At 34.8% G+C, this 128,127-nt stretch overlaps 1 long non-coding RNA gene across 1 annotated transcript; it reads left to right on the top strand.

Annotated features, from left to right (window-relative positions):
• Window positions 1-20,873: 20,873 nt before the first annotated feature.
• LOC140709909 (uncharacterized) lies at window positions 20,874-117,513 on the top strand. The gene is made up of 3 exons (XR_012090690.1): window positions 20,874-20,950; window positions 103,821-104,068; window positions 117,141-117,513. It is a non-coding gene; the product is annotated as an uncharacterized lncRNA (long non-coding RNA).
• The last annotated feature ends 10,614 nt before the right edge of the window (window positions 117,514-128,127 follow it).

The following is a 128,127-nucleotide window of genomic DNA, read 5'->3' on the forward strand; positions in this document are numbered from 1 at the left end:
TCCTGAGAACCCACGAAAACAAGGGATCAGCAAACTACATTCCCTACTATAATATTTGCTAATCCCTGCTCTAAAATGTGGTGTAGGGAAATAGGTTGTTAAGCAGAGAATGGTGGTCTCTGAAGGCAGGGAACATAGATTTAGTATTAATAATTGGCCAGACTGTTGGGATTTGGGAAACCTGGTCCTAGAGAGAAGGAAGCAAGGAAGAGGCTTCAAAAATCTTTGTAAACAAACCTTGTTATTGTCTTTACCAACTCCTACACATCCACAGGGGAAAACTCCAGGAGGTCTGGAAGGCAGAACCACTGGGAAGCTGGAGATCTGGGCAAACATTTCAGAGCTTATACAGTAGTGGGGAGATAGAGCTTAAGTTGTTGTTTTTTCTATTTATATGCCTCCATCTTGCATGAGAGAGCTTAAGTTGTTTGCCCAGCTAAAGAGACATTGATAGACAGTCTGGGTTTCAGTTGAAACTCCAATGAAGGCACAATGTAGGATTAGGATCATGCCATATTTTTAAGAAAGCAAAAATACTCGCTCAACAAAGCCTAAAACCAAAGTTTGATACAAAGTAATTTTCTTATCATTGTGTTGCCTGACAGATCACTGTCTGACAGATCTCTTTTGGAGCCATGTGAGCTGTGCAGCCTGGGTTTAGGGCGGGGTGAGGCCAGCACTTCCTTGGCTGCCCCAGCTGGTGCCTCAGTATGTCGCACGTCCCCGAGGTTCACTGTCTCTGGGTCTACCTCAGAATGCTCCTTAAATAAAAGTTATATAGTATATATCCACCACATATCTTCCATGATGTCCAATGCGATGAAAAAAAAATAGGAAAGAAAGAAAAAGCAGCAGGTAATAAAGAGGAAAAAAAGACAGTAAAATTATAACCAAAGATGTTCAAAACACTGGATATTGTAGACAAAGGCACCAGCATAACAATAATCCTATGTTAAAGGCTGGGAATCCATTTAAACAGTCATATGGACATTTTTGGGATGGCAAAATACAATATTTGAACTTAAGAACCCGGGTGGTTTTAAGAGGAGAGTGGAGATAGAAGAAAAATGGATTTGAAAAGTAAAAGACAAATTAATGGATGAGATCCAGAGCAGAAAGAAAATAACAAAAAAATAGTGTCTAAGAAATGTGGGATACAGTCAAATATATTATATGCATTTATTTTTGAGTTCCTAAAAAAGAGAACGGTTAACATTGAGCGTAACATTTGAAAAAATATTGCTCAATAATTTTCCTAATATGATGAAAACATCAACCCACAGAGTCAAAAAATGTAGCAAGCCCTATACAGAATAAATAAATACAAAGAAACCATACCTAAGCATATGATAGTCAAAAAGCTGACATCTTAAATGTAGCCAGATTTTAAAAAGTAAAAAAAATTAAAAAGGAAGTAATAATAGACTGATGACAAACTTTTTAAAAAATCTAAGAAAATTCAAAGACAATCTTTAATGAGATAAAAAAAATACTCAGAATTATATGCAGATAAAATATTCTTCAGTAATTAAAGTTTTTTGAAAGGAATTGTGTTTTTCATTAAAAAGCCCGTATTTTTCAATAGTTTCTTGCAAGCAGGATGAAACTATTTAAATTAGTTAAAGGGAAAATTATCACAAATGAAAGCACAAAACTCGAAGAAAAAAAAAACAAAAAACGACTAGAAAGTTAAACACAGCAATAAATGTAACCTAATATTAGCTATTTATTAAAAGGAAAATAAAAGTGTCCTATGAAATTTATAATATATTAAAATTATATTCAGCACAAAGATGAGGAGTTGGTAAATGAAGTTAAAATGTTGTAAGTTTCTTACATTCTCTCGGAAGCAGCAAATAAACAAATTTAATCAAGTGTGAATAAACCTAGGATATGTAATTTAATCTATAGAGTAACCATTAAATGAATAAAATGAGTAACAAAATAAAATGTGATTAAAGAGCTAATAAAGAAATAAAATGAAACAATTAAAATACTTAATCTCGAAGAATGTGACAAAAACGAAAGAAATGAAAACATATATGGAAAAAATAAAAAAAGGAAAATAGTAGACTTGATTGCGACTCAAACAGTTGTCATATTAAATGTATCTGGCAGAGAATTTCCAGTTTCAGCTCCAATATACAGAGTTGAAAGTTGTCACTGCTATCCTGAGAACAAGAAAAATCAAGAGAAACATTTAAAAATAATTTTCTTATGGCCATCACAGAACTAAGTTCATAGAGCAGACTACCACCTAAAATCAGAGAAGAAGAGTTGAGATATAGAGTCACAAATTTGTAATCACCTAAGTAGCAATTTTGATAAACGGCTGAAAGTTGAGTGTGAACAAGCTATACAGTATGAAACTCCCACTGCAGTCTTAAGAGACGTCCCACATTATGGTGAGTTTTATCATCAGGATTCTCACCAAGTTCTCACAGTGAAAAGTCACAGAGATCCCCTCATGTCACTAGCAGGGAAGGTGACAAGTAACTACAGTAAAATATATCTAAGTAGCCTAACTCATTACTCACATTCAACATTGTGCTGGAAGTACTAACTAAAGCGAGTTTAAAGAAGAACCAAGTTGGAAAAGTCACACCACTAGATTTCTGGACTTTACATAAACCTACAGTAATTAAGGGATATGATTAGACCAATGGAATTAAGTAGAAATTCCAGAAATGTACCTACATATAGGCATACTTGATTTTTCATAAATAAGACATTATTATTTAATGGGAAAATAACTGGATATTCAATAAATGGTGCTGGGGTAAACGAAAAAAGTGGGAAAAATTAACTGATGCCTATCTTATACCATATACAAAAATAATCCAATATGAATTGAAAATGTATATGGGAAAGCTAAAATCATAAAGCTTCTAGACAAAAATGTTAGAGAATATCTTCACTACTTTGCAAATATAAAGATTTTTATTACACATAACATTAAACAATAATAACTGTACTAAAGAGTAAAATGTCAAGGCACTTGTGCCAAAGAGATAAAAACATTAAAAAATTCAAAACCCACTACTTAAAAACAAACAACTCATTTTTAAAAATTTGCCAAAACCACAAATAGTTATCCAATCAAGTTCATCAGCTGAACAACAAATAGGAAATGAACAACATTAATCACCAGAGATACAAATCATTAACACAATGTCATACAACTATACATCAACAGAATAACTAATATTAAAAAGTCTGACAATATCAAGTGTTACCAATGTGGTGTCAACTGCATTACTAGTAAATTTGTACCGTCACTTTGGAAAACAATTGGAAAATTTCTAAGAAAGCTAAAATATGTATACTGTATACTGTATGATTTCATTAACATGGATTTTATGGAGGGAAAACTAAGCTGTTGTATTAGTGGCCAGAATACAGATTACATTTAAAAAGGGGATAATGTTTCGAAGCAGAATAATAGATCGTTTTTAGGTCTTGAAAGATGTTCGAATTCTAAATCAAAATAGTAGTTACAGGTACTTTTCATATGTAAAAGTTTATAAATTATTTCTTAATTTAAAAACAATAAGGAAAACAGATAATAACAATTGCAATATAGGTAAGCTGTGTACGTGATAATGATAAAAATTGAAATGTGAATTAATATATGTAAATATCAATGTATATAAGTCAGATGAGAATGATTCTCTCTGTTCCTAGGTCTTTGCTTTTATCTCTCATAATTAGCTCTTCAGTACAGATACACAGAAGAAAAATTAGATGAAATGATAAGCATATAGTCACATAAGTAAATTTCTAATTTTGTTCCTTTTTTTTTAGGTGACATAATAATTTTACATATTTGTGGGATACAGTGATATTTTGATAGATGCATCCAGTGTATAATGATGAAATCAGGGTAAGTAGCATATTCATCACCTCAAATATTTATCAATTCTTTGTGTTGTGAATATTCAATATCCTCTCTTCTAGCTTTTGAACATATACATTATTGCTCGCTATATTCACCATGCAGTGCTGTAGAGCGCTAGAAATTATTCCTTCCATCTAGCTATAATTTTGTTCCTATTAACTAACCTCTCTCTCTACTCCTCATTTTTATGCTTCCCAGCCTACAGTAACCATAATTCTGATCTCCACTTCTATAAGCTGAACTTTTATTTAGTTCTCATATATGAATTAGAACATGCAGTATTTTTCTTTTTATGCCTGACTTCTTTCACTTAACATAATGTCCTTCAGTGTTATCCATGTTGCCATGAATGACAATATTTTATTTTTATTATGACTCAGTAGTATTCAGTTGTATATGTATACCACATTTTTATCTATTCATCTGTTGATGAACTTTTAGGTTGATTTCATATATTAACTATTGTGAATAGTGTTGCAATAAACATGGGGTTGCAGATATTGCATCAATATATTGATTTTCTTTCTTTTGAATAAATACCCAGCAGTGGGATTGCTGCATTGTTTGGTAGTTCTGAGTTTTTCAAGAAATCTCCATACTGTTTTCCATACTGGTTGTACTAATTTACTTTCCCCCCAACAGTATGTAAGAGTTCCCTTTTCTCTACATTCTTGCCAGCATTTGTTATTTTTGTCTTTTTGATAATTGTCAGTCTAACTGGGGTGAGATAAGATCTCCTGGTTTTGATTTACATTTACCCGATGATTATTGATGATGAAGAATATTTCATAAACTTGTTTGCCATTTGCATATCTTTTCTTTAAGAAATTCCTTTTTTTTGGATATTTATTTCTTTTTTTTATAATTATACTTTAAGTTCTAGGGTAAATGTGCACAACATGCAGATTTGTTACATATGTATACATGTGCCATGTTGGTGTGCTGCACCCATTAACTCGTCATTTACATTAGGTATATCTCCTAATGCTAAGCCTTTCCCCTCCCTACTCCCCACAATAGGCCCCGGTGTGTGATGTTCCCCTTCCTGTGTCCAAGTGATCTCATTGTTCAATTCCGACCTATGAGTGAGAACATGCGGTGTTTGGTTTTCTGTTCTTGTGATAGTTTGCTGAGAACGATGGTTTCCACACGTATGTTTATTGCAGCACTATTCACAATAGCAAAGACTTGGAATCAACCCAAATGTCCATCAGTGACAGACTGGATTAAGAAAATGTGGCACATATACACCATGGAATACTATGCAGCCATAAAAAAGGATGAGTTCATGTCCTTTGTAGGGACATGGATGCAGCTGGAAACCATCATTCTTTGAGAAATTCTATGCAAATTCTTTTCCCACTTTTAAATCAGATCATTCATTTTTTGCTGTTAAGTTGTTGGAATTTCCTGCACACTTTGGATATTAGTCTCTTGTTGAATGTGTAGCCTGCAAACATTTTATCTTATTCTGTGGGTTGTCTCTTTACTCTGTTGATTGCTTCCTTTGCTACACAGAAGTCTCCTTGCTTAATATAATCCCATCTGTTTGTTTTTGCTTTTGTTGCCTGTACTTCTGAAATCTTAGGCATATAATCTTTGCCTAGACCTATGTGTTGAAGAGGTTTTTTGGTTACCTGCTTGTAGTTTTATAGTTTTAAGTTTGACATTTGAGTCTTTAATTCATGTTGAATAGACTTTTGTATATGGTGAGAGATAGATTCCGTTTTATTCTTCAACATATGGTCATTCAGTTTTCTCAGCACCATTTATGAAAGAAGCTGCTCTTAGTGTAGATTCTGGCAGCTCTATCAAAAATAATAGGATGTAAATATATGGATTTATTTCTGGGCTTTTTATTCTGTTCCACTTGTCTATGTGTCTACTTTTATAGTAATACCTCTCTGTTCCGGTTACTATTGCCTTGTAATAAATTTTGTTGTCAGGAGTGTGATGCCTCCAGCTTTGTTCTTTTTGTTCAGTATTGCTTTGATTCTTTGGGGTCTTATGTGGTTCCATACAAATTTTAGGATTATTTTTTCTAATTCTAGGAATAACATCATTGATACTTTAATAAGTATTTCAATGAATTTGTAGCTTACTTTGGATAGAATAGTCATTTTCATGACATTAATTCTTCCAATCCATGAACATGGGATGTTGTTTCATTAACTTTGTGTGTCTTCAATTTCCTTCATCAGTATTTGATACTTTTCCTTTTAAAGATCGTTCACCTCCTAGGTTGAATATTTTATTCTATTTTTCCGTAGCTACTGTAAAAGGCATTGCTTTATTGATTTATTTTTCCTTTGAATCTTTTGAATAAAGAGTTCCTTGAATAAAGATGGATGTCAGGGTAGGAAAGATTGTCCCTTTTCTGCATATGTGATAAGCCAAATCAGATGGAAAATTACTTCAGACATCGAGTTTTCTACTCAATTTGTACAATTCCTTGCATCCCTGTAGTTAATCCCACTTGATCATAGTGTATTATCTTGGTTTTCTCTCTGCACATTGAAATGCTACTAATTTTTTTAATGTTGAATTAGCATCATGCAAATGTACTGTATTTGTCCATTCTCAAGCTGCTAATAAAGACATACCCAAGACTGAGTAATTTATAAAGGAAAGATGTTTAATTGACTCACTATTCAGCATGACTGGGGAAGCCTCAAGAAACTTACAGTCATGGCAGAAGGGGAAGCAAACACATCCTTCTTAACATGGTGACAGCAAGGAGAAATGTTGATCAAAAGGGAGAAAGCCTGTTATAAAACCATCAGCTCTTTTGAGAATTCACTCACTATCATTAGAACAGCATGAGGGTAACTGCCCCATAATTAAATTACCTTCCACTGGGTCAGTCCCACAACATGTGGGGATTGTGAGAACTACAATTCAAGATGAGATTTAAGTGGGGACACAGCCAAACCATGTCATTTACTGAAACAGTTTTATCAGTTCTGAGAGTTTGTTGATGGAGTCTTTAGGTTTCTCTATGTATGAGATCATGTCCCTGTGAAGAGAAAAGTTACTATCGCTTTTCCAATTTGGATGCCCTTTTTTTTCTTTCTCTTGCCTTATTGCTCTGGGCAGAACTTTCAGTACTGTGTTGAATAAGAGTGCAGAAAGTGAGCATGCTTGTGTTGTTCCAATTTAGTATGATGTTAGCCATACATTTGTCTCATATGGCTTTTATTATAATGAAGTATGTTCTTTTATTTCCTAATTGGCTGAAACTTTTCATCATGAAGGGATGTTGAATAATAATTTTCTCCATTTACTGAGATGATCACGTGGGTTTTGTTCTCCTTCTTTTTTTTTTTTTTTTTTTTTGATGTTATGTATCAAATTTATTGATTTGCTTATGTTGAACCATCCTTACATACCTGTGGTTAATCCCACTTTATCATGGTATATTATCTTTTTGATGTGTTTTTGAATTTGGTAAACTTCTTTTTGGGGTCTAGTATCAGAATGTCAGAATTCAAATAAAAGTTCTGCTTGATTTTGGATGAGTGCTTTTCTAAGCTGCAGGTTATCTTATATCTGTTAAATAGTAACAACAGAGGATCACCTTCCTAAAAATTACTGAAAATTTTATTTAGCTTAGACCTGTAACACGTTTGACAAATGAAAAAGTTCCATGCAGATTAACTACAATTATAATTTGCTAAAAAGAGAACACAATTATCAAACTTTTGATTTGGATAGTAATTTGTTAAATGAATCATTGCTTTTATTTTTTTTTCTCTCTGAACAAAGAAACAAATTGAGTAGAAAACTTGATGTCTGAGGCAATTTTCCGTTTGATTTGGCTTATCACACATGCAGAAAAGGGATAATTTTTCCTGCCCTGACATCCGTCTTTATTCAAAGGATTTTTATATTTCTATTTTATGAATGTTGGTATATTCGTGGTTTTTTTTTTTTTTTTGAGATGAAGTCTCACTCTGTGTCCCAAGCTGTAGTACAGTGGTGCAATCTCAGCTTATTGCAACCTCTATCTCCCCAACTGAGTAATTCTCCTGTCTCGGTTCCCCCGGTAGCTGGGATTGCAGACATGTGCCACACCTGGCTAATTTTTTATTTGTATTAGACACAGGGTTTCACCATGTTGGCCAGGCCAGTCTTGAACTCCTGACCTCAGGTGATCTACCAGCCTTAGCCCCCAAAATGCTAGGATTATAGGCATAAGACACTGTTCCTGGCCAATGTATTCATTATTAATGTATGTTTTGTTAAGTTATACTTTGTTTTATTCCCGTACTTTTGTAAAAATAAGTGGTATGAAGATTTGATCACAATATCAATATAACATGTCTGTTTCATAGCAATTTTACTTTTAGCTATTATGTGCAAATTAATAAACAGAGATGTAATCTAATATTTATATATATGATAATCACTGCAGAAAATTTTATAATAACATATAACTTAACTATGTAAAAGTATGAGATTGTTTAAGTAATTTCCCTGTAACTAAAAATTATGCAGCTGTTAAAAATCAAAATGTATGAGAATATTTACCACTCGATAAATGATTTACCATGTTTAATTAAGAGATATAAAAAACAGACTGCAAAACAGAATTCACAATATGAATAGGATAGATAGATGATAGATAGATAGATAGATAAGATAGATAGATAGATAGATAGATAGATAGATAGATAGATAGATAGATAACTTGTATATACACACATACATCTGAAAGTGAAAACATCAAAATGTGAATGGTGGCTTATGAATGATTTATGAAAATTAAATTTCTGTGTTTTTCCTGTGTTTCTTAAGCTTTCTGCAAAGGGCAAGTATTACTCTTTAAGATTTGAAATACACATACAATCCAAAAGATGCAGTTAAAAACAAACAAAAACAATGAAGTGATGTTTTCCTTAGCAAACACTTGATCAGTTTTCAGAAAGAAACAAGAAAGGACAGCTTTAGGAAACAAGAAAGGACAGCAAAAAATTCAGACTTACACTTACTATTAAGACGTACAACTGCTGTTTAGCTTTGGACAAAATAAAAGACCTAAAAAATTTTTAATACATATCCTTTCTTTCCTGAAGATAGAAATCCTCAAACCCATTGAATTTTGAGGTATGGATGTCAAGGTATAGTCACCTTGTTAGTTTAGACCCATATTAATCGATAACTTCCAAAATTAGACTCTTTCCTTTGGAGATGACACAGTGATAGCCTGATACGGTTTGGCTGTGTTCCCACCAAATCTTATCTTGAACTGTAGCTCCCATAATTCCCACGTGTCATGAGAGGCACCCTGTAGGAGGTAACTGAATCATGGGGCAGGTCTTTCTGTGTTGTTCTCATGATAGTGAATAAGTCTCATGATATCTGGTGGTTTTTTAAAGGGGAGTTCCCCCGCACACATTCTCTCTTGCCTTCTGCCATGTAAGACATGCCTTTGCTTCTCCTCTGCCTTCCACTAAGATTATGAGGCCTCCTCAGCTACCTGGAACTGCGAGTCCATTAAACCTCTTTTCATTATAAATTACCCAATTTTGGGGTATGTCTGTATTAGTAGTGTCAGAACAGACTAATACACAGCTTGAGTAAATTTTCCTCCTTCTTGAGAATATTCTGAGCACAAGGAGACATCTGGTAAGCATGTATACACATGTCAATGTAGAAGATTTCATCATGTCTTTTTGAGAACAATTAAGTGGCTACAAAATCAAAAGTTCAAGTGTTAAGCAATTTCTTTCACATGTCTATTGACTTTACATCAAATGCTCTAATGCTTTCTGGAACTATCATTAGTCCAACAGGAATATATTACAATCCTAAATTTCTATGCACCTAACGCTGGAGCTCCCAAACTTATAAAACATATACAAATAATTATAAACATATAAAAATTATTATAAAAAGTACTACTAGAGCTAAGTAATGATGTAGACAGTTACATTCTAATAGTCAGAAACTTTAATACCCCACTGACAGCACTAAACAGATCATCAAGACAGAAAGTCAACAAAGAAACGATGGACTTAAACTATACCCTAGAACAAATGAACTTAACAGATATTTACAGAACATTCTTTCCAACAACTGCAGTATGTACATTCTTCTCATGAGCACATAGAACATTCTCCAAGGTATACTACATTATAGGCCACAAAACAAGTCTCAATAAATTAAAGAAAATTGAAATAAGATCAAGTATCTTCTCAGACCACAGTGGAATAAAACTGGAAATCAACACCAGAAGAAACCCTCAAAACTACGCAAATACATGAAAATTAAATAATCTGCTCTTGAATGATTTTGGGGTTAACCATGAAATCAAGATGGGAATTTTTCACTAGCCATCAGAGAAATGCAAATCAAAACCACAATGAGATACCATCTCACACCAGTTAGAATGGAGATCATTAAAAAGTCAGGAAACGACAGGTGCTGGAGAGGATGTGGAGAAATAGGAACACTTTTACACTGTTGGTGGGACTGTAAACTAGTTCAACCATTGTGGAAGACAGTGTGGTGATTCCTGAGGATCTAGAACTAGAAATACCATTTGATCCAGCCATCCCATTACTGGGTATATACCCAAAGGATTATAAATCATGCTGCTATAAGACACAGGCACACATATGTTTATTGCAGCACTATTCACAATAGCAAAGACTTGGAAAAAACCCAAATGTCCATCAGTTATAGACTGAATTAAGAAAATGTGGCACATATACGCCATGGAATACTATGCAGCCATAAAATGGCAGGGACATAGATGCAGCTGGAAACCATCATTCTCAGCAAACTATCGCAAGAACAGAAAACCAAACACTGCATGTTCTCACTCATAGGTGGGAATTGAACAATGAGAACACTTGGACACAGGAAGGGGAACATCACACAGTGGGGCCTGTTGTAGGGTGGGGGGGGGAGGGATAGCATTAGGAGATATACCTAATGTAAATGACGAGTTAATGGGTGCAGCACACCAACATGGCACATGTATACATGTGTAACAAACCTGCACATTGTGCACATGTACCCTAGAACATAAAGTATAATAAAAAAATAAATAAAAATAAAAGGATTTTTTTGAAATGAATGATAACAGTGATACAACTTATTAAAATCTCTGGGATACAGGAAAAGTGGTGCTAAGAGGAAAGTTCATAGCATTAAATATCTACATCAAGAAGTCTGAAAGAACACAAATAGATACATAAACAGAATTAAAAACAGAAATCATATGATCATCTCAATAGATGCAGAAAAAGTATTTGATAAAATCCAGCATCCTTTTATGATGAAAACTCTCAACTAAACAGGGACAGAAGGGACATACCTCAATGTAATAAAAGTCATGGTCAGGCACGGTGGCTCACATTTGTAATCCCACCACTTTGGTAGGCCAAGGTGGCTGGCTCACGAGGTCAGGAGTTCAAGACCAGCCTGGCCAAGATGGTGAAACATCACCTCTACTAAAAATACAAAAATTAGCCAGTCATGGTAGAGGGTTCTTGTAATCCCAGCTACTCAGGAAGTTGAGGCAAAGAATTGCTTGATCCCGGGAGGTGGAGGTTGCAGTGAGCCAAGATCGCACCACGGTATTCCAGTCTGGGTGACAGAATGAGAATTCATCTTAAAATAAAAATAGTAATGAAATAAAAAAATAAAAATCATATATGACAAACATACAGCCAACATCCTACTGAATGGAGAAAAGTTGAAAGCATTCCCCCTGAGAGCTGGTATGAGACAAGAAATGATCACTTTTACCACTTTGATTCAACATAGTACTGGAAGTCCTGGCCAGAGTAATCAGACAAGATAAAGAAATAAAGTGCATCCAAATTGGAAAAGAGGAAGTCAAATTGTCACTGTTCACAGATCACGTGATCATATAACTAGAAAAACCTAAAGACTCATCCAATTCTGATAAACGAATTCAGAAAACTCCCAGGATACAAAATCAGTGTGTACAAATCAGTAACAGTGCTATACACCAACAACGACCAAGCTGATAATCAGATCAAGAACTCAATCCCTTTTACAACAGCTATGAAAACAAAAAAGTACTTAGGAATATAATTTACCAAGGAGGTAAAAAAATCTCTACAAGGAAAATGACAAAACACTACTGTAAGATATTACAGACAACGCAGACAAATGGAAACACATCCTATGCTCATGGATGGGTAGAATCAATATCGTGAGAATGACTGTACTGCCCAGAGCAATCCTCAGATTCAATGAAATTCCCATCACAATACCATCAATATTCTTCACAAAACTATTTTTAAAAATCCTAAAATTCATACGGAAGCAAAAAGGAACTTGTATAGCCAAAGCAATACTAAGCAAAAAGAACAAATCTGGAGGCATCAAATTACCCAACTTCAAATTACGCTACAAGACTGTAAGTTACCCAAACAGCATAGTGCTAGAATAAAAATAGGCATGTAGACAATTGGAGTAGAATAGAGAATCCAGAAATAAAGCCAAATACTTATAGCCAACTGATCTTTGACAAAGCATACAAAAAGATAAAACGGGGAAAGGATATACTATTCAATAAATGGTGCTGGGATCCTTGGGAAGCCCCGTGTAGAAAAATGAAACTGGATCCTCATTTCTCACCTTATGCAAAAATCAACTCAAGATGGATCAAAGACTTAAATCTAAGACTTGAAATCATAAAAATTCTAGAAGATAACTTTGGAAAAACTCTTCTAGACGTTGGCTTAGGGAAATAATTCATGACTAAGACCTCAAAAGCAAATGCAAGAGAAACAAAAGTTAATATATGGGACCAAATTAAACTAAAGAGCTTCTGCACAGCAAAATAAATCATCAGAAGAGTAAACAGACAACCCACAGAGTGGGAGAAAATCTTTGCAAACTATGCATCCAGCAAAGGAATAATATCCAGAATCTACAAGGAACTCAAACAATTCAGCAAGACAAAACAAAAATCCCATCAGAAAGTGGGCTAAAGACATGAATAAACATTTCTCAAAATAAGATACAGAAACAGCCAACAAACATATGAAAAATGCTCAGCATCACTAATTATCAGGGAAATGCAAATCAAAACCATAGTGAGATACCACCTTACTCCTGCAAGAATGGTCATGATTAAAAAGCAATGATAGATGTTGGTACAGATGTGGTGAAAGGGGAACAGTTTTATACTGCTGTTGGGAATGTAAACTAGTACTGTCACTATGGAAAACAGTATGGAGATTCATAGAACTGCCATTCAATCTGGCAATCTCACTACTGGGTATCTACCCAAAGAAAAATAAATCATTTATGAAAAAGACACATACACTTGCACTCCTATAGCAACACAATGTGCAATTGCAAAAATATGGAACTAACCTAAATGCCCTTCAACCAACAAGTAGATAAAGAAAATGTGGTATATATACACCATGGAATACTACTCAGTCATGAAAAGGAATAAAAGAGTGTCTTTTGTAGCAACTTGGATGGAGCTGGAGGCCATTATTCTAAGTGAAGTAACTCAGAAATGGAAAATGCAGATACTTTATGTTCTCACTCATAAGTGGGAGCCTTGCTATGAGGATACAAAGGCGTAAGAATGATGTAATGGAGGCCAAGGAGGGTAGACCAGTTGAGCCCAGGATTTCGAGACCAGCCTGGCCAAAATAGTGAAATCCTGTCTCTACTAAAAATACAAAATATTAGCGGCACACGCCTGTAATCTCAGCTACTCAGGAGGTTGAGGCATGGGAATCACTTCAACCTGGGAGGTGGAGGTTGCAGTGGGCCAAGATCACGCCACTGCACTCCAGCCTGAGTGACACAGCAAGACTCTGTCTCATAATAATAATAACAATAAACTTTGCCAACTCAGAAGGTAAGGGTGGCTGAGTGAGGGATAAAAGACTACATATTAGGTACAGTGTATACTGCTCAAGTGACCGATGCTCCAAAATCTCAGAAATCACCACTAAAAAACATCTGTACCCCCAAAACTATTGAAATTAAAATAACATTTTAAAAAGACAATAGGCTACAGAATATATTTTACAACTTTCTGATTAACTATAATGGTAAATTTGAGTGAAAGTTATCCACATCTTAGTTAAATACTAAATGGACTTTCTTTATATGGGTGGCAGCATGAACTTCCCAAAAATGTTTAATTGACACTTTAGAAAGGTGATAAAGAGTGATATATGAGTTTTAAGATGATTTATGTTCCATAGAAAAGTAATAAAAATGCTTATTTTTATACAGAGATAATTTAGAGAGTATTTGGCCACATCTATTTTTTCAACTTGGTTTCCAAGCTACTCATAAAAATAACTTGCTGTTATACTTTTGCCTTTTAAAGCAGGACGGCTTGGACTGCTGTTCAGGATGTCCTTATTAGTATACAGAGGAGAAAAGATAAATAAAGAGATTTACAGCCTGCTTGATACCTGTCTTTCGAATATCTTTAGAGTTACGTCACCTGGAATATCTTGCAAATTTTCATAGAGAACTCTCTAGATAGAGTATGAAATACTGGCCTGAGCTGAAATGAGCCCATTTATTTTAAGACAAGATATATAAACTACAAGGAATTTAAAAGAATATTATCTCATGCCAAATCAAATTTTAGTTTTCTTTCTTCCTATTAATACTATATTTTTATTATTATTGTTAGTTTTATGTAAATATCTGTGTTTGCCTGGAAAATGTATAGTGGTATCAGAAAAGAAACAAGTAAAACATTACATAACATGTTTTTTTTGTTGTTTTTTTGTTTTTTTGTTTTTTTGAGACGGAGTCTCGCTCTGTCGCCCAGGCTGGAGTGCAGTGGCCGGATCTCAGCTCACTGCAAGCTCCGCCTCCCGGGTTCCCACCATTCTCCTGCCTCAGCCTCCCGAGTACCTGGGACTATAGGCGCCACCACCTCGCCCGGCTAGTTTTTTGTAATTTTTAGTAGAGACGGGGTTTCACCGTGTTAGCCAGGATGGTCTCGATCTCTTGACCTCGTGATCTGCCCGTCTCGGCCTCCCAAAGTGCTGGGATTACAGGCTTGAGCCACCGCGCCCGGCCTCATAACATGTTTTTTAAATTTTAAAGTTATGAAAATATACAAAAGGTTTATAATTCCTGATAGTTTGATGACATTTGCTTATCATGAGATATGAGATTGTTTGGTTTTTTTGTCAATGCACTTTTGAAAAGAAAAACAATTGGTAAGAAACCCCTAAGGTGGCCTCAGTGTTTGCTGCCTCTTGTTACACAATCTCCTTTTTCTCAGGATGGGCTGGATTTAGGAATGCTCTTATGCAATAGCATATGATAAAAGTAATGGATTTGTACATCCAAGATTGGGCTACCAAGTACACTTGCAGCTTACACAAGTTTCGTATTTGCTGGCTTACCTCCTTGGCATGGGCTACAATCAGCCTGCAGCTGCCTCTTCTGTTCATTCCCCCTTCACCATTTTCCTTCGGCTATTCCAACTACTGTGAAAAATGCATGTTTAACTCCATGATGCAGGGTCTTGGTTTATCTTGCAGGATATCCACATCTGTTAAAGTTAAAGGAGGTGAAAGGCAGAAAGATTGAAACATCTTAGTGCATCCTCACTGGGTCCACCTTCTACTTACGGGTTTCAGCTTATCCTCATTGCTCCTGGTCATACATCAATCTTTCCTTCCTGATTTCCTACTCTGCAATTTAAAGCTCTAGTGCAAGACACAAAGACAGCATCCTTACAGAAACTGTTTAATCAACTCACACAATTGCGTAACATCAAATCCAATAATCTCACACACACACATACACACACAAAGTCAACAACTTAAAATAATAGATAATAAGCAAATTATAGAAATCCTGGGAAGGCCAGGGAGGTGGACTAACATTAAACAAACACATATGCCTAATATGTCTAATGTTTATGCTTTTATGAGTGGACTCTGGCTAATAGAAATGAAAAATAAATAAATAAATGAAAAATAATCAAAAATAAATTTCATATAGTGAAAAAGAGAAAAATGCTTGAGAAAAATAGAAGCTCAAATAGTTAATGACAAGAATTAAAACAAGACACACTACAGAAATTGCAGGTTTTAAAAATATAAAATAACGGGACATAATTTATGCACATAAATTTGGAATTTAAAGAATATAGACAAATATTTTAGAGTATATGTTAGCAAACCTTATTCAGAAGAAATATAGTAGAAAAAATGAATGGGATCTACTATTTGATAGCACAGCGGGGTGAATATAGTCAATAATAATTTAATTGTACATTTTTAAATACTAGAAGAGCATAATTAGATTGTTTTAACACAAAGAATTTTGCTCACTGGGATGGATGCTCCATTTTCCATGATGTAGTTATTACACATTGCATGCCTGAATAAAACATCTCATGCACCTTATAAACATAAGTACCTACAAAAATAAAACAAAAAAGTAAAAAAAGAAGAAAGAGGTAAACCTAAATTATCACATAACCATTAATAAAATTGAGTAAGTACTGAAATATCTTCCCACAAAGAAAACTTCTGGCTCAAGTGGCTTTACTGGTAGCTTCTATCAAATGTTTAAAAAAAATTTTTAAAATTTCCAGTTAAACAAAAACGCTTCTAGATAATACAAAAAGAAGAAGAAACCTTAGCTTATTTTATAAAGCTAGCATATTTGTGATTCAAACCTCAAAATTGAACAGCATGAAAAAGAAAAATATATATACACACACATATATACGTATGCGTAAGACTACAGATAGATAACTATATATATATACACTATGTATGTATATATATTTCTTTCTTTTTTATGCTGCCCTATTTTGAATTTTTGTATCAAGCATATTCTAGCTTCATACATATATTCATTCCAAGTTCCTTTATGAATGTAGCTGTATCCTAACAAAATAGTAGCAAACTAAAACTACTTTAAAATGGGTAACAAGGAAGTTACAGGCATCACAGAAGGCAAGGGCTGTTGTTTAACACTACAAAAATGAATTCATGTAATCCACCAAATTAAGGGATTAAAATAGAAAAATTCCCTGCTGTAACAGATTCAGAACAACAATTTGACAAAATTCAGCATATTTTGTGATTATTTTTTAATAAAGTTGTAAATTAGGAAAGTCCCAATACAATCTACTTACAAAATTTTCATCAAATTGTTGCTTCCAGGGAGAATGTAATTGCTATAGGCCAGAGCTCTTGCTGTATCAGGAAGGTATAGCCAAATATTATACAATGTTTTTAAAGGCACTAGAGGGCAGATGCAATGAACTAAAGATGAGGATGTAATGAGAACAAGTAAAACAAATAAATACTAATTTTTAAAAAAGTAAAAATAAAACAAATAATGTAGGTTATAATAAAAATTAGAAATATAATCAATCTTAAGTCACATAACAATTTCAGATAACTTATAGCTAACAGGAAATTATGTTAGGATTTATGTGAATTTTTAGAATTTTACAGATAAAAACTCAAATTTGTGGTTTTTCAATACTCTGACTTACATTTTCTCTTCCAAAATTACTTTCAAAGAATAACACAAACTGAGAACCATACTGTAATATCACTTAATTATATACTAGAAAAAAATAAAGATAAAATTAACATTCAGAAGAGGTAGTTTCTAATTGTTATCAGCCTAACTGTGCCTTTTCTAATTAGCCTAAGGTTACTTGGTATTAGCAAGTGTATTAGTCTGTTCAGGCTGCCATAACCAAATACCACAGGCTGGGTGGCTTAGGCAACAGAATTTTCTTTTCAGAGTTATGGAAGCTGGAAGTCCTAGATCAAGATCTGGACACTGATTTTTGTTGAGAGCTCTCTTCCTGGCTGACAGATGGCCAATCTCACCTCATGTGGTAAGAGAGGTAAGAGAGCTCTTTGGTGTCTTTTTCTTTTTTTTTTTTAATGAAGTCTTGCTCTGTCACCCAGGCTGGAGTGCAGTGGTGTGATTTCAGCTCACTGCAACCTCCACCTCTCAGGTTCAAGAGATTCTTCTGCCTCAGCCTCCTGAGCAGCTGGGATTACGGGTGCATGCCACCAAGCCCAGCTAATTTTTTTCTATTTTTAATAGAGATAGAGTTTCACCATATTGGTCAGGCTGGTCTCGAACTCCTGACCTCGTGATCCACCGGCCTCAACCTTCCAAAGTGCTGGCATTACAGGCGTGAGCCACTATGCCTGACCTGGTGTCTCTTTTTGCCAGGACCCTAATTCTATCAGATCGAGGTCCCACCTTTATTACCTTATTTAACCTAAGTTAATTCTTAGAGGCCCCATCTACAAATATTGCCACACTGGGGGTTAAGTCTTCAACCTGTGATTTCTATAAGAGACACAACATTCAGTGCATAACGGCAAGATATATATTTTTTCTTTGAGAAAATTAGTACACAAATAAAAGATGGAAACAGTCCTTAAACCAAAGTATTGGTTTGTAGTTTATGAATAACTAGATGCATGTCTGTCTTGAGGAAAGATGAGTGATATTCTTTCTTTGGTTAGAAGTATGCCTGTCTTGTGCTTTTAATACATATATCTTCATAATTATATTAGGGAGAACGTCCATGGGGATTTAACATACTGTAAAAAAGAAATTGTAATTGGATTTCATTACGGAGTCATAGTTCAAACAATGGGATTGCAGTGCAGTAGAGCCTGCCAGAGTCTCAGATAAGAGGCTTTGGCAATCTATTCTTCCCATGCACAAATGTAGTGCACCTGTGAGGGTCTTAATCTTCCAGAAAATTGAAGCTGTCCACCTTCAAGTAGAGATTTAAAACCTACAACAGTAATCAGTGGAAATAAAGTGGGCGTTGCTATTGATAAGGCATAGGAGTCACGTAAAGCTTTTGTTCACTCTGTCATATGGTGTCCTAAAATTTCTGTATCTCTGTGATTAAAATGAATGATCAATGTATAATCTAATTTAGAGCAAGGAGGCTTCCTCATTGTTAAATGATTTCAATAGTAACAGTGAATTCTGAATGTTTTCCTGGGATTTAGTGTTAATCTTTTATTTTATAAATTTCCAAGCTTCTTTTTACTGTTCAAGATGAATGAAGAGGAAGATTATAAATTTCGGATAATACTAAAATGGTTTTATTTCATATCTTGTGCGTTTTTTTCTTTTCCTGTAGGAGAAAGAGGGGTAGTAGATTGTGACTTTATGATGAAACAAACAGTCGACTCCCTTAGAAAAATCATTTTTTTCCCTCCAAATTTTCAACTACTTTTGAATTTCCAATTCAATTTTTAAAATGTGAAATATGCTTTCAGTAATTTCATTTGAGTCAACAAAACACTGGCTTGCCCTTCCTTCCTTCCTTCCTTCCTTCCTTCCTTCCTTCCTTCCTTCCTTCCTTCCTTCCTTCCTTCCTTCCTTCCCTCCCTCCCTCCCTCCCTTCTCTCTCTCTCTCTTTCTTTCTTTCTTTCTTTCTTTCTTTCTTTCTTTCTTTCTTTCTTTCTTTCTTTCTTTCTTTCTTTCTTTCTTTCTCTCTCTCTCTTTCTTTCTTTCTTTGTCTCTTTCTTTCCTTCTTTCTCTCTTTCTTTCCTTCTTTCTCTCTTTCTTTCCTTCTTTCCTTTTCTTTTCTTTTCTTTCCTTTTTCTTTTCTGTTTTTTTGAGACGGAGTTTCACTCTCGTGGCCCAGGAGGGAGTGCAGTGGTATCATCTCGGCTCACTGCAGCCCCCACCTCCCAGGTTCAAGAGATTCTCCTGCCTCAACCTCCCAAGTAGCTGGGATTACAGGCACCCACCACCATGCCCAGCTAATTTTTGTATTTTTAGTAGAGACAAGGTTTCACCATGTTTACCAGGCTGGTCTCAAACTCCTGGCCTCAAGAGATCCACCCACCTTGGCCTCCCAAAGTGCTGGGATTACAGGTGTGAGCCACTGCACTGGGCCAACACTGGCATTTTCAAATGATGTTCAGAAGCCTCGATACCTTGTTACTTTAAAAATGAGCCATCAGTTTTAGTCTTGTTTTTTTCAGAGCTGCAGTTAAACATGCCATATGTTGACTAATCTGCAAATAATACATCTGTGATCTTTTGTGGAATTTCCCTCCTCCAGACTTCTATTCCAAGCTCCACATGAGTTCAGAAGTGTCTTGTGAGTTATAGTTACTGTGCTTTCCTTCTATGGGCTGAAGATTTTGAAGGCCTCTGTGTAGCCACATGTGATTCACATTTTGCATAAAGGAATTAAGTTCAGCAACAGGCAAATATAGCCTTTGTCAAGTATCTACGATCTACTAAATTGCTCTCTTAGGAATAATAAGTAAATATAATACATAATTTTACCCTCAAGAAATGTGTAATATAAGGGAAGAGACCATGTACACTCAGATACCACACGCAAACACAAGTTGTAATAAATAATAGTTGCATGGGAGATAAGTAAGGGTTAGAAGAGTGAAGAGAAGCAAAAACTCGAGTGTAGTGGCTCATACCTATAGTCTGTACTTTGGGAGGCCAAGGCAGCAGGATCGCTTGAGGCCAAGAGTTAGAGTCCAGCTAGGGTAACATATTGAGACTCCATCTCTACAGGAAAAATATAAATAAATATTACCCCGCTGTGCTAGTGTGGAGCTGTAGTCCCAGCTACTCAGAAGGGAGAGGTAGGAGGATCACTTGAGCCCAGAAGTTCAAGGCTGCGGTGAACTATGATCATGCCACTGCACTCCAGCCTGGGTGACAGAGTAAGATCCTCTCTCAGAGAGAGAGAGAGAGAGAGAGGAAGAGAGAGAGAGACTGAGAAGAGAGAAGTGCGAGATCACACTTTTGCAGCTCCTTTTTTCTCCTTCTGGCACATTTTTCATTTTCAAGACCCCACGTCCTCCATATATGCTTTCCTGGCCCACCCATTTCCCTCCTCCCCTTACACAGATGGAGAACTTCCTTTCTAGTGTTCTCTCAGCACTCAGCACAGATTGCTAGTGCTTTTATGTGCTGAGCCTTTCCCTTCAACCTGGACTGAAAGAGGATGGCAATCTCACTGAAGCTGTTTCTTTTTCTTCACAACATATAGGAAAATGTTGCCCCTTTTTGGAGGTAAGCCCTTTTGTTCTTAAAAATTCTATAAGAAAGAATGAGGGGAAAAGGACAAGAAGTTATTAAACTAAATTGAGGACAGGATATGTATCTCTCTCCATGCTTGAAAATTAAAAGGATATATTAGAAAATTTGGTAGGCAGTTAATGATTTGGACCATCTGTAGTGGCCTCCGTAACATATAAAAGAATACAATCTCCTTTTCATTAATTTCCCATTGTAAATCATGCTGCAAAATAGCAACCATCCTTAGAGACTAAATCTTATGAGTCACGGCTTCATAATAATGTGACCCAGGTTTCACAGACATGTAACACTGAAATATATATTTTTCCAATACTTTTGAACTAATCTATTTAAATTTGCAGTGAGGGAATATTTTGATATACTAACTACGGAGCATTTATTTCCCTATCAACTGCTACCACTTATTTTACATTGTTATTCACATTAAAATAGATCAGAGTGATCAATTATATGCACAGAACAGAAGTAGAAATAAAAACAAACTTTTTAAAACTTTTTGGAGAGAATTTAAGCATGAAAGCATAAGGTTTTGGCTTTTACAAGCTTGTTAACTCAGAATTCAAATGGCTAAGCCCCAAAAGGAAAAGTTTATATTAGAAAGAATACATGTGAAAGAAAATAAAAACGGATAAATCTGACTCTGCTACTATAACCTAGAAACAGGTCCCAAACGATTAGAAAGTTTTATGAGACCCTGGGAAAACACACACACACACACACAGACTGTCTAGGACCATGATCAGCAATGATTGATTGCCTCAAAGAGTGAGTGGGAGCTATGGCACAATCACAGACGTATCAGTGAGTGCTAACTATATGGAGGTTATAGTCCATCTCTGGCTGACATTAACAGGTTCAGCAGAAAGGATGTGCCATGTGCCAAGAATATCACTCAACCCTGTTCAAATTTTTGCTTCCAAATAAAATCCCTCTTTTTGCCCATAGTCCAGAACATTAAAACATTAAACAGGTACAATTTTGTCTGCTCCTCTTGGAAACATTTGACAACTTCTGGAGACAATTTTGATTGTCAGACCTTGGAGGGGGGGAAGATGTTGATATCTAGTGTGTAGATGCCAGCATTGCTGCTAAATATCCTACAATGCACCATGCAACTCTCCTACAACAAAATAATCAGCAAATTTTCTGGCCTAAAATGTCAGTAGTGCTGAGGTTAAAAACTCTGACCTAAAGCATGGCCCATAGTGAAGCAACTTTTGTTATGCCTACTCTATATTAAGACCACGATACACTAACATAAGGCTTATAAAAAAGATAAATAAGACATTTTCTTCAAATTTATCTAGAAATTAAAGTGGAAAGAGGAGTATGCTCTGCAAATAGGAGATAAAATTCCCAGAAATAATTTTCTGTACATTATTTTTAATAAAAACATTTTTGTTTCTTTTCTTTTTATATATGTATTTTTAAGAGGGAGGATCTCACTCTGTCATCCAGCCTGGAGTGCAATGATACAATCTTGGCTCACTGCAGCTTTGAATACCTGGGTTCAAGCTGTTTTATTAAAATAAATACCTATGAGGAGATACACCTCTATGTAATACAATTTTTGCTGAATAACAAATTACTCCAAAGCTTAATGGCTGAAAATAACCAAGATTTATTTTCTCACGCTTTCTGTGGTCAGAAATTTGGAAGTGGTTTACCTGGATTTCTGTGACTCAGAATCTCTAATGAGGTTTCACATAAGCTGTGAGTGAGAGCTGCAGACATATCAAGACTTAGTGCGTCCAAAGGATCCACTAAGGTCACACACGTGATTATTAGGCTTCAGTTTTTTTACTGGCTGCTGAACTGACAGCTTCAGATCTCAGTCATGAAGTGTGGGCTTCTCCACAGGGCTGCTCAGGATATAGCAGTTAGCTTCTTCATGGCAACGGAGCGAAGGAGAATGAGGGAGGGAGGGAAAGAGAGAAAGAGTGAGAGACAAAATGTAAGCAAGTGCAAGATGGAAACGATGGTCTTTTGTAACCCAGTATCAGAAGTTGAGCTTGTTTAGGTGATTGTTGCTGTAGTTGTTGCTTGTTGTATATTCCTAAACCAAGCTAAAGCTCATTTCTTAGGTTTTGGCGTCTCTGCATATACAAATGTAGATATAAATTAGAACAGAATAGAAACAATAATTTCAATCTATTCTCAAGGGGAGGAATACACAAGAGAATGAAGACCAGGAGATAGAGATCAATGTGGGAACTGCACACCCTATTATATTAAATAAGATACTGAGATTCAATAGATGCAGTAAATTCATACAGATGTGAAAGAAGGATTGCTATTGGAACCTAGGAATCCCAGGACTGAATAATTAGCTCTTTATTCTTACAAATAACTTATGTAAATCATTTGTGTGCTGATTTATGTGTTCATAAATTGTATTACTTTAAATTATTAACAACATTATGATTATTTATTTTTCACCTCCCTGCATTAGTTAGGTTTAGGTTTCTCTGTGTATACAAGTAATAACTACAGCAATGATCACCTAAACAAAGTCAACTTTTTTTTTCCATCTCTGGAAAAAGAGAAGAGAAATCTGGAGGTAGATAAGCCAAAGCAGGTAAGAAGGCTCCATGCTGTGATTCAGGGCCCCAGGCTCCTATCGTTCTGCTCCATCACTCTCTTTAGTGCTTCTATTTTCAAGTTCACTTCATGATCCAAGATGGTTGTGGGAATTCTAAAATATCATTACATGACAAGGAAAGATGGAAGATAGAAGAAAAAGGTCCCCTTTTTTTCCAGTCAGTTTTAGCTCCAAATGATCCAACTTTCTCAAAATTGTATATAATGTTTCCCTTTACATCTCATTGGCCAAAACTAAGTCACATGGCTATATCTAACTGTAAAGCAGATGGGGAAACATGGTTATTTATTCTGTGCAGCAACATGTTCAAGTATTTTTAAAAATTCTAACACTATGATGGAAGAGAGTAGATAGCAAAGTAAGAAAATGGCTGTCTTTGCTTTTCTGTGTTATAAAAGAAATGCTTTCCCACTAAAAACTATAAACAGTAAAGTAGAAAAATGAGATAAAATGATACCTATACTCCCATTTTCCCCAAGATAAGCATTTTTTTCTTTCTTTTTGTAAAACTTTCTATTTTCAGTTTTTATGGGTTCATAGGAGTTGCATGTATTTATGGAGTAAATGAGATACTTTGATACAGTTATGTAATGTATAACAATCATATTAGGGTAAATGTGGCATTCATCACCTCAAGCATTTATATTTTGTGTTACAAACCATCCAATTATGCTCTTTTCATTATTTTGAAATTCACAATTAAATTATTATTATTGACTGTTGTGCTTGCAAATACTAGATCGTATTAATTCTATATAACTACTTTTTGTACCCATCAACCATCCCCACTTTCCCTCCAAACCTCCAACTACCTTTTGCAGCCTCTGGTAACCATCGGCTTCTCTCTCTCTCCATAAGTTCAATTGTTTTAATTTTTAGTTTTCACAAATCAGTAAGAACACGTGAAGTTTGTCTTTTTGTGCCTGGCTTAAGCTAACATAATTGTCAGAAGTTCCATCCATGTTTTTGTAAATAACAGTATCTCATATATTTTATGAATTAGTAGTGCACCATTGTGTATATGTGTCACATTTTCTTTATCCATTCATTTGTTGATGGACACTTAGGTTGCTTCCAAATCTTGGCTATTGTGAACAGAGCTGCAATGAATATGGGAGTGCAGATATCTCTTCAATAAACTGATTTCCTTTCTTTTGGGTATATACCCAGCAGTGGGATTGCTGGATCGTATGGTAGCTCTTTTAAGTTTTGTGAGGAACCTCAAAACTGTTCTACATAGTAGTTTTACTAATTTACATCTTCATCAACAGTGTACAAGGGTTACCTTTTCTCCATATCCTCACTAGAATGTATTATTGTCAGTCTTTTGGATAAAAACCGTTTTAACTGTAGTGAGATGATATCACACTGTAATTCTGATTTGCATTTCTCAGATTGTTATATCAATGAAGTTAAACACTTTCTCATATACATCTTTGCCATTTATATGTCTTATTTTGAGAAATGTCTATTCAGATATTGGGGAAAGGACAGTCTCTTCAATAAATGGTGCTGGGAAAATGATATCCACATGCAGAAGAATGAAACTAGAGGCCTATGTCTTGCCATATACAAAATAAACTTGAAATGAGTTAAAGACTTAAATCTAAGACCTCAGGCTGAAACTACAGAAAGGAAACATTTGGAAAATTTCCCAGGACATTGCTCTGTGAAAAGATTTCTTGAGTAATACCCCACAAGTACAGGCAACCAAAGCAAAAATGGACAGATAGAATCACATCAAATTTAAAAGCTCTGCTCAACAAAATAAACAATTAACAAAGTGAAGAGACAACCCAGAGAATGGGAGAAAATATCTGCAAACTATCCGTCTGACAAGGGATTGATAGCCAGAATATATAAAGAGCTCAAACAACTCTAGATCAAAAAATTTAACTTATGAGTTAAAGACAGGTAAAATACCTGAATAGACATTTCTTAAAAGAAAACATACAAATGGCAAACAGGTATAGGAAAAGGTGCTCAACATCATTGATCATCAAATAAATGAAAATCAAAACTACAATAAGGTATCATCTCACTCCAGGTAAAACAACTTTTGTCCAAAACATGAGCAATAGCAAATGTTGGCAAGGATGTTTAGAAAAGGGAATCCGCATTCACTGTTAGTGGGAATGTAAATTAGTACAACCACTACGGAAAACAGTTTAGAAGCTCCTCAATAAACGATAAATAGAGCTACCATATGAGTCTGCAATCCCACTGCTAGGTATACACCCAAAAGAAAGGAAATCAGTATATTGAAGAGGTAACTGCACTCCCATGTTTATTGCAGCACTTCCCTATGTATTTTCTTCCCGCACTCTCCTCAATACAAAGCTTAAGGGTTATTTCTTTTTATATTTTATGTAAGGGGATCTCTGGACTTACAAAAAGTCTTTTTTACAAAATAAAAAAGAATGTGGAGCAAAGACAGGAAAGCTACACTCATTTTGAGGATTTATATGAGAACAAAGATGGCCAATTATGTCCTAAAATAAAGGAACTTGAAAGTAAATAAGATTGTTTATTGCAGTCAGCAGGGTGTTTTAGGATCTTTGTAACAATATATACATTACGATATATCCCGGGAATTTCATTTGGATGATTAGAATATTCTACAAAAAGAGAAGACTAAAATAAAGTTTGATGACACACTAATGTTGACTACCTAGAGAATGGTGGGTAAAGTGAAATGGGAGGAAAGGATGAAACAAAGTAACTTTGCAAAAGTTGGAAATGATGGGATGTGTGTAAGCTGAATAAATAATTGACTATAAGATTTGTTTTCCTCATTTGAGGGTATGAATAAAATCAAATGATAAATAGTAAAGTAGGGAGGAGAGAGATAAGCTATACATAATATTTAAGGAGATTTGAGGTTCATATAGATGAGAGTCAGGATCTCCACTAGAGATGGGTATGCACTGGAGACATGTTTGTTTGCTTGGGTGGTTTTGTTTTCGTTTTTGTTTTTGCTCTCAGCTTCAACTTTATTCTTGCTTCAGTACTTATCTGTGAAAGGACTAGTTCCATGATGAAGATCACTTGAAAATCACTGCAGCAATTTTGGGAGTAAGACAACTGGTGTCAGTTGCTGGTAGGATCCAGGGTGAGAAACTGAGTTAGCAGGTGTATTATTTCATCTGTGCAGAATACTGGCTTCATTGTTTGTAATGTTCTTCAGATTCCTAACATTTCCCAAGAGTTGTGTGAATAAATTTTTCTTCTCTTGCCAAATGCCAAATGGTCAGTGTCTTATGTGGAATTAAAAATAATTGAGTAAATTACACTCAAATTGTTTTACCCATCTCTTAACTCAGAAGTCATTCTGGGTGTTGTGGTTTCTTTTTCCCCCCTCCGACAATGGATAAGCAAATGCTAAAATTTTGTTTTTGTTTCTTGAAACAGAATCTCATCATGTTGCCCAGGCTGGAGTGCAGGGGCCCAATCTCGGCTCACTTCGACCTGCACTTCTGGGGTTCAAGCCATTCTCGTGCCTCAACCCCACGAGCTGGGATTACAGGCATGTACAACCACCCCCAGCTGATATTTGTATTTTTAGTAGAAACTGGGTTTCGCCATGTTGCCCATGTTAATCTTGAACTCCTGACCTCAGGTGACCTGCCTGCCTCAGTCTCCCAAAATGTTGGGATTACAGGCATGAGCCATCATGCTCAACCACAAATGCTGGTGTTTTGCCTGTTCTTGTTAAAACTCCAGAACTCAAATTCATCCTGCAATCAGAATTTGCAAGTTTTCCAAAAGGTCACCAAACAGCTGCCATAGATCTGGTCTTCTTCAATGCTACAGGGGGCAATGGATCAAGTATGATTATTTCACTATTAGAGATGTAACTCTTTTAAAGTTGTATATTCTAGAAGTCTGAAAAAACTGAATTTGAGTCCCAATTCTCAAATAGAAAATTATATTGCTGTCTAATACATGGAGCTTTGGGAAGAATTAAAGAAAAACATGTATAAAACTTCTAGCTTGGATCACCAAACTAAGACAGTGTATAGGGTCAACCAGTAATTCCTAGTAACTATTAAGGGCCAAGTTAGGTATCTTATGCTCACAATATGTGAATCATGGAACATCCTGAAAAACAGGCTGTGCAACCTTCACTCTACAAATCAGAAACTAATGCCTAGTGTGGCAAAGTAAAATTCCATTAGTAACATAGTCAATGGTGGCAGGGAGGGGAAAACTGAGATGCAAATTCAGATTTGTAGAAATTCAAAGTCAGTACTCATTGCAATGTGAAACTTATAGTCAACCTGGAATCTAAACTTTCCTATTATTATCATTAACCTCTAATTTAGCTAAAACAATAAATGTGATTATATAATACTTTATTATTATCATGTCTATTTTTTGGCAAACTAACATATATGGCAGAGTTAATAAGTATTTATTAAGCACCTAGTAGATATATTAGGTTCTGCACTAGTTTAGAAACATAGTAATATGACAAAATTTCCACATTTCTAAGGTTTCCCAAATTTAAAAGTATGCTGAATTCAAATATTGGCAGCATTGTAGCAAAAAATGGATGTTCTAATTTAAGATTTCTGGGATTATAAATTGGCAAATTAACTTTGGACAGTAATTAGGTGTTACCTACTATAGTGAAAAACATTGAATATCTGATTCCTCTTTAGCTTCATAACCCAGATATCTTTTACATCTGGAAGAAGATATACATATAGATATTCATTGCAAGATTATTTACAATAGAAAAAATATGGTAAAATTCTAAAGTTCAATGGAAAGGCAAAGGTTAATTATGTTTTATTAATGCTCTGGAATAGTTTGGAGCAGTTACAAAGATGAGGAAGATTTATACAGAAAAAAATGCTAAGATATTGTTGAGATAAGAAAGTCTTAGAACAAGTTTTGTGTCAACATTTGTTTGAAAAACAGAGTATTATATTTTTAACTTCCCCCTGTTTGCAAAAGAGGAAACATCTGGATAGAGAGGTTAAATAAATTTCCAAGGGTCACACAGATACTTGAATTCAAACTTAGATCTATTTGATGGCTATAGACCATGCTTCACTGAAAACAATCAGAGTTACTAGAAATGCAAAGAATATCAGAGATTGTTTAGTTCAGTGGCTTGTTCCCTGTACATCTAAGGGCCTGAGAAGGAGTTCCTTTGGTGTTTGCCCTTTCCCCCACCACATCTTTCTACTTTAACCAGAGAAGTTGCAAATGTTTATTGCTTTTTATTTCAGAGTTTGATGAAATAAAAAGTTTCAAGTGTTCTATTGCTATATGAAATCCAGTACTTCAGATGAAAAATAAGGGCATTGAAGCCCAGAGAGTGAAAAAGGTTTTCCCAGTTACAAAAAGAAGAGCTAGAAATCAGAACTTTGTCCTCCAAAGCCAGGGTGACTTCTAGTGTACCCTTCTGACGTTATTCATTCTTAGATCTTAGCCTACGTGCCTCTGTGAACAGTAAGAAGAACGTTACTACTAGAAAAACAGTGATATACAGGGAATTATCTTAGGGAGGCATCGAGGACCAAACAAGGGAAAGTTGGGCCTAAAAAGGGAAAACTGAAATGCCAGATGGATAAGAAAGGGTGAGGAGACTTTCTTCAAAACATTTTTGCTTTCAACATCCATTTTCAGTGGTTCTGCTATTCTCCTGGAGCAGGAATAAATTTTCAAAGGGGACTAATTGCACTCTCTTGGGGGGAAAAAGTAAGTGCTTCATAGTTTAATTGAATGTGGATAGATTAGTTTCCGCCGATGGTTTGTCTGTCTTCTTTTAGTAATAGAGACTCACTGAAAATGAGCAGCCAATGAGCAGAGGAAACCGACTCTTAGATCCTAAGCTGATGGGTGCTTGGAATGTAAACACTGGTCTCACGTCCTTTGTTGCAATTTCAGGACATATCTTTTTTCTTTCATTCATGCCTCATTATTAGTTCCTGTGGCCTTTGCTGACCACCCATATATTTCAAATTCAGAAATACTTTATTGCAGTGTTGTATGAAAATACTGGACTAGAAAACAGGACACCTGCTTTAAATATGGGGGAAAATCGCTATTAAAGCCACGGCATCTCCACTTTGTCATTTATAATGAGTTCACGAAAAAGTTATTTAAATAATATTTATTTATTAATGTTTAGGAGCTATCACTGCTTTCTCTCTTGAGACACTTCTTTCCAGGTGAAAGGAGGTCAGGCAATGTACCTATTGGCTTCTCTCTGCCTCTTGACATACTGACCTTCCAGGACAGCAGAGTGATCTTATCTGATACCAGAAGAATACACTGGTCAGTCTCAGTGTAGCTCCTTCTTTTTTCATTGTAAGTCACGAATTCTCATTTTATCCTCTGGCAGCATATTTTTCTGCATCAAGCCTGACCCAGCTGGTATTGATTAACACAGGGAGAGAGAGTCAGTCTAATTCTCGTGTTAGTTACTTGACCTATTTGTTTCTCATGCTATCCTACAGCCAGTAATGCAGATAATAATTTGACCTTCATCTGCCACTCCTTTTTTTCTCTTTTATTTCCCTCTCTTTGTTTCTCAAACACTTATGGGGAAGATGTAACGATGTGGCTCCTCCAAGACCTTTGCATCCCCAATGTGTCAGTCATTCTTCTAGATTTGGGGATGCTATGGTGCCATTGACAGATAAGAGCTTTTCAAATAGAGCTTTCCATCTGTGGAGGAGACAAACAACAAAAGCAATAAACAAATCTATAGGATGATTATTTTAAGATAATGTTAAGGACAGAATCTTTGACTGGACTTACTTCAGGTTGAATAGTAATAGGCATTTGAGCTAGTGTCTGAAAAGGTAGAAATAGTCAGACCTGTGAAAATTTGGGGAAAGAACATTTCAGGCAGTGAAAAGAGCAAGTGAAAAATAATTTGACATGTTCAAGGACCAAAATGAGCAAGGCTAATATGACTGTGACAAAAGTGATGTGTGGGAGAAAATGTAGGGAAATTGAAACCAAGTGGTAGGCAAAACCTTCCTACTCAAATGAAAGAAATGAAAGATAAATTATTTGAGAAAATATTATAGGCATGTTCCTGTCTTTTAGATGATCAAAGAAAGGGAGGGATGTAGAGAGATAGAAAGATAGACTGATAGACAGGCATTCAGATCTTTCCTTAAAGTACTTTGGGAATATTTAGAAGAACAATGAGTTTTATTACTGAAAGAGTGATATCTATTCTTTTTACTTTTGTTTTACTTATGTTTTATGCTCAACATCAATTTTCCTTTCCACATTTTAATATTTTCATATGATCGAGCTCAAATATAAGCAGCATGTCTCTATTAGTTTGTCACCTCCCTGTGTAATACACACACACATATTCAAAGAGAGAGAGAAAGAGTGAGAGAGAGAGAGAGACTAAAAGAGAGAGAACCTGAGGATCTCTGGGGATTTGAAAGAGATAGACAACTGATAGCTGGAAATCACAACAATGTCTGGGTTGTTTTAGGTACATCTCTATCATCAATCAGGGATTTGAACAAGCCTTCCTGACCTTAATATTTGTATGAAGTAAAAATCAGGGAAATCCCTGTGATATGGTTTGGCTCTGTCCCTACCCAAATCTCATCTTGAATTCCCTGTGTTGTGACAGGGACCCAGTAAGAGATAATTGAATCATTAGGGCAGATCTTTCCCATGCACTCCTCATGACAGTGGGTAAATCTCACAAATCTGATGGTTATTATAAGGGGGAGTTTCCCTGCACAAGCTCTCTTTGCCTGCCACCATCCACGTAAGCTGTGACTTGCTCCTTCTTGCCTTCCACCATGATTGTGAGGCTTCCCCAGCTATGTGGGACCATAAGACCAATTAAATCTCTTTGTTTTGTAAATTGCCCAGTCTTGGGTATGTCTTTATCAGTAGCATGAAAATGGACTGATACAGTAAATTGGTACCAGTAGAGTGGGGTGCTGCTGAAAAGCTACCCCAAAATGTGGAAGCGACTTTGGAACTGGGTAACAGGCAGGGGTTGGAACAGTTTGGAGGACTCAGAAAGACAGGATGATATGGAATAGTTTGGAACCTCCTAGAGACTTATTGAATGGCTTTGCCCAAAATGCTGATTGTGATATGGAAAATAAAGTCCAGGCTGAGGTGGTCACAGATGGAAATGAGGAAGTTGTCGGGAACTGGAGCAAAGGTGACTCTTGTAATATTTTAGCAGAGACTGGTGACATGTTCCCCCTGCCCTAGAGATTTCTGGAACTTTGAACTTGAGTGAGATGATTTAGGATATCTAGTGGAAGAACTTTCTAAGCAGCAAAGCATTCAAGAGGTGACTTAGGTGCTGTTAAATGCATTCAGTTTTGTAAGGGAATCAGAACATAAACGTTCAGAAAATTTGCAGCCTGACAATGTGATAGAAAAGAAAATTCCATTTTCTGAGGAGAAAGTCAAGCTGGCTGCAGAAATTTGCATAATTAATGAGGAGCAGAATGTTAATCTCCAAAACAATGGGGAAAATGTCCCCAGGGCATGTCAGAGGTCTTCACAGCAGGCCTCCCATCACAAGCCTGGAGGCCTAGGAGAAAATGGTTTCCCGACCCAGCCCAGGGTCCCCATGCTGTGTGCATTCTAGGACTTGGTGTCCTGCATCCCAGTCATTCCGGCCATGACTAAAAGGGGCCAAGGTACAGCTTGGGCTGTTGCTTCAGAGGGTGGAAGCTCTAAACTTTGGCAGCTTCCATGTGTTTGTTGAGCCTGTGAGTGCACAGAAGTCAAGAAATGGGGTTTGGTAACCTACATCTAGATTTTAGCTGATAAAGACATACCCAAGACTGGGCAATATGGAAATGCATGAATGCCCAGGTAGAAGTTTGCTGCAGGAGCAGGGCCCTGTGGAGAACCTCTGTAAGGGCAGTGTGGGAGGGAAATGTGGGGTGGGAGCCCCAACACAGAGTTCCTACTGGGGCACTGCCTAGTGCAGCTGTGAGAAGAGGGCCACAATCCTCCAGACACCAGAATGGTAGATCCAATGACAGCTTACACTCTGCTCCTGGAAAAGCCACAGACCTCAATGCCAGCCATGAAAGCAGCCAGGAGGGGGGCCATACCCTACAAAGCCACAGGGAGCTGCCCATGGCCATGGGAACCCACCTCTTGCATCACTGTGATGTGGATATGAGACATGGAGTCAGAGGAGATCATTTTGGATCTTTAAGATTTGACTGTCACACTGGATTTCAGACTTGCACAGGGCCTGTAGCCCCTTTGTTTTCACCAATGTCTCCAGTTTGGAATGGCTGCATTTATCCAATGTCTATACCTCCGTTGTACCTAGGAAGTAACTAACTTGCTTTTGATTTTACAGGCTCATAGGCAGAAGGGACTTGCCTTGTTTCAGATGAAACTTTGGACTTGCGGACTTTAGAGTTAATGCTGAAATGAGTTAAGACTTTGGGGGACTGTTGGGAAGGCATGACTGATTTTTAAATGTGAGGACATGAGATTTCAGAGGGGCTGGAGCAGAATGATATGGTTTGGCTGTGTCCCTACTCTAATCTCATCTTGAATTCCCACATTTTGTGGCAGAGACCTGGTGGGAGGTAATTGAATCATATGGGCAAGTCTTTCTCATGTTGTTCTCATAATAGTGAGTAAGTCTCATGACATCTGATGGTTATTACAAGGGAGGATTTTCCTGCACAAGCTCTTTTTTCCTGCTGCCATCCACATAAGATGGAACTTGCTCCTCCTTGCCTTTCACCATGATTGTGAGGCCTCCTCAGCCATGTGGAACCATAAGTCCAATTAAACCTCTTTATTTTTTATTTATTTTTTTTTTGTAAATCACCCAGTCTCAGCTATGTCTTTATCAGCAGCATGAAAATAGACAAATACACCCTACTATTCCTTTATCTTAACTCTCCAAAGAACTTAAGTACTTTTGATTCTATCTCTGAAACTTTTTTTTTCAAATTATTGCCCTCTTTTATCTCCATATTAACTAGATAGAATCTTTCTGATCATCTTCCTATTTTTTTCTATATTATCTGCCTTTTCATCCACTTTATTCCACAATTTTTAGAGATGTAATAACAATGCAGCATAGAAAGTGGAGGACAAAGAAAAATGATCAAGAACAATATTAATGTATGCAGCTCATTTAGCCAACAAACAGCACAATGCTCCTGTGAATTTATTCATTCTCAGAACAGTAGGTTGAGAAAGGTGGAGTAAACATACTTAATTCTGCAGTGTTGACATTGAGTGGGAGCCAAAGTCTTGAGCTATTTGAAATAGCAGGCCATATATGGATGGTATGAGAAATAGTTTTTTTGTGGCTCACAGAGTTGCATTTTGTCTTTTAATAAATTAGATTTTGAGTTTTAAATTTGAGGAAATTTCACACAACCATCAGACAGTCAGCCTCTTTTTTTAAAAATGAGAAGATCAGGCATATACAGCCTGAATTTTTGCATGATAACAACTATTTGGCACTGAGTAGAAGTTGTCTCCTTTGGAGAAGATATGCAGACTCATGACTTTGTTCATCACTACCCTGCTCACTCCATGAATTTATATTATCTTTCTTGCTCTTATAGGACATGGACTTTATGACTTATGACTTAAGAGAATGCTGAATGAGTTCAATAAATTGGTAAGGTAATTACTTTAGGTAGACGTGGCTTTGTATACTTTCCTCTCATTCTATTTGCCCTACAGCCATTCACAAACCCCAGATATGCTCCAGTTTCCTCATCTGCAATATGAAGATTATAATATTGACCTAAGTAGTTTAAAGTATTGAAAGCTCACTGGAAAGCAATTTAGAGTTTAATTACTAAGTAGCTATTGCTGAAGAAGATTTGACTGAAATTATTGGAATAGTGCTAGGATTTCTACAAGAAGAACTGGTAATCTGGAGTTAAAGCTGCCTTCGTCAGTATAATGGGCCTCTGTTTTGGAAGATTCCAGGCATCTATATGACCTTCTTTTGATACAATAGTGATTTTTTCATTGGAGAAGAAACCTTTCCTTCATAAGAATTCACTTGGTTTAATTTGTGGTGGTGTTGAATTCACCTCTAGCATTAGGAGTATCAGACTTGAACAATTTAAGGCATTGTAACCCTCTCTCATTTCCGTCCCTCATACACACAGTGTGCTTACTTCAGACATGGTCATGTGGGTATACAAACCGGAACTAATGATGCAGATAGCATACTCATGGGATTTTTGTTGAGATGGTTAAAAAATCATTTGACTCTGATTCCTGTTTATACTTGAGGTAGTGAGGATGGAACTTTGGACTGCCAGGGGCCACCTCATAGAGGAAGCCTGAAAGAAAGTGCATCTAACACAAGTCAGGGAAAGCCAGCTGAATGATGGATGGGTATAAAGAAAAGAGGGATAAACCCCACAATATTGTTTGAACATGGATTAAACTGTTTCTGAATTTAGTGCTTACCCTGCACATTCCAGTATCAATCCTTCTCTCCCACTCCCCACTTTGCTTGATGAATACGTTTAAATGTTTCTGTGAATTGTAAAGTATAGATTGCAGATTAATCCTTATCTATGCTGATATCTATCTATCTATCTATCCATCTATCTATCTATCTATCTATCTATCTATCTATCTATCTATGCATTTATCTATCCATCTATCTGCAGCATCCAAATTTAGTCATTTCAACATTATCGTTTATTAAACTGGGTCACTTGAATAACCCACATTTTATCTATTTCTGAATATGTTTTGTTTCCCCAAAATAAGATGTAGGAATTTTCATGTAATTTTAGTATTCATCTGAACTATTGGAGGAAGGTCATTCTAGGAACTTTCAATGCCTTTGATTCAGAGAATACACAAATGGCACAAATCTTTGAAGACATCTCAGTCTTCGCCACCTCAAGCTCAGTAAACTTCAACACAAATCAGCCCATTTTCTGAATACTTGAGAAAATTTCAGTATGAGTTCTGTATTAGATAATATGGAATTATTATTAATATGTTAGACTTGGTAACAGAATGTTGAGTAGAAAATGATTTTGATTCTTAGGCAAGGCACACTGAAGCATTTAGAGAAGTATCATGATGTCTGCAAATTATTTTCAAGTTTGTTTGTTTTAAAATACATATATATGTATTGATATCAGTACAAAAATTTTGTTTTCGAAAATGACTCCTCCACCATGAAAAATGCTTATGTTCAGTTCTTCAGTTCTAGAAGGGTGTAGAAGAAACCTGATGATGTACCATTATCTCCTTGTCCATAGTGATTGTTTCAGGATTGGAATGAGACTTGAGATCAATGAGTTACATTTCGACTTTTACTTGCTATACTTTGAGCTTGTGAGTCAAGACAGGGCAACAATTTTGCCAGTTTACAATGAGGACCTCCATGAAAATGAAGTTAGCAAAGAAGAAAATGGAATGGAGAAATAGAAAGAAACTGATAACTGATGAAATTGTTTGATTGCCAGGAACTAGCCGAGTCTACAATTTCTCTGGAATCTTTAATTTATACAAGCTAATACTTTCATGTTTCTGTTTCATCTAGTTTGAGTTGATGTCCTTTGCAGTTGGAGAACTTCTTGCCAATACACTACAACATCAACACTTTTGCTATGGTATTTAGCCTTTGAGTTGACAGTCCATTATGTTGTGTATGAATGACCTGTAGGAATTAGTCTTCTTTCATTCAGTCAAAATACAAATTATTTAAGAACATAGACCATCCATGCCTTATAGTCCTGAAATGTTACCCACTGGCTCTTTATATATTATACAGTAGATATTATATAGATGACATTTGCTAATAAATATTTGTATATTAACAGGGAATAATTGTGGATGGTTGCACTTTGTTGAATTGTACTTGATGAATGAACTAGTGACACAAGAGGAGGAAACTGTCTTCCACCCCCGACACACACAAATACCTGCTATCTGTACCAGTAGTATTCAGAAGTCCAATTTGTTTATCTTTGTGGTAATCACTAATATTCATAATATTCAATAATAGCTAACAAAAGTTAATGAACACTTTCTATACACCAGGTACAGTACTGGGTACTTTATGTGTATCATCTCATAACTACCTATGAGATAGTCAAATAACTACCCTTTAATGAAATAACTACCCTAACTAATGTATTATTTTCCTCATTTTGCAGATAAGAAAATGTGAGGCTGATTGTAATTAAAGGATTTTCTCAGTATTTTGAGTGGTGATGTTGGGACTCAAACCCAGGCAAACCCTATATTCCAAAGACTGTGTTTTGAAACAAATCCATGAATAAGTTTACAAGAAACATAATTTCAACAACCAAAGATTTCATACTTTATCAAATAAGATATACATTTAAGTCAGCCCATTCCAATTGTTCTTCCAAGTTTGGCAAAAATATATCTAATATTTTATGCCTAATCTGGTAACAGAGAAATACTAAATTTTAGCTTTTATTTATGTAGATTTGGTTCTTTAAAAGTCTGAAAATTAAATCTCTCTGGTTTTGGATTCTATTTTTGTAAGAATTAGAAAGACCGTTTTATAAAACAGTGTCTTGGTTAAATTATTCAGAGTAACTGATCTTAATTTCTTCAGAGGTCCTCATTAGCTCTAAGTCTCTTATAGTTTATGAAATTATCTAACATGAGAGTTCTTTATTTTGTAAATAAATTAGAAATATCCATGAGGGTGATAGAATGCTCATCTAGAAAGGACAAAATAAAACTGCATTGATTTTTTTATAAAGGAAAAAGAAGTATCAACAGTCCCAGAAAAACCGATGTATTTATTGATCTAAGAGATGACGTATGTTCACCAAATGCATTAAATGTTATTTCTTATGTGATATTTAAATTATGGCTCTATGATTGACTTTTTAAACATGAAACAAATATTTTGTTTCATTTATTAACCACTAAGTATACATTCTTTTTATGGGAATTCTAGTTCATTTTCAACTATTAGGCAGTGTGTATCAGCTTTTTGACCTTAAGGAATGAATATATATAATGATGATTACACCGAAATTAAAAATATTTTGAAATATCTAGAAGGAAAAAAAATTAAAAGTAAAAATAAATAAAATTTTAAATCCAGGGAAGTTTATTCTGAAATATTTTAAGAGTTAAATCTTATTTTCCATTTTTTAAAGAACAGCTGGTTCCTGAAACAGAGAAATAAAAAGATGCCATAAAACCCCTATGAATATTAAAAGGTCAAAATTGATTGTATGAAGTTATTTTTAACCATGGTGTGAAATATCTTTAGCAATCAAGAAGACAGGAGATTCATGCTTCTACTTTTATCTCAGATGATACAAAACCAAAAACTGGCATTAAGTTTTTGTTATTAATTACAGTGTAATGTGTATTTATAAAGTTCTTCTCTAAGAATTATCCATAATGAAAAGAATTTCCAGAGCCCCCCAAAAGGAGAAAGTCAAAATTACAGAAGAAATGGTTCTGTAATCTGTTTAGCTTGTTACCATAAATTGACTTTCCCGTTTTAATACCAAAGCAGAGAATTTCTTAACAAAGTTTAGGCAGATTACGGATTCTTTATCTATGTAATTAAACCAATTTCATAGTCTAAAGCTTGAATGACAAAGCTAGACTCTAGTACAATGCAAAGCGGCCAACATTTATGTAAAGATAACGGCCATAGAAAAATCTGATTAAAGGAGATTTTTAAACGTTGATTTTAAAACTTTATGGGGTATGAAGCAAATGCCAAAAGAAAATGAGTCCTGTGAGTGTAAGCCTTGGATGAAAGGATTATGACTTACAGGTCATCTGTATTTCTAATTGAGTAGGTGTTTACGAACATGATAGAACAATATTATTTCTCTATAGGAATACAGATTACAAAGAGAGCCATGCTCTTTCAAAAGGCCTTGTGAATATCTTCACAAGATTACTAGACCCCAGATTCATTATCTCTGTTGTAAATATAAGAAAACCTAATTCAAAGCAGGACCAAAAAAGAGAAGGAGGCTGTCAGAGATCCATGCTGAGAATATGTATTAGTGCAGGTGTAGAAATTGTCCAGAGACAAACAAGAAAAATCAGTGATTCCGACCAGTGGATCATATGAATCCTGCAGGATTTAAATTATGAAATTTTTAGGTGTACATTTCTTTTATTTAAGATCGATATTTGAAACCTAATATATTTGAAACAAAGAGAGATAAAGTAATAGCTGTAAAGCACTTGCTTTATAGAATTATTTAATAGTTAATTTTCCTAATATCACAACATAGACTGCAATTAACACATAAACATGTATACAAATTTCAAAACCAAGTCTACTTTACTGGCTAATCAAAACTGCTAGTATGGAGCAATTCGTGTGCAAAATGCACTGTTTTAAGCATGCAACATACGTTAAGTAATACAATCATTATCCAGCCTGTGTTCTTAACCACGATACTGCACTGCTTTGCTCATAAATGGGAAACACTGTTTTAAAAATAGTATCTCGGCCGGGCGCGGTGGCTCACGCCTGTAATCCCAGCACTTTGGGAGGCCGAGGCAGACGGATCACAAGGTCAGAAGATCGAGACCACGGTGAAACCCCGTCTCTACTAAAAATACAAAAAATTAGCTGGGCGCGATGGCGGGCGCCTGTAGTCCCAGCTGCTCAGGAGGCTGAGGCAGGAGAATGGCGTGAACCCGGGAGGCGGAGCTTGCAGTGAGCCAAGATCGCGCCACTGCAAAACAAACAAACAAACAAACAAACAAACAAACTCACAGGGCTGATTCTGCCTATCTGGGGTTTGCCAGGAACAAAAATGTCATAGTGACACTTGTAGAATTTGTATACATTTAGCATCTTTTTAAGATGACTATGAAAGGATTGGCCATTAGAATATTCACTCTAAAACCAAAACTGAGGTAAGGAATTACAGAAAGAGTGTAGGCATATAATAAAAATTTTCTGAATATATATATATACACACACACATATATATTCTATACATATATATGTTTTTAGGTGCACATTTCCTCTATTTAAAATGGATATCTGAAATCCTCACTTATTTGAAACAAAGATAAAGAAATAGATGAAAAGCACTTGTTTTACAGAATTATTTAATAGTTAAATACCATATTTATATGGAATATATATAGATGAATTTCAAAAGCATCCTATTAAGTGAAAGAAGCCAGAGGCAAATGACTACATACTATACGACCCCGTTTATTTGAAAGAATAGAGGAGTCAAGGCTATAGTAACAAATGCAGATCAATGACTGCCAGGAGACTGACATATGGAAGAAGACTGAGAATGAGCAGGAGGAAAACTTTGGGGGTGATGGTAGTGCTCTCTATGTTGAGTGTCATTCTCTCTCCTTCTGTATGTAATATATATACACACACACACATACATGCACATATACACTCATTGAAATATTTATGGGCCAGGCACAGTGTTTCATGCCTGCAATCTCAGCACTCTGGGAGGCTGAGGTGTGCAGATCCATTGAACCCAGGAATTCATTTTCTGCCATTTGTATATTCTGCTTCCTTCTGATCCCTTATTATATTCTGTTCCTTTATTTTCTGAAATGTAGAAAATAAAAGGATATTTTGGATGAAAATCACCTTTTATATGATGAAGTAGCTTATCGAATCTTCATAAACTAAGAAATAACAGTGTGTGACTTGTCTCAAAAGAAGACATTTATGCAGCCAACAAACATATGAAAAAAAAGTTCATCATCACTGGTCATTAGAGAAATGCACATCAAAACCACAATGAGATACCATCTCATGCCAGTTAGAATAGCGATCAATAAAAAATCAGGAAACAACAGATGCTGGGAGGGATGTGGAGAAATGGGAATGCTTTTACACTGTTGGTGGGAGTGTAAATTAGTTCAACCGTTGTGGAAGACAGTGTGGTGATTTCTCAAGGATCTAGAACCAGAAATACCATTAGACCCAGCAATCCTATTGCTAGGTATATACCCAAAGGATTATAAATCATTCTACTATAAAGACACATGCACATATATGCTTATTGCAGCACTATTCACAATAACAAAGGCTTGGAACCAACCCAAATGCCCATCAATGATAGACTGGATAAAGAAAATGTGGCACATATACACTATGGAATACTATGCAGTCATATGAAAGAATGAGTTAATGTCCTTTGCAGGGACATGGATAAAGCTGGAAACCATCATTCTCAGCAAACTAACACAAGAATAGAAAACCAAACACTGTATGTTCTCACTCATAAGTGGGAGTTGAACAATGATAACACATGGCCACAGGAAGGGAACATCACACACCGAGGCCTGGCAGGGGGTAGGGGGTAGGGTAGGGATAGCATTAGGAAAAATATCTAATGTAGATGATGGGTTGAAGGGTGCAGCAAACCGCCATGGCACATATATACCTATGTAACAAATCTGCATGTTCTGCACATGTATTCTAGAACTTAAAGTATAATTTTTTTTTTTAAAAAAAAAAGTAAATTATAATGCTTTCCTAGAGCTTCTGGGTACTACTTCAAGTTTGGAGCAATTTTGCAACCCTAATCTGACACTACACTTGTCTTGCCTATTCCATCACTTCACATCAGTTGACCTTAAGGTCAGTGTGGCATAATTAAGGCTTACAAAATCTTTTTCAAAAGAAGGATTGAAAACAGCAAATTTAAGATAACTTGGAGCCAGGTTTGAATGTTAGTTAATAGTATTGCATACTGAGGATACAGATGTCCTCATTCTTAGTCCAGGGACGCTTTTATTATCTCCTATGTACTTTTAAATTTACTGAAACAAAAGTAAAGAAATATTATTAAAACTTTGTCAAGAAGACAGAAAAACCAATGTCTTCAGTAAAAATTATATATTTAGCTAACTAAAAGCTTATACTCACCATGCTTTGAATGCTTACTCTGACATTAATTTAATTTCTTCTGTCAATGGCTTTTTGTTTGTTAATGCAATGGGCATTTCATTTATCAATAGCTAACAATTCATATATTTACAGGGGTTTAGTTCATTTCTATTCTAATATGTAACAGTTGGGTGGCCTGGAAAAGTAAAGGGTGCCCTAAACCTTAAAAGGTCAAACTTGATGGTAAGAAGTAATTTTTTATCAATGGAAACAAAACAAAACAAAATTAGAGAAAAATTATGTATCTTAAAATGAGATAAATTAATACTTAAAATTAAAAAGTAACATATAATGAACTTAATGGAAAAAAAGTATTGTGAGTAGTTTCAACAAGTGAAACCATGATTCCATTGACTATCAAATATTCAAGTAGTTTCATTAAAATGACCGATTAGAGCAGAATTAAAAGACTTAAATTGGTATCGTTATACATTATAGATAGGTGTTATATGTATACATATCTTATTATACACATAATAAATGATATTGTAAATAATATTTAGGATTTTGAGCCATTCAAATTAGAGGCTTTTAAATATCTACATCAATAAAATTGGATATTTTACTGATATTTTAAAGTTTTTAAAGAGATACATTCATTCATCATAAAGTGTTAAAATGACACATGGAAGTCACTGAAATAGTTAAGTGTATCTGTCATTTTCATCACCACTGAAATAATATGTTGCTCATTTATTATTGAAGAAACTTTAAAAGATGTAAATATCATGGATTTTTCCAGTCATTTTCTCAGATTTTGTTCCTCCATTTTAAGGTTATATCAATTTTATTTAAGTTAGATAGATATATTTTCTTTTTTAAGGAATTGATATTTGATATAATTGAGTAAAAATAATTTGCCTTAATTGTAAAAGGTTAGCAGATTTTTATGAACAAGTACATCTAGAAAATTCCATCCACATGAAGACAAAGATTATTTCTAGCATGATGAAAGCCTTCCTTATCCCCTGTCAAAATCAATACACCTCATCCACTGCCCCTAAAAGGCAGCACAATTCTGAATTTTTAAATAAAATGTTAGTATCACTGGATTAAAAATTGCATTAATGATATCATATAAATCTTTTATATCTGCCTATTAATAGTCAATTTTTATCAATTTCCAAAAAGAAAATCTATTTGCCTAATGATTATGATTTTGTTGACTTATATATGAATGTGGTATATCTCTCCACTTATTTTGATTTCTTTACATTGTAAGAATAAAATTCAATATTTTAGATTAAATTTATTTCTACACATTTACTGTTTTGATGTTACTACGACTAAAGCATTTTAATATTTGCTAATATATAGAAATATATACTATTATCCAGGTAACTATTTGATATTTACTTAGTTCTAAAAGTTTTTCATTAGACTCCTATAGAACTTTCTCCAGCCCCAATATGATATGTGAATAAAAGACAATTTTATTTCTACTTTTCAAATCCTCTACATAGGTATTTTTTCTTACATTATTGTTTTGGCTAGGACTTCATCATGTTGAATTCAGTAGAGACTGAGTATGGAACTCAGTATAAATATTCTCAACAATGTGTCAATGTATATAATGTTTACAATAAGCATTTTATAAATATCCTTTATTAGATAATTTTTGTGTCCTATATTTCCAGTTTTCTGAGTTGTGAGATATTATTTTTTCTATATTTCTGGATTCAGTTAGCAAATATTTAGTTTTGCACTCTTAGGTCTGTATTTATAAGAGAGATTAACATGTAATTATCTTTTTTTATAATGTCCTGGCCTCACAAAATAAGATAACATATATACTTACTGTTTCCATTGTTTGAAAAAGATTTTTTAAGATGATTTCATTTTTCTCTAAAACATTTGAAACAACTCACCAGTGAAACAATTTGTGCTTGGAGGTCCCTTTCTAAAAATGCTTTTGATCTTTTGTTAACGCTATCGAACTGACAGAATTTTGTTTCTTCCAAGTTTGGTAAATTTTCTTTTTCAAGAAAAGTATGCATTTTAGTTAATAATCAAGTTTTGGGACTTTAAGTTGTTCATCATATGCTTTTATTATTTTTCTATTTTGTGTAAGATTTATAGTGATACAACTCTTTTCATTCCTAATATTGGTATTTGTGTTTTCCCTCTTTTTTCTTGATAAGTGTTTCTAAATACGCAAATGTTTAATATCTTCAAAGTAATTAAGACTGTTTGATTTTCTACAATGTATTTGTGTTATTTCATTAATATTTTTGCTTTTATTCACATGTACACTGCTTATAAATTTCTTTATGGTGTCTTGAAATAGATATTTAAATAATTGATCTTCAGACTTAATTATTTTTTTGATTTGACAGATATAAGGCTATACATTTTCATTAAATATTGCTTTGATTCTCTTCCAAGGGTTTTAATATATAGTATTTACATTATGATTTAGATTAAAATATTTTCCAATTTCTCATGTGACTTCTTTAATGCTTGGCTTATACAATTTGGTATTGCATATTTCCCAATCATTTAATGGAACATTTTAGTTATCTTTCTGTTGCACATTTTTACCTACATTTCTCTATGGATAGAGAATATACTCTGCACAATTACTGATCATAATTATTTTGAGAATTTGAGAATTCTTTATTGTCTAACATATGGCATATTTTATCAAGTATTTTACAGACACTAAAATTGTATTTATTCTGCAATGGGCAGGTACAGCCCTCTATATTTGTCATGTAGATCAAGTTTTTAAATTGTGTTGTTTAGATAATCTATTCTTGCTGCTTTTTTATGCCTCCTTGATTTTTATTTTCTTGTCTCTTAGTTACTGAGAGAAATGAGTTGAGATCTCCAATTGTGACTGTGTATTGATCTATCTTTCATTTTAGTTCTAATGAATTTTACTTCATATATTTTGAAACTACATTGTCAAGTGCTTTGAAACTACATTGTCAGGTGCATAAACATTTTACATTTTTGTATTTCTCTGTTGAATTCAGTCCCATTTTAGTATGAAAAAAATCCTTATGCTTTTAATATTAACTTGTCTTAAATTCTAGTTTTAATAATATTTGTAATAGTTAAGCAACTTTCCAGTTTGCATACATTGAGAATGTTGTTGCACCACTCTCTCTCCTCTGCCTTCCATCCTTTCAGAGTGCCACCATGGTAGTCCCTTTGAAGGTTATATGTCCTTTCCTTTCCCTCTATCTACTTAAAACGTATCTTTCCTTTTAGATCTCAATAATTTTAACATAATATGACCCAGGTCCTTTTTTGTTATTCTTTCTTACATTGTTTCATTTTTTCACTTAGGGTATTTAGAGATAAATTATGTGGGTTATATCTCACCAGTTTTAGAAAATATTTAGCCAGTAGCTCTTCAAATTGTCTGGACTAATGCTGTCTTTTCTCACTTTATGGGATTTCAACATAAATCATGGAATCTTATGCAGCCGTGAAAAAGAACAAGGTCATGTCCTTTACATGGACATGTATGGAGCTGGAGACCATAATCCTTAGCAACTAATGCAAGAACAGAAAACCAAATGCCACATATTCTCACTTAGAAGTGGGAGCTAAATGATGAGAACATAAGGATGTACGGAGGGCAACAACACACACTGGGAATTTTCTGAGGGTAAAAGGTGGGAGGAGGGAGAGGATCAGGAAAAATAATAATGGGTCCTAGGCTTAATACCTGGGTGATGAAATAATCTGTACAAAAAACTCTGATACCACATGTTTACCTATGTAACAAACCTGCACTTGTACTCCCAAACTTAAAATAAAATGTTTTAAAAGCATATGGAATCCATAATTATTTCAAAGTTTAAAAAGTACATGATATATTTTTACCACTTTATAAAACACATTTAATTTATTTCTTTTATTTTCCATTTTTATATTTTTATCCCAGCCTCAATCTGGATACTTACTATATGCTTAACTTCCAATTTGTTCTTTTTCTGCTGTGTCCAAATAACTATTTAATTTCATGATAACTATTCTTTATTGTAAGAATTTTCTTCTAACTATTTTATAGTAGTGGGTATTTACCTAGATATTTAACAGTTTGGGCTTCCAAAGCTGCTCATTCTCATAAAATGGAAAGTAAAAAATATTTTATTTTAAGCTATCTGTTCTAAAAACCCAATTATTGAGAAAACTGAATTAACAGAAGTAGATTTATGACCATTTCATTATCAACAGAATACATTTCCTTTAAATTCAGCTGGAATTTTACATAACTCTAGTGTATACATGGATAAAAGGTAAGCTTCTCTTACTGATGAATGTAAGCTCCGGGGTGCAGGGATATCTGTTTTGCTTTTTAATGGCTGTATTTTCAGCACCAAGAACAGAGACTGGCACAGACTATGTCTCCTTTATTAAATGAATTAAATAAATTAGTGAATCAAGGTGAATGTGAAGAAGCAACTCATTTTTTTTGTATCCTCTCACAACATAATTTTTTTTTGTATCCTCTCCCAATATATTAATTTCTGGGGCCACTAATCTTATACAAATAGCAACATTTAAAAAATAGTGTAATATATGAGTGGTCTTGATTATAAAGTAATATTAATAACATAATGTTTTCAAGATACATTTTATAATAAAGAATATTACTGGAAATTAAAATGTCATTTCATAATGATAAAAAGAATCTGTTCATCTAAAAGACATAAGGTTGAATATATATACATACTAGAACAGATGAAATAGATATTATTTGAAAACTGAAAAAACTAAAGGAAATAATAGGAAAATAGGGAATCATAGCTAGAGATTTTAATACAATTTCTTAGTATTTGATAAAATAAACATACAAAAATCCAAAAGAATTAAAGATTTGAAAACCACTATCAATAACTTTTTCTGATCCACATTTTAGAACATGACATCCAAAAGCTGCTTGATGGGTGTTCTATTTAAAAGCATGGGGTAATATTTATTAATGTAAGCTATATAGTGGGCAATAAAAATGTCTTAATATATTTCAAAGGATTAAAATAGAGTATATTCTCTTGCCAAAATAATATTAAATTAGAAATCAATAGCAATTAGATATCTTTAAAAGTCTCCATATATTTAAACATCATGTTTCTGAATAATCTATGGTTATGTGAAGAAATCACAAAGACCATTGATAATTGTTATTTATTTATTGTTGCTCCAGATATTACTGAGCCCTAGTATTGAAGTGCTATCAATGTGGAACTATGTGTGTATATTCCTTTCATGTCTTTTACTATTAAGTAAATACAGCAACCTCCTCAGGTACATAATAAAAAAAAATAGAGGAAGAAAGATGTGAAGAAAAAAAAAAAAACATTGCACAGTTTTTCTTGTTTTATTTTGTGTTTAAAGAACCAGGGTGTAACGTGAGTAGGATGCAGCCCAAATGAGGGAAGTTGCTGTTTCACTGTCACACATCCCGGCAGAAAGGTGTCATGACTACTCAGTTCCAGCCAAAATACATTTACCTTTTAGGAAACTTTATTATTATTATTATTTTGAGATGGCGTCTTGCTCTGTGGCCCAGGCTGGAGTGGGCTCACTGTTACTCCTCCGCCTCCCAGGTTCAAGCGGTTCTCCTTCCTCAGCCTCCCAAGTAGCTGGGACTACAGGCGTGCACTGCCACACCTGGGTAATTTCTGTATTTTTAGTAGAGATGGGGTTTCATCATGTTGGCCAGGCTGGTCTCGAACTCCTGAGCTCAGGCAGTCTGCCTGACTTTCAAAGTGCTGGGATTACAGGCATGAGCCATGGCACACGGCCCTTTTAGGAAACTTTGATGGAAACTTTCCAACTGCACTGCTAAGAGTACTGTGGAGAGTAAACCATACACATAGGGTGACTTTTCAGACTGTGATCTGTAATAAGAGCACATCATCACCATTCATCAACATAAAAATTTTCACAAAATGCATTGATATTAAATCAATGCATTGATAGTAAATAAATCCATTGATATTAAATACCTTTTTTTTTTTTTTTACTTTAATCTATATTATTGGAAACTTACAAGAGCGCCTTATGGGCTAAAGATATTTTTAACTGAGGTTAATACGTAATTATTTTCCAGATGATTAGTTTTTTTTTTTCCTTCAATTAAATCAGTGGATTTCACTTCTGTCCCACCTGCTTCATTAGCCTGGCCATTGTCTTCTGGTAGTCCAAGGTTATTTAAAGTACCACCTTTTTACAAGCCCCTTCCTGATTTCACTGATAGTATTGGGGTTTACTTCTCATATGTTTAATAAATGTTTTTCTTTTATATACTTCATTTCATTAAATACTAAATACAAGTCCCTGTTAAAAACATTAGCTGAATTTTCATTTAATACTCCCAATAACCCACATGATAGGTAGTCTTATAGTATTAGCACTCTTATCTTCCTGAGAAGAAAAACTGAATCACATTGAGATTAAATTACCTCTGAATTTCCAATGAACAATAAGTACCACAGGGAGGATTTCAAACCAGACAGCCTGAGTTCAGAGCTGATGTTCTTGTTCACCCCACATGTACCATCTACTCATCTATAGTTAGAAAAAATATACAAATAGTTACACTAATTATAATATACAAAAATTAAAAAGTATATACTTCCTCCTATCACACACACCCATCCAAACTATCTCCAAATTCTCTCTGTTTAACATCCAATCCTCTAAACCTCTAATCTTAATATGTGTAGGTCAAAATATCATCAAGTCTCACCAAGAGAACCTCTGGCACTATTCCCCTAAATGATGCCCTTGCTTTCAGTCTTGCTCACAGATAATCCACACAGTAGCAAGAAAGGATCTTCCGAAATGTAAATTATATCATGTCATCCCAAGTTAAAGAATTTCAATGAGCTTTCCACTGCATGTAGTGTAAGATCTGACCTGGGTTTCCCTTCCAACATCATTCTATGCCATTTTAATCCTCATTGACTATTGTCTTGGAATACCAGCCTCCTTTCTTTTCCTCAAAGTTTCCAAGATCCCCCCGTCCCTTAACTTACTGCTGTTTTTTCCACCTGAAACATTCTCACATTCAAACTGATGTACTCCTCCAACTCAGAATCATATCCAAACCCACACATGATTTTCTTTCTCAGCTTTCAGATCTCAAATCAAATGTCTCTTCTAAGAAACCTTATTGTTTTTCCCTATCACACTGCTCTTCTTTCCTCTCTACAATGTTCTTATTTTACAGTTATAAATTTACATGTTTATGTCTGCCTTCTACATTCATCCACACTTTTACCAAAACAAGTATCCACGTAGTAACATATTGGTAAATGTTTGTGAGTACTGGTAAATGTTTTACAATGGGGTTCAAAAATTTTTTTTTTGATTTGTGGTGTGTATCAGTCCCGTCTTGCATTTCTATGAAAACATACCAGAGACTGGGTAATTTATAAATAAAAGAGATTTAATTGGTTCGGGGTTCTGTAAGCTGTACAGGAAGCATGATGCTGACATATGCGTGGCTTCTGGGGAGGCCTTAGGAAACTTAGAATCATGATGGAAAGCCATGATGTAGAAGACAGCATGTCTTAACTGGCAGGAGCTGGAGCAAGAGAGAGATGGGGGAGGTGCCACACACTTTTAAACAACCAGATCTCCCAATAACTCACTCACTAGAACAGCACCAAGGAGACCAAGGGGATAGTGTTAAAGTATTCATGAAGGCTCATCCCCAAGATCCAATCACCTCTCACCAGGCTGCATATCCAACACTGGGAATTACAACTGGACGTGAGATTTGGGCGGGGACACAGATCCAAACCATATCATGGTGCTTGCCAATTTACATACTATTAATACTGTCATCTTGGCTAAAATGAAGCCACTAGCATGATGTCAGCTGCCTCACAAAATGTTTGAAAAGGTAGTAATGAGTTCTTATTAGCAGATATTAGCTGGCTTACCACTTGGCCCATGTCTATTCCATTTACCACGGTGGTAGCAGTACTTAGCATGATAAAGTACGTTACCTCATACTTAATGGTGAAAGACTGAATGCTTCTGCCCTCAGACTGGGAACATTTAGGGATGCCCACTTTCACCACTGCTATTTAACATAGTACTAGAAGTTCTAGTCCACGTATTCAGATCACAAAAATGAAAGAAAACAGTCCCTAATTCCCAATTGTCTGCATACAGTAACCCAAAAAAATCTAAAAACAACAGAAACCCCTCTTACAATTAAAAACTCAGTTCAGCAAAGTGGCAGGATACAAGATTACTATAGAAAAATCATGTGCTAACAACAAAAATGGGGACATATAGATTATAACTATAATACCATTTAAAGTTACTCAAAAACGAAATAATTAGGTGTATATCTAACAGACATATAGAGGATTACATGTTGAAGACTACAAAATGCTGATCAAAAGAACCACAGAAGATATAAAACCATAGAAGATATAAATAAAAGATATTCCACGCTCATTGTTTCAAAGATTCAACATAGCTAAGAAGCAAATGTTCCTTACATTGATATATAGATTTATCACAGTTCCTTTCAACATCTCAGGGAAATTTGTGTAGATATAGATAAGATTCTTCTAAAATTTATTTTAAATAAAAAATGACATCACTGAAACATTTCTAAGATAAAAGAAAATCAAATGAATCAGTCTATCCCATTTCCAGACTTATTATAGAGCTAGAGTAATCAAGACTATATAATGTTGCCAGAGATGAACACATTGAACAAAACAAGAAAATAGAGAACCCAGAAGCAGAAGTAGTTTCACACACATACAACCAACTGAATGTTTTACGAAGTTTCAAAAGCAATTCAATGAAACAATATGTTTTCAACAAATGGCGCCTGGCTAATTGTATATCAATAGGCAAGAAAAAAAAAAAAATGAGGGCCGGGCACGGTGTCTCACGCCTATAATCCCAGCTCTTTGGGGGCCGAGGTGGGTGGATCACCTGAGGTCAGAAGTTTGAGACCAGCCTGACCAACATGGTGAAACTCCATCTCTACTAAAATTACAAAAATTAGGTAGGCCTGATGGTGCACACCTGTGATCCCAGCTACTCAGGGTCCTGAGGAAGGAGAATTGCTTGAACCCAGGAGGTGGGGGTTTCAGTGAGCCGAGATCACTCGACTGCACTCCAGCCTGGGCGACAAGAGAGAGACTCCACCTCAAATAAATAAATAATAATAATGAAAATAAAAAACTATAAATGTTTAAAAGATTGCGCTGTAGAAAAACTTTGGGACATAGGGCTTAATTAGGCTTAACTTAGGGACATAGGGTGTAATCATGACACTGAAAACATGATTTCTAAAAAAAGAAATCAATACATTGGAATTTATCAAAATTAAAACATTTTGCTGTGCAAAAAACAAATTCTAATCACAGGATAAAAAGACAAATTACAGACTGAGATAAAATATTTGCAAACCAGATGCCTGGCAAAGGACTAGGAACAAAAGTATATAAAAGACTCTTAAGACTCAATAATTTAAAAAAATCCAATTACAAAATGAACAAAAGACATGAAAAGGCATTTCACTGAAGAGGATATATAGATGTCAAAAATGCACATAAGTTGTTCAACATCACTAGCCATTAGGATAATGCAAATTAAGAATACAAAGTGGTATTACTGGAAGATACAGAACAGCAAAAAATAAAGCATAATGAAAATACCATATGTTGGATAAGTTACAAAGAAAATAGATACAACATACATTGCTGTGGGAATGTAAAATGGTATAGTCACTCTGAAAAATAATTTGGGAATTTCTTATAAAAATAAACATACTTACTATAAAACCCAGCAATGGCACTCTTGGGCATTTATCCTAGAAAAATAAAAACTAAGATAAATGCCCTAGAAGATACAAAGAAGATTTAAAAAAAAAAAAAATTACATACACTCAAAATTCTGTAGAAGCCTATCATAGCAGCTTTATTTGTAATAGTAAAAATCTGAAAATAACCAAAATGCCTCTCAATGGGCGAATGTTTAAACAAACTTTGATGAATCCGTACTTTGAAAACTGTTGAGCAAGAAAAAAGAACAAACTTGATTCGATCAAGTTGATAGATCTCAAGGGCATCATGCTGATGAAAAAAAAAAAAGGTCACTCTCAAAAGGTCAAATACTCTACAATTTCATTACATAACATTCTCAGAATAACAAAATTATATAGAGGGAAGCTGATTAGCAATTTCCATAGTTCAGGGATGGGGTAGGGGGAGGGCTTGAGTGTGTACAAAATGTTAGTACCAGGGACATCTTTGCAGTGATGAAATAGCTTTGTGTCTTGATTGTAGTGATGGCTACACAAATTACGAATGATAAAATAATAAAGTACCGTATATACAAATTGTACTAATGTGAACTTCCTTATTTTTGTATGATATAAGATGTATCCATTGGGTGAAACTGGGTGAAAGGTACGTAAGAATTTTCTGTGCTTTATTTCAATTATTTATGAATCTATAGTTATTTAAATAAAATGTTTAAAAATAATTTGAGTACATATACTAGATGAAAAATGCTGAAACATTTAAAATACAAGTTGAAAATATTTGGGGGTACAGGGTCATGGTGTTATGACTAATGTGATTTTCATAACTAAGAAATACTATGGTGTCTTTTAGCAAAGACTTTCTATCAAAAGCAACCTACAGTTGCTTAAATTTTCCATATATTTCAATCAAACATTCCCTGAGAATGTGAAACATGGGATTCTTTGTAGTTGATATTCATTGATCAATCTTTACACTTTACTAATTTAAGACATCATTAATTTCTTCTAACAATACTTAGTGTTCCTAAAAAACAGCGACTAGAGTTGCTTTTTCCAAAATCATAGTGGTTGTGTTATATTTACATGTACGAGTAGAAGTGTTGGGATTTGAATACCGTTCTCTTTGCAAATATACTTCAATTTAACAAATTCAAAAGGCCTACATTTTTTCTCCCACATGTTTGATTTTGTCATGAAACCTAGAGGTTCATGTCTATTGAAATTTTAAGTCAATGATACAGTAATCCCCCCTTATCCATGGTTTCACCTTCCACAGTTTCAGGTTCCTACAGTCGCCTGTGGTCCAAAAATAAGTGAGTATGGTTAAGAAGATCTTTTGAGAGAGAGAGAGAAAAAGACCACATTCACATAACTTTTATCACATTATGTTGTTATAATTATTCCATTTTATTGTTATTGTTGTTAATCTCTTGTTTTGCCTAATATATAAACTAAACTTCATCATAGGTACATATGTATCTGACCAAAAAAAACCCAAAAAACAAAAGGCTATGACATTACCTGTCCTTTCAGGCACCCACTGGGGGCCTTGGACTGTATCCTCCATAAATAAGAGGACTACTGTACTTAAAGATCTTCAGTAACACAAACTTGTTAAATTTGAAGTTAACACCACAAGACGCATTTTAAGTTATTGTGTTGTAGTTAAAAGGTCTCATGAAATTTTGGTGGAAAAAAAAAAAAAAGGTGAGAGAAGAAGACAAATTAGGTTATTATCAGACGATGAAAACAAAACCCAATTAAAGTTAAAATCTATTGTACCAGAAAGTAGTTTAATTAATACTAACTTATCTACTGTGTTGTTTTTAGCTCCAAGTAAATTTCCAGTGATATGGAACAAATTTTTTAATGCACCGTTTTTCTAGTTCAGTAACTCTTCCATGTGTGCTTACATTTATCACATACTTTGATCAAACCTTCTCTGGGAATTTGAAACATGGGATTCTGTGTACTTGATATTAATTGATGAATCTTTACACTTTACTAACTTAGGACATCATTAGTTTTTTCAAACAATATTTAGTGTGCCTACCAGGCACTAGGGCCAAAATCAGTAAATAAGAAAGATGTGGCTCCTGCACTCAAGGGGCTTATAGCCTAATGGGGAAAGAGAGAGGAGTAAAAAGACAGTTGCAATGCAGGATGGCAAGAACGAGGATGGGAAAATATAAACGACAACAGGATCACATAGAAAGTCACATAAAATTTGGCAACAGAAGAAGAAAGGAAATGATACTCGGGCTAATATAAAAAGATAAGTAAAGTTTTCCATCTGGAAACAATTGCAGAAAGTATTTCAGGCTGATAGAACGCACATGATAGTCCAGAGTGAAAACACTATCAATGGCAAATTGTTGTAGTGTTCTAAAGAAAGTAAAGGGTAATTCACTAAGTTCCCAATTTCAGAACCACCTTAATCAGCTATACACTGAAGTGTAGTATCTTTAATAGACAGTGTTTATTCAAAGCTGCTGGGAAGCTCGAACTGGGTGGAGCTCACAGCAGCTCAAGGAAACCTGCCTGTCTCTGTAGACTCCACCTCTGGGGACAGGGCACGTAAACAATAACAAACACAGCAGAAAGCTCTGCAGACGCAAACGACTCTGTCTGACAGCTTTGAAGAGAGCAGTGGATCTCCCAACACGGAGGTTGAGATCTGAGAAGGGACAGACTCCCTGCTCAAGTGGGTCCCTGACCCCTGAGTAGCCTAACTGGGAGACATCCCCCACTAGGGGCAGTCTGACACCCCACACCTCACAGGGTGGAGTACACCCCTGAGAGGAAGCTTCCAAAGCAAGAATCAGACAGGTACACTTGCTGTTCAGAAATATTCTATCTTCTGCAGTCTCTGCTGCTGATACCCAGGCAAACAGGGTCTGGAGTGGACCTCAAGCAATCTCCTACAGCTACAACCTACAGCTGAGGATCCTGACTGTTAGAAGGAAAGCTATCAAACAGGAAGGACACCTACACCAAAACCCCATCAGTACATCACCATCATCAAAGACCAGAGGCAGATAAAACCACAAAGATGGGGAAAAAGCAGGGCAGAAAAGCTGGAAATTCAAAAAATAAGAGCGCATCTCCCCCGGCAAAGGAGCGCAGCTCATCGCCAGCAACGGATCAAAGCTGGACGGAGAATGACTTCGACGAGATGAGAGAAGAAGGCTTCAGTCCATCAAATTTCTCAGAGCTAAAGGAGGAATTACGTACCCAGCGCAAAGAAACTAAAAATCTTGAAAAAAAAGTGGAAGAATTGATGGCTAGAGTAATTAATGCAGAGAAGCTCACAAACGAAATGAAAGAGACGAAAACCATGGCACGAGAAATACGTGACAAATGCACAAGCTTCAGTAACCGACTCGATCAACTGGAAGAAAGAATGTCAGCGATTGAGGATCAAATGAATGAAATGAAGCGAGAAGAGAAACCAAAAGAAAAAAGAAGAAAAAGAAATGAACAAAGCCTGCAAGAAGTATGGGATTATGTAAAAAGACCAAATCTACGTCTGATTGGGGTACCTGAAAGTGAGGGGGAAAATGGAACCAAGTTGGAAAACACTCTTCAGGATATCATCCAGGAGAACTTCCCCAACCTAGTAGGGCAGGCCAACATTCAAATCCAGGAAATACAGAGAACGCCACAAAGATACTCCTCGAGAAGAGCAACTCCAAGACACATAATTGCCAGATTCACCAAAGTTGAAATGAAGGAAAAAATCTTAAGGGCAGCCAGAGAGAAAGGTCGGGTTACCCACAAAGGGAAGCCCATCAGACTAACAGCAGATCTCTCGGCAGAAACTCTTCAAGCCAGAAGAGAGTGGGGGCCAATATTCAACATTCTTAAAGAAAAGAATTTTAAACCCAGAATTTTATATCCAGCCAAACAAAGTTTCATAAGTGAAGGAGAAATAAAATCCTTTACAGATAAGCAAATGCTTAGAGATTTTGTCACCACTAGGCCTGCCTTACAAGAGACCCTGAAGGAAGCACTAAACATGGAAAGGAACAACCGGTACCAGCCATTGCAAAAACATGCCAAAATGTAAAGACCATCAAGGCTAGGAAGAAACTGCATCAACTAACGAGCAAAATAACCGGTTAATATCATAATGGCAGGATCAAGTTCACACATAACAATCTTAACCTTAAATGTAAATGGACTAAATGCTCCAATTAAAAGACACAGACTGGCAAACTGGATAAAGAGTCAAGACCCATCACTCTGCTGTATTCAGGAGACCCATCTCACACGCAGAGACATACATGGGCTCAAAATAAAGGGATGGAGGAAGATTTACCAAGCAAATGGAGAACAAAAAAAAGCGGGGGTTGCAATCCTAGTCTCTGATAAAACAGACTTTAAACCATCAAAGATCAAAAGAGACAAAGAAGGCCATTACATAATGGTAAAGGGATCAATTCAACAGGAAGAGCTAACTATCCTAAATATATATGCACCCAATACAGGAGCACCCAGAGTCATAAAGCAAGTCCTTAGAGACTTACAAAGAGACTTAGACTCCCATACAATAATAATGGGAGACTTCAACACTCCACTGTCAACATTAGACAGATCAACGAGACAGAAAGTTAACAAGGATATCCAGGAATTGAACTCATCTCTGCAGCAAGCAGACCTAATAGACATCTATAGAACTCTCCACCCCAAATCAACAGAATATACATTCTTCTCAGCACCACATCGTACTTACTCCAAAATTGACCACATAATTGGAAGTAAAGCACTCCTCAGCAAATGTACAAGAACAGAAATTATAACAAACTGTCTCTCAGACCACAGTGCAATCAAATTAGAACTCAGTACTAAGAAACTCAATCAAAACCGCTCAACTACATGGAAACTGAACAACCTGCTCCTGAATGACTACTGGGTACATAACGAAATGAAGGCAGAAATAAAGATGTTCTTTGAAACCAATGAGAACAAAGATACAACATACCAGAATCTCTGGGACACATTTAAAGCAGTGTGTAGAGGGAAATTTATAGCACTAAATGCCCACAAGAGAAAGCAGGAAAGATCTAAAATTGACACTCTAACATCGCAATTAAAAGAACTAGAGAAGCAAGAGCAAACACATTCGAAAGCTAGCAGAAGGCAAGAAATAACTAAGATCAGAGCAGAACTGAAGGAGATAGAGACACAAAAAACCCTCCAAAAAATCAATGAATCCAGGAGTTGGTTTTTTGAAAAGATCAACAAAATTGACAGACCACTAGCAAGACTAATAAAGAAGAAAAGAGAGAAGAATCAAATTGACGCAATTAAAAATGATAAAGGGGATATCACCACCGACCCCACAGAAATACAAACTACCATCAGAGAATACTATAAAAACCTCTATGCAAATAAACTGGAAAATCTAGAAGAAATGGATAATTTCCTGGACACTTACACTCTTCCAAGACTAAACCAGGAAGAAGTGGAATCCCTGAATAGACCAATAGTAGGCTCTGAAATTGAGGCAATAATTAATAGCCTACCAACCAAAAAAAGTCCAGGACCAGATGGATTCACAGCTGAATTCTACCAGAGGTACAAGGAGGAGCTGGTACCATTCCTTCTGAAACTATTCCAATCAATAGAAAAAGAGGGAATCCTCCCTAACTCATTTTATGAGGCCAACATCATCCTGATACCAAAGCCTGGCAGAGACACAACAAAAAAAGAGAATTTTAGACCAATATCCCTGATGAACATCGATGCAAAAATCCTCAATAAAATACTGGCAAACCGGATTCAGCAGCACATCAAAAAGCTTATCCACCATGATCAAGTGGGCTTCATCCCTGGGATGCAAGGCTGGTTCAACATTCGCAAATCAATAAACATAATCCAGCATATAAACAGAACCAAAGACAAGAACCACATCATTATCTCAATAGATGCAGAAAAGGCTTTTGACAAAATTCAACAGCCCTTCATGCTAAAAACGCTCAATAAATTCGGTATTGATGGAACATACCTCAAAATAATAAGAGCTATTTATGACAAACCCACAGCCAATATCATACTGAATGGGCAAAAACTGGAAAAATTCCCTTTGAAAACTGGCACAAGACAGGGATGCCCTCTCTCACCACTCCTATTCAACATAGTGTTGGAAGTTCTGGCTAGGGCAATCAGGCAAGAGAAAGAAATCAAGGGGATTCAGTTAGGAAAAGAAGAAGTCAAATTGTCCCTGTTTGCAGACGACATGATTGTATATTTAGAAAACCCCATTGTCTCAGCCCAAAATCTCCTTAAGCTGATAAGCAACTTCAGCAAAGTCTCAGGATACAAAATTAATGTGCAAAAATCACAAGCATTCTTATACACCAGTGACAGTCAAACAGAGAGCCAAATCAGGAATGAACTTCCATTCACAATTGCTTCAAAGAGAATAAAATACCTAGGAATCCAACTTACAAGGGATGTAAAGGACCTCTTCAAGGAGAACTACAAACCACTGCTCAGTGAAATCAAAGAGGACACAAACAAATGGAAGAACATACCATGCTCATGGATAGGAAGAATCAATATCGTGAAAATGGCCATACTGCCCAAGGTAATTTATAGATTCAATGCCATCCCCATCAAGCTACCAATGAGCTTCTTCACAGAATTGGAAAAAACTGCTTTAAAGTTCATATGGAACCAAAAAAGAGCCCGCATCTCCAAGACAATCCTAAGTCAAAAGAACAAAGCTGGAGGCATCACGCTACCTGACTTCAAACTATACTACAAGGCTACAGTAACCAAAACAGCATGGTACTGGTACCAAAACAGAGATATAGACCAATGGAACAGAACAGAGTCCTCAGAAATAATACCACACATCTACAGCCATCTGATCTTTGACAAACCTGAGAGAAACAAGAAATGGGGAAAGGATTCCCTATTTAATAAATGGTGCTGGGAAAATTGGCTAGCCATAAGTAGAAAGCTGAAACTGGATCCTTTCCTTAGTCCTTATACGAAAATTAATTCAAGATGGATTAGAGACTTAAATGTTAGACCTAATACCATAAAAATCCTAGAGGAAAACCTAGGTAGTACCATTCAGGACATAGGCATGGGCAAAGACTTCATGTCTAAAACACCAAAAGCAATGGCAGCAAAAGCCAAAATTGACAAATGGGATCTCATTAAACTAAAGAGCTTCTGCACAGCAAAAGAAACTACCATCAGAGTGAACAGGCAACCTACAGAATGGGAGAAAATTTTTGCAATCTACTCATCTGACAAAGGGCTAATATCCAGAACCTACAAAGAACTCAAACAAATTTACAAGAAAAAAACAAACAACCCCATCCAAAAGTGGGCAAAGGATATGAACAGACATTTCTCAAAAGAAGACATTCATACAGCCAACAGACACATGAAAAAATGCTCATCATCACTGGCCATCAGAGAAATGCAAATCAAAACCACAATGAGATACCATCTCACACCAGTTAGAATGGCGATCATTCAAAAGTCAGGAAACAACAGGTGCTGGAGAGGATGTGGAGAAATAGGAACACTTTTACACTGTTGGTGGGATTGTAAACTAGTTCAACCATTATGGAAAACAGTATGGCGATTCCTCAAGGATCTAGAACTAGATGTACCCTATGACCCAGCCATCCCATTACTGGGTATATACCCAAAGGATTATAAATTATGCTGCTATAAAGACACATGCACACGTATGTTTATTGCAGCACTATTCACAATAGCAAAGACTTGGAATCAACCCAAATGTCCATCAGTGACAGATTGGATTAAGAAAATGTGGCACATATACACCATGGAATACTATGCAGCCATAAAAAAGGATGAGTTTGTGTCGTTTGTAGGGACATGGATGCAGCTGGAAACCATCATTCTCAGCAAACTATCACAAGAACAGAAAACCAAACACCGCATGTTCTCACTCATAGGCGGGAACTGAACAATGAGATCACTTGGACTCGGGAAGGGGAACATCACACACCGGGGCCTATCATGGGGAGGGGGGAGGGGGGAGGGATTGCATTGGGAGTTATACCTGATGTAAATGACGAGTTGATGGGTGCAGCACACCAACATGGCACAAGTATACATATGTAGCAAACCTGCACGTTGTGCACATGTACCCTACAACTTGAAGTTTAATAATAATAAATAAATTAAAAAAAAAAAAAGAAAAAAGAAAAAATAGACAGTGTTTATTTTACTAGAGGATATTAGGTATGTTGTTTGATTTTCTGATTTTTTTTTCTCTTTTGTTTTGTGAACAAAAATGAAACTTTAATTTCAGTTTTTCGTTTTAATAGCGATGGGGTTGTGCCATGTTGCCCATGCTGATCTGGAACTCCTGGACTCAAGCAGTCCACCCACCTCAGCCTCCCAAACCCTGTGATTACAAGTGTTAGCCATTGTGCCCAGCCCTAGGGAACTTTAATTTCTACTAATTCCCTGTGCCTCCTAGTTTCCAAGGTATGCCTAGTCCTCCTTCAGAAGCAGTCCTCTCTCAAGACTGTCCCTTCTTGTTCTGAACAATTTCAAATCTCTTTCTGTCAATTTCTCTGCAGCCAGTGTTCTGATCCCCCAGGTTTTGGACCAATTATTATGTCTTCACTCATGTGAGACTTTTTCTTAGGAGGGTTGCTTTCACCTGCATTCCACTGTCACTGGGCTCCTATTTAGTGAGGGCTCCAGAATGGGTTGGGCCTGGCTTGGGCATTTAACTTTACACATAAATCAAGAGCAGTAGCACCCTGTGTCCTGTCCTGTAATTATCCTGTATGTTTGGATGCCCTCCTTATGAAACTGTATAGTTATTAGAAAACAGACTTTAAATGAAGTAGTTGCCATTATTCGATGAACCTGGAAATCAGCAATCAGAAATTTTGAAACTTCACTTAAGGAATCTCAAAGTCTGCTCATGGCCAACCTGAGATATCAACAAATAAGACAATATCACTGGATAAAATAGAATTAGATACCCCTTAGTACCAAAAATGAAAGCAGTAGAAACTAGGTACTTTTTCCAATTTCTCCTTTTGTTTTCTTATTTTATTATTAGAGTAGGAAAGAATGACATGGTATGAGAGGTCTGGGAAAAATGTCTTTGTAAACATTTTTGAATAGTAAATATTACTATTCGATAGAAGACAGATTTCTCCCTTTACTAGCTTTGTGACCTGAGAAAGTTAATTAACTTTCTGAGTTTTAGGTACATCATAAATTACATAGAAATAAGTAAATTATGGCAAATTCTTAGAACAATTTCAGTACACGATGAATTTAAAACATGGTATTAATTATTGCATTATATGAAAATCAGAACTAAATTTGAAAATGTATTTGCATACAATTATTGCAAGTTGTCCCCTGCTTAGCTTGCTTCTTAGATTTCTCCTGCTTCTTTTTAAGCTGTGATTTTCCAACACCATCTCTAACTGCTCTTGAAAAGTAGACTTAGTACTTTGTTGAGCTGAACGTGTTTGAAGGAACCCTCTTAGCATGTTTCAATGGAACCAAAAAAGTGTGTAGACTCCGAGATAAACACTTTGCTGTTACATGGAGAGAGAAATGACAGAAAATGTGTGTGTTCTGGGTTTTAAAAATCAGTATGTTTTGCAGCACTGTGAAAATGAGTAGCTTCTAATGCTTGCCAAGTTAAATCCAGCTAGGCCAAATATTGTTAGAGCTCCTCCTAATGGAGGTAAATGATGAAGGAGGGACCCGTTTGCCAGCATATTCTCCTTATCTGAGTAGTAAATAGTAGAAACTTACTCTGCCTATTTGCAGTTAGTGCAGTGGTTCAGAGCAAGATAAACATTTCTTTTGTAACATTAGAGAAAACAGTTCCAGTTCTGATGATGAGGAAAATTGCCCTGTTATTTCTCTGGATGTAGAAATACAAATGCTTTTTGTTGGAAGAGCTGACACAATTGAATGCTATGTTAAGATAATCATGGACATTTTTCTCAACTGTCTAAATCATCTCATAGCAATTGATGCATAAACTATTCGTTTGCAATGTCATAAAAGAAAAAAAAGTGCCTGTATTCAAAAAGCATTCAAATCTCATTTACGCCATGCACGACTGTCCTATTAAATTCAATATGGGGTTACAATAAAATTTTTGGATTTCCTGTCCTACCTCATCTCTAATGTAGCACATGTGTCTCTACCTGTCTCTATGAGGGGCAAACATAATTTTAAATTGATGAACAATTTCCTTTCCAGACAAATCACAGAGACATAATTTACAGTGAATGAAATGGCATATCTAAATCTTCATTTTTGTAGATAATAATTATTTAGCCCTCTAATTCATTCAGATGCTTTTGAGTTTCTCCTTTTGAAAAGAAGAACCATCTTGAAATACTTTCTAAAATAAATTTCTTTACGGAAATGAAAAGAAGGGTTAATTACAATTCTCTAAAATATTCTTAAATGGCTACTCCTGTCAGATGAGTGCAAAAGGATATTTTTAAAAGGTAACACTTATAGATGATGACAACAGGAGTATTTTACCCAGCATATCATATTAACTGCTGTTTTCTTTTATATGCGTAAGGAGAAAATGTTGGCTTTAGTGTAGAAACCAAAAGAATCTTGTAATTTAGGAACAAGGACTTTATCTAGAAAATTCTATTGAGCAGTTTGTAATGCTAATGCATGCATTTAGCCATACTTCACCTTGGAGAGGACTTATCTGATAGCTTCTAATTGAGAATAAGGTTTTCTTCTAAAGGGAAAAACAACTAACCATACAAAAGAGGAGACACGCAATTCGTTTCCCCATTAGCCAAGAATTATATCATTAACTGGTAATAACTCCTGATTTTGGACATAAGGAATGTCTAACTACTGATAGTAAGTTTTTAAGCGTCTATTCATTAACTTGAAAGAGGGATAATTTTATTAAAAAGTCAATGGATTTAACTTTATATAATCTTTTTTTAAAGAATAATAAATATTATTTAAAGATTAACTGATATCAACCAATAAATACTTTGACTATTGCTAGTTGAATTAAGTATAATTAAATATTAGGTAAAGCGATCATTTGAAAATTAGATATATAAAATAGTGGAAATAAAATTGTTACTTCAGGGCAGTTGCTTTTTTATTATTATTATTCTGTGTATTGCTAGTGTTCAAGATACACCTGACACATAATCAATGTTACATAAAGACTCTTTGTTTTGGGTGGGTGGATATATAGATGAGCAGATTCAAGTTAGATGTGCTCTATTTCTTTCTTTCCTTTTTTTTTTTTTTTGAGTCGAAGTCTCAATCTGTCTCCCCAGCTGGAGTGCAGTGGCACGATCTCGGTTTACTGCACCCTCTGCTTCCTGGGTTCCAGTGATTCTCCTGCCTCAGCCTCCCAAGTAGCTGGATCTACAGGTACGTGCCACCATGCCCGGCTAATTTTTGTATTTTTTCGTAGAGATGGGATTTCACCATATTGGACAGGCTGGTCTTGAACTCCTGATCTGTAAGAAAGGCTATCATTATATCCTTCCCTCATTATCAAAAACATGTTAATTGTTATTGTACTTCTTGAATTATTTTTATTTCTTCCCAGCAAACTGGGAATACATCTTCCCGTTGTGTATGGCATTCACATCCACTGTCAGGCACTTGGTAAGCCAACATTGACAATTTTTCATAAAATTTAGTTACATTTCAAATGTACTAGGCTTGATAGTTCTTAGGGTTTTAAGCAATACATAACATAATTTATCTAGCTTCTGTGATACTTAATATACCCCAGGCTTTACCTGCCTTCTAAATTAAACTGTAGGAAAAAAAATAGAGAGGCAATAAATCCATAAATGTGTGGATTTTGAAAGACAGGTTTATGAGGTTGTAGGGTGGCTTAGAAACTAAATTATACCTGATAACGTTGATGTAAAATTTAGTGAAGTTTAAGATTTTATTTGCATGGTAAGTAATTTACTTTATTTTTTCTCATCAAATTTCAGCTGACTTTTTTTGTTGCATTGAATTCATTAAGAAGTCTTAAAATAAGGGAAAAAAGAAAAAGTGACAACAAAATCAGCTGAGAACATCTTATTGCTGAAATCGGCAAATGGTTCATTCGTCTGACAGGACATATTGTTATAATTGGAGACTCCAGTTTCTTTTTGAAAAGTAAGCCACATCTCTGAAAGCTATAAGCAGCAGAGACAGGGCATCTCTTAAAATTCCCCTAAATATTAGCTAAAACTAATATCTGAATATCTTAAATCTAAACAATGAAACACAGAAAGAAAAAAACAACAAAATACATACATTAATAATTTAATTTTCAAACTTAATATTCAAATTGATCTATAGCCAGTCAAATGATCAGTTTGCTCATTTAATGTATTCAGGAGTGGTTTTATATTTCAAAAATGGTTTCTTTGATCATACATCTGTGAAAGTGTACATAACCACGATGAATGATTGCAGAGTCTGCCATTCTTCAGGAAGCAGAGCGTAAAACAATATTGTAATAGATACCCTTACTGGGCATTATCAATCATTCTAGGCATTCTTCTAAAATATTTTAAAAAGTAACTTATTTATGCATAAAACAACCCTACACAGCAAGTGTTTTACTATTGTTTTTTTTGTAGATGAAGAAACTGATTCACAGCAGGGCTGAGAAATTTTACAGGCTGGCACAGTTAATAAGCAGAAGAGCTGGGATGTGAACACTGCCAGTCTGGCTTCAGAATGTTCAGAGCTACTTTCTCACAGTTGTAGAACACAGAAGTTGAGGTCCATTATTCTTAATGGACCTAGTTAGCATGGGCTTTTAACTGGACTATTAATCTTGGGCATTTAACTGAGTTCCTAAATTTTAGAACTTTCTGTACTTCATAAGGTTGAGCTTTTAATTGAGTTCCTAAATCTTAGAATGGAGATACTATGTATTTCTTATGGCCTAATGTGATGTTTGAGAGCTGGGATTCTAGAACATGACTGGGTTTCAACCCAGGTTCTACCATTTACCAGCTGTATCATTTGAATGAGTTAGTAGCATCTTTCTATCTTTGGGCCTTGGTTTTGCCATAATAACACACATACTTTATAGATATTCTGAAGATTAAATGAATTTCTCACAAGATAGACTGCTGTTTTATAAGTTCTTAACTATAATAAAAGTGTAAGAATGAAATTAATTTAAATGAAGAATGGCTGTAGTGCCATGTAGAAACTAAATAGAAAGTACGCATTGTTATCTTCAGCAAATTCAGTCATATCTCTATTCTCACATCTCACCAATCCTATTCTGGGATTCTGTGCTTTATAATAAACTAAGTTACTGTAAAATTCTAGTGTATTTATCAGTGCTTGGTCTCGCTACTTGTTACCAATAACTGAACAATCTTTTCTTCTCTGCATCTTTTCCCTCCTTCCTGATTACTACTGTCATCATAATCATAGTCATTATTGTCATCATAACTTAGCTTTTAACTTGGCTCTCACTTTATCTGGGAACCCTTCTCTCAAGCCTTTAATCAAAATGGTAGTCCTTACTCTCTGCTTATAGCACCCTATGCTGACATTGACATAGACTTAGCATTATTCTGTATTGCAATTTATTTTCAGTTTGTCTGTCTGTTATTTCTCCTCAGCTAAGCATATCTTATCAAATTCTCCATCCCTCTAGCACCTATCACAATTCCTGACATAGCAGTTTTTCAGGATGTTTTTTCAGCAAATGGAATGTTTTTCAGTTGGCTGATAACAAAGTCTAGATCAGTAATTTCCAAAAAAAAAAAAAATGGTTTATGGAAATATTTTCTTGAGTCAATGAAAAATAAACAAATAAATGTGATTAATTTTCATAAAGGTAAATTTGTGTATGTTTTCTTGTCTAAGATTGTTTTTCTATTTTTAATAAGAAAATTTCTTTCATTAATTGAAAGCAATAATAATTGAGTTGATTTATTTTTATTCTCTTTACTTAAAAAATACAAAGCCGGCAACTTATTATTATTGGAATCTCTATTATTTTTATATTTAATTAGTTTATGAGATCCAAAATTCTGGCGTAAAGTAAACAAGACATAGAAAGTTGAACATAAGTAGATGATGCAAAAAAGTAAGATGGTAAAGAGGCCAGAAACAGGATATGTGGTATTATTATTTTCTCATAATTTTGCTTAGACTTAATGAAAATGTTATTATGACAAAAATAATGGGTGTTAAGCTATTTATTGTAATCTAAATGTTAATTATAACACATTGATTATTAGTTATAATAATCTATTTATTTATTGTACCTATCCCCAAACAGTTTTCATAGATTAGAAGCCATAGTGCTTCTGTACGTCAGGAAGGCATTTGACCGAGTGCCCAGAAATGTTATTGCACCAGGCATAGAAATATTTCCTAGTAGAGATGGATGCAATCATAGTCCACAAGTGTTGGAAATTGTTAACTTTGGAATGTGATGGCTTTTTTTTTGGTTCTGGCACATCAGAAATTTTATTAATGACTTAGATGAGAACACTGATAGCTTGTCTATCTAATTTCAAGGTGACAAATATTGTAAATAAACAATGATGATGGAATACAATACCAAATGCAAAAGAAGTTTTTGAGTGGTTGAGATAATTTTCTGTTTTAAGAAGATAAAATATCAGGTAATAATACAAAGTCTTATGCTGGTTTGCCAAAAGGAAATAACAGGAACTATAAGTTAATTGTATATTTAAGTAAAGATAGGAAAGATATAGGAATTTTAGTTCAACATGAGCTAATTGTAGAAAATGCCTAAAAAAATTGTTGTGATCTCCTTTTGAATTAATGAATGAAAGGATAGAGTCAGCACAAAGGAGAATAATGCTTTGCTTTTTAGTAGTATATACCACATTCCAAGAAGGTTTGACGAGCACAATGCACATATAAATGAATTACTTTACCTGAAAGGAGAGAAGATTCAGATTTCTGTCTATATTTCAAATATTTATTTGATTGGATCATTTCATTCGAGGGAGTGTGTGTGTGTGTGTGCACGTGTTTGTGTACCTGTGTGTGTGTATATTGCCCAAACTTAGAGTTGCTAGAAAGATATCTATGAAGGAAATGTGTTTGTATTTCTTTGTAAAAATGTTTCAGATTATGTAATGTCAAAGTATAGACTGTAGAGACAGTCTATCACAAACAAAGGAAAGTAGTAATGAAGTCATTTTTTTCTGCAGTTAGAGGTCAGAAGAAAACAATATTTTATTTCCTCCCAAGGGACTGTTGAAAAATACAATTACAGTTCCAACTTATTTAAACATTGCGAGCTGCAAATTATATGTCTATAGTAATAATCTTGCATTTGATTTTTGCATATAAGTAATGTCATAAGTGAAGGTGGGGACCATATTCAGAGTACAAGAATTCAGACTTGAATACCTTTTATACACTTCTGCCTTTAAAATGCATTTTGTTCATGATAAGTAAATAAAGCAAACAATAGGGAGGTGAGAAAATGTCTTTATAATGCATGTTTGCATTTTGTTAACGTCAATCAGAAATTTAGTCTGGAGAGTGAAGTGGGGCAGAGTTGGAGTCTGAAATTCATTTGCCATTCTAGATGCTTTCCTTACCCCAAATACTGCTCTTACATGTTGTTCCCACTTATTGTATCAGGCTCATGGGAAGAAACAGGTATACTGGTGAATTTGGAGTTACTGGAAAAGAGGTATCCTCTTAACTTGAATAAGTGGATTTTTCTTTTTTTGTTTTCTTTTACTACTACTCTTTTATTATGAATGCCAAACTACAATGGTCTAGCCTAAGGGTAATATGTCACCCTGATGAATGCTACTCACTTCTCTCAGACAATGTAGTCTAGTAAAATGAGGGCTACATTATGAGCCGTAGTTCTTTTCTGATTTTAACACAGACTGGCTGAATGACCTTGAATAAATTGGGTCATGTCAGCATATTGAAGCTTTTTGGCCGCGTCCTTGTCTGTCTCATGTATAATGAATGTATTGCATATGGTAACTTTTCAATGTGAATATTCAAAAGTATCAATAAGACAGCTCCAATACTGCACTATAACTAGCATCACTAATTTCCCACCTTCATCTCAAGGGCTAGTTTCTTTAGCAAGGTTATGGAAATGTTTTTCTTTCTGACTGCATATTATTTACCTTTTCTGTTGTTTTGGTAGAAGTTTTTTGAGACGTTCATCTTAGGAAGTTCTTCTAAATATGATTTTCAGAAATAACTTTTGCTGTTTAGACAGTATAGTTCCCCAAAGGGCTTACATACAAATGTTTTTTGGCCAGATATTCTTTCTCTAAAAAGAATAACATATTTACTCTGTGTAAAGATAAAAAATTAAAAGTTACAAAAGTATATAAAGTGAAAAAAAGTTTCCTGCACTCTGCCACCAACTCCTCTTCTTAGAGAAATTCTTTTACTATATAATATCCAATGTCTCTACAAATGGGTATGTATACTCTTTTATTAATTTCAATGGTATTTTGCTGTACTGCAGATGTACAACTTGGTTACTATTACTTAATAATATATGTTTAGATCGTTTCACCTCACAATCATGTAGAGATATTTTATTCTTTTAATGGCTACATAGTCTGTCATTGTACTTATGTATCATAATTTATTTATTCAATTCCATATTGGTGGACATTCAGATTTTTCCAATATTTTATGATTACAAACTATGTCGCAAATAATATGCTTGTGTATATATTATTTTTTTAAAAATTCTAGAAGTAGGATTCCTCAATCAATATGTTCTCTGTCCATAGTAATAACCTAAAGCAATATTATATTGTGAAAACTATTGCAAATTGCTTTCCAAAGAGATATATAAATTAATCTCTTATCAACAACTTTGAAAAATGCCTTTTTCTCTTACCCTTGCTAATAGATATTAAAGATGCAAATTCAAGACATATGATTTTATCAAAAAATCTTACTAATTGTCTCTTCATTTTACTGTACAAAACAAATTTTATTTGAAAAATAAATAATACAGATAATATCAAGGACTGTAAAAATAGTTTATAACTTTGTTTCAATTATGTTATAGAATATCAAAATTGTGAAGAGAGAATAAAGAAATGAAAATTATATTAGAGTCTTTAGCATTTGAAGCTGAATACATTCCATCAAAAGGGAAATTTAACAGCAGTAATGGTTTTTTCAGTATTTTGCAAAGCAAAGTAACCACTGTTCTGATGTTGTGACTCTAAATGTAGCTACAAAATAATTAACTGAAATAATTCATTTTTAGATTTTTAAGACCCTCATTGCATTTAGAGAAAAATATGGCAGGAGAAAAGAGTGTTGTATCTGAGTCTAGCTACCCTAGAGAATGACAATAAAAGATACTTCCGGGGTTTTTATGTAGTCAGGTGAGAATCTCTGACCTCTGAGCAATTGGTAGCACTGCCATTATGCCTTGTTGAAGATTAGAAAAGGGGAAAGATATATTGCCTAGTTAATTTCATCATCAATCACTTATTTACTTATTTATTTATTCATTCATTAATTTTGTCTGCTTGTTTGTTTGCTTCTTTCTCATTTTGGACTAACGTCACCAAATATATTTTTGAAATCTCCTCTAAATATATTTTAGAAATATTGAATTAAAAACTTATTATATGTGCATGCAAAAATGATTGAGAGTTAGACAATTTATAATTTAAATTTAACATGAGACTCTGACCTCTGGTGTAACTTTTGCCAAATCATTTAACCCTCAGAATCTCTACTTTCTCTTTTGTAAAAATTGACAGGGAGGAACAAATGAGATAACAAACATAAAGTAATTAACATATTCCCACTACATAGCATCACTAACCCATTTTACAGATGAAGTGAAGGCCGAGGGATATAAAATCGAACACATTGATAGTAGGGCAGATAGTTTACTAATGTTGACAAGGAAATCTTGTTATAAAATGGAAAAAAAAAGAATAGAAATAATAGCTGAAAGTAATGTGAAAAATAATTTTCACATTGTGTTTATTTCTAAAGTGTTTCTGTCTATTTTGTTTTAATTTTTTGGTACTTATTTTGTTGCATAACAGGGACTTAGATTCAGGTCTATTTTACTCTGGATTCCATGCATTTTGTCATTATCCTGTCTGCTATCTATCCTGGAAAATAAGTATTAAAATTTGGAATATTAGAGGGAAAATTATTTAATAAAACAATTGCCATTCTTCTTCAGAAGTCTAATTAAAATAAAAAGTTGTAAAAGTAAAAAATGGTTATTTTCACAGAATAAAACAAAACACTGTGAGCAATGTTAGAAACTTAAATAGAGCCTTAGAAACAGAATTGGAATTATTTACAAGGCAATAAGGCACAACAGCATGCTTTCAATGAAATAGGTGTACGACAGATGAGATATGACATACAAAAGGCACCCAGCACAATGCATGATAAATAGCATGCAGTAAATGGCAGTATCATTAGTCCTAGAAAAATACACTGGTGATCGAAAATCTTATAATAACCTCTGGAACAACCTGCAAAATGCTGGCTATTTAATTATGCAAGAATTTCCTGTAAATTTCTGAAAATAAATGTTGTGTTACACCATAATATATCAGCCTGTGCATATTAAATATTTACTATTTTTTGTTTGTTTGTTTGCCATCAGCAGTCATTCTTTCTTCAGTTGGGGTGGTTTTCAGGTAGCTCTGATCCCACATCAATGTGTTAAATCTACTTTATGATTCTGTCCAGTGCAACCAGGGCATAACATTCTTTACCCATAGTTATTGGTCTCAAGACAAACACCTGGCCCAATCAGAGGTAATTCTTGTCTGTATTTGCAAGGTCTATTCAAGAAGGAGACATTCTCTTTTCTAAAGTATTTAGCCAGTAAGTGTAGATACAATCATGCAGGCAATTATCTCACTTCCATGCGGAGCCTGGGAATGAAGTCATTCTGTCTGAGCACCTGAACTCAATACGTGAAAAATAAGTCCTCCACTTTTTATTTGCTCAAGTCAATCTTCATTAGCTTTGCTAAATCTTATAGTTTATTTTACAGCTTTTCTTGCAATGTCTACTTCAGATTTTAACAAATCTCTTTACTCAGTTTTTTCTTTGAATTTCTAGGGCACATATATAGCTGAGATCACACAGTTTTGGCACTTCCTCCTATTCTACATTAGATTGTTGCAGCTTAACCTTCCTTATGCCCATATCTCATTATTAACGCCAGTACATCCCACCAAAGACAAATTCACAAATCACCTCTAATTGAAACTGAATCAATACACGGAATATATAAGTGGACTTCAGAAGGTTCATGGAAAATGTAATTAAAAGATAAAATATAAATATAAACTTTATTTCTCAACATAAGTTCTGTCAAGGTCAATAGCCATTAAGTCCATCCCTAAAGAACTGAGAGCTCTTTGTCAATGCAGATTTTTAAAAAATATTAACTGAAGAAGATTAGGAAACAAAAAGAAGTCAGAAGTATCCAAGTTAGAACTGCAAAGTATATGCCTAATAATTCGCCATCAAAACTTTTGTAAAATTTCCCTTCACTGTTGAAGAGAATGAGCAGAAGAATTTTTGTAGTAGAGAAGAATCTTCTGGTAAAGCTTTTCTGGGTATTTTTCTGCTAAATTTTTGGCTAAATTTATTAAAATACTTTCATAACAAGCAGATGTTATTGTTTATCTTTTTTGCCCCCCAGAAAGTCAACAAGGAAGGTGTCTTGAACATGCCTAAAACATGTCATGACCTTTGTCTTAACTGGTCTGCTTTTGCTTTGACTGGGACTATTTGCACCTCTTGGTAGTCATTGTTTTTGTTGTGTTTTGTCTTCAGTATGATACTAGTAAAGTCGTGTTTCATATCCCATTACAATTCTTCAAAGAAATGCTTCAGAATCTTTATCCCATTTACTTAAAATTTCCACTGAGCACTCTGCTCTTGTCTACAGATGTTCTGGGTGCAACAGTTTTGGCAACTGTATGATGGAAAGTTTGCTCAACTTTAATTTTTCAGTCAGAATTGTGTAATTCAGAATTCAGAATCTGAATCAATCGAGATGTCTCTGGTGCTGGCTATTGGTTCTGTTGTTAATCCTAAATCCTCTGCAATTAGAGCACAAGAAAGATTAATTTTTTCTTCAAAAATTGATGTGGATAACCTGCACCAGTGGACTTTATTTTCAACATAATCTTATCCCATCTTAAAAAGAGTTATTCCTTTGGAAGCAGTTGATTTCTTTGGGTCATTCTCCTCATAAATTTTTGTAAAGCATTAATGATTTCACCGTTCTTCCACCAAAGCTTCACTATAAATTTGATGGAGTTTTTTTTGGTTCAATTTTAGCAGAATTCACATTGCTCTGATGAAGACTCTTTTTAAACTGATGTCTTATTCTTCTTAGTGCCTTAAAGTAGATCCTGTTCAGACATCTTATAACAAGTAACTACAAGCTTATTTTGGTGCAAAAACATTTTGAGATCTATGCATAGTGTTTTTCATAATACACATTTCCACAAACTTTTTGAATTCCCCTCATACTTGTACAACATTTTATTCCCCACAGGGTCTACACACATTACTTTCACCTACAAGATGCCTAGAAAATACTGGTTGGCTAATATTTATTTCTCAAATTTTTTTAAATACAAAATTGGCCAGTGAGTTTGATTTCATTGTGACTTTTGATGTGCTCACAATCTTCATATTTTCATAAGACAGACTATGTTCTGACAGTAAGTCTAATTTGATTAAAAGAAATGAGAAAGTGTCTTTAGATATTGCCAAAGGTGGTATCTATAGAGACAGAGAGAAAATCCACTGAGCAAATGCATATGTTCACCTGAGAAATATCATAAGGAAATACTCTTTGAAATGTAGCTGGAGGCAGGGAGAAAACTTAGGGACAGAAAGCCTCTTTGGAATAGTGCTACAATAGTAAATACAAAAGCAACTGTAATACTTTCATATTTAATACTTTAAAATTTTGAATCATTAAGTGATTTTTAGACTGAGACTTTCAGAATCAATGAACCTGCAAAATGAAGAGGTGGAGAATGCGGTATTGACATTTGTGTCAAACAAAATACGTGTTGAGATTCTGTGAAAATCCAGTTAAGAATAAAAACGTCGTCAGTTCTAAAGATATTTAGGCTTAAATGTACTATGACTACTAGCTATTTGCAAAGACAGTAGCTCGGAAAAAGTATTTTGCAACTGTTATTTTCCCACATCTTTTTTGACCTTCCATCAAGTAAGAAATAAGCATTGATTGGTAATGTTGATTATAGCTGTACCTTGATGTTAAAGATGTTTTTGACAAGATCTGTGCATATCATTGACATCTTCAGGAACTACTCAATTTTAGAGGTTGCATCTGAAGATAACCCTGAAATTTCATCATAATTTCTAAATGATACTCTGCTGCTTTTTATAAATGAACAATCTTAAAAACAAAGTAATTGAAAAGTAAACACCATTTTTTATTGTGTCAAACTTTTAAATAAAAAATACATATACTTTTACATAAATTGCAGATAAAATACATTTAACATTATATATTCCCAAGTCCAATTACTTCAGAAAACAATAGTATTCTTGATATATTTTTGACACTATTTGTATTCTAAGAGTGCTTTTCACTTGATTTTAAGCATAGTTTATTTTAGATTATATAATAATAACTCCTGAATGGTTTACATATTCTGCATTTGGAAACCTTGAAAATGTAATTTTTCAATATTTCTAATTCAAGCTCAAAAAATACAATGATACTTTTTTGTATTAAGTTTATTGTTTGATGTGAATCTGAGTAAATATGGCCATGGTTAAGTGTAATTAGACTTAATTATCTTGGAAAATGTGTAAAAACAAGCAAAACACACACAGAGGAGTAAAGATATCACTTCAAATAGAACAGGTGTTCTGCACACATATCTCTGTAAGGTGTCATCTATTTTTGCACATTGGTCATGCTAACACAGATAAAGAAATCATTTCTCATCAATTGTCTTGCACTGGTATAAAAACAGTGCTGAGAGTGGAGTTTATATTTCACTTCATTTGATAACCATTGTCTTCTAGAAGACTTTTTTTTCCTTAACTGCTTTAAATTGAGTTAATTACCAAAGCCTTTGGAGAATTTTACAAAATATGTCCAAATGGTATTTTATCATTGTACAGATAATTTAGCATTTGCATGGCAATTTTATGTTCCTTTTATAAAATGTGACTTTAGAATTGTTTTATATTTACTCCCAGTGCTTCAGTTGTTTGGTTGTTAAGTTCCTAGCTGAAACCTACCCCAAGAGAAAGGCCTTGTATGGACTTAAGCAGTAATCCTAATAGTATTAAAAATAATGATAATAATAATAACTCAAAATTTCTTATACATGTAGCATGTATTAAATACTAAACTGGTGCTGAATAATTTTAAGAACTATCTCCTTAGCCCACACAGAACCACAAAAGATATGGTAATATTACTCTCTAAATTTTACATTGAGGAAACCATGAGCTATAAGAATTAAATAACTTAAAAAATATCCTGCCACTAAAAAATGGCAGGACCTGGCTTGAGTTGAGGTCTGTCTGGAGTCTTCAATGGCCACAAATGGAAGAAATGTATCAGAAGTATGTTGTATGTTTGGTTTATAACAAGTTATGAGAATGTGATCAGAAAAGGGAACACAGAGTTTCGATTCCATTAGTTACAGTTTCTTCCTTAAGCTATAAGGGATTCTTATTTTTTAAGCTGTAAAATATGACAAAATTTTACCTAAAAACTTTCAGTCTAGAATAAGTATGATTAGAGGTAAAATATATCCGCTTTGTAACTACATGTAACAATATTTAACTATTTAAACTGCTAAATAAAGAAAATTGGAGACCAAATGGATTACATGCATTTGTAACATATGGATTACCAATGGATTACAACATGTTACTTTCAAATCAATGTGAGGGGGAAACCGTTTCTATATGAAATTTTGACCCTACCATTTAGTTTCTGCTTTTTTGACCCAGAATATTTTAACTTCCACTTTATTGGTGAAGATTTTAACTGAAATATGCCAATATGGATGAATTTTTCTCAAAAGGTATTTTTTGATAGAAATCCAATTAAGCAAACGTAGTCCTTTGATCAGTATTATAATTAAGACAGTTTAAGCATTATTGTTGGCAGGAAGAGTTATTTTCTGATACATTTAACAATAAAGATGCGCTTAATTGACCACATTTATTTATTTATTTTCTATTTTGCTTTCTTTCGATTTTGTACTTTGTGGTTTTGTTTCTTTCCACTCAATTGTGTCATCAATTCCAAAAGTAAAATTGAAGACAATAGTCTCATAGACCATAGAAAATAGTTTTTCAGATATGTTTTTTCCATAAGAATAATTTTTTTTCAATTTTAGTTAATAACAATTTTACAAATTTTTCTAGTTTTAAATACTCTGTTGATTACTGCCATAGTCAATTTACTGTGTCAATTAGGGTAATGATTAAATGGTATTGAGATTAGTTTTCTCATTTATGTCAAATTTTACTTCCTTCAGTGAGAGCTACTCTCTATTTTGTTTTAATGTTCTTAATTAGCGATGTGTCCTATGAATTTTATAAAATATTTATGACTTGTAACTTACTTCCTAGATAATTTACAGCATTTTTAAGCAAATTACCTCACATATTACAGCACTGAATTGTGACTGAAGAAGTGTAGATGATTACACTAATCTAGTTTTCCTGCATATTTCTGACCACGAAGAATTCTATACTTGAAACTTCCATGTTATTTGCAAAGCAAAAAGCAAATGAGTGATGACAGCACTATGTCTTCATGATACATAGGCCCTTTTGACCAAACCAGTGTAGGTAGCAGAAAAGCAAATTCAGAACATTGCTGGAAAAATGCATGCCAAACTGTTCAAAGTGATTCACCTCCACCTGAGGGGTGCTAATATAGGTAATTTTATTTTCTTCTTTTTGGCAACCTACTTTCTACATTTTTCTGTAACTAAAATGTATTACTTTTGTAATAAGGAAAATAAATGAAACAAGAAAGCAAGAAAACAAGCAGAGACAAATGATAAATAGACTTAGAACGGCCTTCTGGGTGATTTGAAAATGGTAGTCAATATCTCACAGTTGCAGATACAGATTCAAGTCTTGAATGAATCAATAGCTACAGTACACGAAGTCTTCAGAAATGATCATTCTAGTGGCAGAAAGCCCAGGTAAGGAAGCTATCATAAAGTTGTAAGCGAGGAATGACGATGGCCTGAACTAAGCAGGGCTTTGGGATGGGGAAAAGTTAGCAGGTCAACCAACCGCTATGCCAGGAGAAAGACTTCGACCAGTCAAAGAAAAGATAATGCATGTTCAAAAGGAAAGGGTTTCAGCCTGAGGCTTTCAGTCAGTTCTCAAAGTCAAGAAATAAACAAACAAATAACACCAAAACCAACTCCCCCCGTCCAAAAAAAGAGAGAAATAAATATCCATGATTAAAGAATGCTATAAAAATAGTGTCTCTCGATTCTTCACTGGAGTCATTGAATTTCTCTAAAGAAAGTTTCCAACCCACTATCTGAAGCAGCCTGGAAGTAGGAGTTTAGGGTGCTACTCCATGCTGGATGCCAGCCTGGTGGGAAATGAACGGCAGAAAGAGGCTGAGTGTGTCTTATGGTTCAGTACTTTTCCCTCTACGTTATCTGCCTTGTTGTGGGTGGACTTCCCTGGAAAAGAGCATTTTATGGCTTCTCCCCCACTGCTACCTAATGAATAAGTATATCAAAGGGAACTAAGTATGCTCAGCACTACTCCTTCCTTCCATCCTTTGAGGAGCCAGCTCTAACGCATGCAACCTGAGGTTCTCTCTGCCATGCTTTTCCAGTGGAGACGTCTACAGAGGAAGCCTAAAGTTTCACACTTCTGACTCACGGAGTGGATAAGTCAATGTGATTCTTAGGAGAATTAGAGAGCCTATTTATGTTTGAAATCTAAAGGCACATCTTACCAATTAAAGTTGACCCTTAAGTTTGAACTTAGCAGGTCCACTCGTACATGGGTATTTTATCAATAAATATATTAAAAATTTTTAGACATTTGAAAAAATCTCTATTAAAAAAACTTTTATATGAACCCAGTGCCCTAGAAACATTGAAAGAATTAAGGAAAAATTAGTTGTTTTACAAATGCATAAAATTTATATTGATACTATCTAGTTTATCATTTACTACCATAAAATATATAAATCTTTATTATAAACAGTTAAAATTTATCAAAACTTACACAAATACAGACCATACATGGCACCATTCACAGCCAAGAGAAATGAAAACATAAGGATGCAGTGTTAAATCATAACTGCATAACATTCACTGTAGTCTATACTGTAGTATTGTAATAATTTCATAGCTACCTACTGTTGTTATTGCAGTGAACATAAGTGTTGCGAGTGTCCACTTAAAATGACGTAGACTGCTGATCATCTCTGTGTGAGCATTTCACCTCTCCAGTAAATTGCATACAGAAGCATAAAGTGATCAGTTGCAGTGCATATTTTTCATCGTATTTTGGGCGATACCATAAGCCTTAAACAACACCATGGCACCCATGTGAAGTGCCACTAGTGATACTGGTGCTCCCAAGATGCAGAGAAAAGTCATGACATTACAAGAAAAAAGTTGAATTGCTTCATATGTATCTTGGATTGAGAACTGCAGTTGTGATTGCCCACCATTTCAGACAGGATTCATCTTGTAAACAGATGAAGTAAACTTGTGGTATCGATCAATATGGTACAGTACAGTACTGTTAATATATTTTCTTTTCCTTACAATTTCCTTAATAGTATTTCCTTTTTCTAGCTTATTTTATTGTAACATAAATAATATATGAAACATACAAAATATGTTTTAATCAACTGTATGTTATTATTAAGGCCTCCAGACATCAACAGGTTATTAATAGCTAAGTTTTCAGGGAGTCAAAAGTTATACATATATTTACAACTTTGTGGAAGGTCAGAACCTCCACCATTATGCTGTTAAAGGATCACCTTGAACATAAGTAGTCTATGCTCATCTGTGCTCATCTTAAAGCTTGTATTTTAATTTCCATCTGTCTATATCTCAGATGGTTCTAAAATCAGATAGGAAAGGCAGTTCGTTTTTATTAGGACTTCTCACATCCCCAAAAGACTCTTGTTAGAATGTCGCCAAACCTCCTCCTTTGTACCCTAGCCTGTAGCTTACCAAGTTCAGTTCATCCAGAGAATAAAATTGCTATCTTCCATTTGTTTGGAGAGCTGACTTCCAACTGCACATGTATAAGGATATATTTTATTAAATAGATTTTCATGAATTTCTGATTTTCATGAATTTCTAATTTTCATGCTTATTCCTCAAGTCTTACTGTCATAAGTGTATGTATCTCCAATTCACGGAACTTTTGTTCCTTGTGCATACTTGATTGCTTCTTGTAAAAAGTAATAGCATACAAACTCGGCTTTATCTGCTACATTATGTTAGTTATTATCTGTTCTCTATCTTCCAAAATACTGTTGGCATGGGTAGTCAATAGTTGTCTTCTCTCCCATTCATTTGTCTTTATGAATATGTGCCAATATTATTTGTGGATTGACATTTTGATGAGGGTGTGGAGAGGTAGTAGTGTGGCTAACCCAGTGTTGAATCTGCCATATTTTCTGGGCAGTCCCAAGGTGTCATCACCAAGTGGTTAGCTAACTAGAAATTCTTCTATAAATGAACATTAATTAATAATATATGACACCAATCAATTGAAGCATTTTATATTTGTAGAATCAGTGCTCGTATGAATTACTGGTTATTTACTGCTCTAAAATACATTCTTAGAAGGGCGTTGTGATCTATGACACGTTAAAAAAGGAATCTAAAGATAAATAAGAGAAGTTTTGTGGAAAGAATGCTGACCCTGGGATAAGAATCTCAGATTCCATCCTGGCCTATTCACCAACTATTTGTGTAGTTGTGAAATATTGGACCATAATTGTGTTGTAATTGTAAAATAAATGTAGTGAGGTGGTGAAAATAAACTGTTTCCACGTTTTCAGTGTTATACTTTTTAGTTTCCCTCCCCTTTTAACATTTTAGTAAATGTGCTTAAATAAAACTTTTGAGTGCAAATTATATGCTTATCAATGAAAAATATAAATAATATAAATTAATATTTACTTAGCAATTACTAACTTCATATTAGTTTGCTATGCTTGTTACATTGGTTAATTTATTAGTTCTTATACCAAACCCATAAGGGTAAGTAAAAACTTAAAAAATCTCCTATTTGAAGATGAAGAAATTGATGCACAGAAAGACATAGTAATTTGTTTTAGATTACTCCGCTAAGATAGTTGGTACCCAGAAATGCAAATTATAAAATCCATATTCTTAACCACTGTGTTGTACAATTGTGATTGAATATACATTGTAACTATTTAGCAAAATACATTAAATCTGTATATTTCACATGGAAGTTATCCATGATATATTCTTTATAGACTATAAAAGAACTTTTACTATTTTATTCCCTCCAACAACTGGCAAGTTTTAGGAACTAGAAGGATCCTAGCTGTTGAGTATACCGTAAAAATGAAATCTAACTTTATTCTAAGTTTCATGTTCTTTTAAGACATTAGGTACATTTTAACAATAAAATTTTCCAAGAATATTGTATGCTATTGTTAAATCTAAAGCTCAAAAATTATAAACCTCACCAATAATACTACCATCTAGAAAAAATACACTATATATGTGGGTGAAAAGGTACTTTGAAGAAAATAACTTCCGGGTAGCTTAACAACATTCCACCTGAGTTTACAGTGTAGGAAATGTCAATAGATATATTTTCATTTTAAATATATTAAACAACTATTTGTTCTTATTTCTTGCTGCCTCCATTCTCATTTCAGTGACAGATTTAAATGCTCTAAAGCTCAACTTCATTAAAGACTTTACACTAGAAAAATCTCTCTTTTTTTGGTAAACTAATATTTTATTAGTTCCAACCTATTCTCTTTGTCTCTCTCTCAAAACCACTTTTAGTTTTGAATTCCCCAGATCATTTAGTCTGACAACTCAATTTACCTTTAAGAAAAATGTTGAAATTACATGAATTTGTCCATTGATTTTTGGAAAATGTTTCAGAAATGATTTATGATATAATGATAAAATGCTTTTTCAAGACATTATAACAAATAATGGAATCTGGGACACAAGAATAAGAAGGAAAATATATGGAAATTTGATGAGAATATAAATAATGAGCACAATCAATATTTAAACTCTTAAAAAAGAAGCAACTTATCTCCAGATTCTTGAGTCTAGGCTATTCATCCTTAAACCTGGCTAAAACACTGGGTAATTAAGCAAAACAAAAAAGTTTACAAAAAATAATGAGGGCAAAATTCTTGTAAAATAAGTTGATGCTAAATACTATCAAAGAACTAAACATTTTATATTAATGTTTAAGTAATGTAAATTTGGTTTTAATATTCACAGTGGATAAAATAAAAATAAGATATACACATGTATGTAAACTAAGTCTGTTCTTGTGAAATATGCTTTAAACCTATGCTGAAATTGTTTTATTCTTGTAGAGGTGGGGCAATAAATACAAGTAGTTCCAAGGTCAGAAGAAAAAACAACTAAACAAATTAGGGCTAGTATACAAAAACCGCACAGTTTATATACCAAATCATTCAAATAAAATGAACACTTTCATTTCATTTCATTCAAATAACATGAACACTTGCGATGCAATACGTGCTTGACAAAATTTAACATGATCCTATTTAATGCAGATATTGTTCAGAGAAAGAAAGCAAAAATAAAATGTTTTATAAAAAGTGGAATCTCCTGTGTAACCTTCCCTGATTAAACCAGGCATTGTATTAAGCACTTTACAGATACTACATATATTAGCTAACCTAGTGCCCTTGAGATTGTTATGAAATAGCTTTAATGATTATCCTCAGTTTGCAAATAAAGAAATTAAGGCAAAAGCTTATATGAAGTATAATGAGTATATATGAAGTATACACTCACATATACTTATATGAAGTAAATGAGCAGGGTTTGAACCCAGCAGGTTGACTGCATGTGACCACGTGCATGTGTCTTGTCCAAATCCTATCAGCTATTGCCCACAGCTATTGAACTAATTAACTTCCCCATGAGCCAAGTATGTGAGTTTATGGTCTCCACATTCATGTGCAAAATTGCTATTTTCAGACATTTTAATTTGTGCCAATTTGGTTATGGCACACTATTGTATTTTTCTAAATACTAATAATATACTTTGGATATTTGTTCTCTCCAAATCTCATGTTGAAATCTCTCCAACGTTGGAGGTGGAACCCAGTGGGACATGTTCAGGTCATGGGGGTGGATCCCTCATGAATGGCTTGGTGCCCTCCCTGCAGTAATGAGTTCACAGGAGATCTGATTGTTAAAAAGACTGGGACCTCCCTCCTCTCTCTGAGCTCTCTCTCTCACCATATGACTAGTTGGCTACTATTCCATTTCTCCATGACTAAAAGTTTCCTGAGGCCTTATCACAGATGCTGGTGCCATGCTTCTTGTATAGTCTGAAGAACCAAAAGACAAAACAAACCTCATTTCTTATGAATTACCCACTCTCTGGTATTTATTTATAGCAATGCAAAAACAACTAACACACCTAGTAAAGTGGAGTATCTTTTCATATGCCTAATATCTATGTAATGTTTCTTTAGATTTTTCATGATCACATTTTATTTAGCTATATCATGGTATAATTTACAAATAACAAAATTCCCAAACTGTGAGTATGTAGTTTCAATGAATTGTGGGAGATTACTGTCTTGTATAACCTCAATAAAGCCCCTTTTCTATCAATCCTTGCATTCACAAGCCAGGCAAATATTGATCTGCTTTCTGGTGCTACCAACTAGAATGTCATAAAATGAATCCATAAAGTATGTAGTCTATTCTGCCTGGCTTCTTTCACCCAGGATAATTTTTATTTTCATTTATAAGTTTATATATATGTGTGTTTCATTTATAGTTTTTTATATATATATAATTTTATATATAGAGAGAGAGTTTCTCTATATATAAAATCAATAGTTTACTCTCTCTATATATAAAATCAATAGTTAAACAATAGATTTATCTTACATTGAGGAAATAAAACTTAAAAGGCATTATCAGACAGCTAGTGTTGAAGTAAGATTCATCTAATTCAAACTCTATCTGTATTATCTCTGACTGACCTTAATTAAATAATGTAAACTCTGTATGGCTTTTCTTCTCACCTGAAAATTAAGGATGCTTTTAACATCTTTCAGAACTGTTGTGTGGTCTTAGTAAGGTGCTGAATGCAAAGTTCTTATTACAAAAGCAGGCACATAGAAACCAATTCATTAATATTCTTTAACTGTTATTTTTCATATTTATGTAATTGAACTTTATACCCTTAATTGGAGCTTGAGAAATGATGATGAAAGTCAATAAGGCTGTTAGCTAAGTCAGAATATTTCCCCTTTTATTAAAAGAAACTCTTTATTATGATGGAAATTATGGCATTTAATTTAAGCCATCAAAACCACTTGCTTTATTTAGATTTCCCTTTAAAAGAGTAATTATTGTCTGTCAAAATTTCTAGATTCTTGATTTTTGCAGGGCTTGGAAGTCATCACTCTCATGTTACCACAAGAAAAAAATCTAAACACACTGAAAAGGAACAACTATTCTTAGATTCATCAGAGAATTGGAGTGTCAGTGCAAACTGATGACCTGAAAAATTGAAAAAGAAGCAGAAATAGAGAATCACAGCTTGCCAGGAGCAGAAGCCCAATGACAGAAACAATACAACCATGAATATCTACACTCTAACTGATGAGTTGCTGGAGGCTCACTATGAACTAACTTGAGAGTTTAACACTATGGAGGATACAGTCCTAGGTCATTCTCATACGTTCACCAGTCTTACTATCAGGACCCCCATCAGGTTCTCACTGTGAGTATCTGAGAAAAATCTGATCATACTTTTTGTAAGAAATGGGAAAAGGTAACCATTGTAACATATGCAAAGAAGGAAAGTCATCGTTTTGAAATACGTCCAGAGCATCGTTCTTTTTATTTTTTTATTTATTTTAAATAAAGGCCAACTCTCAAATAACTACATTTAGAAGGCCATATTTTAACCTGGAAAAGATCCATTAGTAAACTTTTATCTCTACTGTTTTACACAAGGAGAGGAAAAAAAAAACTAAGAAACTATTATGAAAGTCACAGCACAAGAACTGTGTCTCACCAGTAATAAATAAATGGTGTAGATTATAGAATATTTTCCTTTCCTGGTATCTTATCACCACATCAACATAGCTTCATATACTAAGTAACAGGAAATTACAACTTAGAGAGCTGCCAGACACATGTTCCATTTAAGAAGGAGTTTCTAGGGAAGCCCAAAGTCAATAGCAGAGACAAAACAAGGACACTAGAAGAAATGGAAGCCCTTGACACCTACAGCTGATGCACACATTGAACTAGGCCTAAATTCCATTCAAATACATAAATTTTTAAATCTCACAGTAAAGACTTATGGACTTCAATTTCCTCTTACCCAAAATGTCATGTCCAGTATTCAAAAAAGGCATGCTAAAAGGCAAGAAAGAAATCACTATCTGAATAAACAAAGTAAATATAAAATTAGACTTGCATATGGCAAAAATATTGGAGTAATCAGATAGAAATTTAAAATAGCTATGATTGGCCGTGGGGCCTGAAGCCTGTAATCTCAGCACTTTGGGAGGCCAAGGTGGGCAGATCATTTGAGGTCAGGAGTTTGTGACCAGCCTGGCCAACATGGTGAAATCTCTTCTATACTAAAAATACAAAAAAAAAAAACTGGCCGAGAGTGGTGGTGTGTGCCTGTAATCCCTGCTACTCAGGAGGCTGAGGCATGAGAATTGCTTGAACTCAGGAGAAGGAGGTAGCAGTGAGCCAAGATCACGCCACTGCACTCCAGCCTGGGAGACAGAGCGAGACTCTGTCTCGAAAAAGTAAATAAATAAAATAAGATAACTATGATTAATATGCTTAGGTCTGTCATGGAAAAGGTAGACAACATGGGTAATCTAATAAGTGGAAGAAAAACACTAATAAAGAATCAAAGCATATTGAAAACATAGAAATAATGTACCAAAAATGAAGAATGTTTTTGATCAGCTTACCAGTACATTGTACGTGGACAAGGAAAGAATCAGTAAGCTTGCAGATATGTCAATAGAAACATTGCAAACTGAAATATAAAAAGGAAAATAACAAGAGTAAAAAATAACAACAACATAATATCCAGGAACTATGGAACACTTACAAAAGATATAACATGTATAATGGGACTACCAAAGAAGGAGAAAAACAGAAAGAAGTAATAAAGCAATATGAATGAAAATTTCTCTAAATTTATGATAGACTGTATGCCACAGATACAGCAAACTCAGAAAACACCAAGCAGGATAAATACCAAAAAATCCACACTTGAGTACATCATACTCAAAATTCAGAGAATTAAAGAGAAAATTTTGAAAGATTTTAAAGGAAATAACAAATTTTACCTATAGAACATAAGAAGAAGAATTACATCAGAATTTTTCATAAAACATTCAAGCAAGGAAAAGGGTGGAATGAAATACTTGTAGTGTAAAAGGAAACAAACAACCAGCCTACAATTCCATATCCAACAGTCATTCTTTAGAAGTGAAAGAAAAGTAAGAATTTTTTCAGACAAATAAAAACTGAGAATTTGTTACCAATAGACCTGCTTTGCAAAAAAAAGGTAAGAGAAATTCTTCATAGAAAAGGAAAGTAATATGTGTCATAAACTCGGATTTACATAAAAACAAAAGTCATTAGATAAGGCATAAAAAAAAGTAAAATAGAACATTTACTTTCTCTTACTCAACAAATTGAATACATAACTGTTCAAAGTAGTAATAGCAGGATATGTGGGGTAATTACAGCTTATGAGTACGTAAAATAAACGGTAGTAATGTTATAAGGAAAAGGGTAGAATTGAGGATAGTGTATGTTACTTGTATTATCTGTTAAGTGATATAATGCTATTTGAAAGTGAGCTTAAAATAGTCTTAAATGCATACTTCAAACATAGGAGAGTCAATAAAGGAAAATAAAAAGGAAATACAATTACCTGTTAAGAGACAAGTAGGCTGCACAATATAGTAAGACCCTATCTATAAATAATTTTTTTGTAATAAAAAATTAGCTGGGTATGGTGGCCTATAGTCCCAGCTACTTGAGAAGCTGAGATGCAAGAATCACTTGAGGCTGAGAGTTCAAGACAAGCCTAGGAACATAGTGAGATTATATATACATACACACACACACACACACACACATATACACACACACATATATATGATATTAATTTAAAATAAAAATAAACACAAAATCGAAACGATATAAATGATAGACAAAAATAAAATGATATAAATGATATATAAAGCTCAATTAAATCCAAAGAAGGCAGAAAGGAGGATAAGATTTAGAAAGTAAGCAAATATCAAGTGCAATCAATTGAAGAGTTACAAATATAGTAGGTATTATTCAATTATGTATATATTAATAATCACATTACAAGTGAATGTTCTAAATACATTAGTTATAAGACAGACTGACAGAATGGATAAAAAAAAAGAGGACCCAACTTTATGTTTTCTGTAAGAAATCTATTTTTAATATAAAGATACAAATTAAAAGAACATTTATGGTGAAGGGTATATCATATTAACACAAAAGTAGAGAAAGCTGGATTAGCTTATTAATTTCAGATACATTGAGTGGCCTCTGTATCTGAAATTTACAGAGAGAATTAGAAAGAATTACAAAGATTTACAAAATACTACAAAGATAATTATCAGGATAGAGAGGAAGATTGATTTTCCAAGTTGACATACTAATCATTAATTTGCATTCATCTAAGATGAGGCATCAAAATACATGAAGGAAAAACTGTTATAATTCCAAAGAGAAGTAAATAAACTCATTTTTATAGTTGGAGATTTCACTACCTATCAGTAACTGAAAGATTCAACAGGTCATAAATGAATAAATACATACTTTAAATAAATAGTATGATCAAACAATGATATCTAATTGATGTGTATAAAATACTTGCAGCAACAGACAAAACATATATTATGCTCAAGCTCAAAAGTTCACCAAGACAGATCATATACTTGGCATAAAACTTACCTACAAATTTAAAAGAATAAAAATCATACAAAGTATGTTCTGGAACTGCAATTAAATTAATCTAGAAATCAATAACAAAAAGATAGTTAGGAATTTCCAAAATATGTAGAGATTAAACCACAAATTCTAATATCAAATGCATCACAACAAAGTCATAAAAGACATTTTAAAAAATTGTACTGAATGAAAATTTTAAAAAGCAATATTTGAAAATGTATGGATACAATGAGAACAGTACTTAGGGAAACATTTGTGGCATTGAATGCATATTATAGAAAATTTTAAAAAATCTAAAGTCAATGCTTAAGCTTCTACCACAGGAAACTAGAGAAAGAAAGAATGACATAAACATGGATCAAGTGGGAAGATACATTTTTTTAAAGTAGTAGAAATCAATGAAATTGATAACAGAAAAGCAAAAGAGATTTTTTCTTCTTTGAAAACCTTTTTTTAAAAGATTGATAAAATTGATTAAATGCATACAAGGAGAAAAAGACCATCTAAATAGAACTATATTATTAAAAAATGAATCATTAACTCTTATTGTTGCAGAATAGAAACTACTAGGCCCTGTTGTTTTTATTGATGAATTCCACAAACAAGACACAAGTCATATTGCTGCAATCATGTCAAAAAAATAGAAGCAGAGGAAACTTATAACTAATTCTTTCTTCCTAACTCACCTGATGAAGTCAACTTACCATAATACAATAGCAAAACCAGATACAAATATTCAAGAAACAAAACAGCAGACCAATATCCCTCATGAGCATAGATGCAACAATTCTCAATAAAACATTAATCAATCAAAAAAAGTGTATAAAATAATTATACTCCACAACTAAGTGGGATTTATTTCATGTATGCAAGGCTGGTTCAACATTCAAAAATCAAGTAATATAATCCATAACATCAAGGCATTAAAGAAGAAAAGTTATATTATCATATCAATAGATGCAGAAAAAACACTTGACAAAATACAGCACCTATTCACAATAAAAATTGTCAGCAATCTAGGAATAGAGACAAAGTTACTCAACTTCATAAAGAGCACCTACAAAAAACTTGCCGCTGGCATCATACCTAAAGGTGAGAAACTGAATATTTTCCCTTAAGATCAGGAACAGGACAAGGAAGTCACCTCTGACCACTCTTATTCACATCATACTGGAAATTGTAGCCACCACTAACACAACATCAACAAAAAAAAGTAAAATAAAATGTTTAAAAGGGAAAGAAAGATAGATTGGGAAAGTAGAAATAAAACTGTCTTTGTTCGCAAATGACATGATGATTGTCTATGTAGAATATCCCAAAGAATTAACAGAAGAAAACTCTTAGATTTAGTAAGTGACTATAGCATGGTTGAAGAATAAAGATTAATACACGAAAATTGGAAGTCCTATCCAGAGCAATCAGGCAAAAGAAAGAAATAAAATGTATCCAAATAGAAAAATAAGCCAAACTAACTTTCTTCACTGACAATATGATTCTACACCTAGAAAACCCTAAAGATTCTGCCATAGGTTCCTGGAACTGATAAATGACTTCAGTAAAGTTTCAGAACACAAAAGTCAACATACAAAAATAAGTACTATTTCTATACAATGATAACATTAAAGCTGAGAGCCAAATCAAGAACACAATCCTATGTAGAGTAGCTACAAAAAAATAAAATACTTAGAAATGCATCTAACAAAGGAGGTGAAAGAGCCTTACAAGGAGAACTACAAAACCCTACTCAAAGATATCAGAGATTACACAAACAAATGAATAAACATTCCATGCTTATAAATTGGAAGAATCATTATCATTAAAATGGCCATACTGCCCAGAGCAATTTACATATTCAAGGCTATTCTTATCATCTGCCAATGTCATTTTTCTCAGAACTGAAAGAAACCATTCTAAAACTCATATGGAACCAAAAAAAGAGACAGAATAGCCCAAGCAATTCTAAGGAAAAAGAACAAGCTAGAGGCATCACATGATCTGACTTCAAACTATATTATAATACTATAGTAACGAAAACAGCATGGTACTAGTAGGGAAACATAGCATTAACCAATGGAAGAGAATAGAGAACCTAGAAATAAAGTCACATGCTTATAGCCACTTGATCTTTTACAACATCCACAAATATAAACAATGAGGAAAAAACTCCCTAGTCAACAAATTGTGCTGGAATGGCTGACTAGCGATATGCAGAAGAATGAAACTAGACCACTACCGTTCACTATGAATAAATATTAACTCAAGATGGAATTAAAGATATAAATGTAAGACTTCATGCTATAAGAATCCTAGAAGAAAACCTAGGAAACACCTCTGGAGATCATCTTTGGGAAATATTTTATGACTAAGTCCTCAGAAGAAAACATAAAAAGACAAGTGGGACATAATAAACAAAAGAGCTTACACAGCAAAAGAAACTATCAACAGAGTCAACAGAATATCCTATGGAATGGGAGAAAATATTTGCAAACTTTGCATCTGACAAAGGACTAATATCCAGAATCTATAAGATACATAACAATTGAACAAGCAAAAAACAAATAACTTCATTTTAATAAAGGGCAAAAGATACCAGAAAGGCACATACATAAGTTATGTTAATCGCAGCACTATTCACAATGGCAAAGACATGGAGTCAACATAAATGCCCATCAACAGTGGATTGGATAAAGAAAATTTGGTACGTATACACCATGGAATACTATGCCGCTCTAAAAAACGAATGAGGTCGTGTGCTTTGCAGCAATGTGGATGGAGCTGGAGGCCATTAGACTAAGTGAACTAATGCAGGAGCAGAAAACCAAATACCTTATGTTCTCACTTATAAGTGAGAGCAAAACACTGAGTACACATGGATGCAAAAAAGACAACAATAGACACCAGGGCCTACTTGAAGAAGGCAGAGTGTGCGAGGAGGGTGAGGACTGGAAAACCTACCTATGAGGTACCATGCTTATTACCTGGCAATGAAATAATCTGTACACTAAACCCATGTGTCATGAAATTTACCTATATAACAAACCTGCACAGTACCCCTGAAACCAAAACTCTTTTTTTTTCTTTGAAAAAAGAAACATGAATCAGTACTTTATTCCTTTTTGTGGCCAGATAATATTCCATTGTGTGAATGTGCCATATTGTTTTATCCATTTATCAGTTGATGGACATTTGGGTTGTTTCCAACTTTTGGTTCTTGTATATAATGCTGCTCTGAACAGCGGTGTACAAATATTTGTTTGAGTCCCTCCTTTGAATTCCTTTGGGTATATTCCCAGAAGTAGAATTACTGGGTTATCTTGTAACTATGTGTTTAACTATTTAAGGAACTGCCAGTCTGCTTTCCACAGGGGCTGCACCATTTTACATTCTCACCAAAAATATATGGGGGTTTCAATTGCTCCACACCCTTGATAACACTTGTTATTGTCTGACATCCTGACGGCAATGAGGTGGTATCTCACTGTGGTTTTGATTTTCTTTTCCCAGATGACTAATGATGTTGGGCATCATTTCATATTCTTGTTAGCCATTTGTGTATCTTCCTTGGGAAAATGTCTATTCAAGTTCTTTGTACATTTTTCAATTGTTCTGTTTGTTTTTTTTATTATTGAGTTATAAGTGTTCTTATATAATCCAGATACAGTTTTCTTATCAGATATATGATTTGCAAATATTGATCAGCAAGTATCTTTCAATAAAGGAATTCTAAAGTTTCAAAAAAAAGAGCAAAAGACATGAACAGATATTTCTCAAAAGAAGATATACAAGTGGCCAAAAAACATGAAAAAAATCTACACATGACTAATCATCAGAGAAATGCAAATCAAAACGACAGTGAGATACCATCTCAAACCAGTTAGAATGGCTATTATTAAATAGTTTTTTTTCTAAAAGATGCTCGTGAGGCGGCAGAGAAAAAGGAACATTTGTGCACTGTTGGTGGGAACATAAATCAGTTCAGCCACAGTAGAAAGCAGTTTGGAGGTTTCTCAAAGAACTTAAAACAGAACAACCATTTGACCTGCAATCCCATTACTGAGTATATATACAAAAGAATATACATTGCTCTATACAGAAAAGACATATCAACTTGCATGTTTATCACAACATTATTCATGATAGCAAAGACATGGAATCAACATAAGTGCCTATCGATATATTAAATAAAGAAAATGTATTTCATATATGGCACGGAATACTACACCACCCTAAAAAAGGATGAAATCATGTCTTTTGCAGCAGCGTGGTTGGTTGCAGCTGGAGACTATTATTCTAAGCAAATTAATGTAGGAACAAAAAAACAACATACCACATAGTATTACTTATAAGTGGGAGCTAAACATTGGGCACTCATAGACATAAAGACGACAACAATAGACTGGAGACTACTAGACAGGAGAGGTAGGGAAAGGGTGATTCAAGGGTTAAAAACAAACTATTGGGTGCTATGCTTAGCACCTTGTGATCAGATCAATCCTACCCCAAACCTCAGCATTGTGCAAATATATCCATGTAATAAATCTGCACATGTGTATCCTGAATCTAAAATAAAAGTTTAAATTATTAAAGAAAACAGCAAACAAACAAAATGTCAGCTACTTTCCTATATGCTAGCAATGAGCAATTTGCATTCGAAATTAAAACACACTACTATTAAATGAGCTCCACCCAGTGCTTTGGGAGGCCAAGGTAAGAGAATTGCCTGAGTCCAGGATTTTGAGACCAGCCTGGAAACATAGGAAGACTTCATCTCTAGAAAAAAAATTAAAAAATTAGCCTAGCATGGTGGCACATGGCTATAGTCCTAGCTAACTGAGGTGAGAGAATCACTTGAGCCCAAGATTTCCAGGTTGCAGTGAGCTATAATCATCCCACTGTATTCCAGTCTGGGTGACCAAGCTTGACTTGCCTCTGTAATAGTAATAGTAATAATAATACCGATAAAGTTCAAAATTGAAGGACTGAGGAAAAAAATTCAAACTGATTTATCTGAGCAAATTCAATATTTATTTGAGAAAATCTACAAAACACCAATGACAAAAATCAAAGAACTAAATAAATGGAGAGGCATTTTATGTTCATTGATAAAGGAAATCTCAATGCCAGATCTTTCCAACCTCATCTATAAATTCAATGCAATCCTGACCAAATCACAGCAAGTTAATGTATGAATATAGACCAATTGATTCTGAAATTTTCATAGAAAGGCTAAAGTACCAGAAGAGGTGATACAATACTGAAGCAGAATAAGAAAGTCAGCCCGACACTACCAAACTTCAAGAATCATTATTAACTTGCAATAATTATTATAGTGTGATATTAGATAAAGAATAGAAAAATAAATCATGCATCATGGAATAGAGAGCCTAAAAATAAATCCATACAAATAATAGTTAACTGATCTTTGACAAAGAAGAAGGATATTCAATGGCAAAAAGTTGTTATTTTTAATAAATTTCTTTTAAATAAACATCTAAACATCACATGCCTCCTCTCAAAAAATAAAATGTACTCCCTTCAAAAGAAACATTTAGACATTGGCCTTACTCCTTTCTCAAAAATTAACTCAAAAGGAATCTAAGACCTAAATGTGAGATATGAGACACAAAAACTTCTGAAATATAATATAGGAGAAATTCTAGATGACCTTGGCTTGCTGATGAATTTTAGATGCAAAACTAGAAGCACCATACATCAAAGAAAAAAATGATACTTTTGACCTCTTTAAAATTATTATTATTATTTACTTTGTGAAAGATACTGTTAAGAGATAGAAAAGACAAGCCACAAATTTGGAGAAAATAATATTCTAATGGTAGATACTGACATAATTCATTTTTCAAAACCCACAGACTGTACAAAACAAAAAGTGAATCTTAATGTAAAATGTCAGCTTTAGATAATAGCAGTGTATCAATATTTGGTCTCTCGTCAATTGTTACAAATATACTACATACAATCACACAAGATGTTAATTATATGGGAAACTCTGAGGAAGGGGGAGGAAGTATATAGGAACTCTGGACCTCGATTTTCAATATGCCTAAAAGTACTCTAAAAATAACATCTATTAATGAATTATTGCAGACAAAAATTTGAAGTTTTTTAAAACACATCAGCATTTTCAATTACATGTGATAGTAGAATCCTATCTAAACTAGTGACTTGGTCATTCATTAGAGGATTCTATTTTAATTCACTGCAGAACATGTTTTTTCAGTTGTTTTCTTATTTTTATTTTAATTTATTTTAGTTTTGAGACAGGGTCACCCCGACTGGAGTGCAGTGGGGCAATCACAGCTCACTGTGGCTTTGACCTCCTGGGCTCATGCAATCCGCCCACCTCAGCCTCCCAGGTAGCTGAGACCACAGGTGCATACCACCATGCCTGCCTAATTTTTTCATTGTTTGTAGAGATGGGCTCTTACTATGTTGCACAGACTGGTCTCAAACTCCTGGCCTCAAGCAATCCTTCCACCTGGACCTCCCAGAGGACTGAGATTACAGCTGTGAGCCACTGTGGTGGGCTATTTTTTTTTTTTTTTTTGTATATTTGCTTACATGGGTTGTTTCTTTTTTTATCCCCACAAGTATTTAAGGTCTCTGTATTTACATAATATAAAATGGCACCTATAGTAGAGTATACCAGGGATTGAAGCCATCTTTAGAGTCTCAGTAATTTTTTCAGAGCACTCTTAAATAAAAAAATGTGTGTGTGTGTGTGTGTGTGTGTATACACATATATATGAGTAAAATAAAGGCATACCTTTGAGATATTGGAGTATGCTTCCAGACCACTGCAATGAAGTGAATATTCCAATAAAGCCAGTAATCATTTTTTGGTATCCTAGTGCATTTAAAATTATGTTTATGCTATACTGTAGTCTATTAAGTGTGTTATAGCATTATGTCTAAAACTACAATATACATACCTTAATTAAAAATACTTTATTGCTAAACAATGTTAACAATAATCTGAGCCTTCAATGAGTCATAATATTTTTGTTGGTGGAAAGTAATGCCTCAATGTTTTTGGAAACTGACTGATTAGGGTGGTGGTTGCTGAAGGCTGGGTTAGCTGTGGCAAATTCTTGAAATAAGACAGCAGTAAAATTTGCTACATTAATTGACACTTCCACACCCACAAAAAATATCATTAGCAGGTGATACTGTTTGATAGCATTTTACCCACAGTTGAACATTTTTAAAATGGGAGTCTATTCTCTCAAACGCCTGCTGCTGCTTTATCAACTAAGTTTATGTAATTCTAATTTTTCTTGTTATTTCAACAATGTTCACAGCATCTTCAGCAGGAGTAGATTCCACCTCAAGAAATCACTTTCTATTTTAATCCATAAGAAGCAACTCCTTGTTCCTTCAAGTGTTATCATGAGATTGCAGCAATTCAGTTATATCTTCATGGTCCACTTCTCCTTTTAGTTTTCTTGCTGTTTTCACCACATATGTAATGAGTTTCTCCACTGAAGTCTTGGACCCCTCTAAGTCACACATTAGGGTTGAAATCTACTTCTTACAACCTCCTGTTAACATTACTATTTTGACCTCCTCCTATGAATCACAAATGTTCTTAATGGTCTCTAGAATGGTGAATCCTTTCCAGAAGGTTTTCATTTTACTTTTCCCAGATCCATCAGACAATTTACTATCTATGGCAGCTGTAGCCTTGTGAAATGCATTTCTTGAATAATAAAACTTGAAAGTCAAGATCACTGCTTGATCCGTGGACTGTAGAATGGATGGCATATTAGCAGGCATGTCAACATTAATCTCCTTGTCCATCTCCATCAGAGTTCTTGGGTGGCCAGGTGCATTGTCAATGAGCAGTAATTTTTAAAAGGGCTTTTTTTGCTTTTCTGAACAGTAAGTCTCAACAGTGGACTGAACGTACTCAGCATACTGTGTTGTAAATAGATATACTTTCATGCAAGCTTTGTCACTGCTTTTATACAACACAGGCAGAGTAGATTCAGCATAATTCTTAAGGGCTGCACGACTTTCAGAATAGTAAATAAGCATTGGTTTTAACTTAAAGTTACCAGGTGCACTAGCCCCTAATAAGATTGAGTCACTCTGTTCTTTGAAGGGTTGAAGCCAGGAATTAAAGTCTCTCTAGTTTCCGAAGTCCTCATTGCATCTTCTTCCAACAGAAGGCTCTTGCGTCTGTTGAAACTCCATTGTGTATTGTAACCTCCTACATCAATTAATTTACCTAGATCTTTAGATAACCTGTTGCAGCTTTTCCATCAACACTTGTTGCTTCACCTTGCACTTTTATGTTATGGAGTTGGCTTCTTTCATTAAACCTCATGAACAAACCTCTGCTAGCATTACATTTTTCTTCTGCAACTTCCTCCGTCCTCTCAGCCTTCATAGAATTCAAGAGAGTTAGGGTCTTGCTCTGGATTAGGCTTTGGCTTAAGGGAATGTAGTGGTTGGTTTCATCTATCTAGACCATTGAAACTTTCTCCATATCAGCAGTAAAGATGTTTTGCTTTCTTATTACTTATGCTTTCACTGGTGTAGCACTTTTCATTTCTTCAAGATTTTTCCTTTTCATTCACAACCTAACTGTTGCATGAGGCCCAGCTTCTGGCCTATCTTAGCTTTTGACACGTCTTCTTCACTAAGTGTAATCATTACTAGTTCTTATATAAAGTGAAAAATGTTCAACTGTCTTTCACTTGAACACTTAGAGGCCATTATAGAATTACAAATTGGCTTAATTTCAGTATATTTGTGTCTCAGGGAATAGGGGAGGCCCAAGGAGAAAAAGAGAGAGGCCAATTAGTGGAGCAATCAGAACACACACAACACTTATCAATTAAGTTTGTTGTTTTATGTGGGTGTGGTTAGTGGTGTTTCAAAACAATTAAAATAGTAACATCAAAGATCATAGATCATGACAACAGATATAATAATAAAGAAAAAGTCTAAAATATTCTGAGAATTACCCTAACGTGATACAGAGATATGATGTGAGTTCATGCTGTTGGATAAATGGCCCCGAAAGACTTGCTTGATATAGGGTTGCCACAAACCTCCAATTTGTACAAAACACAGCATCTGCAGAGCACAATAAAGCAAAGTGCAAAAAAGCAAGGTATGTCATATATTCATATAATCATATACATGAATAAGATACATATGTGTATTTCATTTATTATGTAGATTCTCCCAAATCACTTAAATATTTGTGTGCTAACACCAGGTGAACTTGGGCACTGAACAAGTTCTCAAATTTTGTAATCAGATTGGACATTCCTACTCTCATTTTCTGTTACACATAGATTTTGCATACTACCAACTTTTATCGCAATAACTACTGAAAACCAAGCTTTGCAAAGAAATGACATCATTGAAGGGATGCAGCAATTTAATATTGACACTATCTTCTTCATCAGGCTGATAGTTTGCACACTCACAGTGTGCAAAACTGTATAAGATCTGTGGCTACCTAAACATTGTATAATATCCCACAGCACCCATGTAAATTTTCTGTGACACCCAGTGTGTTTCAGTGCACTGTTTGGGAATAGCAGGAGTAGAATTGTCATATATTAAATAATATGAAATATTATGGAAATTACATATACCAAAAATTACATATTGTACTATTGTTCAGTTCAGGGATAAAAGTGAAATAAATTCCTGTGTGTGCTCACTACACAGCGTAGTAATGGGAAATTACTGGTACTTTGAAGCCCTCTATATGGCTCTTTCTGAATATATTATCTTTTTTCTTTCTCGCAGAAGAAACTTGTCAAGTGTGCTGCTGGGACAAATACCACAAACACAGGCAGTGATGGTTTAAATTTGACACATAGAAGCAGAGGACTAGGCCGGGTACAGTGGCTCACGTCTATAATCCCAGCACTTTGGGAGGCAGAGGCAGATGTATCACTTGAGGTCAGAGGTTGAGATCAGCCGGACCAACATGGAGAAAGCACATCTCTAATACAAATGCAAAATTAGCTGGGCATGGTGGTGCATTCCTGTAATCCCAACTACTCTGGAGGCTGAGGCAGGAGAATCGCTTGAACCCAGGAGGCAGAGGTTGCAGTGAGCCGAGATCATGCCATTGCACTCCAGTCTGGGCAACAAAAGTGAAACTTCATCTCAAAAAAAAAAAAAGGAAGAAGAAGAAGAAGAAGAAGAAGAAGAAGAAGAAGAAGAAGAAGAAGAAGAAGAAGAAGAAGAAGAAGAAGAAGAAGAAGAAGAAGAAGAGGAGGAGGAGGAGGAGGAGGAGGAGGAGGAGGAGGAAGAGGAAGAAGAAGAAGAAGACGGAGGAGGAGGAGGAGGAGGAGGAGGAGGGGAAGGAGGGGGAGGATGAGGAGAAGGAAAGGACTATTAGGATGCATAAGAGTCTCCAGTCTTTCACAATCCCAGGGAAATGTAATTGAATGCACAGGTTTTGTTGGTAGAAAGGATTTTTCCTCTATATGTGGAACCTTCTTTGGGCAGGTACATGTGTGACAATACGATCAGCTTGTTGCTAAATATTTGGATCTGTTCCCATAGTTAGTCAACACATATGGTCATTCTTTAAACAATACATATCTGGGTAGTCCAGGAGCCTGTACAATCATCTGGTCTTTTAACAAGGAATCCAACTGTAGGAACAGCATCTTCTGTGGCCAGCACATTGCTGTCAGTTCAGCCCATTTTGCTGAGTGGTCAATACAGCAGGCTGTCAGTCAGTATGATGATGGTAGCAGCACCTCACTGAATTTTTCTATCTTAAATTCAGACAATTCCATGCCTTATTTCCAAGGCCATTAAAATAGGAGATGCATTATATAGCACCTGCAGAAGTTTTAAATCTCACATGTAAGAATGATTATTTATTTTTACCATTTTAGTGTGTGGTAACGTTTTAACTGCAGGCCATTGGCAGGCTTTAAGAATTTAGGTAGCTTGCAGCAATGTGCTTGAACCCACCAATGTGGGAAGCACTTCCAGGGATCAGAGTGAATGAGGTCAAACCAACCAGTAGGCATGCTGGTACTGGGGAAAAATAAACTAAACTATTTGCACTGATTACGAGTCTGAATAATTACTAGCAATCACACTCCAGTCGTAGAAGTCAAAACCTGAAAGTAACGGCCATCGGTGACTATGCTGTATTAGAAGCCAAGTTACAGTTCACTAGGGAGATACTCTCAAGACAAATGAAGGTTTTATGTTCACTTACCTCTCCAGTGAACTCACTTCCAAGCTTTTCCTGATTACTCAGTTACGCATGTAAAACAGAATTTCGTATTTTTAGGTGACTTGTAAAAGGTCAGTTTCTCAAGACAATGAGGATGATGTATTTCTGACAAAGTATTTAAATGAATACTTTCTCTTGAAAATCATGTTCAAATGAATGAATGAGTGACCTATATAGGTACAGTTGGAATGGAAATATTTTGTATCACAGACATATCAAGAATGTGAGAAATATAACAAACTTGCTAAAAAGCCCATGAATACTAGTAATCATATTTCTTTTACCTTTATTTTAATCAAAAAAAGAAAGAGCAATGTGTTCAATGAGGGTGCTTTATCTCAGTAATGCAATATTGCACTTCTTTAAGTGTTGCTACTAATAAGTACATATCCTAATCTACCTGCCTAAATACTAGTGGAGTACTAGTAGAAAATGGTTACTGTATTTACCTGCCTAAATACTAGTGGAATACTAGTGGAAAATGGTTACTGTATTAGTCAGGGTTCTCTTAAAGGGACAGAAATAATAAGATATATACAGATATATGTATATACAGTAGTCCAGGAGCCTGTACACCCATCTGGTCTTTTAACAATGAATCCAACATTTATATAAATATAGGAACAACACCACGTACATATCATATATATATATACATGGGAGTTTATTAAGTATTAATTTACATGATTACAAGGTCCCACAATAGGCTGTCTGCAAACTGAGGAACAAGGAGAGCCAGTCTGAGTTCCAAAACTGAAGAACTTGGAGTCCAATGTCCGAGGGCAGGAAGCATCCTGTATGGGAGAAAGATGTAATCTGGGAAGCCCTATCTCTCTCCTTTTTCAGGTTTTTCTGCCTGCTTTATATTTCCTGGAAGCTGATTAGATTGTGCATATCAGATTAAGGGCAGATCTGCCTTCTCCAGCCCTTCTCCACTGACTCAAATGTTAATCTCTTTTGGCAACACCCACACAGACACACCCAGGATTAACACTTTGTATCCCTCAACTCGATCAACTTGACACTCAGTATTAACCATCACAGTTATATGTGAAAATATTTTTTTCACTTTTTTTAAGCATAGGGCTATTTTGATTTTTTTAGCTAGAATATTTCTGAAGTAGTTGTATAAGGTACACACAATTATTTACTGTATTATATATACATAAATTGATTTTTTATTATTGACTCATGTCTTTTTGAATATAGTATAATATGAAATTTAGTTCTCTTGTTGCACATTGCATCTTCAGATAGGTTCATCCTACATAATTACAATTTGTACCTGTTGACCTACGCCTTCCCATTTTCTCCTCCTCACACTGATAACTACTTCTCTACTCTCTCCATTTCCATATATTTGTCATTTTTTAGATTCCACATATAAATAAAGTCATGCAGTGTTTTTCTTTCTGTGTTTGGTTTATTTCACTTTGCATAATGTCCTCCAGGTTCATCTATACTGTCACAAATGGAAGTATACTCTTATCTTTTAAGTCTGAATAATATTCCTTTGCACCACAATTTCTTTTTTATTGTATATATCTAGAATGTCTGTGACTATATATATGCACATATGCATACATATGTGTGTGTATTATATGTAATATATATGTTATATAATGTAATATATAAGTTTCAGGATCCTCAAACTTCCCTGGGAGGGTGGAAGAAATAATCATTCTCTAGTGCTTTATGCTCACCAGTTATAAACTCTATGTATACACAAGGCATATGAGTTCATATTAAAATCCATTTAGGTGTTGTAATTGGAGAATGGTGATTTTTTTTTTTTTCCTAAATAATTGCAATTGTACTTTGGAGCATAGGACATGATTACATACACTGTTCTTAAAATCATCACTGGAAAACTTATTTTCAGTCAATTGTGAATCATTTCTGTTTTAATGTTTTATTCCTCCAAATTCAGATTTTTGATCTTATATTTCTAGTGTTCAAAAAGACAAGGGGATAGGAGAGGAAGGAAAATAAAAGGAGATTGATCAATGATATTCTTTCAAATGAACAGTTCATTTGAATTGCAACGCTGTGCCAACTATGCCCCTAAAATCACATTTCTTTACTCAAGAGTACGCTTCAATTGTGAAAATAGATCATTTTATTTTCCCTTTTGAGGTCAGCTTGTTACAGATGGAACAGCCCGTTGCTGTGTTTATGCTGAAATGGGTTTTTGAGCTGTGCAGGTGCATAGGTGGTAATACACTGCATGATTACATTTAATTTGTATTTCAATTCCAACTCTCCTGAGCCCTGACTCTACTTTCTCATTTTCTTCTTTTGTAACAGTGGTGCATAGGGCGATGACGATAGATTTTCATCTGTAACTCCCAAAACCCTGCTCAGGTTGGTATGCTAAAGCAACCTTTTTTCCTACAATGTTTTTCTTTTGGTTTTGTTTCACATATTTTGGTGATCATTTTTTTTTTTCCTTGCTCACCTTACTTTGTTCCAGAAACAAGGAATTATCTAAAATTTGGGCTGCCATTACACAAGCTTAACAACTAAAATGATTTAATTCACACAAATTAGATTATCTCAAATCTTATTAACTTCCATATCTTCCAATTAATTACTGTGAAATTCTGTGTGCTAAGAAAATTGTTTTATTTTCTCAAAATGAATGAAAAAATACTTCTGCATTTGTCACAGTTGTAGAAGAGAAAAAAATCTGAAATCTGAGCTTCGTAAAGGCTGTCATCATCAACAAATGTAAAATTTGGAAGATTTTATTGGAGTTACACTTACATGTCCACCTACCAAGGTTTTCTATCTTCTTGCATTTTAAGCAACATGTGCATGTTTGAAACTATTTATTCTAAATGTTCAATTTAATTCTCACCTAAAGATTCTTCTTCAAATGAAACAATTACATTTTCCCTAAAAATGCAAACATCCTTACTTATAATTAGGCAATACAACTATGAAGATTGAGGGAGTAAAGAAATTTTTATGAATTATGTAAAGAAAGTAAGAGTAATTTGAAAAAATTCAGGTGTTGTAATGCATAGAATGCTTAAAAGTGCCAAAATTTACTAAGCACCTTCTAAGACATAGTGTTCTGTGTTTATGTCATATCAATAGATATTTGCTGAGTTATTGCTTTGTTCCTGAAAATATGCTAGCTGCTCTAATACATATGGCTTCTCCTTGCCCTTTTCCTTCTACAGGTTAATATCTCTTGAACCAGTTTTCTTCTCTCTGTTCCTCCTACTACTATCTTGTTCAGATCTCCATCCACAATTTCTCACTTTTATAACTTTAGGCCTTCAGGATGATCCACCTATAATCCATACCTCATAGTGTTTATCTTCAGTGCAGACCTGCTCATGTCATTCTCCTGTATGAATTGCCCAGTGTCACTCTGTTGTCTTCAGTTTAGCATCCACATTTCTCATGATGATGTGGTATGCATGTCTGAAGTCTGTTGCTCTTTGTCCTTTGCAGGTCCTTTTGCCTACATAGTGCACCTATGCATATTTGTTTCAGAAGAAATTACCTCTCCTGTTTCGTAATGTTCTATTAGGACTGTCAGCAACAGTGTTGCTCTAGAGAATGAGGACATGAACCAAACAAGATCAATCAATCTTTTCCAAGAATTGAATACATAGTAGAGTGCCAAAAAGGACTAAAGTTGGTCAGAACTGAGTCAATGCCACGCCATGACTGTGACCTAATGAAGATGTCATGAATCTCTGCTACTGAGATCTCTGGGAACTGCTTTGTTTCTACATTTCTTGTGATCTTACTACACAGCTTCTATTTCAATTATGTGGGTTAGCCAGTGTATTAGTCCGTTCCGATGCTGCTAAGAAAGACATACCCAAGACTGGGTAATTTATAAAGAAAGGAAGTTTAATTGACTCACAGTTCCATGTGGCTGGGGAGGCCTCACAATCATGGCAGAGGTTGAAGGGGAAGCAAAAAAAGTCTTACATGGTGGCAGGCAAGAGGACATGCGCAGGGGAACTCCCCTTTATAAAACCATCAGATCACATGAGAGTTATTCACAATCATGAGAACAGCATGGGAAAGACCTGCCCCATGACTCAATTACCTCACACTGGGTTTCTCCCACAACACATGAGAATTATGGGAGCTACAATTCAAGATGAGATATAGATGGAGACACTGCCAAACCATATCAATCCACCTCTGGACCTTCTCAAATCTCATGTTCTCACATTTAAAAACCAATTATGTCTTCCCAACAGTCCCCCAAAGTCTTGACTCATTTCAACATTAACTTGAGTCCACAGTCCAAAGTCTCATCTGACACAAGGCAAGACCCTTCCGCCTATAAGCCTATAAAATCAGAAGGAAGTCAGTTACTTCATAGATACAATTAGTGTACGGACATTGGGTAAATATACCCATTCCAAATGGGAGAAATTGGTCAAAACAAAGGGGTACAGGCCCCATGCAAGTCCGAAATCCAGCAGGGCAGTCAAATCTTAGAGCTCCAAAATGATCTCATTTGACTCCATGTGTCACATCCAAGTCACGGTGATGCAAGAGGTGGGTTCCCATAGTCTTGGGCAGCTCCACCCATGTGGCTTTGCAGGATACAGCCTCCCTTCTGGCTCCTTTCACAGACTGGTATTGAGTGTCTGCGGCTTTTCCAGGTTCATGGTGCAAGCTGTCAGTGGATCAACCATTCTAGGGTCTGGAGGATGGTGGCCCTCTCTCACAGCTCCACGAGGAGGTGCCCCAGTAGGGACTCTGTGTGGGGACTGCAACTTGACATTTCCCTTCTTCACTGCCATAGCAGAGGTTTGCCATGAGGAGTGCCCCCCTGCAGCAAACTTCTACCTGGACATCCAAGCATTTCCGTATCTCCTCTGAAATCCAGGTGAAGGTTCCTAGACTTCAATTCTTGACTTCTGTGCACCTGCAGGCTCAACACCATGAAGAAGCTACCAAGGATTGGGGCTTGCACCCTCTAGAACCATGGCCTGAGTTGTATCTTGGCCCCTTTAAGCCCCTGCTAGAGTAGCTGCGATGCAGAGCACCAAGTCACTAGACTGCACATAGCAAGGGGGGCCTGGGCCCAGCCCATAGTCAAACCACATCAGTCAGTTTGAATTATTTTATTTCTAAAAAGTTATCCATAGTTGAATTTGTTTGTTTCCAACAACATTTATTAATAGATCCCTTTATTGTTCTTCAACTTTATCTCTTACCATTTTTCACCTTGTACCTGAGACTTACTGAGTTCTCCCTCCTTCACTAATTTATCATCCTTTCATTTGGCTCTAGACATTTGTTCCTCAAGTTCCCTTATCATGGAACCATATTGCTTTTATCTGTATTTCTCTAATTACTAAACATCCTCTAGAACTCAACTTCATGTTTTTCAGGAAGACTTCCTTTATGCCTCACACACTCCTACTCTGTGTTCCTATAACCTGCTAATATCATTTTACAGTTTTTGCCTATCTATTGTGAAAAAGGAACTTCAACTGTAGAATCTGTGTCTGTCATTGTCATATTTTATTTATAGTGCCTAGATCACTGCCTCATCTATAAAAACAAATTAGCTAATATTTGTTGAATAACGAATGAATAAATGTAAGAAAAACTCATTTAACTCTATACATTATATAATCATGCTCCAAATTGAATATAATCAAGGTGCAGGAAGCCTGTCCTCTGGTTACTAAACAAAATGAGAGGTATTAATGTTAGGCTAGATAACTTGAAAGGCTGTAGGAATTACATGGTGCTTGATTTCATTGATGGCAGGCAGAATTCAAGGAGTTGTAAAAAAAATAACGAGAGTATTTTGACCTCAGCATAGCAAACTTTGTATTCAAAATGGTTCTTGTGAAATCTAGAGTTTTTTTGTTTTTTGTTTTTTGTTTTCCTTGCTAGGTTTTCATCACTATGCAGATGTCTTGACAAATAAGTTTCAGTTCATCTGTCATTTCTGACTTCACTGGGATAATCAGGCCTCATCCAGTCTTGGCATGAATGAGTGTGGTGATTGATTTGTAATGCCTGCCTGGGAAAAGAAGTCAGGAGTGCGAATAAGAACGGTAGGAATTTTTCATTCTACTATGGGATAATGCATTAACTTCTAGTAGCTTTTTGAATTAAATTGTTTCAGAAATTTCCCAAGAAGATGTAGAAAAGGCCAGCTTGACTGATACATCTATAGAAAGCTAATATAAAATTATAGAAACATAAAATTTTTAGCATGCCTCAAACATATCTATTCACTTTACAGATGTGGAAGTCAAGGACTGGAGAGGGTAAAAGAGCTTGTCCAAGATTACCACTAATCAATCAACACTAAAATTTACATTTTTTTCTGATTTTCTAGATAAGAGCTTTCAGCTTACATAATGCAATTCAAATTTTCCTTTTAAATCAAACACTGAATTAATAAATTACTGATTATTTATGATGACTTGCCTAATTTACTTAATTCTTCTCTCTTTAAATTTGTAAAGTATGGTTGATAATTGGATAACATAGTAACTACATACCTGACACATAATGAGAAACTAATAAGTGTTATCTCATATTTCCTTTGTGATATCTTAGTTCAAGCATAACATTTAAGCCACTCAACTTTCAAATTACTTGAAAGAATTTTGTGTCAGTTTTGAAGCTTTGGTAAAACCAGCTATGTTTACAGGAGTAGGGCCACATGCTATAAAGGGCCACCCCTTTCATTGTGACTTCTCTAACAAAGCCTTTTCCATTAATAAAATAATCAGTGGTAAGTGGGGCTAGCAAATATAGAATCTGTGTTATAGGCCAGGCACTGAGCTAATTGCTTTGTTAACATTACTTTATTCAATCACCATTGTAATTCCATGAGGAAAATGTCCCCATTTTACAAATAAGGAAGATGAGATTTGCACCAGTTAACTTACCTGAAACTATGAAGGTAACAACCGTGTTTAAAATGCAAAGTCTCCCTTTCTCCAAAGCCAATGCTTTTAATCACCATAACAGACTCTATGAAGTCACTTGCCTTCCTTCTTTTTTTCTTGTGATTTTCACGCAGAAAGTAACAACCTCCACCGTCACTACTTAAACCAGTCTTGAACGAATGTCAGGTCCTTGGGAAACTCTCCAACCTTATCTCCTGTCCTGGCCAGGTGTGCTCCAGGTGAACCATTTGGCTAAGTCGATTTGAACTATTTGGGAGACCTTGGTACCTATGATTCCTTCTTCTTGGAAGATCCTTTCTGTTTTGTCAGCTCCTACTTCCGTGTTGTGGAAAACCGATGTAACCTCCTAGTCCTGAATCAGGTATTGCTCCTCAGCACTGCAAACCCTTTGGCTTCAGGTGTTATTCACTCCACTGCATCAGAGTGAGGCCTTTTACCTTCAATACATTACATATGATGTGGTATTAAAACTATTGGCTAACTTCTCTCTTTCTTCACAGATGATGAGATGATGAGTCCAGGAACTCAATATTACTCATACTTCTAGTACTCGTGTCAAACACAGCAAATATAACCAAATGGATGATTCAGAAACATCAAATGATTGAGTAATTAATGATATAATTATTGAATAATTCTATATGCAAGATATTTAATTTAATTTTTCCATAATTACCTTATTCAATTTACCCAATCTGTCTAGAAACTAAATAATAAATTCCTATTCTAAAAAGTAGGAAAATAAGGCATAGACATGATATAGGATTTAACCTTGTTCACACAAATAGCTAATGTCAGTGGACGTTTCAAATTTGTCTCTTTAAAGTACAATTCATACACCTAAGCACTGCACTTTAGTAGATATTTTTGTGAATGGGAATAATGCATATATTAAGACATGTGATTTTAGGCCGGGCGCGGTGGCTCAAGCCTGTAATCCCAGCACTTTGGGAGGCCGAGATGGGCGGATCACGAGGTCAGGAGATGGAGACCATCCTGGCTAACATGGTGAAACCCTGTCTCTACTAAAAAAAATACAAAAAAATACCCGGGCGAGGTGGCGGGTGCCTGTAGTCCCAGCTACTAGGGAGGCTGAGGCAGGAGAATGGTGTAAACCCGGGAGGCGGAGCTTGCAGTGAGCTGAGATCCGGCCACTGCACTCCAGCCTGGGCGACAGAGCGAGACTCCGTCTCAAAAAAAAAAAAAGACATGTGATTTTAGAACATGGTCTTAGTTTCCACAACTGCTCTCCTATTGGAAAAAAATGGCTTAAATAGACCATTTCCTCATTGTTCTCATAATGTGCCCCAGTGGATTCTAAATTGGCACCTTTGTCTTTTTGTTCTCCATCCCAGGATACTCACTACTTCTGGACTGCTTATTCAAGCTTTACCTGTCCATTTGGGGTACATGGAGGAGCATTTTTTCTTGATTTTCAAGCTCATGAGGGTGCATTCGCCTCTGAACTCACCAGTGCATTCTGTCCCTTCTATTCACTCCCTTTCTTATGGTTTTAGTAAAATTTTGTTGCTATTAAGAGTATAGTCCTTGTTGTTGATCAGAGCTTGGTTTGTAAGTGACTCAACACCATATTAACATTGCCTCTAATGTGATGTTCATTTTGTGTTTGATACATATCTCTCTGGTGAACCACTTGACCAGAGAGAGTCTTGAGAGCCAGTGACAGGTGTGGTAAGGGGCAGATAGGACCTAAGACTGTGGGTACCAGGCAAGGCAAATGAAAGCCTGGTTGCCAGTGAAGAGAGTAAGGGGGATAAGGAAAGATAAATCTTCAATTTAATGGAGGTACTAAGAATTAAAAATAAACCTAAAATGGGAATTCTAGAGTTTGCAAAAGACATTGGGGTGACTGAAGTGTACCCCTAAGGCAGGCATTCGGAGGGAGCCGAGTATTAGTCCAGAGACTTGACCTAGTTCATGCAGGGAACAATCATCTGAAGTACAATAAGAGGTTAAAATCATACGTTCTATTTGAAGTGCCTTTAGAAATCTTTAGTCTTGTGGCTATTTCTGCCCTTTTCTGTGTCTAATAAACAGATTCTACTTGTGTTGTTGTTGTTGTTTTGTTTTGCTTTTTCTTAGGTTTGTCATTACTTTGTATTCTTATAGATGAACAGAGGATAATTGACTCCTCCTTAAAAACAGGTCTCCTTTGCCCCAAAATATTTTATATTGAGTGAAGAAGAGCAAAATGGAACCGTTGGGAAGGGAATATTCACTTATTTTTTTCTGCATTATTCTAAGGTGCCCAAACTTCGTGCCACCTGGATCATTTAGCAGTCCTGATTAAAGAGCACAGGGTCTGGCAGTCTGTAGAAGTTTGCTCCCTGGTGCTGCCTGGACTGCCTTGGGCTGCTAGCAGCCTTATGGTCTCCAGACAATCTGTCATTTCTGCTGTGTCCCAATAACCCTTGGCAACAGCAAAAGCAAACAGGTACCAAAAGGCTGAGGGATTCCAAGATAGAGAAATTGTCCTTTATTTTAAAAAATTATGTCATCTGTACCATAAGAAGTTATTGAGAAGTTTCATTTAAAATCAAGATCACCTATGGGCTTGTAATTTTTCTGCACCAAAGGACATGGTTGCTGTTTTTGTTATCCTTTTTGCTCTGTCTTCACCAGGTTCTGAGTGTAGAAGGGAACATTTAAATATTTGAGGAGATAACTACATAAGTACATGTGAGTGCATGTTTTTCTTTCTCTCTCTCTCCTGCTGTAAGTATTGAGAGAGAGGGAGAGACAAATACACACACACATACATACATACATACATACATACATATATACATGTGTAGTTATTTCCTCAAGTATAAGAAAGATAAAGAGTCAAATATCCAGATATATGAAGAAGGCACTGCATAAGAAATTCTAAGTGTTTAGTTTCTACTGAGATCTGTCCAACATTATAGACTCAGGGGCTCCAAATGCTGGCAAGGTTCAGAAAGATTGTATCAATGAATGAAGCCAGACCTGGGTGCTGGGTGTTGGGGCCCAACAAGGGTGTTGGGGCTCATCAGGGGTGTTGGGAAAGAACCGTAAAGAGCAGAGACATCCATGCCCAATCTGGAAGGGGAAGTAGTCGCTATTTTATTGCAGAATGTTGGTCTAATGTTGCCAGCTTTTCTTTTGATTCCAAGGAAGCCCACAAATCAGAGTGCATACAATTTCTCCTGAGTTAGAAATAGTGATTCTATTTTGTTTTTAACAAAAACACACCAGAAAGCTGAAGCTTGCCAATGGTTCTTAATAGAGCCTGTGCCTTTACGGTCAAATTGTTCAAGTGACTCTAACTCTTTTCCATTTCTTTTCTACAGTAAGTATCTCTAAAATTTTTAAACAGTACTTATTTTTAATATGCCTCAGTTATTACTTTAGTATAGAGATAGATTAAAACAAGCATAACATTAAAAGATATGAGTGTTTATACATTTTCCCTCAATTCAAGGGTCAATACATTCAGAAAATATATTTTGGAGTGATAATTACTCTCTGTGATGGAAGAATATTTTTTATTCATTATCTCTTTAAAGTGTGTATAATAGAGTGTTTATGTATTCATCAACTGTGAATCTGGGTTTTCTCTCTTATAATGTCAAAACCTATTTACCGAGGTTTAACTATCTTCTTCATCTGTTATAAACAAAATTTTCCCTTTTTGGGGGATTCAGCTAAAGCTCCTTGATAGAAAAAATTGGTATGCCAACTCTCTGACTGACATTCCCCTTACAAAGTTCATTTCATTTTTATGCAATCTCTGTTTTAGGTATTGGAATTTATAGTTTTCAGCGTATCTTGGGGAGTGGGAGAATACTGATTCTATTTGTTTAAACTTAAAAAAAAATATATATGGTTGTCTAATTTTCCAAGCCCAGCATCAGCTTTATCTATTTCTCATTCAATTGGCCCTTTCTAATATTTGGGTTGCAGTTTTTCTTTATATATCCATTACAAGTTCACAGCAAATTCCAAATTTTGACTTGCAATTTTCCACATTTTTTCCATTTCCCCCCAGGCATTAGTCAATCAATAGGAAATGATTAAAACTCACATGTGAATACATACCCAAAGAGAAGATATACGGTTTTGTTCCCGAAAATGAAATTTCACTTGGTTGACTCACTAGGCTCATTGTTGGGTTTTCCAACTTCTCCTACCCTTTAGAGAAATAGGTTTTACTTTCCTTCTTCTAAAAACCACCTGGGATGTACAAATATTTTTGTTCCTACAAAGCAATTGTTATGTATTTTAAAATCAACTCTAGCTTTTTTTTTTTTTTTTCTGGGTCTCTTTTGAAACAGTTATGCTGTTACAGTTATTGGCAGAGTTGAAAGAACATCAATTTTTTAATTCATGTTTAAAAAGCAGCAGAGCATCCTGGTCACTAGCATTTGATTAACTATAAGGGCTTCTAATAAAACTTAGCGTTAAATCCAATCTTTCAGCTGTGGTCTAAAACACCCTTCAGCATATAGCCCCTTCATATATATCCAGCATCTCCTGCAATTCTCTATCTCAGCCGCAACACTTCAGCTATGTGTACTTTATTTCCCTTCTAGAATTTTAACAAATGTATCCCAGCCACAGGTCCTCTGCTCTTACTTTTCTCTCCGGCTCATGTATATTATCAGTTGCTGGCTTTCATATCTCAGAACTTGTGTTGATTTCCCACCGAAATCATTCTTGACCATCATAGGTGCTATTTTTAGATAGGTTTATATTATTCATTGTACTTATCTTAATGATTTAATTACATTTCTATCATTTGTCTAAACCACCAGAATGTAACGTCTATGAGATCAGGAACCTGTATTGTCTTGTTCACTTTGACATTTCCAGTGCTTAAGACAGTGTCTGACACTTAGAGAAAAAGATTCTCTTTGTCTCTCTCTCTCATATAAGATACATGAAAACTGATAAAATAATTCTACCTGAGTTTCTTTTTCAAAAAATTCCTAACAAACCTAAATAATTCTAAATTCATGAAGTTGTAAGAGTTAGTGAGGTCATGCCTGTGAAGTACTTACCAGAGTGTCTGGCAGTGCATTAGGTAAATAAGTAGTAGCTGCTGGAGTTATTTTCACCATGCTGCCAAAGATAAGAATGAAAGACCTCCAGAAAATTTCTGGTCAATGTCTTTCAAACCTATATAAAACCTATAGGAACATGTAGCAAATTCTAAGGAAGAAAACAGAGTTTCTCATTCTTAGACTTTGGAGACAGTATTCAGCATTTTTGTTTTTCATCTTTTTTTTTTTTTAGTCTTTTTAGAATTTTATTTTACATTCAGCGACGTACATGTGCTTGTTTGTTACATGGGCATTACATGCGTAATTGTGGGAGTTGGGCTTCTGGTGTATCCATCACTCAAATACTAGATACTGTACCCAGTGGGTAATTTTTCAACTCTTACCCCCTTTCCATCCTTCCCCCTCTGGAGTCTCCATAGTCTATTTTTGTACTGGGCATGTCTCTAATGCAACATATAATCTAAGTAACTGGTACTTGTTACCTTATACCACTAGTTCTCAAATATTTTATTTTCATGGCCCTTTTGCAGTATAATAAATTATTGAGGACCCCAAATACTTTTGTATATTTTTTGTACCTATCAGTATTTGCTGTTTTAAAAATTGAAAGATAATTTTGGGAGGCCGAGCTGGGTGATCACCTGAGGTCAGGAATTCAAGATTGGCCTGGCCAACATGGTGAAATCCCATCTCTACTGAAAATACAAAAAGTAGTCAGGCGTGGTGGCACACGCATGTAATCCCAGCTACTTGGGAGACTGAGGCAGGAGAATCACTTGAACTCAGGCAGCAGAGGTTGCAGTAAGCCAAGATATCACAACACTGCACTCCATCCAGCCTAGGCAACAGAGTGAGACTCTGTCACACACACACACACACACACACACACACTCTTAAAAGGTAAACATGCATTTTATTTAAACATAAACTGATTAAATACAAAAATAAATAATATTTTAACGAAAATTATTTTTACAAAAAAAAGTAAGAAGAGCGATATTAATTTATATTTTTGCAAATTTCCTTAATGTCCAGCTTAATAGAAAAAGCTAGATTCTTATATCTAATTCTTGTTCATTCTGCTGCAATACATTGTTTTGGTTTGAGTATATGAATAAAAGCTGGTCTCAAATAAATATGTAGTTGAAAGCAGAGAAATAGTTAAATATTATTTTAAGATAATCATGAATATTATCTGATATTACATAAAAATTTGATAAATGATTGTTTCTTAAAGGATAGTGTTGATATAGAAGCTGAAATTCTATTTATAAAATTTTCTTACTGTGTTAGAATAAAATCCAATAGTCCATCTGAGATATGAATGGATATTCTACCTAAACACATTTAAAAAAATTATTCACTAGTCATTTAGAAAATATTGTTTCAGTCACTGAGTTATATAAATCTTTACCTGAAAGCTCAAATCCTATTACTGGCAAAAAATACTATTCATTATTTTCTTCAAAGTGATCAGATGACTTCAATCATTTTGAGAAAATGTCTGGCCAATACCCAAATTTGATAGTGCCAATGGTTTTTTAGGTAAAGATGGTATTCTGTGAAACAAGGCTCCAGATAAGAATTCATACAATTATTTAAGAACTTCTTCTTAAAATAACATAATCATTCAGCTTTCAGCAAAAGTGTTTTATCAATACTTTCCATTTCATCACACAGAACACCAAGGAGTTGTGGACTTAATGGTTGAGATTCAATAAAATCAATAGTTTTACTTCTTTATCGCGTATACTGTTAAGTACGACTGTTTTTTTCGTTTTTGTTTTTGTTTTCCTGTGATGTCTGGATGGTAAACAATATAATGATTACTGTAATTTTGGATTTGAGCGTCTTGGTTTATTCTAACGTTCAAGACGTTTTACCCACAATGCTATTGTCCCATCCATGCAAATGTCAATTGAGTGAAACAAAACAAAGGTCTTAGTATCATTAGAAAAAAATAGACTTGACCATATGGATCCTCTATAAAGATCACAAGGATACAAGAGGTCTACCTAGCACATTACATAATTGCCAAACATTTGAACACATATCCAGACAGATAACTTAATCCTCAGTTCGTTTTTACTCATTCAAACAAAGCTTGATTTCCCATTGGAATACATAAAATTAGAATATGAAAGAAGCAAGAATAATCATATCAGAATTCAGCTTACCTTTCAAATAAAATGTCACTTTATTAATTCAATTGGGCCATATTGAAGAAAGTGAACAAGTGGTTCCTCAACCCTATCTACCATATTAACTACCTAAAATGTTGAGGTAATAAAGTATCTTGATTCTGGAATGCTGGATGTGAATGTTTAATATTTTATGGCTAAACCTACATTTATGGCTATACTAAGAGGCATTCATGCCACCCATCTCTGCAGAAGGGAATGTCATCTTCTACATAATTCACGTGAAAAACAATGTTCTTGAAACAGTTTTTAATCATGTTATGAAACCATAAAAATTTCTTGTCTCAATTTCTCAACTTACAATCAAACTAGTGAAACAAGACCCTGCAGGTAAAGGTAAATGTGAGTGAAGATTGAGTCACTGAATTCGTACAAGTTAAAAAAGAAATCTAGGTCACTTGCTCATTGCAAAAATGAATGTAAATTTCAAATATAAATTCTACTGTATGTCAAAATAAATATTCACCTATATATAAAAACATCATTTTAAAATGTTTGAAGTGTATAATAATTGGAGAAAACAGTTTGCCAATACAAAAAAAGCCAGAATGCTTGAATCGTGAGAGTCTGAACTATTTAGACAATAAACTCTCTCCTGAATATTGCTATGCAAATAGCAATACTAGGTGGCATTCTCTGTATTGTCTGACTGGAGTGGAAAAACCTGCTTCTTTATGATTTTTTTTCAGGAGTCATTTACACTTAATACTTATTATCTCTGTATTTTCAGCTGTAAACACATCCTGCTCTGATCAAACAAAAGCAAATAATCTTCAATGAGTAACTCTAACTTAATGTAAAATCATGAGGGAGACTCTGAGTCTAGAGAATGAGAGACACCTGGAATAGGTTAGGCATTAGAAAAGGGTGTTAAAAGCATTCATCTGTTAGGTAAGGTTGCCTTTTTGCTTGATTGCCCCAGTAATCTGCTTCTGGACATCTTTTAGAAAGCTTTTGGCTTTACCAAAAATCTTTTACATCAAAATGGCTTAAGTAATAAGGGCATATGTTATCTTACCCAACAGGAAAGCCAGGAGTAGAAGAGCTATGCAGTTGGTTAATTCAGCAGATCATCTATGTTATTAAAGGTCTTAAGGTTCTTTCCATCACCCCTTTCTACGTCTGCATTGTCAGTTTTCTCCTGAGGTGAGTTTCTTATCAGGGACCAAAGATAGCTGCTGCAATTCTAGGAAACACAGTCTTACACAACCATATCCAAGGAGAAAAGAACCTGCTTTTTCCTCTGTGCCTCTTCAAGGAAATAAGAAATCTTTTCCATAGCCCAATAGGAAACTTCACCTTCACCTCATCTTCTAAATTATGTCACAAGCTCATGACTAATGACTCACTGGCAAAGATAACGGGAGAAGAAAATAAGGTATTAGTTACATGAGACTTAACTGTTTGCACGTTCTATTTCAAATTGTTACCAGAAACCATCCCTTTACCCAAAAGAAAAAAAAAAGGCATTTATTCTGTTTTAGCTTTGTTAAAGTATAACTGATATACAAAAATTGTACACATTTGGCCGGGCGTGGTGGCTCAGGCCTGTAATCCTAGCACTTTAGGAGGTCAAGGAAGGCAGATCATTTGAGGTCAGGAGTTCGAGACCAGCCTGGCCAACGTGGCGAAATCTTGTCTCTACTAAAAATACAAAAATTAGCCAGACATTGTGGCATGTGCCTGTAATCCCAGCTACTTGGGGGATGGGGGCAGGATAATTCCTTGAACCTGGGAGGCAGAGGTTGCAGTGAGCCAAGATCGTACCAGTGTACTCCAGCCTGGGGGACAAGAGCCAAACTCCATCTCAAAATAAATAAATAAATAAATAAATAAATAAATAAATAAATAAATAAATAAAATTGTACACATTTAACATACACATCTTGATGAATTAGGTCATATGCATATACCAGTGATACCATCACCACAACCAAGATACTAAATATATTCATCAGCTCCAAAATATTTCCATGCATTTTTTTTGTAAGAACACTTCACATGAGATCTATCCTTTTAAGATATATTACAGTGTACAATACTGTGTTGTTATCTATAGGTACTATGTTGTACAGCAGGTTTCTAGAACGAATGCATCTTGCAAAACAGAGACTTTATATCCATTGGGGAGCAATTCTTCATTTCCATCAACCCTCACCCCAAATCTTGGGCAACCATCATTCTATCCTCTGCTTCTGTGAGTTTGACTGTTTTCAACACCACACATAAGTAGAATAAGGAAGAGCAATTTATTTCTTTTAATTTAGTCTGTCCATCCTACCACCTGCTCTAGTAAATTGACCTTACATGAGGAAAATAGCCTAATCGTGTCTATGGATGAGTGTAATATTTATATTCTAACAAGTGTAGTTTAAGTATAGTTTGGTTAAATGTTAAGGTTATTGTTAGAATAGCAACTTTTACTTTTGCCAGAGTGCATAAAAGAATTATAAGCCTCTGTACGACTTGAAAAGGCTGTGCAGTTTAAATAAATAATCTCATAATAGCCTGCTGGGCATTAGAGGACTAGGACTTTTGAGTAGAAACCCTTCTAAAAGCTTTCAATGGGTAGAGGCAGGAATCTAGTCATATCTTAATGCCACCCGTTAGGATATATTACTTATTGAGACAACATATTTTTCAAGCCAACAAAAAAAACAATTTGTGATCATTAAATCTAAGTTGGGTTACTCTTTGTGTGGGAAGTATAATTATATGAAATTTATTGATGTTCACACAATAGAATGACCATCTCAAGCTTCTTCTTCTCCCTAATCCAGCGCCTACAAAAAAATCCTTCACTTGTCTTGGTAACATTGATAGTAATGCATTCTTTAGATATAAACTTGTGAAGAAGAAATCTTGGAAATAGCATTGGCTAGAGAATTGAGATCACATTTCAGACATCACCTTTGCCATAGACTGTGCAAACTGGGTAATTCACTTCTCTATGATGTAGTGACCTCATCTATGATGTGAAGTTACTTGCCTAGATGTACTTTTCAAGTTCCATAACCTGAATTTTCATTCAGAAAATAAGTGATTCTGATTCCTAGTATTTAAATGTTTACAAATGATCCATTTGGGTTCATTTTAAACCTTCATCTTTTTTCCTTTCAAGTAAACAGTACTTTTGTATTTTGGTATTTTTATTTAAGACCATTCATGACCTAATATTTTAGTAAATGCAGGCTTTTTGGGTGATGATTACATTATGAAGGTGAGTAGGATGATGATGGTGCTAGTTTGGTCCAAAGATTATATTTTACCTCAGTGAGATGCAGTTTTTAAAGAAAATAGTGCTTTTATTTCTGCTGCACCCTTGTAAAATGTTTAAACTTATAATAAATAATACTTCCTTATGTTTTCAAACTTGTGAGAATTAATTATTTTGTTCCAAATGTGGAAGAGCTATTGAATACCATTAAATAGATTACTAAACCATTATGTAGTACAGTAGGAAAATCTTAGAAATATACCATGTTTTATAGTCACAGACTTTAGTATTTCAAGACTCAGAGTCTCTTATTTAATAAATAAGATAATTAGTAAAATTCTTAAATTCAAAGTTGTTATTTATTTATTTATTTATTTATTTAGAGATGGAGTCTCACTCTGTTGCCCAGGCTGGAGTGCAGTGGCGTGATCTTGGCTCACTGCAACATTCTCCACCCAGGTTCAAGCGATTCTTATGCCTCCCTCCTAAGTAGCTGGGATTACAGGTGCCTGCCACCACACCTGGCTAATTTTTGAATTTTAGTAGAGGCGGGATTTCACCATGTTGGCAAGGCTGGTCTTGAATTCCTGACCTCAAGTGATCCACCCACCTCCGCCTCCCAAAGTGCTGGGATTACAGGCATGAGCTACAATGCCAGACCCAAAGTTTTAAATCTTCATTGCTTATTGTAGGAAACTTCCTTGATACAGACATTTAGCATAAATATCTGTTGCTATTTAGGTCACTGCCACATTAGAGGAAGCTTAATGACAGATCTATTTCAAAAATTGTTGCTTAGAACACCTTTTCTTCTAGGGTTAGGAAAATCCATATATGTTCCTATATTTGTTTTTAGGGCTGTCGTATCAAATTATCACAACTTCCTGGCTTAAAACAACAGAAATTTATTTTCTCAATTTTCTGGGGGCCAATGGTCAAGAGTTAAGATGTTGGTCAAAAGTTAAGGCTCCCTCAGTTAAGCCTCCCTCTGAAGTCTCCATGGGGAGGGCCTTGCTTGCTTCTTCCATCTTCTAGTGGCATCAGGAATCTCCTATGGCTGTATCACTCCCCTCTCCAGGGCCTTCTCCTCTGTGTGTGATGTCTCCGGTCTGTGTTATCTTTCTCTTCCTTCTGATAATGACTTTTCAGGGTTTGGCATTTAATTTAGGGCCAGATAATTCAGGATGATCTCATCTCAAAATCCTCAACTTCATTACATCTGCAAACATCCTTTTTCCAAATAAGGTCACATTTGCAGGTTACGAGGTTAGAACATGGACATATATTTTGAGGGGCTACCATTCAACCCACTATAGTTCTGCTCATATGTGTCCCAAAGAACCTTCTTTGGCCTATTATGCTACCTGTGTTTTCTTAAGGGGAGAGGTATTCTGAGAGACAGAGTCCAAATTATAATCAGATTTGTATTCCTAGTGTCTAGAACATTTCCTGACACATAAGCAATTCATAACGTGTATCTATTCAATGAATTAATTTATTATAGTACCTATAGCCTGAAAGTTACATCTTGGGTTAAATATCTCTCTCTCTCTTCCCCCCACCCAGCCCCCGTTCCTCTCTCTGTCTGTAAAGTGTAATAGTTAAGACAGCACAGTGAAAAGTTTAATGTAAAGGAACCAATTCACACTTTTATTTCTTGTTAGAATTTGAGAAATGTGTATTAGTGTATTATAATCCTGAATCTGCCTTTAGCTGGGAGCTTATCTATTGTGGCTTCTTATTTTATTTATAAAATAAAAGAATTAATCTGGATAACCTTTTCAATCCATTTAAGCTCATAAAAAATGACCTAGTTTCAATTCTGTTTCTAAGCCTGGTTTGACACTTTATATCTACATAACAATGGGCAAGTTTTATAACCTTTTTAAGCCTCAGTTTTCTCATCCATAAAATGGAGATTGTCATCCCTACTTTATAGGAATATAAGAATTAATATATATATAAAATATGTAGAGTAATTCCTGACACTAATAAAGCAACACATTATTGTGAGCTTTTAATAGTGATTGTTATCCCTGTCATACAATAGTTTATTTTCTGATAGCAAGTTATATTTAGGATACATGGAGTTCAGAGATATAATTGTACATCAATATTTAACTTCTTTCTGGTCATTAGCTAAAATTTGTTAAGGAGATAAAGACCCCTTTTTTGGACCACATATCAAAACTTTATTTAAATTAATTTTGAAATATTTAATTGAAAAAATAGAGATTGTATAGATTTAAGGTATGCAATGTGATGATTTGATATACTTTGTGTAATGATGCATATCAAATTAATTACCTATGCTGTTTGTTAGATCCCCTGAACGTGTTCATCTTATACTTAAAGATTGTTCCCTTTGACCAACGTCTCCCCATTTTCCTCACTCCCCAATCTTACCTTTATATAGTGCCTTCTTCAACAAAATAGCTTTTGAATCAAAGTACATTCTTGATTCTTTAATGAGTATTACCTAAGGTTTGATAAAAGAAAAACTTCATCCGAACTAAATTTAAAGGAGTTTTATTGAGAAATGAATGATCTGTGAATCAGGCAGCCCCCAGAATCACAGCAGATTCACAGAGACTCCAGCACAGTCACATGGTGGAAGAAGATTTATAGACAAAGGGAAATGAAGTACAGAAATCAGCAGTGAGGTACAGAAACAGGTGGATTGGTTACAGGTTGACATTTGCCTTATTTGAACACAGTTTGAACACCTAACAGTCTATGAACGGTTGAACTATGGCCGTTGGGATTGCCCAAAACTCAGGTATTGTTACAGATACCTATTCCTAAATTAGATTTTCAATCTTGTCTATTAAGCTAGGTTACAGTTCATCCACAAAGACTCAAATATGGAAGAACGGAGTCCTTCTCATGCCATATTTAGCTTTCTTTAACAGTTTGAATTGGAAAACACTTCTGGTATATTATGTTTTATTATTTCTATTTTTGCAGGGGCCATAAAGGAAATTGATGAGGACAACTGGCCTCCCAATATGTGGATTCAGTTTCCGTATGTCAATTTACCAACTCCCACTGGTAGTCTGAAGAGATATGGCTACTGGAGAGCAGAAAATCACCATTATTCATAAAAAGCAATTTTAAGTGTTTACCTTTTTGTATTTGAATAGCTTTGTTAAAGAGACGTACTCAAGAATACTATGAAGAGACTCTTATTATACTCCTTACCTGGAGATAATTGTGATGCCAGAAATTCAAATTTATATTCAACAATATGGTTTTTCAACTTTGAATATTATAAACATCTAGGCAGTATTTATTGTTTGCACATTTGCCATCCTCTAAAATGAGATTATTCTAAGCATAAATTGTACTCTTCATCATTGAAGATTATAAACATTTATAACAATCATACTATTCACGGACATTTCCCTGCTCTCAAATCACTAGAGCTAATAGACAAAGTAGATACAGCTACAAACAGTGGGAGCAAATGTCTCTGGCTGACCTACAAATAGCTATGCAATAATGTAGAGAGGGAAATATAGTCTCACTTACAGTGTCGGAAATTGAGTTTCCTCTTTAAAGGACAAAGTAATTTTCAAAAGTATTTGAATATTATTCTGTGTAAAAAAGTCTCTGTTTTAACCGGCTTATTGAATTGTATTTCTTTTTTGTGTTTGTATTCACTTTTCCATTTGTGGGTGGAATTTATTATAATTACCAATTATATACTGAATGAAACAAAAATCTCATAGATTTATTTTAATAAAACTTTAAATTCCTTGTCATTACTAATAAAATGTATATGCTTTCTCTAATAAGGCCATACTTTCTTGTTTAAAACTTGCTTTCCCTCTTTGCTCAAGCACATGGATTGTTAATTTAAATTCTAAAATAAAACCAATTAATCCATAAACATGGACTGTGGGTAATGTTGATATTACATGTAAATTTCTCAGTGGTATTTCATGGACCCAATAGCATCAGCATTAGCTGGTGACTTATGAGGTGGCATGTGCCTGTAGTCCCAGCTACTCAGGAGGCTGAGGCAGGAGAATCACTTGAACCTGGGAGGTGGAGGTTGGAGTGACCGAGATCGTGCCGCTGCACTCCAGCCTGGGCAATAGAGCGAGACTTTGTCTTAAAAAAATAATAAAAATAAAATAAAGTAAAATTTGCAAATTTATGGGAACCACCCTAACCCAGGCCTATTGAAACAAAAAGTCTATAGGTACGGTTTAGCAATCTGTCTTTCAACAAGCCATTCTGGGCAACTCTAATTCATGCTAAAGTTTGAGAACCACTGGTCTGTGGCTTTCCAGGATACTCAGGTGCTGTATTATCTTATTCCCTACAGGGAACATCTTTGTTCAAGTGTGGAAGTATGCACACAGTGTGTAAAGAGGTGGGTTGAATCTTTCTACAAATGTTTTAAATAAGTCACCTGCCTCATATATTGGGACTAGATTATTTAGATATTTGGATCCATACTGACCCTTAACCCTACCTCTGATTTACGGATAAGAAATCCCTACCCTATTTTATTATGTGTTGTGTTTGGCCCATTAGTGATTTTTTTTTTCTCAGACTCAATTTTAATTATTTGTTGCAATCTAAAAATGGGGGCCTCATCTTAATAGTTAATCTAATTTTGCAAGATATACTATAGGATAGGAAGTATGCCTGATTCTTTTACATAAATTTGGTATCAGTGATGCCTCAAAACAGTTCTTCACATTAACTATCATTATTTTTGTAGCTTTAATGCATTAAAACTTACTCAGTATAAAAGCCACCTACTTAAAATGTACAACTCAAAAATTTTCAGTAAATTAATAAAGTTGTGAAGCCATGACCATAGTGCAATTTTAACACATTTCCATTGTGCCAAAAAGATCCCTCATGCTCAATTCCAACCAGTTCCCACTGCCACCCCCAGTATCAGACATGACAATCTGCTGTCTCTACATTTCAGGACATTTAATGTAAATACAATTATATAATATGTGGTCTTTGTGTCTGGCTTCTCTCACTTATTATGTTTTTTGAAGTTTATCCATGTAGCTTGTAGCAAGCTTTTGTTCCTTCTGATTTTGTTGAATAACATTTTGTTTATCCATTAATTAATGTATGGACATTAGGGATATTTTCAGTTTTAGGTTCTTATGAATAATGTCTCTATGAATATTTGCATGCAATTCTGTAAGAATACATATTTTAAATTTTTTTGAGTAGTAGAACTATTGCAATATATGGTAAGTTTATGTCTAACTTCATAAGAAACTGCCAAACCATTTTCCAAGGTGGCTGTACATTCTCACCAACAATGTATACATGTTTCAATTTCTCCACATGGTCTTCAACACTTTTTATAGTCTATCATTTGATTATAACCATTCTATGGATATAAAGTTATCACAGTGGCTTTAATTTGCATTTTACTAATGATTAATGGTAATTAACATTTCATAGGCTCATTAGTCATTTGCTTATACCTACTTAAATATTTAACCCATTTTTAGAATTGGTTGTTGATTATCTTATTATATAGTTCTATAAATTATTTATACAGTCTGAATAAATGTTCACTATCAGACATAATTTTTACAAATATTTTCTATCAGATCGTGTTATTTTTAATTTTCCAATGTGGTCCTTAGAAGCACCAGTGTTTTTAATTTTGATGAAGTATAATTTAACCATGACCATTCTTTTATAGATTTTGATTTTAGTGTGTCCAGAAACTGTTGGCTAACCTCAAATCATGAAGATTTCCCCCTCATGTTTTCTTCTGAAAAGTTTATAGTTTGGGTGCTTACATTTAGATCTATGATTTAATTTGACTTATTTTTGTATATGCTGCAATGTGACAGTCTATTTGCTTTCTGTGTGTCTAATTCTTTTGTAGTCTTCTAGCCTTGTTTTATTATTTCTTGTGGGTTAGGTAGAATTTTTCTAGTGTACTACTTTTAATTCCTTTGATGTTTTCTTGTTTCATTGTTTTTATTTGTTTTGTGTTTAACATTTTAAGTTATATCCTTTTTAAAAATTATGTTTAATAGAAATAAAATTGTATATACTTATGTACAGTATGTTGTTTTTTGAAATACGTATATATTATGGATATGTATACAATGATTAAATTGAGCTAATTAACATAGGTGTTACCTCACATATCATTTTTTGTGGTAAGAATATTTAAAACTCCTCTCAGCATTTTTTCAAGAATACAATACACTGTTAATTAACTGTTGTCACCATGTTGTACAATAAATCTCTTGAATTTATTTTTTGTAACTAACTGAAATTTTATATTCACTTGGTCAACATCTCCCCAACCACACTCACCCCCCAGCTCCTGGTAACCATCATTTACCCTCTACTTCATTGAGTTCAACTTTTGTAGGTTTCACATACAAGTGAAACCATGTGGCATTCGTCTTTCTGTGCCTGGCTTATTTCATGTAACACAATGTTCCTAGGATTGTTGATGTTTTCATAAAGGAAAAAATTTCCTTCTAAGACAAAATAAAATACTATTCTGACGTTGTATTTATGTCACATTTTCTTTATCAATTCACTTTTTGCTGTACACTTCAGTTGGTTAACATCATCTTTTAATAAAGGATCTATTTCTTATCACCAGCTGCCATCTCCATCACCAAAGTGTCTGATAAGTGTCTAACCATCCTTCTAATCCTAGCTTGAAGCATGGTAAGGCAGACTTTATTCAGCACTATCACGACAGTTGTAGGGACCACTGTCTTGGAGTCTTGCAGTGGGAGTGAGAGGCTGGGCTCAACTCTAAACATAGCACGGATCAATGAGGGTTTGCAACCAAGAAGCTGGATGGGATCAGAGGACGGAAATTGCTAAAAGGAAGTATTGGGAGAAAGGGGAAGTCTTGCTAAGCCAACCGGACTGGATTATTGATGAATACAGGCCAGGGTGATCAGACATGGGAGATGGTGGAGGTTTAGAAACCTGATAAGATATGTCAAGGGTTGGAGTTCTTTAAACTTACTTAGCAGTGTTCTTTGTTAATAAACTGATTTCGCAGTGTTCTTTGTTAAACCTAGTTCTCACAAGGAAGTGCACTGATGGGCCTAGAGGAAGGCTCATGAACCTGATGACAATTTAGTCAAGCAAAGAATCTTTGTCAGCCCCCATCCTTCTTCAAGGAAAGAAGAAACATTCTTACTTCCTTTGAAAAATGTAAGTCTATGTTCTTGTTGGGTTGTCTCTTGTTTATAAAGAACCAGTTGAGTCCTCTGTTGGAACTTGGTAGTAGAGTACTTTAATGGAAAATAAAATAAAATTTAAATTTAAAAAAAGTTTTAAAAATTAAAAACATTTTGCTGAAGGAAACGGGGCATCTCAGTGATAAATATCCCAATGTATTACTGAGAATAAGACTGATTTTGTGGGAAAATTAAGCAAGCTGTTCCAGTTTTTAAAATCTGGATCTGAAATCTATGTTGAAAATTCTGTTTCTGGATCTAGTTTGAGGCACTAAGGATAGCATCAATTGTGCTAAAATTGAAGCAAGAACAAACATCAGATTTATGGTGAAGCTTGTGTGGAAGAATGGTGAAATCACTGATACGTTACAGAAATTTTATGGGGACAATATCCCAAAGAAATCAGTAGCACTTTACAAATGGATAACTATTTTTTTAATTATTATTATACTTTAAGTTCTAGGGTACATGTGCACAACGTGCAGGTTTGTTACATAGGTATACATGTGCCTTGGTGGTTTGCTGCACCCATCAATTCATTTACATTAGGTATTTCTCCTAATGTTATCCCTCCTCCAGCCCCCCACTCCCCGACAGGCCCCAGTGTGTGATGTTCCCCGCCCTGTGCCCAAGTGTTCTCATTGTTCAGTTCCCACCTATGAGTGCGAACATGGAGTGTTTGGTTGTCTGTCCTTGTGATAGTTTGCTGAGAATGATGGTTTCCAGCTTCATCCATGTTCCTGCACAGGACATGAACTCATCCTATTTTATGGCTGCATAGTATGCCATGGTGTATATGTGCCACATTTTCATAATCTGGTCTAACACTGATGGAACATTTGGGTTGGTTCCAAGTCTTTGCTATTGTGAATAGTGCCACAGTAAACATACATGTACATGTGTCTTTATAGTTGCATGATTTAAAATCCTTTGTGTATATACCCAGTAATGGGATCACTGGGGAAAATGGTATTTCTGGTTCTAGATCCTTAAGGAATTGCCACACTGTCTTCCACAATAGTTGAACTATTTTACACTTCCACCAACAGTGTAAAAGCATTCTTATTTCCCCACATCCTCTTCAGCATCTGTTGTTTCCTGACTTTTTAATGATCGCCATTCTATCAAGCAAGAGATGGTATCTCATCGTGGTTTTGATTTGCATTTCTCTGATAAGCATCTTTTCATGTGTCTGTTGTCTGTATAAATGCAGAAATAAAGATGTTCTTTGAAACCAATGCAAACAAAGACACAACGTACCAGAATCTCTGGGACACATTCAAAGCAGTGTGTAGAAGGAAATTTATAGCACTAAATGCCTACAAGAGAAAGCAGGAAAGATCTAAAATCAACACCCTAACATCACAATTAAAATAATTAGAGAAGCAAGAGCAAACAAATTCAAAAGCTAACAGAAAACAAGAAATAACTAAGACCAAAGCAGAACTGAAGGTGACAGAGACACACACACACATACACACACACAAAACACTTCAAAAAAATACCAATGAATCCAGGAGCTGGTTTTTTGAAAAGATCAACGAAATTGATAGACCGCTAGCAAGACTAATAAAGAAGAAAAGAGAGAAGAATCAAATCTAGAAGAAATGGATACATTCCTGGACACATAAACACCCCCAAGACTAAACCAGGAAAAAGTCGAATCTCTGAATAGACCAATAACAGGCTCTGAAATTGAGGCAATAATTAATAGCCTATCAACAAAAACAAGTCCAGGATCAGATGGATTCACAGCCTAATTCGAACAGAGGTACAAAGAGGAGCTGGTACCATTCCTTCTGAAACTATTGCAATTAATAGAAAAAGAGGGACTTCTCCCTAACTCATTTTATGAGGCCAGCATAATCCTGATACCAAAGCCTGGCAGAGACACAACAGAAAAAGAAAATTTTAGACCAATATCCCTGATGAACATAGATGCAAAAATCCTCAGTAAAATACTGGCAAACCGAATCCAGCAGCACATCAAAAAAACTTATCCACCACGATCAAGTCGGGTTCATCCCTGGGATACAAGGTTGGTTCAATATACACAAATCAGTAAATGTAATCCACCACATAAACAGAACCAAGGACAAAAGCCACATGATTGTCTCTATAGATGCAGAAAAGGCCTTAGACAAAATTCAACAGCCCTTCATTCTAAAAACTCTCAATAAACTAGGTATTGATGGAATGTATCTCAAAATAATAAGAGCTACTTACGACAAACCCACATCCAATGTCATACTGAATGGGCAAAAACTGGAAGCATTCCCTTTGAAAACCGGCACAAGTCAAGGATGCCCTCTCTCACTAATCCTATTCAGCATAGTGTTGGAAGTTCTGGCCAGGGAAATCAGGCAAGAGAAAGAAATAAAGGGTATTAAGTTAGGAAAAGAGGAAGTCAAATTGTCTCTGTTTGCAGATGACATGATTGTATATTTAGAAAATCCCATCGTGTCAGCCCAAAATCTCCTTAAGCTGATAAGCAACTTCAGCAAAGTATCAAGATGCAAAATCAGTGTGCAAAAACCACAAGCATTCCTATACACCAATAACAGAGGGCCCAATCATGAGTGAACTCCCATTCACAATTGCTAGAAAGAGAATAAAATACCTAGGAATCCAACATACAAGGGATGTGAAGGACCTCTTCAAGGAGAACTACAAACCTTTGCTCAACAAAATAAAAGAGGACTTACACAAATGGAAGAATATTCCATGCTCGTGGATAGGAAGAATCAATATCCTGAAAATGGCCATACTGCCCAAGGTAATTTGTAGATTCAATGCTATCCCCATCAAGCTACCAATGACTTTCTTCACAGAATTGGAAAAAAAAAACTTTAAAGTTCATATGGAACTGAAAAAGAGCCTGCATAGTCAAGATAGTCCTAAGTAAAAAGAACAAAGCTGGAGGCATCACACTACCTGACTTCAGACTATAGAATAAGGCTACAGTAACCAAAATAGCATGGTACTGGTACCAAAACAGATATATATACCAATGGAACAGAACAGAGGCCTCAGAAATAACACCACACATCTACAACCATCTGATCTTTCACAAACCTGACAAAAACAAGCAATGTGGAAAGGATTCCCTATTTAATAAATGGTGCTGGGAAAACTGGCTAGCCATCTGTAGAAAACTGAAACTGGATCCCTTCCTTATACCTTATGCAAACATTAACTCAAGATGGATTAAAGACTTAACATAAGACCTAAAACCATAAAAACTAAAGAAAACCTAGGCAATACCATTCAGAACATAGGCATGGGCAAAGACTTCATGACTAAAACACCAAAAGCAATGGCAACAAAAGCCAAAATAGACCAATGGGATCTAATTAAAATAAGTAGCTTCTGCACAGCAAAAGAAACTACCATCAGTGTGAAAAGGCAACATACAGAATGGGAGAAAATTTTTGCAATCTACCCATCTGACAAAGGGCTAATATCCAGAATCTACAAAGAACTTAAACAAATTTACAAGAAAAAAAACACAAAAGCCCATCAAAAAGTGGGCAAAAGATATGAACAGACACTTCACAAATGGATCACTATTTTTTTTTTTTATAATTTTTGTTTTTTTTTTTTTGTTTTTTTTTTGTTTTTTGTTTTAATTTATTTATTATTATTAAACTTCAAGTTGTAGGGTACATGTGCACAACGTGCAGGTTTGCTACATATGTATACTTGTGCCATGTTGGTGTGCTGCACCCATCAACTCGTCATTTACATCAGGTATAACTCCCAATGCAATCCCTCCCCCCTCTCCCCTCCCCATGATAGGCCCTGGTGTGTGATGTTCCCCTTCCCGAGTCCAAGTGATCTCATTGTTCAGTTCCCGCCTATGAGTGAGAACATGTGGTGTTTGGTTTTCTGTTCTTGTGATAGTTTGCTGAGAATGATGGTTTCCAGCTGCATCCATGTCCCTACAAAGGACACAAACTCATCCTTTTTTATGGCTGCATAGTATTCCATGGTGTATATGTGCCACATTTTCTTAATCCAATCTGTCACTGATGGACATTTGGGTTGATTCCAAGTCTTTGCTATTGTGAATAGTGCTGCAATAAACATACGTGTGCATGTGTCTTTATAGCAGCATACTTTATAATCCTTTGGGTATATACCTAGTAATGGGATGGCTGGGTCATATGGTACATCTAGTTCTAGATCCTTGAGGAATCGCCATACTGTTTTCCATAATGGTTGAACTAGTTTACAATCCCACCAACAGTGTAAAAGTGTTCCTATTTCTCCACATCCTCTCCAGCACCTGTTGTTTCCTGACTTTTTAATGATCGCTATTCAAATGTTAGACCTAATACCATAAAAATCCTAGAGGAAAACCTAGGTAGTACCATTCAGGACATAGGCATGGGCAAAGACTTCATGTCTAAAACACCAAAAGCAACGGCAGCAAAAGCCAAAATTGACAAATGGGATCTCATTAAACTAAAGAGCTTCTGCACAGCAAAAGAAACTACCATCAGAGTGAGCAGGCAACCTACAGAATGGGAGAAAATTTTTGCAATCTACTCATCTGACAAAGGGCTAATATCCAGAACCTACAAAGAACTCAAACAAATTTACAAGAAAAAAACAAACAACCCCATCAAAAAGTGGGCCAAGGATATGAACAGACATTTCTCAAAAGAAGACATTCATACAGCCAACAGACACATGAAAAAATGCTCATCATCACTGGCCATCAGAGAAATGCAAATCAAAACCACAATGAGATACCATCTCACACCAGTTAGAATGGCGATCATTAAAAAGTCAGGATCACTATTTTTAAGAAGGGCCAAGATAATGCTGAAGATGAAGCTCGTAGCAGCAGACCATCTCCATCAATTTGCAAATACAAAATTTTTAATCTTGTTCATGCTCTAACTGAAGACAACTAACAATCAACAGCAAAGCAAAGAGCCAACACCATAGACATTTCTACTGGTTCAACTTACACAATTTTACTGAAAATTAAAGTTGAGCAAAGTTTCCACTTAATAGGTACCAAAACTATTATGCACAGATCAGTTGCAGACAAGAGCAAACCTTTCAGCAGAAATTTAAATAAATGTGACCACGATCTTGAAGCATTTCTTCTAGGAATTGCAACAGAAGATGGAATGGACTCTACCAGTACAATCCTGAAAACAGTGCTACCAAGATATCGAAGTGGTCCAATCAAAGCAAAAGTGAACTGGTCAAGGGCAAAGGTCATGACAACAGTTTTTTGCAACACTCAAAGCAATGTGTTTGTTGATTTTCTGGAAGGCCAAGGAATGATAACATCTGCTTATATGGGAGTATTTTGAAAAAGTTAGCCAAAACTTTTGCAAAAAAATGCCAAGAAAGCTTCACCAGAGAGCCCTTCTCCACCCCAACAATGCTGCTCGGGTCTTTCATCAAACTAGGGCAATTTTGCAAGAGTTTTGATTGGAAATCATTACCGTCCTGATTTGTCTCTTTCTGACATTTTTTGTTTTCTGGTCTTCACAATTTTTAAAGGACACTAATTGTCTTCAACTAATGTAAAAAATACTGCATTTACATGGTTATATTCCCAGGAGCCTCAGTTATTTAGGGATGGACTGGATGGTTGGTATCATTGCTTACAGAGGTGTCTTGAATTGGAGGAGCTTGTATTGAAAAAATAAAGTTTATATTGCTAAATCAAAACAAAAACTAGCTGGACTAACATTTTCATTTGAAGTCTTCCCTCATACTACTCCCCAGGTAAGTCTCCTATACTTACACATTTTTCAGTAATTACATGTAATACAGGAAATATGCTAATTTTAGATTCATTCTGAATCTCTATGAACTTTTGAGCTTTCCAAGATTATATTGTCATCTTCATCTCTGCAAACTCAGTATCTATCCCAGCAGCTAGAGGGATCTTAGAGGTTTCAAATGTTTCATTTGTGGTTTAATGGCTAATGACTCACAAAATTGGCATTAGATCCAAAGTCCACTCATTCAAAGTCCAGGTACAGGATGGTTTCAATTCCTCTTACACTTCAAGTTTCAACTTGAACATCATTAGTTTCTACAAATCCAGTTTGCTAGCCTTATGAAAAGTGGCAAAGCACTTCTTTTACATACTGGTTAGCATCCTCTACTTTATCATAATACTTATTTTATTATGTTCGATTGTTTTCCTTCCCCAACATAACCATTATTTTTGCAAGGAAAATGGTCATATTTACATCTACATCCCCATCATCAAGTACAGTATTTAATCTAGGGAAAATACTCAGCAAATGTTAGTAGAATTTAGTTAAATTAAATTAAATCAATGTTTGAAGTTAAACTATTTTGCTGAATTGTGAGTATAATATAGTCATGTTAGATGTTTATTACTGCTGGTCATAAGAGCTGGATAGATATCAGTAAACTCCAACAGAAGGTTATAACTAACTGGTACAATGAATTTCAAACAGATGGTCAGCAATAATGCCAAGCCCTTTCTTATTGTGATTTCTTTGATAATTATGTGGTGATCCTTGACATGAATTTGGTTTGATAGCCAAAATAGTCATCATTCACTGTATTCTTTTTTTTATGAGAACCCAGAAATCAACAAATGTGATGGTTCAGTTAGTTTATGTTGACAGTTTTATTTGAATAAATCATTCTGTCGGAGGATTTTTAATTGCGAGTTTTTATAAAGTTGTGAGTCATTACTAGGGAATATGTAGGTTTTATTTGTTAAGGTA

Source organism: Chlorocebus sabaeus, chromosome 23 (assembly GCF_047675955.1).
Source record: "Chlorocebus sabaeus isolate Y175 chromosome 23, mChlSab1.0.hap1, whole genome shotgun sequence".
NCBI lineage: Eukaryota > Metazoa > Chordata > Mammalia > Primates > Cercopithecidae > Chlorocebus > Chlorocebus sabaeus.